At 52.7% G+C, this 121,896-nt stretch overlaps 2 protein-coding genes across 2 annotated transcripts; both read right to left on the bottom strand.

Moving 5' to 3' along the window:
- Positions 1–4,765: 4,765 nt before the first annotated feature.
- ARHGEF17 (Rho guanine nucleotide exchange factor 17) lies at positions 4,766–60,621 on the bottom strand. The gene is made up of 21 exons (XM_068988773.1): positions 57,439–60,621; positions 22,860–22,937; positions 17,560–17,742; positions 14,766–14,882; positions 14,457–14,549; positions 14,044–14,220; positions 13,701–13,751; positions 13,351–13,460; positions 13,179–13,264; positions 11,472–11,590; positions 10,959–11,172; positions 10,216–10,289; positions 9,475–9,674; positions 8,999–9,297; positions 8,277–8,526; positions 7,909–7,995; positions 7,534–7,601; positions 7,157–7,305; positions 6,170–6,344; positions 5,785–6,054; positions 4,766–5,108 (listed from the first exon to the last, which is right to left on the bottom strand). The coding sequence occupies exons 1-21, from the start codon at positions 60,619–60,621 to the stop codon at positions 4,912–4,914; spliced, it is 6,180 nt and encodes a 2,059-aa protein (XP_068844874.1). The 3' UTR covers positions 4,766–4,911.
- An 8,062-nt stretch (positions 60,622–68,683) lies between these two features.
- On the bottom strand, positions 68,684–71,629 carry P2RY6 (pyrimidinergic receptor P2Y6). The gene is made up of 3 exons (XM_068989197.1): positions 71,572–71,629; positions 70,872–70,933; positions 68,684–69,704 (listed from the first exon to the last, which is right to left on the bottom strand). The coding sequence occupies exon 3, from the start codon at positions 69,668–69,670 to the stop codon at positions 68,684–68,686; it is 987 nt and encodes a 328-aa protein (XP_068845298.1). The 5' UTR covers positions 69,671–69,704; positions 70,872–70,933; positions 71,572–71,629.
- Between the last annotated feature and the right edge of the window lie 50,267 nt (positions 71,630–121,896).

Here is a 121,896-nt window from a genome sequence, read left to right as displayed (position 1 = left end):
CCTCAGAAGGCGGGCTGTCCTCCTGTATCTGTTCCGAGCCTCCAGTGGGAGGGTGAGCTTGGTTTAAAGCCATTGTCAGGATACGTGGCCTTAAGCTAGTGACTTCATCTGAGTGCAAATTCACTCTCAGGGCATTGTGAGGATCTGCTGAGACCCCACATAGGAGGCACCAACTTGCCCCCTCCCCGTCAGCCCTGCATCCTGCCCCTGGCCCAGCCCCTTCACTTGCCTTTGCCAGGCAAGTCTCCTCGTTGGCCGTAATGGGCCCAAAATAGTACTTCCCCTTGCTGGTTCCTGCAATCTGGCCTGTGGCTTCAGGTCTGTGAGGACAGAAGAGAGACTTGGTGTTTGGCAGGCATGCAAAAGATGCGAAGAGCTCTCGGAGGTCACCTGGGTCATTTTTTTTTACTTTTCTGACCATAGGAAACCTTCCTGCCCGGTTCTCTCCTACACCGACCCCCAGCCTCAACGCTGCCTTGCTGTGTGACGTCAGGTAAATCTCTGTCCTTTTCTGTATCTCATCTTCCTTGTGAGGCAGTTGTCTAGCTAAACCCTGTTGTTTCTATCTAGCCCAAGGAAACACCTGGAGAACCCCCCTTGGAGAAGAGATGGTTTTTGGCCCTGACTGTCTCCTTTGAAGTCAGGATGCCCTTCCCAGGCTGGGTATGAGGAACATGAGCCAGATACGTCATGAGTGGCGGGTGTGTCTTTGGCTGGTGGACTGTCTTCTGTCCTCCAGCCACCCTATGTCACTGCCATTAGTCTCCCCCGTGAGGCAGAGACCTGAGCAGACAGACCACATGCACATCCCAGCTCTACTGCTTAGCAGCAAGGCAACCTTGAGGAAGGCGTTTAACCTCTCTGAACCTGTTTCCTCATCTGAAGAAAAGGATAATGGTACCAACCTCCCAGGACCACTGAAGATGAAACTGGATGATCCAAGCTCCTGGCTTGCAATAAATAAATGGGAGCTGGAGCTATTATTTAGCAACATTCAAGACCTACAGGGAAACCTCAACTGAATTCTCTAGATTTAACTAAACAAATATTTATTGAGCACCTACTTTGTGTCAGGCACTGCAGGTGGCCTGGGGATGGAGCAGTGAGCAAACATCCCCCTTGTAGAGTTCACATTCTGGCTTCCCTGCCTTTTCCTCTTTCCCCACTGCTCCAGCTGGGCCTACACCTCAGACCTCTTGCTCCAGGTTTCCCGACCCTTCTTTGCATTGACTCAAGCTGTTCCTTCACTCCTCACATCAAACCCGAGTCCCACTACCTCCACCCCAGGGGCATGGCTTGTGGGATCTTGGTTCCCCACCCAGGGATCAAACCTGGGCCCACGGCAGTGACAGTGCAGAGTCCCAACCACTAGACTGCTAGGGAAGTCCCTGGCTGTGCCCTTTAAAGCAGTGATTCTCCGCCTCACTAGCAGAAATAAACCACCATGTCAGAAGCCAGTGTGGTAGTTACCCTAGAAGGGGAGAGTAGGTGGGGGTACGTGGGAGCTTTCAAGTGGTGGAATGTTCGGTTTCTTAATCTCGGTGTGTTTATTAATAAACTTATCTAGCAGCCCACTAATGACCTGAGTACCATTCTATACAAATGTTACGCTGCTGCTGCTGCTAAGTCGCTTCAGTCGTATCCAACTCTGTGCGACCCCATAGATGGCAGCCCACCAGGCTCCCCCGTCCCTGGGATTCTCCAGGCAAGAACATTGGACTGGGTTGCCATTTCCTTCTCCAATGCATGAAAGTGAAAAGTGAAAGTGAAGTCGCTCAGTTGTGTCTGACTCTTAGCGTCCCCATGGACTGTGGCCCACCAGGCTTCTCCGTCCATGGGATTTTCCAGGCAAAAGTACTGGAGTGGGGTGCCATTGCCTTCTCTGATACAAATGTTATACTTCACTTAAAAGTTTTCCTACAAATATGACTGATACTTGGGTCAGTCCCACCCTCAGAATTCTGATCTAATTGGTCTGGAATGTGACCTGGACCCCCCAGGTGATTACAATGTGCAGGCCAAGATTGAGAACCACTGCTTTGGAGGAGCTGATCCTTCTAGGCTCTCCCCTAGGCCGGGTGCCTAGCGATCGATCGTGCATCCCAGGACCGCCCTGCCCACAGCTGACCTGCTCCGGGCTGCTCATCTCTCCACAGGCTGCCCGGTGTCCTGCGATGTGGCCTTCCCGGGCCCATTCCTACCAAGGCATATTAGGGAAAATGCTGAGGATCCGGCCTTGGGTAACCAGTGCTGAAAGTGAAGTCTGTCCAGAGGCAGAAGAGGGCCTCAGGCAGCAGAAGTTGTGAAGCAGAAAATGGCAGCTGCTGGTGGTGAGGCAAGAATCAGATTCAAGGTGGAGTCCAGGGGTCTTAAGATGGGGCAGCAGTACATGGGGCCACTGTGCTAACAGCTATTTGATTCCATTTCATGTTTAGTTCTAGTTCTAGTCAGTGCCCCCTTTATTTCTGGGCAGAACAAATCTCTTCCTTGCAATCCAAAGATCTGTGCACACCAACCAACAGTCCTGTGGGGAAAAGGATTATCAACCCCAATTTACAGATGACAAGATGGAGGCTCAGAGGGAATATAAATCATCCAAAGTTGCATAGCCAATCAGTGCCAAAGTTTCTGTTCAGCTTCAAAACCTGTGCTCCTTCTATGCTGTTTCATCATAAATTCCACGTGAAGGTAGCCTTCTACTCTGTGATGTATCTGTTTTCTGTTACCCTCTCCTCCAGATCATCCCGGCAGTGATGCTGCCAGATGTTTCATGGCTGTCCCATGGCATCAAGGGCCCGGCAGAACTAAGACACGTGAATACCAGTGCGCCAAGTGTGAGCCTGCACTCCTCTTTAGCAAATGATTTCTGTAAAGTCTTAATTGTTCAGGTTGAAAAATGTTCAAATGTGTGTTCAAGAGAGCTGAAGCCTGATTTGTTCTTTTCCTAGAAGTCATCACCTTGCGTCTTGCTGGTACGCCCTGATGGAAAAGGCTCTGTGCCCCTGCAAAGAACAGTCCTGTGTTGTCAGCCTTTGCATTCTCATGTCTGATTTAATGACCAGAAATCACAGTGACTTGGAGTCTACCCCTGCTCACCTTGGCCTGTCAGATTCTGAGCCTCCTGAGGCTTTGCTGAAGAGCAGATTCTTGTAGGAGCTGTAGACAGGCTCACATCCACCTAGTTTTTCCTTGTACCATGTGTCAGCTTCAGATTCCCAAGCTTTATCCCAGGCCTCCTGACTCAGGAGCTGGGGTAGCCTGGGAATGTATATTTACATACACATAATTTATGAATCATGCTTTGTATTTACAATGTTAACCTGTAAGGGACTCTAAAATGCAGCCCTGGTTATAAAGCACAACTCCTGATGTTTTCCTGATGAGGAAGCTGCAGCCCAGAGAGACAGTGACCTGCCTGAGATAACACAGCAAGTCAGTGGCCGCCTTGCCACCACAGCACTCTTCTGGGTCTCTGAGTCCTCCTCTGTCTGTCCAAGTGGGTGGGTGTCAGGGAGCCCAAGCAGCTGGGGAGCTCGGAGGTTGCTGGCAGGAGGCCTCTGTGGCTGCCGATGGGGACCAGTTGTTTGGTGTTTCTATTTATTGACTCTTTAAACTTCATCATCCAAGGAAAGTTAATACATGACTGTTTGGTAGCAGGAAAAACATAATCTAAGACCGCAATGACCCACCCACCCCAAACAAAAACAGAACCAAACAAACCCCATCTGACACCAGACCTTTGGAGCTGCAGCTGAAGAAGCGTGGGGGCTGGGGTCAGACTGGCTTCTGAGGTTCAGGGTGGTGGGGGGGAGTGAGGGCAGGGGAAGCTAGCCTCCGGAGTAGCCTTCCCAGCCAGGGAGGCCATGTCTGGCCCCTCAGCTTTGGGCATCCTTGGAAGGGCTGCTGCTGCCAGGGGAGGATGTGGAGAGAGGGAGTCAGTGGTCAGAGTGAGGGGCCCCTAGGCCCACCCTCTGCGGTGACCATGTGTGCCAGTGCATGAGACACAGGAGCTGGGGGGCAACGTGCGGACAGCGAGGACCCCTTCCCTGCTCAGGCCAGGAGAGGGCCCTGGACGAGGCCCCGACAGGGTTCCCACATTCGGAAACCGCTAAAGGCACTGCCACAAGCAAGGAAACGCCGAGGCCTGGGGAAGCCCCCCGGATGGGAGTCACTGCCCACCCCCCCGGTCATCGCCTTGTTCTGGATGACTGAGGGGACTTGGTCCTTTGCTCTGGATACTGGAGGGCAACCCAGTCAGGACAAGGCCGTGGAGAGTTTATGCTAAGGGGCAGTGTTTCAGTGCCCCAAACATGCAGTGTGTGTGCGCACATAATCAGGGGGGACTGGCCCCATCAGGAAGGCTGGTTGGGGTCCCAGGGTGACTCCCAGGGCAGGAATAGGGCTTTTTTTCCCCCTCTTCTATCATTTTCTCCAATCACTCCCTGCCCCAGGTCATTGCATAAATAAGTGCTTGGGAAGGTACACATCTAAACAGAAACATAAATACTGTACACGGGAAAGGATTCCATCCCTCAGCCCTCCCACTGTCCCCAGGAAAACCCTCCAAATATTGCACATGGCCCGCCCCAGCCCTGTGGGGTCCAGGCCCGGCCGTGTCTTTGGTAGAAGCTCCAGGGACAGAGGTCCTGGGCAGCCCACGTGCCCCCTCTCCACCCACCCTCCTCATCATGACTGGGTGCACCAGAGCAGCCAGAGGGCCGGGAAAGGCCTGGACCCCGCTGGCCAGCAGGTGCTCCGTTGGAAATGCTTCCGCAAGGATGGGAGGCAGACTGTGCAGGCACGGGTGTGCCCCAGGTCAGACACTCATGTGAGGGTCTGCCAGTGGGCTTGGAAGAGGCAAGCAGGCGGAGGGTGCGTGGGTGGGCGAGTCCTGGGCCACCGTGGACAGGGTCACACCCTCCATAGGAGGAGGTGGTTTGTGCTGTCGTCTCGGCCTACAGTCTCACTGCTGCCGCCGCCCCCACTGCTGAGTCGGAAGTCCTCGTAGCCGTCGCCTCCACTGATCACCAGCATTTTAGGCCTGGCCGAGGCAGGGCCTCGGTGCCGAGGGGAGTCCCGATGTTCCAGTGAGGGCAGCTTCTCCGGGCCTAGGAGGGCAGAGGGGAGGAGCCATGAGCCTGGGGGTGACTGGCAGCAGCACTATCTCAACACAGCCCTGTTGGTGCTCATCTCCCGCTTCCAACAGCCATTTCCCAGGTTAAGTCTTCTCTGGACCAGACAACCCCTGACCGAGGGCCCCCTGCTTCCTGATGCCCACAGCCACTTCCTCTTGGGAGTACGGCTTCCTGTCCTGCCAGAGCAAGACCTGGCCAACTGCAACCTCCTTGACGTACATCGCTACCTAGTAGGTTTCACTTTCTAATCCTCACAGTCCCTTTCCTATCCTATGGACCATTCTACGCCCTGCTTTCTGGCGCTATTTCTGTTTCTCGCTCTGCCCTATACATCCTTTCTAGTCCTGTTTTATTTCCTGTGGTATATATCCCTTCCTGTGCCATATGCTAATTCTTAGTTCACTTCCTCATCTCCGTGACATTCTCTGGACAGAATTTTACACACACACACACACACACACACACACATACACAGAGTATCCTAACAGATTTTTAGTTTGGGTTTTCTATAGCCTACTTCCTGTAATATACGCCACTTCCACATCTGTATTACATTTTCCCTCCCTCTTAACCCTCCTCTCGCAGGGCAGCGGGGCACCCTAAACCCAAAGCCCAGGTCCCTGGATTGGCATAGGATGTGTAGACCCACCTGTATCTGGGGGAGGTGGTGGAGTTGGGAAGAGCAGGTTGAAGCCGTCTGGAAGCTGGACCGCGGCCAAGAAGCGGACATGGCCAGTGTGTCCCTGGCCGAGGCCAGCAGGGCTGAGAGGTGCCCGTGGACAGCTGATGGTACTGGGTGAGGTGGGCATGGTGAGCACCACGCCTGCACTGGTGCCCACCCACAGCAGCTCTTCACACACCAGCAGCGCTGTGATCCGCAGGCAGGCAGCCTTGTGCTGCCGGATGATGGCGTCTGAACCTGGGGCAGGAGACAGACCAGTGCTGGGGCCGAGTCCTGGCGCTGGCTTAGCATCCTCACTGCCAGGGACAGAAAAGCTCCAAGGGAAGGGGCAGTAGGAGACTGAGGTCAGTACCTGCCAGCATCCTGTGCACAGGAGGTGTGACATCCACCTCTGCCAGCTGCTCAAACGTGTCTGGATGGTAGAGACACACGTGGGCACTACCTTTCAATGTCACCCACACGCCCAGGCTGGAGTCCACCATGCAAGCCACGCTGCGACTGGAATCCTGCCCCACGGAGAACGTGTGCTGGGGTGAGGGTCGAGAACAGATGGGTGAGTGACAGGCCTGCCTTCACCGGCCCCTCCCAGCCTTGTGCTTCACCAGTGCCCATTCCTCCTTCTACAACTCATGCCAAATCTCTCCAGAAAGCCCACTGGATTGACAGCAAAGGCAGCCTTGCTCCTTGACCTGGATGATTAACCTTTCAAATGTTAGTTTCACTGGAGCCTCCCCACTTAAACCTCGGGAATTAAAGTGCCCTTTCCCCAAGGAAGCTGAGTGAGTTAATGATCAGAGAAGTTCAAAGCTTGAAGGGTCTTAATAGCAATCATTGGCCTCACCCTGTACAGCTGAGAAACAAGTCTAGAAGGGGAGGGAACCTGTCCAAGGGCATCAGCAAGTCAGTCACAGATGTGGGCCTGAACCCGGGTTCTCCACCTCTTCACTCCCAGCTCAACCAATGATGGGACCAGTGAGAGGGAAATCATGGGAACTAGTTACTCCTGGATACTACCAGGCTGATAGCTACTGATGCACATGCAAATGAAATCAGGACTAAAGGCCAGAGTGATGATAAGGGATGCTGACATCAGAAAGGAACTCGGGGGCAGGGGGAGGACTACAGAATTCTAACTTACATGTGCTTGTAGCCTTCATCAGCTAGAAGGAAATAAGGGTTAGAGAAGGCCAGGGGCTGGCCCAGATTCGCACAGCAGTTGGGGGAAAGCCCCGACCTCTCAGCTGGTTGCTTTTTATGGCCCTGTGGTCTCACCTCCTCTCTCATGGGCCTGGCTCACCCCAAGTCACCAATTCCCCAACCCCACCCACATCCCCACTACCTCCAGCTGCAGCGTGTCAGGGCTCAGGACAAGGACTCGGTTCTGGCAGCCACACCACAGCCGCCCACCCACAGACACCATCTTGGTGATGGGGCTCCCCTGAGCACCCAGGGTCACCGATTTGAAGTTATGAGGCTCCCAGAAATGGCCTAGAGTAGGAGTGAGATAAAGAAAACAGCAGATTCAATTTTACATTGCATTTGAGCCTCACCCTCCCCTGAAATAAGGTGCTGATAAATAACCTCATTTATCAATGAGGACACCAAGCCACAGAAAAGACCTGGGAGTTACCGAAAGTCACATCTCCAGACTTGTGGTCTGGAGGCCCCAGCTTGCTCAGGAGGGAGATCCTACTCAGCGGGGAGGGGGACACTCACCTGCTTCTCTTTGGTAGACTACGAGCTCTCCATTGGCCAAAGACACAAACACCTGGTTATTCAGGTACCTAGGAAAGGAAAAGGAGTCATGGGGGTTTCAGGAAGCCAAAGGAGGTCTCCTGAGCCCAAGGAATCAGACAGAATGACTATGGCTTCCGAAAGACCACCTCCTCCCACCCCCTGTTCTCTAGGTGGTGGGCACCTGAGTCTAAGAAGAGGCAGTGACTTGCACAGTGACACACGGTGTGTGGGAGACACCGTTAGCCTAGGGCACGCCTGTGTGCTCCGTGACCAGGGGGTCCAGCTCAGCAGAAGGACATCTACAGGTAGAGCTGAGAAGGGTGTGAACCAGAAGAGCCATCTGGGGGGCCTTACAGGATGCAGGTCACAGAGGCTGAGTGTTGGAGCTTCAAGCTGTTCCTGCGATCACGGATGCTGTCAGAGGACTGGTACACGTGGACACTGTGGATCAGTGGTGTGGACCTGTGACAAGTGCTTGAGCACACCAATCCCTCCACCTAGCTGCCTCCACCACCATCTCCTCCTCCACGCCAGGTGCTACCCCAAGGTACCCAAATCCCACAGCCTCCCTGTGGGTTTCAGACCCTCTGGCAGCCCTGGTTGGCAGTATCCTTGAGATCTGACCCAAGGCCCTCCTGCTTCTGCTTCAGGATGCGATATGATTTCTTAAACAGGGACTGCAGGTTCTGGCACCAAGACTCCAGCCTCTCCTGTGTCCCTACCAGCCATCCTCGGTGCCCAGCCACACGGAACTCTGGTAGGCCTCAGGGTCAACGCTCAGCAGGTCCTCCAGGCTGCCGCGGGTGAAGGAGCCACGACTGGACCGACGAAGGGCTCTCCCATCCATGGGACTGGTGCCGCAGGGACCACCAGGCCCGAAGGAGCCAGACAGTGGCAGGAAGCCAGGCTCCTGTTCCTCCTCTGAACTGGTGGTCTCTGCTGTGGCCTCCTTGGAGCTCGGGGTCTCCTCATCTGATGGAGACAAAGGGCTCTGTCTCCCACTCTGCCAGGCCCAAGATGTGGTGTCTTTCTAGGCCTTATTCTCCCCTCAACACACCCTTCTGGGCCAAGGTCTTCCATTGCTGTTCTCCCTGCCCTCCAGACTCCGCCATCAGTTCAGTCCTTGTTACCCCGATGACTGACAGCGCAGTGCTATAGGCTCCTGGTCCCAGCTTGGCCACCTCCAATCCACCACCATGGACCAATCACCACCATCCCCAACAACTCCATCTTCCTTAACTGGCCATTGCAGGGGCCTCAGGATCCAGCCTTACTACCCACTGTCCCTGGGGCCCTTGGTGTCACAGTTTCTGCCCATCTTGCTGGACCTTAGTGCTCTCTGGGCTAGTGTCTTGAGACTGGGTGCCATGGCTGTGCTTATCCCCTCTCTCATTCAATCAGCACGGGCTGGGTTGCCCCTCTCTGCCCCAAGTTGGGCACTCACTGCCAAAGCTAGAGGAGATGGTGGACCGGCTGGCTTGGCTCTGCAGGGTCCCCGAGGGGCTGGGCGAAGACTCATCATCCGAGTCGCTGTCAAAGGGCACTAGCTCCGGGCGGGGGTCACCCTCGGCGGGGCCTGGCGCCATCTCCAGGCCTGAGCCCGCTATGGAGATGTGCAGGCATGGCTGGGGCCCTGGCTCGGCCAGCGTCGCTGCTTCCTCATCCGCCGCCTCGACGTCCAGGTCTGGCCCGGTAGGCTCGGGTGCCGTCTCTGGAGGGTTCCTCAGCGACGCGGTCTGTTCCCTGGGAGACGAAGGGTTGGGAATGAGTGTCACTAAGAGGTAGGATCTGCCCTGCACGTTCTCAAGCCCCAGGCCCCGCCCACACCCACAGGACACGCCCACCCTCCGGGTCAGGGGCGGGGACTCTGCCCCAGGCCCCACCCTCCACCCCGCCTGCCCCCATCTGGGCGGGCCTCACCGGTGGCAGCAGCGCTGCAGGCCTGGCACCGCCCCGATGCAGAGGATGCGGGCGGAGCAGACTGCGATGCAGGCCTCCACATCGGGCTCAGCGCGCAGGCTCAGCAGACACACCTGGCCCACGTAGCCGTCGCTGTTGCACACCCACACCTCGGGGGTGGGCTCGGGGCAGCTGCTCAGGGTCGGGGCTGCGCACGAGAACTGCGGACGGCGCCAAGGGACAGGGGAAGGTGAATGGAGGAACTGCTGCTAGCTCCACACCGCTCTCCAGGCCCTCCTGGATTCTCAACACACCTTCAGCATACACATGCAGCACACGTGACTCTTTACGCATCAAATGCACACATCCCTCTGTGACATACATTCATATATGTCTGTGTACACAGACATCCACACATATATATACCGCAAATACGGTCACACATACATGTATATGTGTAACAAATGAAAAAAATGGTAACTGTCCATATGTATATAGACTCATACAAGCATATGAATTAGACACTTGCACATCGATGCTATAGCCTTTGTTCACATGCAAAGATGCATAAATGCAGGGATGTACCTATATACATATGACACATATGTAGTGTACATGTGCTTGTGCAGAGAGCTGTGCTCTCAAAGACACAGGGAACCACTGCAATGTTCAAGACGTACACAATGCTGTACAAAGAACAAAAACACATGAACACATGCGGGCTTAGAATACATGCGCCCAGGTATCCAGGTGCACACACACCTGCATGCCGCTGCGGGTTTTCATGATGGGGATGGCCTTCAGGAATTCAGGGTCTAGACAGCTTTTGCTGGAGGCTGTAGTGGAGATGGATGGACAGACAGACACTGCTTAGCATTCACCTTACCCTGGTCCTGACCTTGCCCATTTCCCTTCCTCTCCTGCCCCTCAGGGTCGCTCTAGGGAGAATGAGGTGGCTGGTTGTTATGTCCTGCTTGTCCTTGGCCTCAATTTTCCCATCTGTACAATGTGAGAGGTAGGCCCAGAGGTCTCTAAGGATTTTCTATGGACCCATTCAACAGTGCTCCCTGATCCAGGCCTGCTGCGTGTGTGTATGTGTGTGTGGTGGAGGTACGAGGTCCTAGTCACCCACTCTCATGATAGGGCCCCTGCCCTACGCTGACCGTATCCACAGAATCCCTGCCAAAGAGGCCCTAAGAGAGTGAGTGAAAGTCGTTTAGTCGTGTCTGACTCTTAGCGACCCCATGGACTATACAGTCCATTGAATTCTCCAGGCCAGAATACTGGAGTGGGTAGTGGTTCCCTTCTCCAGGGGATCTTCCCAACCCTGGGGAAGTCCTGTATTTCTCTGCAGAAGTCTCAGTCCACCCTTCCACTGGCAGGGACTGGAACACCGGACATGGCAGTCCTGAGATTTCTGGCTCCTGATGTCACACACAGCTGTAAGGTGCTGTCCACTGCTTGAAGGTTCTGGGAAGAGGGCACCGGCCTGGGCCCTGGCTTACCCAGTTTCCTCTTGGCCTCATCAAAGGCCTGCTCGAAGCCGAGGCGGGCATCGGGGTGGGGGAAGTCAAAAATGAAGGAGTCGGTGCCTTCGGGCCTCGTTGTGCACAGCTCCAGCTTGGTAGGAGGGAAGGAAAGTGCGTAGCACAGGGCCTGCTTCTCCGACAAGTCCCGGTGCATGGCAGCTGAGAGGTCCCGCAGCGCGTCATCCAGGCTCTGCAGGGATAAGGGTCCAGGCCTCAGGGCCTCACTTCCCCGCTTAGCCTACTCCTGCCCTGGGGATGGGCCTGGGCATCTGCCCCTTCCTCAGACAGAAAATGGGATTCTACTTCCCGGAGACCAAGAGGTAGCCTGGATCCGGCACAGACATGGTGGGCCCTCCCGCCTCCCTCAGCTGGGGATGGAGCTGTGTCTCCAACCCGCAGGCCTGGAACACGACTTCCTTCAGAGATGGGATGAGGCTGTACTCTTCCCCCTCGGACCGGGTGAGGGAATCTCAGGCAGAAGAAGCAGACCTGGTGGGGGAAACCGAGGCTCTCCGAGAGCTTGCTCATCTGGCCCAGGGTGGTCAGGTCCTCGTCCAGGCGGCTGATCGCCTTCTGGATGTTCTCTCGATTGGCAGCTTGAGATGCCCCTAGTGGGGACAGAGGGAGGCCATGGGCAGATCCAGAGACAGACAAGGTCAGGCTTGGACAGACACTCTTCCCCTCCCCTCCAAACTTGCAGTTGGGTGCGGGGAGCAGCCTGACAAACTGAGAGCTTGTAAACCGCTGGACCTCAGGTTAGCATCAACCCCAAAGTTAATGGGCAGCTTGGAGAGAAACTCCAGGCCCGAGAGCAGGGGACTGGGCCTGATTCACAGCCACCGGCCACAGGGTGTCGGTCCCTTGGAGAACTCCCTGGAACAGCACAAAGAACAAACAGCAGACAGCTCCCAGGTTATGCAGACTCCAGCTGATGCCGGGCTGCTGTGGTGGTGCAGTCTCCCACAGGGGAAGTCAGCTGGGCAGGCAGAGCCTCAGGCAGTCAAATGTGCTGACCCAGGGATTCAACTCCCCCCAACAAAGGACGGGGCAATGGGCTGATGACCTAGATTTCCCTGGTCCTGTCCCATACTTGATCACTGCCAAATACTGGCCCCACAGACCAGCTCAGCATCCTGCACACTCCACACTGCCTGGCTAGGGGCGAACAGCCCAGACCAGTGGCCCACAAATGGGCTGAGTAGACAGCAGTGGAGTGGACTAGACAAGAGAGGCCTGAGGACATCTGCTCCTTCTGAGGGGAACTGTCCCCCCACAACCCTCTACCACCTGGGCAGCCACGCTTTCTTCCCTATGACCCTGCCCCTCTCTGGCCACAGCTGACTGGACCACAGGTAGACACCTGACCTAGAGGTACTCATTTTATCCACCGGCCTGTTCTTTAGTGAGAAGAGATGAATTGGACCGATAATCAGCTTGCTTTCCTACAGAGGGGCCGGTGTGGGGCAGGCCTGGGTTCACCAAGGGGTTGAGTGAACCCCTGACTCACTGGGTCTGACCTGCCTGCTGGTCCTGAGATGCCCTCACCACCAAATGACCACCCTACTCAGGAGGGTGGACTGCGCCTCCTGGAGCAACTGGAGCTGAGAGCTGCAGGAGAAAGGCCACGAGACAGACAAGGCCGTGATGGATCATGGGAGTTACGAGGAGGCGGAGAAAGCTGAGAGCAGTGAGATCTGGTGCAGAGGGGGCGGGCTGGGCTGGGGTCAGGGGAGCACGCTCACACAGCAGGAGGAGCAGCTCTTTGAAGCTGCCTCAGCTCCCGACAGTCTCAGCCCCAAACAAAAGGATCATTCCAGCCAGCTTTCTGATTGGCCTGAGTTGAGTGTGTCTGTTCCCCAGGCACCAAACTGCTGGACCAGAACAGTGCGCCATCATCTAAGATGAGGTGCATAAATGCATCTGTGCAGTGAACCAACTGCTACGGGCATCTGTGCTCCCTGCAGCATGGCAGCCCCAGTACCCCGCCAGCCCGCGGCAGGCCCCTGCCCAATCCGAAGGTGGCCGGTCTGGCTCTGTGGGACACAAACTGGATCCTGCATGCCAGCACCCTTGGACAGGATGGGAAAGCGAGGCCCAAAAGCAGAAGAACAGGTGCACAGCCAGCCAGCCTAGCCATGGCTCAAATCCTCTGGTGGGCTTCTCAGAGGAAGACCCCCTAACACCCAGCACCCCCACCTTTGATGATGTCCGCATCGTCCAGTGGCAGCTTCCACAGCAGCTTGTACTTGCTGGCCGTGTCGATGACGCTGGCTGCCGTGTACCTGTGGGGAGCAACAGGGGTGCTCTGGCCAAGGCGGGGGAGTGGGCCCAGGGAAGGACAATGGCCTCAAGCACCCTGGCCACTCACAGGCTCATGGAGCTGCGCCGCAGGGAGCCCGACTTCCGCTTCAGGGTGGTGCAGACGATGAGGTCCGTGAACAGGAAGAGGGACCGGTCCTTCTTGCCACCGACTGCCTTCTGTGGGGCCCGAGACAGGATTCAGGCCCAGAGGCCCTCCCTCCTGCCCACCGTGCCCAAGGGGTACAGCCAGGCCGAGGGAGGGGAGGGCCCTCCAGATGCCCAGAGGCAAATTGGGACTTGACCCTGGGCTCCTGCTGGGGTGGAAGAGCAGGAGGCCAGAGGGCAGCAGCTGTGAGCAGAGAAGGTAACCAAGCAGGGAGGTGGGCACAGGCAGGTGGACAATGGGACACTCCTTACCACTTCGATGACCATCTCCTGCCTCAGGAACCGCCGCATAGGGGCCTGGAGCTGTGGGGCAGGAGGGACAAGGCATCCTGAAGGCTCATTATGAGTCCTTTCCCCTCCCCAGACCCTAGTGGCCCTTGGCCCCACTCATGGGACAAGTCAGTAGGAGCAACACGGTGTCCATCCCCTCAATGCTGTGTCATCAGGCCATGGGATATATGGCCAGAAACAGACATGGGGGAGGACACAGATGCACACTGAGATGGATGCAAACACACTGTAGCCATGACCACGGTTCCAGGTGACCACAGGTGTGGACACAGGCATGGGTGGAGCCAGGCGGGACGGCACTCACATCCTCCATGCCCTCGATGTGGGCCTCAATTTCCTGCAGCACGCGGGCGTGCCGCTCTGCCTCCTCGGCACTTCGCACACCCTTGTTGATGCGCTCAGCCACCTGCTTGATGTTCCGCTGAGCGTCCAGCAGGAGAGGGTAGTCTGGGTGGTCCTCAGGCGTATGCTTCAGGAGGTCCTGGGTGGAAATGGGCAGTAAACCCGTTTAGCCACCCCTGTCAGGCTCTGGGGCCCTACAGTGACTGCTGGAACAGAAGAGACTGTGAGTAGACTCTAGAGAGAACTTTCCTATCCGGACCCTGCGGCTCCACTAGGCGGGGACCACTGAGCCCCCTGCATCCTCACATACCTCCAGACTTTGCCCACCTGGCCACCCAGCCCCATGCCCTCCTGCCCACCCAGCCCCATGCCCACCTTCACCAGAAGCTCGTAGCGTGGGATCCGCTGCACAGGCTTGATCATGAGGTCGGACAGCGCCTGCTTCTCCTTGTTCTCACGCATGCTTTGCTGAAACCCGAAACAGGGTGGATGGGCACCCAAGTGAGGTATGACCAGCAAAGATGGAAGCGTCCAGGGACAGACAGGTCCCCAGTGAGCCCCTCCAGCTCTGAGGGGAGACACTGACCCACAAGCTAGGGCTCTGGGGTCCAGGCTGGGGGCTCCTGAGGCCCCCAAAGCTGACCCAAGAGGGGTGGCCTCCATCCCCCTGCCTGGCCCTGGTACCTCCAGGAACTTGAGAAAGGCAGGCCTCGCCTCCTTAGCCACACGCACGGCATCCTTCGCATTGAGAAAGTTGTCGATGTAGGCAGAGTAGATGTTGACCAGGACATCCTTCGAGAACTGTGGATGAAGAGGCAGGTTGGGACCCTCAACGTGTCCCCTCCCCAGGTTTCCACTGATTCACGAGCCAACATCTAACTCTTCCCTCCATCTGAAAATGACACGGTCTCTAAGGGATCGGGCATGTGCTACTACTGTGATGTCTGTACATGTCATATGTATGACTGTGTGATTAGGCGTGTGCATGTGCGTGCAAACACACATGTGCACTCAGACCAGGCTCTCTCCCTCCCAACTGGGCATTTCACCCCCTAGTCTCCAACCAGGCAGGTCTCCCTCCTTGCTGTCAGCTGAGTGACACAAACTTCTTCCTGCTGCTTGGCTTTTGCTCATGTAATTCCCTCCAGCAGGAAGACTCCTCCCCCATCCAAATCTCTCCCACCTTGGCAAGGCAGAGCTCCAGTTCTGCCGCCTCCAAAAAGCACTCCTATGCTGAAGAGGGCTCAGCTTGGAACTATACCTGGCCTCTGGCCTCCCTGGCCCCTCAAGGCAAGTCTGCCAGCTCCAAGGAGTAGGTGCTCCCATCCCTCCCAGTATGTTCTGCCTGGTGGCTAACACCTGATGGCTGGGCTCAATGTGGATGTTCTCGGCAGAAGCCCTGGCTGGGCATTAGGACACCCCAGTGCCTGTCTCAGCTGCACCATGGATGGACTAGCTGACCTGTGGTGGTGTTTCTTGTCCCCTCTGGGTCTCCAAATCCATGTTTCTAGGTTTTTGATGCCAATCCCCACCCCCCATCAGATGTGATGCAGGGCAGAGGCTGAAGCAGCTCAGGGATAAAGACAGCCTCCCCTGAACTCCCCCCAATCCTGGGACAGGACATCCTATGCCGACCCCTCTAGGGGGACCAGGGCTTCCACTGCTACCCTTGGTTAACATCAAGGTCCAGACAGGGAGGGGATAAACTCAGCGACACTGAGGGCTGAGATAGACTGGAGATGTCAGCACTCAAGCTGGGGTCCCACCACTGCCAAGCCAAGGTTCCTGTTACATCAGTTTCCAGGTCAGCAGGCACCTTCTAAGACCTTCTTAGTAAGCCCAAGGCCCACCCCACCACATCACAAACACATGCAAACACACCCACATCCCATAGAAAGAGATTAGGTGTTTTTTACTAGTAGAATTTCTGGAAGGAATTTTAGAGTTTTATTTTTGAAATTATTTGGCTCTGAGTAAGCATTTAATTTGTGTTTCACTATGATTTCTCATTCATCATCATGCTTTTTTTGGAATTCTGGCAAAATAAAATGTAACTGAAATTTTTTCAAATGTAATTAAACTCATGTAAATGAATACTAAATTTAACAATTAAAGAAAATGGCATGTTATGTTTTGCAGACATTTAGTTGAATGTTTATTAGTTTCACTTTTACAGTCTTTTTAAAATTCTGAAGCCAATGCCTTTCCTAAGGTCTCAATCACCATTGTAGGATTTTAAAACGCTCGCAGGTGGAAGTCTTGTCTGTGGTGAAAGGGACAAGGGGTGGCGTACAGCATGGGCACTGGAACCAGGTTTTTTTGGTTGAATCGTCTACCACTTACTGTGATTTTTTAAAAATATCATTCATTTATTTATTTGGCTGCACTGGGTCTTAGTTGCAACATGCAGGATCTAGTTCCCTGACCAGGGATTGAACCCGGGCCCCCTATATTGGAAGCATGGAGACACTGGACCACCACGGAAGTCACTTACTAACTGTCACTTTGATCAGGTTATTTTCTCTATGTGGCAGAGCCATCAACTTTATTTTTTGCTTGTGGGTTTTTTTTTTTTTGGCCTCGCCCCACACAGCTTGCAGGATCTTACTTCTTGGATGAGGGCTTGAACTCAGGCCCTCAGCTGTAAAAGCATGGAGTCTTAACCACTGGACCGCCAGGGAATTCCCAGAATCATCAGCTTTAAACTTGGGAATAATCAATCATAGCTACCTCCTTAGTGTCATTGATATATATACTGTATTTGGAATACCTAGCACATAATAAATGCCAAATAGCCATTATTATTAAAACGCCTGATGGAGAAAAGAGCTAGTCGAGACTAAGCCGGTGTCAGCATCAAGCCCAAGTCCAGGGTCAGGACCAGAACAACTGTTTACATTCAGGTTAAAGTAGGGGTTGAGGTCAGTACCAGCATCCATTTGAGGTCTGGGTCATAGTCAGGGGCAACTCAGGGTCAGGACTAGGGTTAGGTCAGTGTCAGCAACTGGTTTGGGGGTTTAGTCATGTCCGACTCTTTGCGACCCCATGGACTGTAGCCTGCCAGGCTTCTCTGTCCATGGGATTTTCCAAGCAAGAATACTAGAGTGGGTTGCTATTTCCTTCTCCAGGGGATCTTCCCCACCCAGGGATTGAACCTAGGTCTCCTGCATTGCAGGTGGATTTTTTTTTACCAACGGAGCTACCAGGGAAACCGTCAGCAACTGGGGCTGGGTCCAAGGTCAGGGTGTCTAGCTGGGGTTGGGGCCAATGCCAGAGCCCAGCCAAGCTCTGGGGTTGGGTCGTGTCAAGGTCAATCCAGGATCTGGGGTCAGCGCTAGTGTCTCGTCAAGCTCTAGGGGTTGGATCAGGGATCAGAGTCCATCTGGGAGCTGGGGTGGGGTCCCAGGCCACGTCGGTCTCTCCTGGGAGTGGCGGGGCTGTGGGGCGGGGGTGCAGCAGGGACCGCAGGGCCACTCACCGACTGGACAAGCAGGCCTCCCACCTTCTGCTGTGCATGCCAATTCTGCACGCAGTGCCGCACCTGCTCCAGGAACTGCTCATGGTGCTCCAAGAGCTCCGGGATCTGGTCGAAAATCTCATCCACCAGTGACGGGTCACAGAGCAAGGAGTTCTCCGGCTGCTTCAGTGGCTGCATATAGCCCTGGAGGGGCCACAGGGTCGGTGCCAGTTCCCTCAGAGAGATGGCACCCCAACCCACTGGCCCAGGTATACACAAAATCACCTGGGCCTGCTGCTCAGTAGCCCTGCCTCTGGGATCTCCCCCATTAAACTGGGAGCTCCAGGAGGGAGATGGAGAGGTCTAGCTCCATGACCCTCACTCAGCAACCAGGGTCTGGCACAAGTTGGGGGTGAGGGGTGAGAAAGATTTGTTGGATGTGTGAGTGAACAGAGCTTAGAGTGAGGAAAGCAAGAAGACTGGGCTCCTGGGAGACTCCACACACTAATTCAGCAAATATTTTATTGAGCATTTACTATGTGCCAGATACTATTCTAAAAACTAGAAGACAGCAGTGAACAAGAAAGGCCAAAATCCCTGCCCAGATCGAGCTTACAATCTAGTCAGATGAAATACAGAAATTAAATATATAAATAAATAACAACCATGTCATCGAATCTAAGATGCGTCATCACTCTTTTTTACCTCAAAAAACATGCTGTCAATTAAGTTATTATAGGCCATAACTATGGGATGAACCTGGATTTCAGAGATGGTAAAATGTGAAGAATGTGTCTTAGAATCAATTACATGCAGAAATCCTGTGGTAAATTAAAAGACAATAATTGCTGTGGGTTAAATAAAGCAGAGAGAGGTACGGAGGAGTATATGGAAAGTTATTGAAGGCTTATTGGACAATATCTGAAACACTGTTTTTAGATCTTCTGGTCAATTAGTGACTAAAACTCCCATTTTTCACTTCAAATCCGCATTCAGAGGTATTTCCTGAGCTAGAATAGCCCTGCTCAGTGGCGAGTGGCTCGTGTAGATGTAGTCCTCTACTGGCCTAAACTGTAACTACAAGCCAAAGAAACTAGGCTGTTTGAGAAAGTATATGAAATGCTGCAATAAAATTTACATCAAACGTTAAAAAAAAATAGCTTGTTTTAAAACAAGTTTGAGAAAGTAAAGCTCAACAGAATCCTCTCGCCTGGTCCGAGATTCCGGAAAGGCGGAGGGGGCGGGGCTGACAGGACACACGTAGCCTTTCTCTCACAGCTCCCAGGCTAGTCTGAGCCCCTGCAGGATCTCTGCCAGGGTCTGTTGCCCAAGGAGTGGGAGTTGAACCACTCACTTCTGGGTCCTAGCGCCTCACACAGAAGCCTGCACACCAGTTGGAGGAAAGAATAAACAGCGACAGGGAACTGCAGAACCTGCTAGGAGCCAACACCTGCACTCACCCACCACACACTTGCTGAGCAACTACTGCGTGTCCTGCTTTCTAAGCACGAGCTGCACCTGTGGGCACACAAATGTCCCTGTGCTTGTGCATCTGACAATTTAGTGGAAGGAGGGGGATAACAGTACCCTAAGCAACAAAATTATTACAGTGCATTAGAAGGTAGTACAGAGAGGTCGGTCAGGGAAAGCAGTGTTGTTAGCTGGGAATTTGCAAGCTGAAGAAAGACTCAAAAGGGTGATGGAGACACTGAGGAAAGGGTGCACCCTTAGGAGGTTGGTTCAAATCCCACCTCTTTCTGGCTGTTAACCTTGGCATTTAACTTCTTCCTTCATTGTGAACTCCTGGCCCTCAGGAATAATACAAATCAACTTGAGTGGCAGCAGTCACTGAGAGGGGTCGCCAGGGCTGTAGAGTCCAGTCTCCCCACTAGAGTGAGACTGACAGGGATTCAACCCGGGCTATGGCACTCGTTCCCACTGTGAACCTGAACGAGTGGCTTTACCTCTCTGTGAGGAGTTTCATCATCTGTAAAATAGGGGTCTACAGTGAGGCTTATATGAAGTAACTTATATAAAGCACCCAATAAGTGTTAGCTCTTAGTATTACTGCTTGCTATGGTCTGAATGTGTCCCTCCAGAAGTCATATGTTGAAACGTAAGCCCCGATGTGGTGGTATTTCGGGGTGGCGCCTTTGGCAGGTGAGCAGGTCATGAGGGTGGAGCTCTCACAAATGGGATTTGTGCCCTTTGAGAGAGAGCTCCCTCAGCCCTTCCACCACGGAAGACACAGTGAAAGACAGCTGTCTGCAGACCAGGAAGCCAGTCCTCATCTGCACTTAATCTGCCAGCACTTTGATCTTGCATTTCCCCGCCTCCAAAACTATGCAAAATAAATTTCTATTTGTTTAGGTCACTCTATCTATGGAATTTTTTCTATAGCAGCCCAAATAGAGTAGGATATCATTTAATAGATAGATGACTCTGGGCAGGTTTCTCCCTCTTTGAGCCTTCATAAGCATTATTATAATATCTGCCTCACAAGGTTAATACAAGGGTTAAAGGTGATTTTATAGATACACACACAAATGCGCATGCATGCATGCAGGCAAAATTGCCAGGCAGTATGTTAAATTATACATGCATCTCGTAATCTGCACCTGACACAGGTCTTATTATTCCCACCCAACAGACGAGGAAACAGAGGTAGAGACTGGATACATGACTTGCTACAGATCACATGGCTGGTCAGGAGGTATTGCCAAGTTTCAACACCAGTGGCCTGGCTCCGAAACTGTGCTCTGGACCCCTGGGCGGGACCTCAGTCCTCGACACAGCAGGGCTGCGTCAAGCGAGCTGGTCTCAGCTGACACTGTCCTTCCTCCTCACACCCTTCCCCTCCCGACACTCTCAGCCGGTGTCCTCAGCACCGTCCCCCCTTAGCTCTTCCACTCGCAGGCCCTGCAAGCCTCCACGTGTGCAGAGGCAGAGGGGCACGCCCACCCCATCACCTTTTAGTCTTCCCACTGAGAGGAGGGCATGATTAGTTATATTTGCAGGACAAAAACGCGGAGGCTCAGAGGAGTGAGACTATTAGACTAGGCATCACCCAGAAGGGAGCAAGTGACTAAACCCCTGGACTGATTACCACGCCTTTGACTCCCACTTAGGGGACAACCAAGGACCCCCGAGACCTCTGCACATCTATTTGTGCCTGGCAGCCAGGGACACCTCGTAAAGATGGAATTCTGGTTGTGGCCCTCCTGTGACTTCCTTGGGCTCACAGTAAAGGTCAGCTCCTTGCCCAGCAGCCACACTGGCCACCTCCCTGTTCCTAGTTGTTCTAGGTTTCCTCCAGCCACCCAGCCCTGTTCCTGCTGTGTCCTCAACCTAAAACAAGTCCCTGCAAGCTCTCCCCTTGCTTAAATCCTACCAACCCATCAGATCTCAGCTAAACACCCCATACCCTGCCCCCAACACTAGGGCAGACCCCCATTCTGTGTTCTCACTGCTCTATGCATCTTAAAAAATACACACACACACTGATAAATGATGTATTTTTGTGGTGTGATATATATATAGCATAAAATTTGCCATTTTAATCATTTTTAAGTGACTGGTTCGGTATACCCACATTAAAGTACATTCATGTTATGGACCATCACCACCATTCATCTCTGGAACTTTTTTTCAACTTCCCTGACTGAAACTCTGCACCCACTAAATACCAACTCCCCATGTCCCCCTCCCCAGCCACTGGCCGCCCCATTCTACTTTCTGTCTTTATGAATTTGGTTGGCCATTCCAGGTACCCTATATAAGTGGAATCGTTCAGTATTTGTCCTTTTGTGACCTGCTTAGTTCACTAGCATAATGTCCAAGAACTTGTTGCAGCATGTGTCAGAATTTCCTTTTTGGCTGAACAGTATTCTGTTTTAAGAATACTCTCCGTGCACTTCTACATCACCATGCGTCCTCACGCATAGCCTGTCTGGTTATGGTCAGTCTCTGCCACAGACTGTGAGCTCTAGGAGACAGGACCTCATCACTCACATTCACTGCTGAACCCTCCAGAGAACGCTGCCTGCTTCATGGCGGATTTGTACAGTGAATGAGTGAATCCTTGGGATGCTTCCCCAGGCTCTCCCTTCCACCCTTCACTCTTGCTCTGCCTAGGTGGTTTGAGAAAACCTGTCCCCAGTTATAACCACCAGGTCCCACTTTAGCTCAGACCCACACTCTCTATCCTGGGCTCCAGACCCTGGGCATTCCAGACCCCCACATCTGAACCTCAACTCACCATCTCACCCCCTCTTTTTCACAGAGGGCTCCTTTAGTGCCTTAGTCACCTAGGCCAGAGCCCAGGCACCATCCTGGGCTTCCCCATCTTGCCCCACGGCCAACCAGGTACCATGTCTGGCCCGATTGGTCCACTTCCTAAATATCTGTCCCCAACTCCCCTCTCTGCAGTCTCCCCCCAGGTGGTGGCCTCTTCTCCCTTGCCTGGCCTCAGTGGCCCTGGCCTCCTCTTCTGCTACCCTCCTCCCAGCAGTCAGATAGACTTTATAAAGCGTGAGTCAGACTATACACTGCCCCTGCTCAAAGCCTTTCAATAATTCTTAGGACCCTTGGTAGAGTCCAAATTCTCCTCCTGCTACTGAGGGTCCCCACCACGTGAGCTCTGCTGGCTCCCTCAGCATCACCACAGGACTGACCCCTGTGCTCTGTGCTGGCTACGTGGACTCCTGAAAGGGCCAGGTCTTTCCTTACTCGACCTTGCACGAGCTGTTCCTGCTACTGAGAAGACAGGGCAGAAGGAAGCCAGCATGTCCTCCGGGGAAAATTCCTTGACCCTTTACCTCCCAGGTGCCCCCCATCCCAACCTGATGCCTTAAGAGCTCATATACTCAACTATGTCCCTAGCAGGACTGTCAATTCCTACAGCAGAGGCTTGTCTCTTATTTGGCCCGGTGTTTCCTGCACCTGGAACAGGGCCTGGCACATAGCGCATGCTAACATTTAATTCCATTCAATCAACATTTTTCCAGTCAATGAATGAAGTGAAGGCAGGGTCGGGGCGGGGTGGGAGCAGAGGGGGTTCACAGACCTAAGCTCAGACCCAGCATTGCCAGGAGAGGTGGGAGATCAGCAGGAGGAGGGCGCGTCTGCCGCCGGTGCCCCAGTCTGGCCTCCTCACGGCTCCTCTGCATCCACTCCTGCCCTGGAGGGAGCGTCCTCTACGAGGGGTGGTGTGCCCCACGGTCATTCCTCTCTAACCTCGGGCCCCGGGGCTCCCCCACGTCCAGCAGCCACCCAGACTCAGAATGGCTGCGCCCGGGGACCCAGGCCTCCCCAGGCCTCACCTGCACCAGGGTGCGCAGGGACTCCACGTACGACTGCTCTGTGTCCAGCAGGGTCATCGTCACGTGCTTCCGCATATCCTGGGGGGACAGAAGGCAGAGGGTGAGCAGTGCCTTGTCCCTTTCACACGCGCCGCCTGCAGCCACAGGGGCCCAGAGAGCCCACCCACGCCCTCTCCTAGGTCTTCAAGGCCTGTCCTCCCCAAAGCACCGTGGACCTCCACTCTCCAGGTCTGTGCTCACGTGTCCGCCTGCAGACAGTGCCTCTCCCTGCAACCCCCAGCCTGCCTCCCCAGACTGCGCTCCTCAACTCTCATCCCTCCACTCCCCTCTCCAGGGCTCCTGTTTACTTCTTGGCTCCCCTGTTGGACTCCTGAGAAGGACTCAAGAAAGTCAATAGCTTCTCACATTTGTGAAGGGCAATGCCTCCAGGTCATCCCTACTCCAGCTGCCAACTCCGAAAACCCCACCTCTGGGCTAAGTCCTGTGGGGTCAGACCCTGCCCTGGGCTTCACATCATCCCAGAAAGTCAAAACTGTCACTTTTTGCTACAATAAAGAAAAGGTGGCCCAGAGAGGTAAGGGCAGTGCTAAATGTCACGCAGCAAGGCAGGGGCAGGGCTCAGCCCCTCTCAGACAAGGCTGGGTCTCGGTTCACTCAGTGAAAGAGGTTACCTGAGCCTTACTCCATGCCAGGCACTGTTCTAAATGTCGTGCACTATTTTCTCCTTCTGACCATCCTGTGAGGTATGTGTGATTATTCTTCCCATTTTAAGGAGATCCAGGTAGCGATATCTCCATTCCGAGGCTCTGATGATCTGCATTAAGGAGACTCGCACTCATACCCTCAGGGGAAGGTGCACATCCCACAGGGCAGTCCCTGCTCTCTGGCAAGGTTTTTCTGGAAGTCAGTTTAGGGATGCCCTCTGTGTGTTCCATCCTGGGACTCAGCTTACCTGCCCCTGGCCACCAGTTCCTTTGCCTCCGGCCCACTCCTCCTCCAGGAAGCCTTCCCAGATGGCACAGCTCTCTCCCCCAAGCTCCTGGAGTGGTCCTAAGCCAAGTCCCAACTCCGCTTGGGCCCCAGATCTCTAGGGCTTATTCTCCCCTCTCCTTCCCAGTCAGTCCTCAGCTTGGCCTCAGCAGGAGCTTGGGCTCCAGCCATGAAGGCCTGCCAGTCAGCATGGATGCTCTTCGTGTGTGACGATGCCATGGTGGGTGTCTGTGTCTGTGGCCTCCCTCTAGTGCCCACCCCAGGAGCCTCTCAGGGTTGGGACTCAGCCGGTGGAGTAGGGCTGATCACTACTGTGCCACAGTCTGTGTCTGCTGAGTGGCCTAAGCACTGGGCTTGCCCAGTTGGCCTGATTCAGCCACTGCTCACCCCTCTACTAATAGACACCACAGGTCCCCCCCTCCCTCTGACTCAGGGACTTAGAGGTCAGGCCTGTCCCCAGGCCTGTACTACAACAAGGCATACTTTAAAAAGTAGGCTTCTATGCTAGGAACTCAGGGGTGGGAGTGTGAATGGCACCCCCTAGGGGGAGGGGAAGAGGCTGGCTTGCCCCCTCCTCAGTGCTGTGCTCTGATGGGTAAGAAGGCACTGGATTTTGTCTCAGAGCCCCCAGCTACAGCCAGACCACCTATGTTCAGTGCTTCTGAGGCCTTAAAAAACCAGGGCAGCTTCCAGTAGGAGGCAGCACCAGCTAGGCCCCTCAAGGATGAGAGCTTGGGAGGGAGGGCAACAAGGGCCAGAAGGGCCTCCCAAGGAAAGGCCCAGATGCCCAACCTCCTGCAGGGAAACACCTCAGCGTGTCACAGACGTGGCCTCGCTTCAGCCTCACACTCACAGCTCTATGACAGCACTTGTCATCGCCAATACACCGGTGAGGAAGTCAAGTCAGAGAAGTGGCCTGACCTGTCAGAGGCCACACAGCCAGTGACTGGCAGAGTGGGTAAGCGAGTCTCCTCAGCCACCTCATGCTGAGACTTAGGGGCCAAGAACTGAGAGTTCTCACTCAGACTGCCCAGCCAGCCATGAGCCATAGGGCCCCCAGCCTGTCCCCTCCCAGCTGTGTGACCATGGGTGGTCACCTAACCGCCTGGACTTCTACATTTTCCTTTATGAAATGGAACAAAAAATACCTCCCTCCCAGCGCTGGGAAAGCAAGGACCTGAGGAACAGGGCAGCTTTCTGCACACACTGGGTCTTTAAGGACCATCCTCACTGTGTCTTGGCAAGGCTGTTTATCTACATCTGTCTCCCTGCTGGACAGGCAGCTCTGACTGTTGGATCAGGCCAGACTTGGCCCTGGGTGGCACAGCACCCCCACCCAGCACTTCCCCAGCCCAGGCCTGCCAGGCCCAGCAGTGAGGGTCATGGGCAGGGAGGCCCCCTGAGGGAGGCAGGGCGGGTGCTGGGCCTGATGGCCCGGAGCTGGGGTTAGTAACTCATGCAGGGAGGCTGACGCTGCAACAGCCGTCTTTCCAGCCTCCTCCCTGCTCAAAAGCACAGTGGGCCGTCACTCAGCTGTCAGGTAGAGGTACGGAAAACAAGGCCAGCTCCCTGTCACTGCACTGGGCGCCCCTTCCGCACGTGCCCAGACACGGGTGTGAGTGTCAGTGGGGGCCAGGGGAAGCAGGGGACAGGCAGTGCAGCTGTCAACCAGATCAGCAGGCACACCTGTTCTGGGAGGGACAGCCCTGTAGGCCCAGCCTCCCCCACCCCAGACCTTCACTACACGGGGCCCTGAACGGGGAGGGGACGTGCGGCCCAAGGGGTACAGAAGGAGGACGGGGTGGGGTGGGGATGGGGGGGGCCCGAGGGGGGCCCTCCTACCAGTTTAACTGGGACATCATGACCCAAAGCCCGAGACTCCTACATATGCGGCATGAAGACAGAGACATGTGTACAGAGAGAAGCCGTAAGGCCAGACACCCCGCAAAGAGGAAAAATGCATCCAGGTCCTTAGAGAGACACACAATAGGGCATAGGGAGGAGGAAGGACAAAACCACAGCCCCCACTGGAGCCCAGGAGAGCGGAACAATCGAGTCCAGGCCCAGAGAGACAAAGCACAGAGGCAGCGGGTGGAAGCCGCCCCCTCCCCCGCAGGGGAGCACACACAGAGCCAGGAATGGGGACACCACCACTGCCACCCCAGCACTACACCTCCCAGGCCCAGTGACTCCAGGGAGAGGATGGCAAGGAGGGGAGCAAACCTGACCGCCCCTTACCCCCCAGCACATACGCTCATCCTGAGACAGAGGCTGGCAAAACCTCCTCTCCCTGAGCCTGTGGACCCAGGGTACCCTGGTGACAGTCTCAGCCTCCAGGCTGACCTGCATCGGCGCTCAGCACAGGACTGCCAACCACTGCTGGGTTTCAGGGTGCAGGCCTGCTACCCAGCTGAGCTTGCCAGCTCTTCTGCCATCCCCAGTTTGCATTCTGGTGGCACCAAACCTCAGCATCTTGCTAGCCACACCACCCCTGCCAGGACTTCTCACACACCCTCCATCTCCCTGTCACCATCACTGATCACTGAGTCCCCAGCCCCACAGCCAGGCAGCTGCTGGGCCCCAGCATCTCTGCCTGTGCCTCCCCCAGTCCGGGGCGCCAGACTTCTAAGCCTTGGCCCAGGTCCCTCAATGCTCCTCCCCCTCCCCGTACCTGGGCCTCCCCGGGCTCCTCAGGGTCAGCGCTGTTGCTCCCCCCGGCGGGCTCCCCGGAGGCGGCGGCCGGGCCCAGCTCGCGCATGTCTTCCAGCGCGATGGTGAACTGGGCCAGGGTCTTCACCATCTGTAGCATGCGGCCGGCCCGCCGCCGCCGCCGCCGCCGGGGCGGGGGCGCCGGGAGTCGACGGGCCCCCTCCCTCCCACCGAAGCTCCCTCCGCGGGGCTCAGCCGGGCCGCGGCGGCGGTCGTGCGTTATCAGTTCCAGCGGCGATCTGATGGCGGCGGCCGGGCCCGCGGCGGCGCTGTAGCCTCCTCCGCTGGGCGAGTGCGCCCGGCGAGCCCCGCGCGGCGCCGCCGGCAGCGCGGAGGGGAGGAGGGAGTCCCCCGCCCCCGGGCCACCCCGCCCCCTCCACTCGGGCCCCTCTCCCCCAACACGCCAAGGGCGCCCCGCCTCGCCCCCGCAGCTTCGCCACACGGCGGCCTCCGGTCGCAGACCTATCTCCCTCTGTGGACACAAGTCCGCGCACACCCGTGGACAAAGGCGAGTACACTTTTTTCCCACACCTGTACGCACGGAGGCACACGCAGGGACATGCAAATACCCACATAGAACCAGCCCACATACATGGATGCCTGCCCTCGGTCCTCGATTAGTATACACGTGTGGGTCAGAGCCAAGGACACACACAACAACATAGTCCCATACAGACCTGAACCCTGACACACACGTGAAACCGCCCCAGTGCTGCACGCAGCCACACGTGCTTCCATGTTCATGCAACTATAACCAGGCACAAATAGGCACACAAATTTAGGGATGTGCACACATACACATCCCTGGAAACTGCTGCTGTCCTCCATCCAGGGACACAGCACTTGGACCATGGAGCAGACTACCGGGCAAGGGCGTACCCTGAGTCACTCTAACACCTGCTCCACCCAGTAGACCTGTGTCCTATTCCTCTCCACCCCATCCCACTACCACCATGGGTAGGGGGCTCAGGCATTTATAGGCATAGCCCCCCCCCCACCACCAGACTGTCTTCCAGGATGCCTCCTGGCAGGATCCTCAGAAACTGTTCCCTAAATCCCAGGTGGTGCCCAAACCTATTCCAGACTGATTTAATCATAAGGGGCACAAGTGAGCTTGGTTTTGTACCAGTTTCTACCTCACCATGGGGCTCTGATGTGCCCTGCAGCTGCCTGGGGAACTCATAATTCCCTAGTATACTGAAGGCTCCCACACTCACCACACTCCTAACGGATTCTCTCCCTAAACCTGCTTCCCTCTGGGTTTCCTGCACAGTGGAGAACTCCTGACCCCATCAACCAAGCCAGTCCCAGTCCCCACAGCTCCCCCATGCTTGAGAGCCCCTTCCCCTGCCACTTCCATCTTAACTGCGAGAAACAAACCAGGCTCTCTCCTACCCCAGGGCCCTGGCCCTTGTCTCTTTTCTCTCCTACAAGTGCTTTTCTAAAATTTATTTATTTGGCTGCACCAGGTCTTAGGTGCGGCATGAAAACTCTTAGTTGCAGCATGGGGGGGTTTAGTTCACTGACTAGGGATCAAACCCAGGTCCCCTGCATTGGGAGCATGGAGTCTTAGCCACTGGACTACCAGGGAAATCTCTACAAGTGCTTTTTCTTTTCCCTTAAGACTAGTCATAATGCAAATGTCACCTCAGGGAAGCGTTCCCTGAACCTCTGATTCGGTCAGGTGCAGCTGGTCTATGCTTTCAAAGAGGCTCAGTTTTTCTTAACCAGGTATCACAGATTAAAATTATACATTTGAGCTAGACTGATGCTCCTCTCTTCCCAAGTGACTGTAAGTTCCTTGAGGGCAGGGCACACAACCCTTTCATAAGCCATAGCCCTCTGTGCGTAGATGCTGGCTAATGAAACAATAACTCCAGCAATTCTTCCTTCTCCCTTTCCCCACACACCAAGCAGTCACCACCTAGAGGCAAAGAGCCCACGCATGTCCCAGCTCATAAAACTTTCCTGGCATCCCCATGGCACAGGATCAACTCTTCCTGCTGGCCCTTGCAGCCTCCTATCCTGCTCTGCCCCACTGCCTCCCCATTCCCCTGTTTGGCCCTCAACTAAGGTGAGTCCACACCCCACACCCCTGGCCAGTAGTAGCATCTTCAGAGTCCCCAGATATCCAATACTAAAATTTTAACTCCCCAACAGACCAACCCCATGTAGCCAATAATGAGAACAGGCATAGGGAATTCCAAGAAGGTAGCAAGAGAAGACCGAGGTGACCTGCACCTGGCAGGGGTCCCAGGGCAGTGAGCACTAACTACCCAGAGCTGAGGGTGCTCCCACAGGCCACACTAGGGGGCGGAGCCTGACACCTGATGGGTGCTCGCTAAGTCTGCCCTGCATAGTGAGGGAAGCACTAATGAACCCATCTGTCTCTCCTGGGTCTCATGAGAGCCCCACCCTAAGCAACTCTTGAGCCAGTCCGCTGAGTGAAAGAACAAATGCAGGCAAGAGTGGGTGCTCTGCGTGAACTCCCTTCCTGGTCCCTCTCTAGCAGTGGTTCTCAAAGTGCGTCCCTGTGCGACTCCTGGGGCCGTGTTAGAAATGCACATTCTCAGCCTCCCTGACACCACCCAAGGAGGCAGAAGCGGGGGTGCTCCGGGAGAGCCCAAGCCCTCTTCTGCCTCTGGTTTGGGACCAGTGAGACTCCCCACTTGTCACCTTCTGAGTGACATGGACTGTGGACTTCCCTAGGGGCAGGGCCTGCTCCTCTTTCTCCTCCTCTTGGGCTCATAACATTGGGGAGAAGGTTGGGAACAGCCAGACCAGTTAATTGAGTGATGGTTTGAGCAAGGAGGATGGACACCAGTACAAACAGCCAGGTCCCAAAGGTAATCCCACATGAGTAAAACAGTGATCCGAAGGCCTCACCCCAGGCCCATTGCTTGATCACTGTAGCTACTTAACTCCACACTGGCTTTCTCTCTGAACGCCTCCTTCCCTATTTGACCCTCTCTCCAGCTATATGACCTGGGCCTTATTTCCTCTCAGTGGCTGCGAGGCAGTGCCGAGCTGGGGCTTGTTAGTGAGTTGCTTTCATTCCCTCCCTCACTCCAGCGAGACCAGGCCCTGCAGAGATGAATCCTTTCTGGCTGGCACCCAGGAGCTCCCAGACAACACACAGGGCTCAACAGAGGGAATCACTCATGCCTCAAGAAATGGGGGTGAGGGGTATTTAGGGAGGGCTTCCTGGAGGAGCCAGGCAGGTCCCAAGGTCAAGAGATCGAGAGGCACGTGGGTGCCCAGAAGGCAGAGTTCACCAGAGGCCCCCGCCCTGGAGAGCACGGTGAGGCCTGGTGCTGACAGCACTGCGCGCTGTGGCTGCTTCATTAAAGACGGCTAATTAGATCCAAGCCCATTGCTGTGGCAACACAGGGGCTAGTGGGGGTGGGGAGATGAGGGAAGCTGAGAGAACAGGAGTGCAGAGTGCTGCATCAGGCATCTCCCCTATATCTGCACAGGTATCAGAGCTCCTCAGAGTCCGGTCAGCTGGGGTGGAGGCTGAAGACACCCCTGGGCAGCTTGGATTCTGTTGGAGCTCCTCTGAGCTCCCATTTCAGGCACAGATTTCTTTTCCCTTTGGGTATCTGCAGTTGTTTCAAGTGAATCTGGCTCAGAATAGTTTTTGTTTAATTGTTCAGGTAGTTGGTATAGGCCCATCTAGTCCCCCTCTTCATACCCTAAACCCCACCAACACCCCATACACCACCCTCCCCAGAAGCAGGAAAGGGCTCTGATCCATGAGGCCTCACTCCAGGAGGCCAGCTGGGCACCCCTGCCAGCCCTGGGTGACACCAATCCTCCCAACCCTGACCTAGTCTGTGACTGCTTCCCCAGCTCTGAGGGAAGTCTTAACAACTCGCCAGCCTGCCTCTGGACACACTCCCACCCCGAACCCCACCAAAATCACCTGCAAGACCTCTAGCCCACTTAGGGCCATGTGAGCTGGGCCAACTGGGGGACCAGTGATGAAAAACAACGTATGGATGGCTAGTGAGTAATGGCTGAAAAAAATAACAGGGTGGATTGATGATGGATGAATAAATAAATGGGTGGAAGAACAGAAGGATGAATCGATGACAAATGAGCACAAATGGACACACAGACACATGATCCAACGGATGAGAAGTTAACTGAGTTTTTATTTTACTCATTTGTTGACAGTTTAACAAATATTTATTCAGTACCTTCCAGGTACCAAGCACAGTGCTGGGTGGAGACTTAGAGGTAAGAAAAAAGTCTGTGCCCTGTTGGGCACCACAGTTTGTGTGGGAAGATAGGAACTTGAAAACAAAAATGGCAAGCACAATGCAGGTTTACGGGTGGTGGATCCCATCAGGCTCTGGCAGGCTGGGAGGCGTCTCCAGGTTTTTACAGAGCACAGATACCAAAGTATTTACCAGCAGTGTCTGGGCCCCAGAGCTGCTCAAATCAGAACACTGGGAACTCCATAATCTTAGAATCTTAACCACCACTCTTAACCATCACTAATGCTATTTAAACACTTTTCAGGCACCCCACCCCTGCTTTCCAAGCCCTGGCTCTTTTGATCCCCACGGCAGTCCTACATGAAGGGTTTCGATACTGTTATCCCTGCATTTTACAAACAGGGGACCTGAGACTCAGGGAAGTCACCTACACAGTAAGCAGTGGAGCCTGGTGGCTGCTTTCAGGGCCCGTGCTCTTAAACCACCACCTCCCCTGGAAAGAGCCCCCTCCACTTCCCCTGGGGCTCACCTGCCTCCCTGGTGCCCTAGTTGCCTGAACTGCCTTTCTGCACCCTCATCTGTACTGAGACAATGACACATTCTCCTGACCCAGGTCGGAATTGGTAGAAAACAAAATGCTGTCCATCCACAGGCAATGCTGGGATCACGGAGGCGCCTCTTCCCTGGGAACTGAGCCCTGGCTAATGGCCCAGATGGACTGTCTGCGTTCCTGACCCCACCAGTGTCCACGGGCCTGGAGTTAGTACTGGATGTTCCCAACCCAATGAGCTATCCATTTCACTGATGGCTGCTGCCCTTCTCAGGTCCTCAGGCTCATCACTGAAAGTTCCAAAAGAGGGATTTCTGGGCACAGCAATTAGGAGTGCAAACTATGGAGCCAGAGAGTTTGGGCTCAAATCCTGGTTCAACCAGGTGATATGACCTTGAGCAAGACTCTTTCCCCTCTTGGGGCCTCGGTCTCTCCATCTGTTCCTGTTTGAGACCCCTTCCCTCTTCCTCCCATCATCCATCCCTTCCCACGTCACAGCCTGTCCCTTACAGACCCTCCCTTCTGGGAGGAGGGACCTCTCAAGGCTCCACCGAGTTCCCAGGCCTCAGGCAGCTGCAAGGGCAGTCTCCAAGCCACAGGACTCCCTCGGGACTGGCTGCTCTGGATGGGCCCCAGAATTCTGGGGAATGTGCTTTGAGAACAGGAAGGGGAGAGATCAAGGGCCTAAGGAGCCTCAGGTCCTTCCTGCCACAGGGTCACCGCCCCACTCAGGTCAGACAGTGTGCACTTGGAGGTGGGATTATAAGACACACGCGTGTTTCAGCCGTGCAGGCTCATGCACGTGTCTGTGTGTCCCTGTCAGTGGTCTTCTGTGGCCACTCGACTGCACAGCACCTCTGTGGGTGGTGATCCCTGTGGTTCTTAGCAGAGGTGGAAAGTGAAGGGGCCACATCAGTAAAAACCAAAAACAGCTATAGCTGAGCATTCACCATGTGCCAGGCATGGGAGAAATACTTTATATCACTGTCTCATTTTATCCTCATAAGCAGTCCAGGGGAGTGTGGTGGCTTGCATTTTTCAGATGGCTATCACAGTATCTTCCACGACACATGGTCTTCTTACAATGTGGTACTGACCCTCCTCCTATAGAGTGATGAGGTTAATGTTCCCTACCCTTGAAACTGGGTGGACCTTTGTGACTGCCCCAACCAATAGAGTACAGCAGAAGGGATACTATGTGACATCCAAAGTGAGGTGGTCCAGTGATTAAGACGTTGCCTTCCAACGCAGGGAATGCCAGTTCAATCCCTGGTCGGGGAGCTAAGACCCCACATGCCTCATAGCCAAAAAACCAAAATATAAAACAGAAGCAATACTGAAACAAATTCAAAAAGACTTTTAAAAAATTCTCATTAAAAAAAAAATCTTAAAAAAAAGCAAAAACAAAGCTGGGCCATACCCATTCCATGCTCTTCTACCTTGCTGTCAGATCACTCATTCTTATAGCCCAGCACCATGTTGTAAGGAAGCCCAGGTCACACGCAGAGGCCATGTGCAGGCTACCCTAGCTGACAGCCCAGATGAGGTCCTACTCAAATACCAGCAGAAACTGCCAGATTTGTGAATGAGCATGACTTTGAGATGAGTCCAGCCCAGCTACTACTTGACTATGACTGCCCAAAAGATTCTGAGCTAGAGCCACCTAGCTGAGAAAGCAGGCCCGGAGAAGTGAAGAAGCAAGCCATAGCTACGGAGTCAGTAAGTGGCAGAGCTGGGATAAGCACCCAGGGTCCTCAATGTCCTGATGGGAGGGATGAAGTAAGAGGATGATTTCTGCACAGACCCAGATTTCACTGTTGGTCCAGAGGGGTCCATCTGGGACCCCAACCTCTGTAGCACTAGAAAATCTCCCCACCCTTCCAGAAACCACCTCTGATGGCTGAAAGGATTGAGGGGGCAGCTCTTACTCTCTATGCTGTGGCTCAGGCCCAGCTTCTGGCAGCTCAACCACGCTGCCCACCTTTCAGCCCAGAAGGGACACCCCACCCACTGTACTCCTGACCCCTCATCTCAGGGAATGACATGCACTCCGTATACCGTTGGTGGGGATGTTTACTTCCAAGTCATGTTCAGCAAGGCACTGTTTCTTATGTATCATCTCCTGTAATCCTCACACCGCTTCTGAGTTACATATCACTATTACTGCCATTTTACGGGCTTCCCTGGTGGCCCAGAGGTAAAGAACTTGCCGTCTTACGGGTGAGGAAACAAAGGCTAGGAGAAGTGAAGCATCTTGTCTGAGGTTATGAAGTTGGATGTGGCAAAACTGGCGGGGATTTAGCAAAGCTAGGGTCTGACCCCGCATAATCAGCATATCAGAGGAGTTGGGTGACTTCACCAGGGTCACAGAAAACATAAATGAGGAGTTGGACCAGGCCTAGAGTGCCTTGAATTAGATGGTTATGGGCTGTGTTCTCTATTCTGTCCCCTGGATAATGTCCATAGAAGCAGAGACCAGACCTCTCTACGTTTACAGCTGTGTCCCTGACATACAACAGGTGCACCATGTGTATCTGTTGATTGACTTGCTCTGACTTTAGTCAAGCTGCTCCTCCTTCTGGGATTCAGCTTCTTCCTCTGTAAACAAATGGGGGAGAAGGGAAAGTACAGGTGGACTCTAAACTCCTCACCAGGCTCCCTGAGAGAGGGCGATAAGTGAGGTCATGCCCGGAGATGGCGGGTGGACAGTCTGACCTTTCTCCCTGATTTCAGTACCAGGATCCAGTCTTCTTGCTTGCGTGAGGAAGTTGGAGCTCCAGGAACTGCACTTCCTCCAAACACCCACGGGTGGCAGCAGAGGCCCGCATGGCATGGGGCTGCGGTGCATGTGGTTTGAATTTAACTTCAGTCTTGTTTCATGTGGGTTTTTTCCCTTTCTTCTTCCATGGCTCTCCCACAACCACACCCCCACGCCTTAATCTGAAGAAGATACAGCTGGATCTTCCAGCCTGGGAAGGAAGGGTTTCCTAACACCATGGATAATGGCCGGAAGCAGGAGGTGGAGGTTAGGAGGTAGGAAAATAGACAGACCCCTACAGACGTGAAAAATGTCTCCTGAAGAGCTAGTACACTCTGAATTAACTCATCTCCAGGGCCCAAGAGGTTGGGACTGTCGCTGCCACTTCATAGGCAGAGAAACCAAAACCCAGATTTTCTGGGTCCCATATCTGAGTGGTGATGCGTGTGCATGTGCGTGTGCTTATGTGGTGTGTGTGGGTGTGCGTGTGCTGGGAGGGTGGATGGGTAGTAGGCAGGAATACCACTGGGAATCCGATGAAGTCTTAAGTGCATGTGCATGCTCAGTCATGTCCGACTTCTCGACCCCAAGGACTGCAGCCCGCCAAGCTCTGCTGTCCATGGGATTTTCCAGGCAAGAATACTGCAGTGGCTTTCCATTTTCCTACTCCAGGGGATATTCCCAACCCAGGGCTCAAACCCATGTCTCTTGCGTCTCCTCTACTGGCAGATGGATTTTTTACCACTGCACCACCTGGGAACCCCAAAGTCTTAAAGTTGTTGTTAAGTCACTCAATCATGTCCAACTCTTTGCGACCCCACGGACTGCAGCACACCAGGCTTCCCTGTCCTTCACCACCTCCTGGAGCTTGCTAAAATTCATGTCCATTGAATTGCTAAATCTAGCAACCCTAGCTCCCTGGAAATGCACCCACCCACCCTGTGCACACTGCTGCTCACAACAGTGGTCTGGCCCCTGGTCCCAGTCCTGGCTCAGAATTTGTGGATGAAGTCAGCTTCCAGAGCCCTTTCCTATCAGCTCTAAAAATTATTCATTCAAAATGTTTAAACCTTGCTCAGCACAGAACACTGCATATATACTGGGCCCAGCACCACCATCTTCCAGCTGTTGCAAATATCCCTTCCCCTCAGCCTTGGTTTTTTTCACTTCAAAAATGAGGGTGGAGCTTCCCTGGTGGCTCAGTGGTAAAGAATCTGCTCGCCAATGCAGGAGACACGGGTTCCATTCCTAGTTGGGGAAATCTCACATGCCGTGGGACAACTAAGCCTGAGCAACTAACCCCAGCTCTAGAGCCTGTGCTCAGCAACAAGCGAAGTCACTGCAATGAGAAGCCTGCACACCGCAACTAGAGAGTAGCCCCTGCTCACCACAACTGTGTGCCACAGAGACGACCCAGAGCAGCCACAAATAAATAAATCTTTTTTTAAACGAGGGGGAACATCTATTGCAGAGTAAGTGCTCTGCAAAGGAGAGCTCGCTTCCCTCACCTCCACCCGTTCCATGCAGGCAGGCTGGGGTGAAGGATCGTGGGAACGGAAGTCAGCCAGTGCCTGTTTCCAGCCCATCCTGTTCCCTCCCTCCTTCCCTCGAACCCAGGCACAGTTGTGGGGGGGAGCCTCCATTTGTGTGTGCTGTCGGGGTGGGATGGGGTCTCCTGCCTCTAAAGCGGAAGATGACTCACTAGGCTATGGGCCAGGCACCCTGGGAAAGGCCAGGCCAGCCTCAGGCCAGAGCCTTGGGGAGCCAGGAGGCAGGGAGGAGGTGGGGCAGGGCTTGCCTGAGCCATAGACATCATCCTGGGGGCTCTCAAAGCTCCGCAGCCAGAAGAACCCATCTTCCCCACTTCCCACAGTGCCAGAAATTCTACTCAGACCAATGAAGGCCCAGGGAAACTTGAGGGTCTATCAGCTCCTGCTGCTGCTGCTGCTAAGTCACTTTAGTTGTGTACGACTCTGTGTGACCCCGTAGACGGAAGCCCACCAGGCTCCCCCGTCCCTGGGATTCTCCAGGCAAGAACAATGGAGTGGGTTGCCATTTCCTTCTCCAATGCATAAAAATGAGAAGTGAAAGTGAAGTCACTCAGTCGTGTCCGACTCTTAGCGACCCCATGGACTGCAGCCTCCCAGGCTCCTCTGTCCATGGGATTTTCCAGGCAAGAGTACTGGAGTGGGTTGCCATTGCCTTCTTCCCTATCAGCTCCTACAAACCCACTAATCTGGCCTCTGTTCTAGACGTGGATGCTGACTGAAGAAGGCAGAGGTGCTCCCTTCCCGTCTGAGCTCACAAACCATGGCTAGGGCAGAGCCAGCCCATGATCGGTAAACTCCATGTGTGTGAATTAGTGGATGAATGAAGCAAGTATCAGTGTACTGAATGTGCACAGCACCTTAGGAATGTCCGCGTCCAATCTTCCCTCGAAGGAGGGAGCCAGGGAAGGGACTGTTCCTTTCCATTTTACGTATGGGCACTGAGGCCCAGAGAGGAAAGTGTCTCCTGACCCCCAGGGAACCAGGCCCTTGGGGCTCCACTACCACAGCTTATTCAAAGGAGCCCAACCAGCTAGGAGGCCTCATGGGCCCCACCTCTCATGCCCCTACCCTATTCTAGGACCCAGAAGACACGCCCAAGAAAGGAGCAAGTTCTATCCATTACTCTGGCTCTGGAGTGAGCCCTGAGCCCCGGTGACCCTGGCCCAACCCAGAGACCAGGGAAGCGCCACTGCCCCCCAACCCCGACCCCACCCACACCAGACAAGCCAAGGGTAGCTGAGATGCTCAGGGACAGTGACTATACCCTACTCAATGATCCTTCCAACCCTGCCTCAAGGGGGCTGTCACTGGGCTGGGGCCATGCTGACAAAAGTGGTCTCTGCCTTGACTGACCAGAGGCAGCCATGGCTTCTAAGCCTTTTTGCACTGTATCAGCAACTGGTGACCAGCCCTAATGCCCACCGTGTGTGTATGTGTGTGTGGTGTGTGTCTGTGTGTAAAGCATGTTTGTGGTGGGGGGTTGCAGTACACAGCAAGATTTATAGCTGAAGGTCAGCCTGAGCCAAGTCTAGGTTCTGAGCCACTCTCCCAAGGCATCAGAATTAGGACCACCACATCTAGGAAGCTGTCTTGACAGCCCAGATCTGTCAACTCCCCGCTCCTTTTCTGAGCTCCTTGGACTTCTGGTGTTGCAGCCTCAAAATCTCAGCATTTCTCTGGGCTTACTATTGTGATACTGACAATAAGAGACACCAACTCAGCACTTTAGTCTACAAAACGCTTGCAGGGCCTAATGTCATCAGATCCTCACAGCAACTCAGTGGGGAGATAGAGGCTCAGTGAGGACCCATAACTTGCTCAGGTTCTTGTGAGCAGGAGGTTGTGGGGCTGGGGTGCAAATGCCCCCTCTTCCACTGAACTGCTGCGGGTGTTTGGGTAAATCAATTAACCTTACTGTGGCTGAAGACAGGAAGAGAGCAATGGCATACAAACAGGACTTGATCTCCCTTGAGAGGTTCAGAATGTGCTGCTCACAGGTATTTATTTTAACCTCCAGATCAGCCTCCTGGGGGGGGGGCTATTATTTCCTGCTTTACACAAAAGGATGGTGGGCACAGCGAAGTCCAGGCCCTGGCTCAAGGTCTCACAGCAGACAGGGTTTGTGCATCTGGGGAGCCAAGGAGTCTGGATATCCACACCTATTCCACAGTGCATGAGATGGGGTCCCTCCAGCCCAATGGAGAAATTCAGATAGCAGGCCAGGCCCCCAGCACAAGGAGGCTACTCACACTGCCTTCTTCACAAGGCGGGAACTGACCACAGAGCTCTTTCAAATGCCATGGAGAAATGTTCAGTATAATATTAAATGAAAGAAGCAAGGATTTCCCTGGTGGTCCAGTGGTTAAGAATCTGTCCGCCAATGCAGAGGACACAGGTTTGATTCCTAGCTCAGGAAGATTCCACACCACAGGACAACTAAGTCCGTGCTCAAACGACTGAGCCTGCATGCTGCAACTACTGAAGTCTGCACATCCTACAGGCTACACTCCGCAACAGTGGAAGCCACGGCAATGACAAGCCCAAGCACTGGGACTAGAGTAGCTCCCATTCACTGCAACCAGAGGAAGTCTGTGGACATCAGTGAAGACCCAAATAAATAAAGGGTAGCCAAAATAAATAAATAAAAATTTAAAAAAGAGGCCACAGACATGCAGCACACCATCTCAGCATCATGAACTATACATAGGAATATGCAAGGAGAAAAGCCTGCACTGATGGCTGCCTTGGTCACTTGGAGGCCCACAACTGTGCCTCAGCGCCTTCCTCTATATAATAGAGAATTTAAAGGACTTACTTAGCATAGGACCTGGAACAAAGAGCTCTCAATAAATGTTGGCTGTGATGAATAACCAGAGAAGCTTAAAAGGCAGGTCGTCTCAGAGCTAATCTTGACCAGCTCTCTTCCAGGGCAGGCAGCCCTTGGCAGCCCTTTCTTGCGGCCCCAGAACCAAGCAGCTCCCTTACAAGGGTCCCCTGGCAGCTCCTTGTACCATGGGCAGGTCTGTGCAGGGGAAAGGCCAAGCTGGGCTGGGTCCCTCAGTCCCTGAGTGGCCTTAGTATTGGACAGTGGTGACCTTGGGAAGGATCGTCCATCTCCCATCCTAAATCCTCTGGTCTCAGACCTTGCTATGGGGTTATTTTCCAGGAGCAAGGTTGGGAGGGGCTTCCTGGGTGTCTCTCTTGTCCCCAGCCCAGGACACCACCTCTGTCCCTCCCACTGTCTCTGGGATAACTGAGAAACCTTTACTGCAACACTTTGTGCCTTTTCCATTTTCTCCTTTGGAAAACAAATGAGAGCCAGCTGGGTCTGACCTCCCCTCATCCCACCGCCAACCCCTCCACCTCCCAGGGGTGAGAGGCCCTCTCTGTCTCCTCCTTGGACTAGCAGAGAACCCCCAAGAGGAGGGGCCCTGTGAGCTGAGTGTTGCTATGGCAATGGAGCCCTGGAATTTGACCACTGGGGCCCAGGAGTGGGGGTGGGGAGTTGGTACAGGCCATGCTGGGGGCAGGGAGGAGGGTCCATAGGTCCAGGAAAGCCAAGAAGAGCAAAGGCAGGGCAGGGGTCAGGTCCTTCCATGGCCTCAGTTTCCCCATCTGTTAAGGGGAAGAGGCATGGACCTCAAGATCTCTCTTTCCAGCTCCTATCTAAACTGGAATCTGGGTGAGGGCTAGGAGTGGGGGAAGTAACCAGAGCAAGGTCAGTTGTCCCTTTGATGGATAGAGACTGTGGGGAACAGGGACCTACCCCAGTAACACAGTAAGTCCAGAGCAGAGCCAAGACTTTACCCTGGGTTGAGGTCGGGGCGGGGGGTGTCTGTCCACTCTGACTTTCCCGTTTCTCTACTGGTGAGGACAAGAATGCCTGTTTCATGTCTGGGGGTAGAGGACCTCCAAGAACTGGCTCAGCCCACAGTCCTGAGACAACAGACGATGTGGCTGCCCCCAGCAACCCCCTGCATTCCTGGATCTGGTGGGCTGGCAAAGGGCCTGCCCCTACCTCTGCTTGCAGTGCCGGGCTGTAGTGGGTATTTTTAAATGGGTGCCTGCCCATCTCCACCTCCCCACCTGCCCACTCCAGGAACACAGTGAATTCTACTGCCAGCTCCCCTCCAGGTCAGCCAAGCCCGAGTAGGGGCTAGATTGATGGCCATCCTCTATGCCCCTGCCTCCAGGCAGCCCTCTCTTGCTGGCTTCCTCCTTCCTTACAGTCAACCCTGCGATCAGGGTGATCTCCAGGGCCCCTTCATCTATGATACTCTAGGCCCAGAGACAGATGGGACTTGTCCAAAGTCACACAGCACAGATGAGGATTTGGGAATGAGACGCCACCCGCCTCTGCCCTGTCTCCACCTGTCCATCAGGTTATTCCATGCTGCCCCAAGCCTTCCTCACCTCTTGGCAACTGATCCCCAACAGCCACAGCCCTGTTCCCCTCCCACTCTAAAAAGATGCTCCCATTCTGACCAAGTAACGCCTGAGTTGAAAATGCCAGCCATCTGGAAGAAAAATCGAGTTGGAACCAGAACTCACACTACACAGGATGAATTCCAAGTGGATCAAAGATGCAAATGTAAAATAAAACAAGAAAACATAAAATATCAATACCAGAGGAAAACATGGAAAAACGGCTTTATAAGCTTGGACACCGAGAGGCCTTTCTAACCATGACTCCCAACCTAGAAGCCATAAAATAGGAGCTTGATAAATTAGACCACACAAAAATTAAAACTTCTGCATGGCAGAAATACACTATAAACAAAGTCAAAAGTGAAGTGACAAGTCAGGAAAAAATATTTGCAATCCATAACCTAGACAAAGGACCAACCTCCCTAAAATTTTAAAAGTTCCTAGTAATTTAAAAAACAAAAGGCCAATAACCCAACACAAAAATGGGCAAAGGATGCAAACAGTTCACAGAAAAGAGAATCCAAATGTCTTAGACAATTGGAAAGATGCTCAGCCTTACTCATTATAAGATAAATGTAAATTAAAATATTGAGATACCATGTCACCCACCAAATTGGGAAAAACACCCAAAGGTCTGACTCGGTGAGGCTGTGGGGAAGAGCTGTCTTTTTCAGGTAGTAGACCCCTGTGGACAGCTTCAAAATTAAAATCACATGTATGCTCTGTTCCAGCAATTCCACTCTCAAGAAATTGCCCTAAACATACACCAGGCCCCATACAAATGAGCCTACGAACAAGTTCATTCACTGCAGCACTATCTGTAACAGCAAAAGACTGAAAACGACCGAAATATCCTTTACAATGTGGCTAAATACCGCTTGGTAATCTGTGCAGTGAGACACCATGCGGTAAAGAGGGAATACAGAAGCTCTCAGGACACTGATGAGGCAGCCTTCCAAGTGATATTCAGTGGAGAGAAGTGTGGACCGTGAGCTACTATCTGTGGGCAAAGTCAGTGCATTTGCTGGTATTTGCATATACAAGGATTCACAAAATCTAATAACTCAGTTCCCGGGATATGGCAGGGAGGCTATTGGTAGGGAGGAGATTTTTCACCCATTTTGATTTTTATTAACCATGTGAATATATTATCTATTCAAAATTTCAAATATATACATTGAATTAAAAAAAAAATCCTTCCCCTCACAGTCTGGCTCCTAAGCCTGCTCCAGCCTCACATCTCAGTTCTGAACAGCTTTTGCAGCCTTTATCCTCCTTGTCACCCATCAGAGGCCTCAGCCTCTTCCTCATGAACCATCCCTTCTGTGCACTCCCTCCTGGGTGGGGACCCTCTGGGCTCCCAGCCGCTGTACATCTCGGTCCCAGCCCTGATCACCCCTGTGGTCACTGTCTGTGAGTGTCTGCACACAGCCCTGCGTTTCCGCCTACACACAGCACCAAGTCCAGAGCGGCTCCAGATGAATGAAGAAGGAATGAAAGAGTGGTGGGCCGCCCTGGACCCTGGGTTTGGAACCTTTGTCTTTGCTTTCTCTCTCTGCTCTCCTAGTCGGTCTCTCGGACAATTCCAGTCCCACCTGCGAGTTCCTCCAAGATGCTCTCCCTGGGCCCCTTGTAGTCATACAGGGGCTTGACAAAGTCCTTTCTTCAGAGAACTGCTAAATTCCTCCTTCACAGGCCACCTCTCCACCCACACCCACTCCTTAGGTTGAGCAACCTCAGGGCTGGGCTTTGATTGAACCAGAGTTTGGAAATGAGTCCTCAGCCTGGATTAAGGTCCGGGGGGCTGGAACTCTCTGGGCAACTGTGAACAATCCTGCTCCTCTCTGGGCCACAGATACTCTCTGTAAAGTGAGGTTGGCATCAGGCAGCTTTACAGCAGGGTGAGGATTTCTGCCACTGAGAAGCTGGCAGATCCTCAAGCCCACAGAATCCCAACCCACCTCTGGTAGCCCCTTAGCTCTGCTCCTAGGGCAGCTGCTTGGGGGCAAACTCTGAGCCTCTCGTGGGAAACTCAGTTTCTCCCTCCTCCCACAAAGATGACCCTCTAGGATATTCCTGCTAACTCCATCCACTCTCTCCACCCCTGGGAATCCTCCTCAGCCAGGCCAGGCTACTAACCTCCCTTTTCTTTCCAATCTACCTTATGACTTCCTACTGATTCTCAGTGGTCAGTGCTCCAGCCCCACCACCAGATACATTGTCACATTTCTCACCAAAACCCTGTAACAGGTGCCATCACAATTATCCCCATTTTACAGATGCACAAACTGATCCACAGAGGGACTAAGTACTTGTTCATTGTCACAGAGCTAAGAGGAAGAGCAGGATTTGAGCCTTAGCCATCTGGCTCCAATCTGTTCCAACCATTACACCAACACAACTGGATGCAGGGTCAAGTTCAAGCACGCAGGCTGGCCCCCGACTTCCTGGGTGACCCAGTCCTTACTGACCCACCAGCATCAAATTCCCCACTGCATCACAGTGACTGCATCATGCTCTGGCTGTCATACTTCCTCCAACCCATCACACTCTTCTATACCCTAGACTCTGGCACGTGCTAGGCTCTCTGCCAGGTGCAGCCTCCCCTATCTTTATGCTTGGCAATTTCCTCCTCATTTCATGTTTCTGGTGGCCAGAGAAGTGGGGGCGCAGGCTGTGTGTTGGGCCAGGTTAGGCCAGTGCCCAAGGCGGGCAAAGCCTGGCTCCTGAGGCCTTGGAATTGCCAGGCTCAGGGCTCAGGCTTCCTCCTGCCAACACCTGTTCACACTTCCTTTTAACTCACTCTCAACTCTGAGGAAGTCTCCCTGACTCTAACCTAAATTACCTCACCCCAGAGGTACCAGTGGGACTCCTGAACTTCTAGAGGATCTGCCTCCACCAGACTCCAGGTGAGCGAGTGAGCTGGGCCAGACAGCATGCCAGCTCCCACCTCCCACAAAGGGGCCTGCCCCTTCCCAAGCAGCAGCAGTTGGCAATCGGGGTTTTCCCACCATTCCCACAGGTCATCCTGCTGGTCAAGTGGAGCCCTACCCAGCTCTAGAGGTTCCTGGTGGGGGGCACTGCTTGCTCACAGGAGCCCCAGGGTGGGGTGCTCCGTCAGCCTGGCCCCCCCCTGGAGAGCTGGCTCCCAGTGGGGTTTGTCCCTGCCCAGGGAGCCTGGCTGGGCTAAACTTTTTTGTGTGTGTGGGGAGTGCTGAACTTCTGAGCCTGCAGAGAAACTGAAGGGAGAGGTTGTTCAGCTCTAAACCCTACACCAGAGCCTCACTGCCCCCAAAAGAGATTTTCTGCCTGAGTCCCAGGGGGCTCCATGGAAGTACATCATGAGGAAGACGTGGTCAAAGGGCAGCCATGGGCCCACCTTCACTTAAATCAACAAGGTTCCAAGTTGACCTAGTTTATAGCTCTGTGTCAAGATTCCCCTAGAAAAAAAGGTTCTACTGTTTTTAAAAGCTTGGAAATTACTGCCCTGGGATCAGATCCAGACTTTCAGTGCCGGCCTTCCGGACTCCCCAGGACCCACCTGACTTCTTCAGAACCAGGGAGCTGTCATGGTACCCCAAATGCACCCGAGCTTTTCCATCACAGGCCTCTGCCTTCCTGGTTCTTTCTGCGTGAAAGCCCTTGGCCCCATTTCTGTCTGTCAGGGCCCCATTGGTTCTTCAAGGCTCTAGCCACTGCCCCACATCAGCCTCCCTTACCCTCCTTCTGAGTCTGAGTTCTCAGATGGGACTCCCTAGGGCAGGAACCCCTTCCCACATGCTCACCCTGAATATACAAGCACAGTATATAGTGAATGGAAATGGAATTGAATTTTAAAGGTTACCCCAGGCTTTCTTCAAGCACATTACCAGGCTGATCCCACAGTAAATTACCCAGGGCTAATTATAAAAGCCAGCAGCAGCTGTGCAGTCAGTTCAGTTACTTCACCAGTGACAATGAGCACCTAGTCCTCAGTCAAACTGCCGGACTTTCCCCCTGGGAGCGAGGTCCTGCTCCAGGCAGAAGGTAAGCTGAGGCCCTCTCCCCAGGCACCTGGTTCCAGTGTCCACTGTCCAACTTAGCCCCATGTTGGACACTCAGGGTTCCAGGGCAAGGAAGAACTGCTCTGTTCACGTCTCCCCAGATGGGTAACACCAACTCATATCCCTTGTTAAGCTGACACCTGGCCGCCTGTATTGACTCCCACTTCACTGTCATTAAACCTTGCTCCAGGCGAGGTATGAGGGGTACTCAGGCTAGGTCCTCACTTTTGATGATCTGCCCAGATGTCTCTGTGGGGATAGAAGTCCGCTGGGGATTGTGCATGTGTGTGTGTGTGTGTGTCTGCATGCTGTGACTTCAGGCTGTGCTCACACTGGGGTGGATGGGGGTCTACAGTCAACTCCCACACCTCACGGGAACTATTGGTTTTATGTCCCCCATCCAGCCCGCAGGCTCTGCCAGGGCTCCTCTGCATCTCCAGGCGGAGCTCAGAGACCAACACTGGGTGTTTCTTCCCCAGCACACACGGCCCAGGCCTGGCCACGTAGAAGGTGGCCTGATGACAGAGGGGAAGGGGCCACAGTGCTGCCTGAGGACCAAGAATTAAACTCGTGGGACAGGGCTCAGGGCTAGGGCCCAGGGGGAGACAGGGCAGGAGGCTGGGGGTGGGGGAAGCAGTCTGGGCTGGCTGTGGGTCCGGGCCTCTCTGGGCTCTTTGTCCAAATATGGAAGGTTTTTTTGTCTCCATTTGAGTCACGCCGGCCATGGCCCAAGAGATCTGCTTCCCAGATACTGCAGGCGGGACTGCGCCAGCCCTGCCGGGCCTGCACTCCACCCCTGCCTGTGGCTCAGCTCGGCACCCTTCCCACCTCCTGGGCCTGAGCTTTCTCCAGCCCGGAGTCCAGTACCCACCTCTGCGGCTCTCGAGCACCCCGAGAAGGTCCCTGGGCCCAGGACAGGAGGAAACATTCCCTCTGCCTGCACATCACCCACTCGCACTCCCCAAGGACCTCTCCTATTCAACTGAGCCAGGCAACTAATACTTACTGAGCAACTACTATGTGCTAGTTCTGAGGACTAGGGCTGTGGACTGTGCGTCCCAGGGGCTCCCCATGCCCAGCGAAACCCACCCTTCTCCTTCCACATGCCCACCTTGGCGACGGCACCACCCCTCAACCCCGGTAGTCCTGAAATCCAGGAGCCCGAGTTATATTCACAGATTCTGGAACCAGACTGTCTGGGCTTGGATCCCAACTCCTAACTTGTGCCTCAGGTCCCTCATCTGAGAAACAGGGAAACAGCCCCTCCCCAAAGACAGGTCGTGAGGATTAAATGAGGGAATATGTGGAAAGGGCTCACACCAGTGGCCAGGCACATGGGAAGAACTTTCCAAGCTCTGTGGCTGTGACTAGTGACTTTCCACTCCCTCGCCTGCACCTTATTCAGGCAGGTGCTGGGGACTAGACATCCTCAGACATTCCATCACCTCCCTCCGGTTCTCTCTGCGTTAGACAAGGTTCTCTCCTCCATCTCCTGGAGGGAGGTCGGCCTCGATTCCTCACTCCCGAGCTCTGTGACCCGAGCTTGGTACCTTACTCACTCTGGGCCTCAGTGTCTAGTTTCCACCCTCATCCCCAGTCAGTTCGGGCTAGGGAAGCACCCTTTGCCCATCAGCCTGGTTGCTCAGGCCTGTGATCCCCAGGGCAGTGCCCACACAGGGCTGGCCACGGGTGGTGGGAAGAGCTCAGGGCAACCTGGGAATTCCCTGGGGGCAGCACCTGGCTCTCCTCCTCCTGCTTCCCCACTCCCTCCGTGTCATTTGTGTTCTGATGCCCCACCACATGCCTGGACCGGGAGGGCTTGCCACAGGTGGAGTCACCTGACGTGAACCAAGCACTGAGTCACAGGGTCAACTGGAGGCTCCACCCATTTCACAGCCCCCAAATTTTTTGAGACCTGTCTACCCCCATGAGTAGAGAGGAGCTGCAACAGCTGAGTCCTGAGTAGGGGAGGGGTCCTGACTCTCAGGCGAGGACGCTGAAGGAACATCACCCTATACAGGGCCCTCTTCCTGAGGCCTGGTCCTGGCCCGGCTGAGGCAGGGAGATGCAGAGGAGACAAGAGACAGAGGAGCAAGACCGCGGGAGGAGCACAGGATGAACAACAAACAGAAAGCCAGTGCCCACAGCGAGGAAAGGCCTGGGGTGAGCGGAAGAAAGAGGTGGAGGCAGGAGGAGGCCCTCCCAGCCCAGGCCCAGGGTCCAGGTGAAGAGGCGGGGCAAGTGGACGAGGAGCTCCGCGGCTCTGTCCTCCTCCTCCTCCTCCTTCAGCCTCTGGGCCAGGCCCAGACTATTTTTAGCCGGGGCTGAATTTAGCTGTTCCCTCGGAAATTCCTCACCCGCCCCAGGCAACGCCCCCGCTGGCCTTGGGGAGAAGCCTGGAAGCTCTGGTCCAGGCAGGAACAGAGAGGAGGGCCCAGAAGTAGCAGAGAGCTAGAAAGATACTTAGGCCTCTGATGAGGAAACTGAAGCTCAGGAGCAGGCCCCAAATCTGAGTTACTCTTCCCACAGCCTCTGCCCTCCTCTCCTCCAGGAAGGCCTCCAGGACTGCAGGGCCACAGAACAGCACCTGTCTTGGGGTTTATGACACAAACATCATGAGGATACTTTGTCTGCAACTACGGGACCCACTGTGAGCACTGCTGGCAAGGCTGTCTGCCTGTCTACCTACCAGTTCCTCTTCCCCCAGCTCCCGAGAGCCTGCAGAGTCCAGAGATCTTCTGGGCTCTGCCACCTCTGGGACCCCCACTTTACAGATGGGAAGACTGAAGCCAAGTTCCTTGTCTTGGGTCCTAGCCAGCCAGGGAGCACAGGCCTGCTCCTTTTCTTCTCACACGCTCCCCAACCAGGTTGCTCCCAGAGGGCTGGCTGGGGTGTAGCCTGGAGCTCTGCTGTTCTCTGGTGAACCCGCTGAGAAGCAGGGCGCTTCCACTGGAGCAAGAAGATCCGAACTCGGACAAAAAGCACATGGAACACGGAGGCAGGGACCCAAGCTGGCTCAGAGCTCCCTCGTCCCTCCAGAAATGCAGACGGAAGTTCTGCCCCAAGGCAGGAGGTTGATTCAGATGACCCTGCACCCTGTCCACTGCCTCATTCTCTAACTCCAGTAAGGAAGGCAGGCCCTACTCCCCCTACCCCAGCTTCGGACAGGGCCTCTGAATTTCAGTTTCAATTTTACCTCCAAATTATTGCCCTAGTAAGTTTCTCTCCACCCCTGTATCACCTGCTCCCATAAGCTCAGGTCTAACCTCCCTGCTCCCCAGTCCAGTCATCCCCCCATGAGCAGAGAATGCTTTTCAATGTGCCCATCTGGCACTCTTCCTCCTCCTCAGCTCCTTATCTTCCACGGCTCCCCACTGCCCACAGGACAAAGCCTCTGCGGTTTCACTCGGCCTTGAGGCTTTAAACCTGGCTCCTGCACACACAGCCCCTCCCCATGCGCTCTGGTCAGAGATCTCCCTGCCCTCTTGGCCCCAGACATACATCGAGGCTTCTCTTTCCTGCCTGGTTCAGCTCGATTCTCTAAAATGTCAAGGGACTATGTCCCTTGCCCCCTCAAGAATTCCCCAGCGTGGCCCCTTACATCCAGCTGTGAGGTGCACGGGCAGATGGCTGGGCCTGGTCCACTACTGTGTGGTTTTGGGCAAGACCCCTTCCCTCACTGTGCCTGCTTCCCTGCTGAATAATGCAGGGATGAGGAGTGATTAGAAGACACACTGGTTTCTAAGGGTCTTCTCGAGTAGGCCATCCCGGCATTAAAGGCCCTGTCCCTCTTCCTTCTCCTGCCTCCTGGTCTGCCAAGAAGCTGGACCTCTCACACCAGTCCTACCCCAGGGACACAGGGAGAGACAGACAGGGACAGTGAGGAACCAGGAGCAAGACTGCGGTGACATAGGCAGTCAAGAAAGATGGAGCCAGTAGGGTTTTCTGCGGGGGAGTGGGGGGAGTCCTTTCCTGTCCTCTGCCCCTTCCCTTCACATCTGCTCCTTGACCTCCAATGCCCTGTCCTGGGAAAGGACTGGATGTTTGTCCAAGGGGGCTTGGGGGAGGGGGGTCTCGGCAGTCCCAGGAGGCCAGGCTGTGGGGCTGGCTGGCAGCCAGGACCCCAGGCCTCCCTCCCTCCTGCTCCATGCTGCTCGGGGAGCAGGGCCTGCTCACCCCCTGGGAACCAATAAACAGGAAACAGACACCAACCTGGTGCTTGCTCCCTCAGCCTGGCCCCCACCATTACAGTCCCCCAACTGCTCTCCCACTGACCTAAGACTGCCCCGCTTCTCCCTGGCCCCAGAATCTCAGAACCAAGAAGTAATAATATCAAATGTATGAAAAAATTAAGTTAAAAGTTACGTCTTCTGCAGAAAAAAAAAAAAAAACAACTCAGACTCCTTCATCTTGAAACCACGAGATTCTGTGGTCTGAACTGGCAATCTCAGAAGTATACACTTTAAATCGGCCACAATTCTGAGAGCTTCCAGACCTGGGGTCATGGGCTGAGGATTCGTTCCATAAGTTTTCTCTTGGCCTTCACAGTAACTCCTTAGCATTCCCACTTTGTAGAGCAGGAAACTGTGGCTCAGAGCTGAGGGGCAATGGCTTGTTAGATGCCACCCAGCTGTGAGACAAGAGTCAGGTCTGAGATGTCAACCCTCATCTGTCTAACCCCAAAGCCCACCAGGCACATGGACCTCAGACTTCCCACCTTGAAGGGCCTCTCAGCCCAGGATGGGTAGCAGAGGGGATTGAGATCCACTTCACAGGCCAGTTCGAATGGGTCTGGGACCTCACTCTGCTCCGAGGCTGGGACTGGTGATGACAAAATGGGTGAGGGAGCGGGAGATAGGAGCCAGGTCAGTGGGCATTTGACTCCAGCTCACTGCCCAGCCCCTCTGCACACCTCCAAAGGCCCAGGCTGCTGGGTCACCCACCATACAGATGTAGCCAGGAACCCACACCCCCTCCTATCTAGAGCTCTGTCCTCTGCTTCACGGCTGGAAAGAGATGATGAGAACCTGAGCATTTTGGAATCAGGGTCTCTCAGGATCACAGAATCCTAGCATCTCAGTTACAAGGGGAGGAGCTAACATTTCTTGAGGAAACCCTCCTGGCATGATTTCATTCAATCTTAATCATAATCTTTCATGGAGTGAGGGGATAATTCACCCACTTTACAGATTCAGAGGGGTCTGAAAATGCTTGCCCTGGGTCCCAAAGCCAGCCTGAGAAGGGACACGGACCATGCTCCTTACCCTCCACGTGCCACCCTTCAGGGCCACCTCTGAGGCAGCACCTCGGCCCTTCGGGGCCTGACTCTGGTCCAACAGCACCAGGCTCTCTAATGCCCAACACAAAGCTCCCAGCACAGGGGGAGGGGTAGCTCCTGGCCATCTGCCCTGAGCCAGCCCAGAAGTGTGATTTCTACCCTAGATCCCACTCGTCTCTCTCTGCCCTGGCTCTACATTCTCCTGCCAATTGCCCTTCTTGGGAGCTACTTCATCCCAATTTTTAGGCAGCCACTCTAGAAGCCAAACCCATCCACAGGGGAACAGGCTCTTCTGTCCCTCTCCCACCAGAGCAGGGCTCAGCCACCCTCTGGACCCCATCCACATCAGCGGGCTAAGACCCTTGTTGAGAACCCCTGACAAGCAGGGATGATGTCCAAACTTTCCCTGTGTGTTCTTATTGCCCATCAAGGGCTCAACAAATGACTGTTGAATGAATGGATAAATGAAAGTGACAAATGATCAGGAAAAGAAATGAGTGCAGGATAAATGCAGGGGGCCTGCGTTCACCAGTTCTACCCGGTGACCAGCCCCTACTGGGGGCTCTGGCTTCCGGAAGTTGACAGCCTGACCCATCTGCCCACCTGTCAAAAGCAGAATAAAGGCCAAAGATGTCTGCATCTGAATCCCCAAGACCTGTGACTATGTAATCCTACATGGTCTGAATCCCCAGGACCTGAGAATACGTTATCCTACGTGGTCTGAATCCCCATGATCTGTGAATGTTATCCTACATGGCAAGAAGGACTTCGCAGATGTAATTACAGATTCTGAGAGGGGAATATCATCCTGGATGATCCAAACAGGCCCAGAGTAATGACAACGGTCCTTACAAGGGAGGGAGGAGGTTCAGTTCAGTGTGAGAGAGAGATCTGAAGACACTATGTTGTTGTTGTTGAGCCGCTCATTTGCGTCTCTTTGTGACCCCATGTACTATAGCCCGCCAAGCTCCTCTGTCCATGGGGTTTTCCCAGCAAGAATACTGGAGCAAGTTGCCATTTCCTACTCCAAGGGATCTTCCCAACCCAGAGATCGAACCCACATCTCATGTCTCCTGCGTTGGCAAGTGGATTCTTTACCACTGTGCCACCTGACAGTTTTGAGAATGGAGGAAGGGGCCATGAGCCAATAAGTGCCAACAGCCTCCAGTGATGGAAAAGACAAAGGGCAGTTTTCCCCTAAAGGTTTCCTGCTAACATCATAATTTTAGCTCAGTGAAGCCCATTTTTTCTGACCTCCAGAACTATAAAATAAGACTTGTATTAAGTCACTAAACACGTAGTAATTTGCTAAAGCAGCAATAGGAAACTAATATACCACCCATCTGCCAGCCTAGACCCTGGAATTAGCTCATGTTCCTCCCACCTCAGGTACCTCTGGAGACTCCCCTCTCCCCTTCTCCCTGCCCCGGGAGTGTTTCAGAGCTCCACAACGGCCCCAAACCCCAAAGAAAGTACTAGCACAACACAGCAGCAGCATCAACACTTCTGCGTGCAGGCCCCAGAGTGAGCCCCACGATCTGCCACAAGTGTGGGGGAGAGGCCCCCTCTATATGTGTGGAAGGGTGCAGAGCAGCAGCTGGTCGTAGGGAATAGGGTCCCTGGGGGCCAAGCCTGGGTGAGTTCCAGCCCCACTCTGAGCCTCAGTCTCCTCAGCAAGCTAAAGGGGACTGTGAATCCCACCCACCAGCACTTCAGTCTATTAATACAAGCTGGGATCCTACTAAGGACAGCTGCTACCTCTCCCAGCAGGAGAGGGAGTTCTTCCTAGTGCCCAAGACCATGAAGGAATCTACGGCTCAGAGAAGGGAAGGGACTTACTTAAGGCCACACAGCAGGAAAACGGAGAGGCCAAGCCTAGAACCCAGGTCTCCTGATGCCTAGTGCCAACCTTCACATGTCATACCACGACATCTCTCATGAGCCCCAAAGCTACTGGAGGGGGCTCAGACACCCTGGCTGGGGCCCTATAGGCCCCTGCCTGTGATGGGCTGGGGCTCAGTCTCGGCTCAGAGCATGGCGGCCTGGCAGTCTTCCTCTGCCTCTGTCCACCCCTGGAATGCCCCAGAGGCCCGGGGGTGGGGGTGGGGGTTGCCTGGAGGATCAACTCCCATGGTGGGGCATGGTTCTAACAGGCTGCTGCTTCCCAAGAGACCCAGCGCCCCCGTTTCAGGGCCTGCCAGCCAAGGCGCCAGGCTGCCTGGGCACGTTTCCCAATAAGTATGCCAGGGCTGCAAGCCTTTCTGGGAAACATGGGCTCCCCCTTCCCCCGCCCTACTACCATCATCCCTGCCAGCTCTGCTTAGTGGGGACTCTATGGGACCAACGTATGGCCTAGGAGTGAGGGCACTTTGGGCCCAATTCCATACTTGAATCCCAGGACTGGGGCAAGTCTCTGTCCACCCTGGGCCTGCTTCATCTATGTACTGGGATGCCCCCCTAGCATCCCAGAAGGGAGGTGGGGACAGCACTGCCTGTGGGTGGCGCGAGCTCCCTGTCTGAGGTAACACGCAAGCTGGAGCTGACAGGTGTCACAGCGGCTGCAGAGGAGCCACCAGTGGGATAAGGCACTGTCACCTGCCTCACTGGGGCCCTGAGAACCTCCACCCTCCTAGCCTTTGAGCCACACCAACAGAGGTCTACAGGGGCGTCTGGTGCAGCCTACAGCTCCAGTTGACCCTGGGGGCTTTGTCAATCTCCCCCTCCCCACTCTAAGTGACCCCTTACAGCCACAAGGAGCTGCAGCAGAAACCCCCTACTCTGTTGCCTCTGCCCCAGCCCAAGCCCCTGGTATCTCTTACCCAGACTGTTCCAGTGGCCTCTTGATGCCCCCTCCCCTGGGCCTCTGTAGTCTACCCCCATAGACTAGCTAGAGCAGACCTGTGAAAGCCTAAGTCAGATTAGGTCACTACTCTAACTCAGAACCTCAAAATATGGCCTGCTGTCTCACCTCAAGTAAACACGGAAGACCTCCTATTCGTCTCTGAAATCTACCTCATCTGGCCCCAGCCCACTTGCACCCTCCCTTAACTCTGACCTTATCTCCTACTTAACTCCATTCACACTGTCTTCTTGACTTTTACCCCAAGGCCTTTGCACTTGCTGTTTCTCTCTTCCCCAAAAGACAGCCGACTGTCTTGCTCCCCGCCAAGCCTCTGCTCTCCAATCTCACCTCCTCAGTGAGACCTTATTCAGATTTCTTAATTTAATATATCCCTCCCCCAACCTTGTCAACCTCTAGTCCCTTATCCTGGTTTCTTGTGCTTCCCAGCCCTCATCTCTCTCCAAAGCACAAGGCACCCATTTACAGACAGGTCTCCTCACTAGTCTGGAAACTCCATGAGGTCAGGCCTTTGTTTTGTTTGCAGCTGTATCCCAGGGCCTAGAAGAGTGCCCGAGTGTCCAGGGGTTCAGTAAGCATTTGTTGCAAGGATGAATGCATTGCCTTATCAAAGCTCACCCAAGTCTCTGAAACAAACTCCTGGGACACACAGTTTAATCTGTTCTTTCCTACCTATTAGCCTCTGCCCATGCTGTGCCCTCCTCCTAGAACCTCTCCCTTTCTTCTCTGGACATTCAGAGACGAGCTCAAGACAGAGCTTCCTCCAGGGAGCATCTCCTGCCAGCACCCAGGCCAGTCCCTCAACATCCCACAGCCCCTTCCAGTCAGCTACTAGATCCTGAATTCTCTGAGTGCTTCGGCAGCCTGGCGGTGCCTCCACCCCACTGCGGGGCAGCACGTGTAGCCTGAGAGATCACAGATGGGCGGGAAGGAAGCAGCAGGGGCAAGTCCTGGCACTGGGAGGGGGCTGGGGACAGGATTAGCAGCAGCTTCCCAGCCTCCCAAATCCAGCTGGTCCTGAAAATTCAGGGCTGGAAAATGTCAGACGCAACTCTGGTCCATCCCCCAGCTCTTCCCGGTGGTGGGGGGAGGACGACCCATTCCTGGGCCACACTCCCCTAACAGCCCAGGACCCTTAGAAAGTACTGGGGGTCGGGGGGAAGACAGGGAATAAACAGACGAAAGGGACAGCCCTCTGCCTGTCCTCCCCTTCCCAACCTCCTCCTCCTGGGTGACAAGACATTTAATTATAGATATTTGGTACTGCTCAGAATTCCAAATGTCCTAATCACCTCCCCTCCCAGGGCCAGTTTCCATGGAAAAATCAGAGTGAAGAGCCAAGGAGGGAAAAGAGAGAACCCCCACCCCGTGGGTTCCCTGCCAAGGAGAGACAGAGAGAAGAAAGGTGACAAAGAGCTGTAGCCAGGCAGTCCTCTGCAAGGTAGGGAGCTGGCTGGGCAAGAGGGGGATAGGGGCCATGTCTGCTGGGGGCAGGGGGTGCAGGCAAGGTCAGGCTGGTGCATGAGCCCAGCTCTGCCCTGCCATACTAGGTGACCTTAAAGTCAGCGTTCTCCTTTCTGAGTCTTGAAGTTCTTCCCACCACAAACCCTGGCCCCAGAGCATTAAATAACTACCATCAAAGTGTTCAGACAGTTGGGTGTGCAGTAAAGGCCCCCACTAACCCCTGACCCTATCCCATTACTCAGATGGCAGGCCAATTCCATCGAGAAAAGAGACAGGGACCCTTAGGCCCCTTTACTTCCAAAACACTGACATTCTAGGATTCAGTGGGAATCTAAGACCCTGCAATTCTAAGAATTCAGCCTTATGAGATTCTGACAGCTTTCATCTTTGAAGACTGAAACATTCAGAGTCTGGCATATGGTCGTGGTAGTTTAGTTGCTAAGTCATATCTGACTCTTGCAACCCCATGGGCTGTAGCCGCCAGGTTCCTCTGTCCATGGAATTTCCCAGGCAAGAATACTGGAGCGGGTTGACATTTCCTTCTCCAGGGGATCTTCCTGACCCAGGGATCGAACCCGCCTCTCCTGCATTGGCAGGCAGATTCTTTATTGTATGTACTTGATAAATGTCAGTCGCTGTTACTGCCATTTCAATATGCTAAAGTTCTCTGAGTCCATCCATCTGATTCTGAGACACAAGCCACTTCATGTTTCTGGACTAGAGTTGCCAATTCTCTCAAATGGGTATCAGGTACTTGAGGACAGAAGGTTGGATCAACTCTGTACTTTAGGGCCAGGACAGGGAAGCCTTGGGATGAAAAACTGCTGATCTTCCAGGTTACTGTGGACCTAAGTGGAAATGACAGGCATGTGGGAGGGGGCAGGGCAGAAATGCTCTACAGCTGGGCCTCCTCCACCCAGTACATCTGCAAGCAAGTGTTCATGGAAAGTGACCATGAGTGATCCCTTATTCCCTGAGCTCCTAGGTCCTTACAGCTGTTGCATAGAGCTGCCTTTCTCTCCCTTCCAGCCATATCCTGACTCCTTCTGTTTCCCTTGACCACCCTACAGGCTGAGTCCATCCTATAGACTTTCAAAGACCAGGCAGTCTAACCACCCACTGTACAGATGGGAAAACTGTGAAACCCAAGACGACTCTGCTCAGGTCTCAGCAGAGCTGGGCCTGGTACCAGGCTTCCTGCTCCCAAAAGCGGAGGCAGCACCAACCAGAGGGTAGAAACAGACTTTGGGGTGGGAGAGACCTGACTTTGAGGGGCTCCTTGCAGCCCAAGGGTGGGGTAGGAGCCCCCTCCGTTCCCGGAGCCTCTCCTGCCAGCCCCCTGGTTGGGCTCACACTGGTTTCTGCCTCATTAGCAAAGAGCGACAGCCTCTTCCCTTTTTATTCTGGAGCCCACACCACACCATCTCCACCCACAGCCCAGGGAGCGTGACTGGAACCCCAGGCCTGAAACAAAGGGACCTTGTCTCCTCCACAGAGGCCAGAAGGAGGGCTGGACAACTGCTCCCCATCTTCCTGGAGCCAGAAGGAACGGGACAGCAGGAGGGATTCAGGCTAGCAGATGGGAGAACTTCCAGGCTTTATGAGTGAGTTGGGAGTCAGGGGATGGTGAATCTCTTTTGAGCTGACTGAAAAGGTTATACTGAGGTTATACTGGTTATACTGAGGCCAGAATGCCCAGTCCTGTGCTCAGAAAGCAGTAGGGCGCAGGGAGGAGAGGCCAAGGCTGGTCACTGAGAAGCAGCTGGGACAGTGAACCCTGTTTTCTTCCCCTTTCTCCTGCCCCCAGTAAGGGCGTGATCATACCACCCACGCGCAGTATATACAAGCCTGCCAGGTAGAGATCATTACTTACAGAAGGCGAAGGTGAGGCAAAAATCAGGGACGCGATTGACCCTAGGCCACACAGGGATCTGGAGCCTGGGCTCAAATGCTGCTCTTCCAATGACAGACTCACCAGTTCTCTAAGGGGTAAGAGGGCCTGGAGAGAGAAGGGGACTGGAGCGAGCAAAGGCTTGGAGGCTGGAGAGAGCCTCCACTGAGCACAGGGAGAAGCCTGTGCTATGAGCAGGTATGTCCCACCTCATACCCCACTAGGGGCAGCATGGGGCGTGTGGGGCGCTGAGGGGGGTTAAGCTTCTCCCTGAGATCAGGCAGAGGAGGGGGACAACGTGATGAGAGTAAACCTGGAGTCAATTCCGCAAAAACTCCCACCTCCTCTCACTGCCTTTTCTTAGGAGGAGGGCCCCCTCCCCACAGTCTCCCCAAGTCCCTCGATTCACTCCCCTAACTTACTCCTCAAGGCTCCCAGAGGAGACAATTATATGGGAAAAGTATCTGGGGAGGGGGTCCCTAGCAGGAGCTGCCCCTGCTGTCATCCCTCCCCACCCCGACAAAGACAACAGGCACCTGAGCTCTGAGCTCTACCAAGCTCTGAGAAGGAAGGACAGGTCCCAAATGTTCCCTCTCCCTGCCCACTGACTGCAGCCTCTGAGACACCAGAGCCAGGACTAGGAAAAACTAGAGACGGGGGAGAAACAGAGAGCGAGAGAGTTCAGAGGGGGCCGTGAGAGCACTGAGAACCGGCAGGGACCAAATTAGTCCAAGGTTTAGGGTTTTTAGGTTCCTCACTCTGCAGGGAACACAGTGGATGTGTGAGCCATGGTTGAAATAACCCCAGGCCATCTCCACTCCAGACTCAAAGCCAGAGCCTCAAATCTAGCTTCCATCTGAGATGCCAGGCCATCAAACTGCCTAGAACCAATGTGAACCCAACAGCCCAAACTCCAGAAACAGCTAAAGACAGAAGGCAGAGAGGAGGTCTCTGGGAGAATGAGTCCCAGCCCCTGGGGTCTGGCAGAGGAAGGAGGAAGCATCTCAGAATCATCAGAAAGGGGGAGCGGGGAGAAGATACAAGCCTGCACGATGAGGGACAAGTGCTCCCAAGTCTTGTCTGCTGACAGCCCTTCCACTGACCCTGCCCTCCCCGAGAGGTCCTCATTCTAACTGGAGGAGGCTTTGGCAGATTTCAGGTCCAAAGAGTGTGCCAAGCCACAGACACCCCACAAATCTGTATAGCACAGCTGGAAGGAGATAGAGGCACCACCTTGTCCAAAACCCCCGATTTTTACGGATGGGGAGGTTTAGTTACAGAGAAAAGCCAGGGCTGCCAATGTACCTTATGAAGCCCTCTCCACTTTATGGAGATAAAGTCATGCCTTGTACCTCTTCAATTCTCCCAGGCCCAGGCTCAGACCCAGATTTTGATCTACCACAGGCAAGCAACATGACGAAGGGCAAACCCATGTCATCTGTGGGCCTCCAAACAGGAGGTCAGCAAGGCACTTGAGAAAGTTCCACCACCCTCACAGCTCCTCATGTATTGATAAAAAACCAGATATGAATCTATAAAACTATTCCCTGAAAAATATATAAAGGACCAGATTAGAACCCTTTGTAATTATCACCCAGAGTACGCTGGAGCACGTAAGAACCTCTGACGTTAGCACCAGCAGAAGCCTCTGGGGCCTGAGTAGACAGGAGCCATGTGTCATTAACACTCTTAAAACCACCTGGGCACTTCCAGGACCTGAGAAGCTCCCTCACACCTGGGCACCTGCCCAATGAGCACACTCAAGAGACTCCTGCAGAAGTCATATCCACGGCCCTCCTTCAGCCCCGCCCCGAAGGCCCCCCACTAAGACTCACCACTTGCGGCTTGCTGTAGCACTTGCTGGCTGGGGCAGGCTCATCTGGAGCCCGGGCTGCCTCAGGGGGCTTGACCTCCGCAGACAGTGGTGCGGTCGGAGTCAGGCAGGGCATATCCACGGGCACTGGGGCGGGGACCCCACTGGAGTGGAGGGTCAGCATGTACTGCTTAGTGACGTCCTCAAGAGATGGTGCCTGCATCGTGGGGTGGGCTTTGGCAGGGAAGCCCATGGGCTCTGGCACAGCCACAGGGGGGCCAACGGAAGTCGGTGTCTCAGGAACCATGATGGGTGTGAAGGTGGCAGGCACACTGGCATGGCGAACGTGTTTGGAGGAGGGTCGGGCCAGAGACGGGCTGCCAGCCTGGTCCTGACTGCCCTCCTCTCTTGAGAGCTCCTGATGACTGCTCCGGGCTGGGCGCTTCTTGGAACCACGGCGAATGAGCCGTGGGGACAGAATGTTAGCAAGTTTTGGGTCAAGGTGGAAGTCATGATGGGCAGTGGAAGAGGCAGGTGGGGCCTCAGGTAGGGCCCTCTCAGACTGTGCCCGGCCCCTGGCAGGACTGGGCTCTTCTGGTTCTGCCTGCCTCTCAACCAGGATGGGCTCACTGCTAGACGGAGGCAACATGGGCTCGACCTCTCTGATGGGCTCCCCGCCAGGACCCTCGAATCCAGGCCCAGCCAGCTCCCCACGGCGGCTGGGGTCACTCAGAGATTTCTTCTTGGGGGCTTTGCCAGCAACCCTGTCATCCACCACACACCCTAAGGCACCTGGCCCCTGAACAATGCTCTGAATAACCTCGGGGTATCCCTTGCTCTCTTCACTGCCTACAGACCAGTCACTGTGGCCACTGGTCAAGCCCTCGTCCACAGCTGGGGCTGTCGGAAGCCCTGTCTTGGGGCTCAGTGAACCCAGGAGGTTGCTATCCACAGAGAACCCAGAAGGCTCCTCAGAGGTGGTGGCCCGGTGGCGCTGTGGAATTGGGTCACTCAGAGACCGGTAGGCCTCACCTGCCTCCCCATTGCTCAGTTCAGTCCCACCAGGGCCTGAAGGTGGGATTTTGCGTCTGCGGCGGAGGGCACCAGGTGTGGGAGGGGTATCAGGGGACACCAGGGCCCACCCTCCCAGACTCTCTTCAGCCCCAGGGCCATGGTGGTTGATCTGGGCTGAGGACGAGGAGAGGGGTCGCCAAACTCCTGCGGGACTCAGGCTGCGAAATGCTAAAACGGAAGGCTCAGGGTCCGCTCCAATGCCCTCATCTGTCAGACTCGACTCAGGGCCGGAGAGTTCTTCTTGAGACCGCTGCCCTCCGGTCACGTCTCCTGCCCAGTCAGGACTCCCAGGGGGGACATCACTGCCATCATCCTGCTGGGCACCCATGCGCTGGATCTTCTCAAACACCTGACGGGCCTCTTGAACATACTGATCCTGGATGACGAGGGGCAGTGGGTCCTCCTCAGCACCTGGGCCTGCCAGCAGGAGTTCAGAGGAGCTGGGCTTCAGGACACCAGCGCGGGATAGGCGGCGGGCCATGGGCTTCTCAGAGCAGGTAAAGGACTTTGCCCTTCGGAGGGTGGCCGTCAAGTCCTTCAGTGTGGGGCGGGTGCCAGATGATGCTGGGGCTGGGGCGGGCATGGGCCCAAGTTGCCCCACCGAGCTATCTGCTGATGGTGAATCTCTGCCATCTACCGGGCCACTTCCAAGGTCTCCAGGTCGCCCACCAGGCTTTCGGACCCTCAGCTCTGAAAGGTCTGAACGTAGGAAACTGAGCAGCGTCAGGGTCTCCGAGGCAATATCCGGATTCGACAGGGACTTCCGTTGCCGGCTCTTGTCCAGGTCCAGTCCTCCATCCCGCGATACCCTCGTGTTGCCCACAGGTCCCTTGGTGCGGCTTCGCACCTGGGGCCTGACGAGCCCTTCCCCGGCTCCAAAGCTGGGGGAGCGATACACGCCCCAGTTCCCAGAACCCCGGCTGGCCCACAGCTCCTCATCCTTGAGAGTCTCTGTGCTGGAATAACGGCTGCTACCGCGGGAGCCTGCAGGGCTGGCCAGGTACGCGGGAAAGCTCACCTTGGCCACGCGGAACGTCCCCCCCACAGTGTCTGACAAGGGCCGAAGTCCTTCCTGGGGACCTGGAACACAGGGAGGAGAGCCAGCACCCCACTCCTGGGGTCCTTCCTCGCTAGGAGCTCTTGGAGGAGTTGGGGGATCGGGGCTCCCAGATCCCCCTGCCGAGTCCATGCTGCTCGGATTTAACCCATAACTGTCTGGCCTACAGTCTTTATCCAAAGAGGAGCTTCCAGCCCTGGGTCCCGTCCTCCCTCCCCGGCAGTGGCCACCCTCACCGTCTTGGTCCTCGTCACTGCCCGAGGAGTGGCCGCCGTGGTAGGCCGGACTCTGCGCCCCGGGCAGCGGCGGCGGCGAGCCCTCCTCTTCCTCCTCGCTGGAGCTGGCAGCCCGGCTGCGGCTGACAGGATAGGAGGAAGCGATGGAGGAGGAGGAGGCCCGGGCCCAGGCCTGCGGTTGGGAGAAGCTATGCCAAGAATGTAAACCATCCGCCGGACGCTGCGCTCGCTCCTGTTGCTGCCGCCGCCTCCTCCCCTCGGTCCCCGGGCCGGGCAGCGGCCGCGCCGTACGCAGGCCCGCCAAAGGGAAGCACGTCCGAGGAGGTGGCGTCGGGGGCTGCCGGGGTTCCCGGGTCGCGGGCTCCCACGCGGCCCCGTCAGGGCTGGGCGTCCCCGAGGCCTCTGAGTCGGCACTGGGCCGCCTGGAGCCAGGGCCCCCGAAGAGCTTGCGCATCTCTGTGACGCTGGGCCAGGCTCCGCGCGCGGCTCCCTCTGCTGCTTCTTCTGCTGCCGCCGGGGAGACGCCCCCGTCTCGGGCCCCGGTGGAGCTGTCGTCCAGACGCTGTGCGTCGAAGCGCCGGGAGAGCTGGCGCACCGACGGCGAGAGGCTGCGGAGCGGGCGCGGCTGCGCGGGGGCGGCCGGGGGCCCCGACGCCAGCTTGGACACGCGCCGGGAGGGCTGGGCCGGGACGGCCGCGACCGGTCGGCACGAGGAGCGGCGCCGCAGTCCCGGAGCGTCCGTGGCCTCTTCCCTCTGCCCGGGCCCGCCGCTCCAGCGCTCCAGGAGCTTGAACGAGACGCTGCGATATAGCTGGGGCCGGGGAGCCCCGTCCGCCATGGTGGCGGGACTCACTCTGGGGGGGCTGGCCTCGGGGAGCCGCGGCCAACCCCCCCTGCGCCCCCGTCCCGAAGAAGCGCAGCGGCCGGGGTCCCAAAGCCGGGGTCTCGCAAGTCGCAGTGCGAGGCAGTTAGCGGGGTAAGGGTGCAGAGACCCAAGCAGAGGTTTAGCTGCGGCGGCTCAAGTTTCTGGGCGCGCGGGCCGCCTCGGCTCCATCCCGCGCGACCCCTCCCGCCTCAGCGTCGACTCCTGGGCCCAGCCCCCGCCTCGCCCGGTGCGGCCCGGAGCATCTTGGCCCGACCCGGTCCCGGCAGGATCCCGACGCTCCGTTCCTCGGCGCTGCGCCCCCTCCTCAGCCGGCCGGCCTGCCTCTCCTCGAGCTTCTGCTCCCGCTCCCTCCCTCTGAGCTGCTCTCTCCTAGCTCCCTTTTGTTGCAAATAAACTTTGTGGCAGAGGAAAGGGGGTGGGGGGCGGGGCCTCGCGCCCAAAAGAGGGGGTGGGCTCCGGGAGCGCGCTAGGCTGGGAATCGGGAGTTGTGGGGGGTGGGGAGGGGAGGGAATCGGGGAGGAGCCGACAGATCGCTGGAGCAGAGGCTGACTGAAGCAGCCCTCCAGATGAGCCCCTTGGGAGCTCGGCGGGCAGAGCTACCCCGCCCCAGCACTCGCTGCAACACGAATCGTCCGAGTGTGGTCAGCTCCACGGGCATACAGTCAGGGTGGCGCACCTACTGCCTTCGGGCAGAAACGCCTCCTGCTCCAGGGACCCTCAACATGGCAACCTCAGACCCACAAACACCACTGACACAGGTACTCTGAGAAACACTGCCAGCCGAGAGACCCGCCACCAGGGGGAGCAGTGCGCGCCTCAGGCCAACCTGGGCGCTCGCTGCTCCCCGTCCCGCCCCTTTACCCCGCCCAGGCCACGCCTCCTACCAGGTCTTTCACGGCGAATCCCATTGTAACTGCGACCGGGTCCCGCCCCTGGCACCCCCAAACGCCCCGCCCCTCCCACCTCTGTAGCCAATCCAGTTCTGACCGCCCCCCCCAATCCTCCCCCAGCAGCTTCAGGAGCCCCACCCTTTGTGACTACGCCCCCACGCTTCCAGAGGCCCGCCCTGCGCCCCCTTGCCCCCTCCTTCTCCGGCGGCAATCTGGGGTACGCGGTTCTTGCGCCCTCTTCTGGCCGGTTTTCCCCAGTCCCCCCACGTGGAACCTTGACCGAGTAAAGCAACACCCACCACAAAAAGACCCCGAGAATTGGTTAAGACTTCACTTCCTTTACTTCCTTCTTGTCGTTACCTAGTCCTTTCAGGAGCCAATTTACCACTGCCAAACCTACACTCTTACCTGAGGCCGATCTGCCCCGACCTCCCCCTCCCCCCCCCCCCCCCCCCCCCCCCGCCCCACACCATAGGCAAGGTGTGGGTGGCTTCTACTGTTTCACTCCGCCCCTTGAAGGTGGATCTCACTGTGCCTTCTCTATGGGTCATGAAGGCGAAGTAACTTTGACCAGTGTCAAAGTCAGGAAATGGTAGCTCCTGGCAAATTCAGGATGCCAATGGCAATGGCAATGGCAAATTCAGATTTCAGGAGCTTCAAACACCATGCTCCTCCAGACGACCTTTGCTAATTCCAGATCCCTGATGAGCCCTCAGCAGTATTGTCCTCCTTGGGCCTAGGTTCTGCCTTCCCAGAAAGAGAGGATACTCATGTTCCCCTTAGCCCAAGAGGACTGTGGCTGCCATCAACCCCCTCCACCCCCAAACACACACCCCTGACCCCGTGCGTCCAGATGAGTAGGCATGGCTGGACATAGCGTAGGGTGGTAGACACTCAGGGATTGCCTGACTACCTCATGAGACTGGGAGGACCTCGGGGCCCTGCTAGCTGCTTCCCTTGGATTACGGGAAATGGCTGTAGGGAGAAAGCTCTTCCCCTTTGAGTTGAGACCAGTCTCTGGTAAATCCCTCACCTCAGCCTTGCCTCAGCCCTGCCTCAAAGCGGCCAGCGTATCTCTCCCTCTTCAACGGGAAATTGATAGTAAGGAAGAGACCTCTGCCTGGCCTATTACCTCTCTGCCTTTTCCTTGCTGTGTAACGTTGGGTAAATCCTTCACCTCCCTGGGCCTTGTCTGAAAAGTATGGAGTGGGCTTAAGCTTCCCCTGGCGTGCCTTTCTCTGTCTCTGTTTGAAATCAGACTCTTGTTTCCTGTACATTGTTTTCTCTCTACTCTTTTGAGGAAATTTTGGTATGGTGCGGGGATCATCTTCCTGGAAGTCACTGCTCCTCTCCAATAATAATGATGGCCCCTGCCATCTGAAATTTGTGATTTTAGTTTTTTAGACTTCATTTTTGTGTATTTATTCACCTATTTTTGGCCGCACTGGGTCTGTGCTGCTGCTTGCGGGCTTTCTCTCGGCGCAGTGAGTGGGGGCTCCTCGCTAGTTGTGGTGTGTGGGCCCCTACTGCTGTGGCTCCTTTGTTGCGGGAGCACGGGCTCTGGGGCACATGGGCTTCAGTAGCTGGTCGAGGGATCAACAGTTGCGACTTGCAGGCTTGTTGGCCCACGGCATGTGAAATCTTCCTGGACCGGGTGTTGAATCCATGTCGCCTGCATTGGCACGTGGATTCTTAACCACTGGACCACCACGGAAGTCCTGAAATTTGTAACTTTCCAAGTTCTTTCACACCTGGTCCTGTTTTGTCTTCACATCACTTCTGGATTCGAGGATAGAGGTTTTTATTCCCAAATCACAGATGAGGAAGCTGATGGAAAGGAGCAGAGACTCAGGTCACAGGTTCCAGCACCGTGCAGCTTGGCCTTGAGATGTCCATGGAGCACTCATGAGATGCTGGGAGCAGGCAAGCCATTCTCTGATTGGTGCACTTCCCACTGGGTGGAGGCCCAGTTTAGATCCTTAAATACCCTCCCTCTCCACCAAGGGGATTCCTGGTCCAAAGGCTCTAGCCAGCCCACCTCAGTACTGGAATGGGGTGCCATTTCCTCCTCTGGGGGCTCTTCCCGACCCAGGGATGGAACCCACATCTCTTGGGTCTCCTGCATTGTTCTTTACCACTGGCATCACCTGGGAAGCCCCCTAGGAGACTGTGCCTAACTAAAAATGATTTGACATTATAGTTGGCACAATGTCCTCGGGGTCCCCACTCACTAGGACTGGGTGGGGCAAGTAGGCACTTGGAAGGCAGGTGAAGAGAGGAAAGGGGAGGGGAGGGAGGGTGAAGCGGGGGAGGATCTAGTTTCTGGGTTAGAGAAAGGCTATGTGACCTGAGTCAGTTCCCACATTCAGGTCCCAGCTTCCCCATCTGTAACAGGAGGTATTATAAGGATTAAGTGAGAAACCGAGTGTACAACACACTGATGGTACCTGGAATCCTGGCAGTGGGCATTACCGTCATCGTGGCTCCCCAGTGCTTCCTTGGCCGGCAGCCTTTTTCTCTACAGCTTCATATCAGGCCACAGCCCTTCCTATCCTTCCTCCAACAGCCTCCATGCCTTTGTGTTGTTCCCTACACCAGGAACACTCTTATCTCCTTTCCCTCAGTCTAATTACAACTATCCAAGACCCGGCTGTACTGCTTCAACCCCAGAAAATCTTCCCTAACCCACAGAAGAATCCTTGGACCCCTCTGAACCAGCATGGTCCCTCCTGCCCCTCACTGCACTCCACCCCTGTCTGTGTCGTTTCTGTCCCCATCCCAGCAAGTAGACATGCCCAGGGTAAGCCCCTACGCTGACCCCTACCCCACTGAGAATGCTCTGGGTTAAAGTGAGGGGGAAGAAGGGGGATAGGGAAGAGGAAAAAGAAAAAAAGCGTGAGAAGAGAAGGAGGAATTCAAGCCCTCAAATGGTGCTTGGAATCCCTGTCCTGGCATGTAATGAATGATTTTCCTTCTTACAGCAACAGATAGGGCTCATGGATTATGGCCCTTGTTCTAAAAAAAGTGTGCTGGGGTTTTTTTCCCCCTTAAAGACTGGCTGCCTTCTAGGTAAAGGAGAAAGAAAAACCCTTGCAATCTTCTGCTTAAAGCTCCTTGCTTAGAAACCTGCCATGCCTATTCTTAGAGAAGGACCCTCGAGGAAGCTGTGTGCACAAAAGGCGAAACCACTATACAGTAACATTCACTGCATGCCTACTGTGTTCCAGGCATCATTCTAAGTGCTTTGCATGTGTTAGTTAATTTAATCCTCACAACAGTTTTATAAAATAGGTGTCATTATTACTCCCATTTTACAGTTAGGGAAGTTAAGGTATGAAGAAGTTAAATAACTTGTCCAGAGCAATACAGCTAGTAAATGAGAGCCAGGATACACACCCAGGTGATCTAGCTCTGGGGTCTGAACCCTTTATGCTATTCTGCTTTACGAGGAAAAGTAGGAATGGGATTTACCTGTGGCCCACAATTTTCACTCTTGAAAAAGTAACTAGGGGGTCACAGCTCTTGTGCGTTGCTGGGACAATCCTCTGGGACTCACTGCATTGGCCCTCTGCCTTCTGCTCTTCCATCTCCTACCCTCCGTGACAGGCAGCTGAAGAGCCTGGTCTCAGAAGCAAAATGGATAACACCTGGACTGCTTGGCACAGCTCTGCATTATATAGGGACTAAGAACCAGTCTCTGTCTTCTGATCCCCCCATACATCCATCTCACCATGACCCAAAGAATCAAACTGCCTTCTGTCCAAACTGTCAGCCTCTCCAGCAAGGGCACCTTGAATGGATTCCCAAGATGGGTTGGGCTGCTTCCTCCACCAGCTGTAAGCAGACCTCTGACATTACTGTGGAGTTTCACCCCTGCAGAGCCCTTCTCTAAATGTCCCTGTGGCTGAACAGCCCTGGAAATTAGCCAGGGTGAAAGGAAAAATACTGAAGAAGTTATTCCGTCCTTCCCCTCCCTGCCCTGACCCTCTTCCTTCTCCCCGTTCTACCTTCTAAGGCAGAACACACCCTTTGCCACGACCAGTTCTGTCAGTACTGGGTCTGTGTGATGTACCAGCAGCTACGGGCCAGCCAGGCTGTTCTATGGGAGGAAAACGAAGATCTGGGAGAAAGGAATAAGGACTAGAGGAGTAACGGGGGTGGCGTGTGGGTGTGTGTGGAGAGGAGGACGAGGAGCAGAGAGGACGTGGAGCCAGCAGAGGAGTGCCTGAAAGAGATGTCAGCAGGGGGGGGGGCAAGTGAAGATGACTTGGAAGGGCTTTGTGCGGCATAATTCTCCTTTGTTGCCTTCTCGGGGACCCTCAGTGGAGATGCCGTAGGGGAAGAGCAAATTAGCCAAGATGGGGGTGGCCAGGCTCTCTCATCCCACGTTTGTAAATACATGGTTATGTAATAGCTGAGATCACTTATAGCATTATGCATGCAGGTCATGATGACCCACTTGACCACAGGCCACTTTTGTAAACCTATATAAGCACCACCTGAAAAGCTCTTGCAGGGGGCTAGTTGAGTAGAGTCCAGTGAAGTCGAGGCGGGTCACGTGGAGTTGAATTGCACAGTCGTCATTGCTGCTGTGTCAGCCATTAGAGAGTAAAGCAGATCTCCCTTGCTGCTGCGAATAAAGAATGCCTGCATTTCCTAATGCCTCCTTCTAGCTTCTCCACTCCCGCCTTGCCTACCCTGGGTTCAGTGAACAGTGAGATACAGCAAGACAGAAGCCCTTCCAGGGTTTTATAAGCTCAGCTCTGTGTTTGAGATGCTTCCATATGAGCGTGCCTCCAGGCAGCCTTCCAGGTACACACAGGCCAGAATGATGGAGATGAGAGGGCAGGGGTAGAACCTAGAAGAGGCAGTCTGTCCCGAGGCTGATCTTCAGGCTCCAGGCCACAAGATCTCCCTGTAGCAGCCTCCTAGTGGCCCTGGGGATAGCCCTGCATCTCCTCAAGCTGCTGACTTCTCCTTTAAGAATGAAGCAGTGTTGTATCAAAAAGTCTACAAACAATAAATGTTGGAGAGGGTGTGGAGAAAAAGGAACCCTCTTACACTGTTGGTGGGAATGCAAACTAGTAAAGCCACTATGGAGAACAGTGTGGAGATACCTTAAAACCTGGAAATAGAACTGCCATACGACCCAGCAATCCCACTGCTGGGCATACACACCAAGAAAACCAGAATTGAAAGAGATATGTGTACTCCAATGTTCATCACAGCACTGTTTACAATAGCCAGGACATGGAAGCAACCTAGATGTCCAGCAGCAGACGAATGTTTAAGAAAGCTGTGGTACATATACACAATGGAATATTACTCAGCTATTAAAAAGAATGCATTTGAATCAGTTCTAATGAGTTGGATGAAACTGGAGCCTATCATACAGAGCGAAGTCAGAAAGAAAAACACTGATACAGTGTATTAACACATATATGGGATTTAGAAAGATGGTAATGATAACCCTATATGCGAGACAGCAAAAGAGACACAGATGTAAAGAACAGACTTTTGGACTCTGTGGGAGAAGGCGAGGGTGGGATGATTTGAGAGAATAGCATTGAAACATGTATATTCTCATATGTGAAATAGATCGCCAGTCCAGGTTCGATGCATGAAGCAAGGTGCTCAGGGCTGGTGCACTGGGATGACCCTGAGGGATGGGATGGGGAGGGAGGTGGGAGGAAGGGTCAGGATGGGGAACACATGTACACCCATGGCTGATTTATGTGCATGTATGGCAAAAACTACCGCAATATTATAAAGTAATTAGCCTCCAATTAAAATAAATTTTAAAAATTAAAAACTCAGATTAAAAAAAAAGAATGAAGCAATGTTGAAGGGCTGTTTTCCCTTACTTGGGGGCCTTGATGGAGGTGTCCCCAGGCACCGAGGATACCTGAGCCTGAAAGAGGCACATTTGGAGGGGCAAGTGAAGGACAGGTGGGATCTGGGTTCTTCCTGGCATTTAATGCCCTAGTCCCACCCAGCTCCTTTTCTTGGCACCCCTCTCCACACCCAACCCCAGGCTTATCTACAACTCACTGGCGCTTTATAATCGGCCTGGGCACATCTCTGCCTCTGGGTTTTGTAGACACAGTGCTTCTACCAGATGCAGCCTCCTCCACTGTGCTTTTTAGATTCCTCCCAGTTCAAGCCCCACCCCTTCTAAAATGTGCTCCCTGATTCCTCCGCTGAGGCCCCCCAGCCTGGAGCACCTGCCCCACTCTTCCCACTGTCTGGAGGATGGCCACGAGACGGCTCTTATTTTCTCAGACTTCATACACAAGAAACCACATGCCCTCCACTCCAGCTTTCTGCCTATCTGCCCAGGGCAGAGCCTGGCACAGGGATAGCCCAGGCTGTACTAACCAGTGCTCCCCACTTCCATTTTCAGAGCTCCCACTCATCCATCAATATCTGGATAAAATGCCCCCACCCCCAGTCCCTTCGAGAGACTCCTAGACTGGGTCATGGGCACCCTCTGGGCACCCTTGCCCCCCAGCCATGCCTCCCTCTGTCACAGTCTTGACATGACTGTATCAGCGTCTGTACCTCCAGTAACTGAGAGCTTGTATGGGGCTAGGCTCGAGATGGTTCTTTTGGGGCCCTGGAACCAAATCAGGCCCAAGCGCAAGGTGTCAGTAAAGATATACTGAATGAATAGAACATAGCACATACCCCAGAGAGCTCATATTCATCCTTCAAAACCCAGGTCAAATGGCCCTTCCCAGAAGCTCTCACTTCCGTTTCCCATCTTCTTTTACTCCCTTTATTGGTGACTCCAAAGTATGCTGCATACTCCTCAATCATAGTACATGTTATACTGTATTTTTGTGAGAAGCTTAACATGACTTCTGAATTCTCCATGGCTTCTTGGAGCCTTCTGGAGAACCAGGCCCAGGCTTGTCTCTCTCTGTACCTGTGGAGCCTGGTTCAGAAAAAGGGTTTAATAAATAGTTGTTGAAGTTTCGGGGTCTGTGAGGGCCTCAGTCTATGCCCAGCTGGGCTAAGCTCTAATTCTCTGCATGCTTTGGAGCTGGTGGAGCTTCTGGTGCCCTAGTCACAGTGGCAAACACAATGGCTGCCCTGCCCCCAGGTGTCCTGCCCTGGTGGACTCAGCGACCCTGTCTCTGCCACTTGGCCGTGAGTTTCTGCAGCAGCTCATGTGGCCGCTGGCGGAACTTCTTCTGGGTGAAGTAGAAGAGGATGGGATCCAGCACGCTGTTGGCACTGGCGAAGGGCCGTGTGCCCTTGTAGGCTGCTGCAAAGGCCTCCAGCACGGGGCAGGAGACGCCAGGTGTAGAGCGCACTGCCAGATAGGCTGTCTTGGTGATGTGGAAAGGCAGGAAGCTGATGGCAAAGGCAGCTGCCACCACCACAGCCATGCGGGCTGCCTTGCCACGCCGCTCCTGGGCCACTGGCCCTGCTGGGCCATCCTGGCGGCACAGACGACGGGCCAGGCAGCAGTAGCAGGCCAGAAGGGCGACAAAGGGCAGCAGGAAGCCGATGACCGTGAGGGTCATGCCATAGGGCATGTAGCGGGTGGCCAGGGCGGGCGGGCTCAGGTCATAGCAGACCGTGCGGTTCCGCTGGATTCCTGTGGAGGCAAAGAGGGCAGTGGGCAGGCACTGGGTTGTCACGGCCAGCCATACAGCTCCACACACTAGCCACGCAGCCCGGCGGCCCCCACGCTTGTGCCAGGGGGCCAGAGGGTGGCAGATGCCTAGGTAACGCTGGAAGCTGATGCAGGTGAGAAAGAGGATGCTGCCATGGAGGTTGGCATAGAAGAGGAAGCGGACCAGGCGGCAGGTGAGGTCTCCGAAGGGCCAGTGGTCACCTTGGGCGTAGTTGTAGATGAGCAGGGGCAGGGAGCAGGCATACAGCAGGTCAGCCAGGGCCAGGTTCAGGGTGTACACGGCCGTGCGGGTCAGGGCCCGGCGGGACGTGCAGATCTGGGCAATGACACAGGCGTTCAGGGGCAGGCCCACCGCCAGCACTGCCGAGTACACAGGTGGCAGCAGCAGTTGCTTGAAGGTCTCTCGGTAGACGCAGTTGGTGGGCGGTGCGTCCAGGGCCTGGCCTGTGCCATTGCCCCATGCCATGCCTGTTCAGCTGGGCTTCCTACATCCAGAGAGGCTGGGGAAGCAACACACGATCCGTCAGTGACCACACTTGTGGACCACCCAGTAGGCCCCCGTCCCTCTCTGGGCCTTGATTTCCCCACCTGGACCATCGCTGATACTCACCACCCCACCAAAGCCCCTCACAGCCCTTACTTTCACGAAATCCAGAATACAATAAAGCTCAAACTTGAGAGAAATCCAATTCATTTTCTTTCTATAATATTCATTTCCCACCAACCTTCCTGATGAATTTCTATTCATCCTTCAAAATGCTAGTCAAATGGCTCCCCTGTAAGAGAAGAGTGACAGGCTTTGGTTTGAATCCCAACTGGGCTTCCCTGGTGGTTCAGACAGGGAAGAATCCGTTTGCAGTTCAGGAGACTCAGGTTCAATCCTTGGGTGGGGAAGATCCCCAGGAGAACAGAATGGCTACCCACTCCATTCTTGCCTGAAGAATCCCATGGACAGAGGGGCCCAGCAGGCTATAGTCCTTGGGGTTGCAAAGGGTCAGACACAACTGAGTGACTGACACTTTCATTTTTCACTTTCTGCTACTTACTAGTGATGTGACTTTGGTCGAGTGACACGGTATATTAATACCTTACCTGAGTCTCAGTTTTCCCATCTGAAAATGGGGGAATGATGCACCCATCTCTCAGGATGTCATATAGTCAGAGGCGCTAAATCATGCTAGGCAGATCTTCCCTGGGCTCCCTGGAGTTTGGGGATGGTAGTCATGGTGGGCCTGCCTGTCTATCTCTTTCCCACAGACTAAAAAGCTCTTAAGGAGAAGTGCCAGGTCTGTGTCTCAGAGCCCAAACTGGGGCCCTGGGCAGGGAAGACCCTGTTAATTAATTAACCAATATTAGCAGAATGTCACACTTATGGCAACCCACTCCAGTACTCTTGCCTGGAGAATCCCATGGATGGAGGAGCCTGGTGGGCTGCAGTCCATGGGGTCGCTAAGAGTTCGGCACTACTGAGCAACTTCACTTTCACTTTTCACTTTCATGCATTGGAGAAGGAAATGGCAACCCACTCCAGTATTCTTGCCTGGAGAATCCCAGGGACGGGGGAGCCTAGTGGGCTGCCATCTATGGGGTCGCACAGAGTCGGGCACGACTGAAGCGACTTAGCAGCAGCAGCAGCAGCACACTTCTGGGCTAAGGGCTGTGCTCACCTTCTCAGCCTGGACTCCATTTTCCAAATCCATGGTCCTTCTTTTGGTTGCAGTCTACTTATCTGTAAAATGGGGAAAAGGTGGTGATCTGCGGGTATGCGTGCTCAGTTGCAAAGGAGGTGATTTAAGAGTTCTCTATGTCTTTTCACTGGACTTGAGGCTACAAAGGCAGGTCTGGCGAAGCCACTGAGGCCACAGTGCCCTCTGGTGGCCACAGAGAAAAGAGCTTCCCCACAAAGGCAAATGGCTGAGGGACCTACCAAGTCTACAGCTACTTTACAGAGAGGAAAATCCAGGCACAGTTAGGGGCACTGACTGCTCAATCTCAGAGAGTTAGGAGAGTCAGAGCCAGAACCCAACTGCCTGTCTAAGAGGAGGCAACTTAGCGTGACCCATGGACATGGAGTGGAAAGCTTATAAATCTAGCTTCAGAGCTAGGCAGGCCTGGTTCAAATCCTGGCTTCTCTGCTTCTATGCTGTTCTACCTGGGGAATGTTGCTTGCCTTTGCTGGGCCTGTGTGCTTGTCAGTAAAACTGTTATAGACCTGATACACAGTATGCTTAGTAAATGCCATGCCATGCTTTTGTATCCTACACCTTGTCCTTCCACTCGTCCCTTCAGGCTGAGTTTTGGGGGAGCCAGCTGCACGAATGTTTTAAGAGGTCCCTTTTTGGGATCGTCTGACTTGTTGATACTCACCTCCCCAATGGCATTTCCATTTCGTCCAGAGAGAATTCACAACTTTAATCCAATGGTCCTGCAAAGGAAAACCTTTGGGATAGTGACTCAAATCATCCCCTCTTCCTATTTTACAGATAAGAGAAACTGAGGCCCAGAAAAAACATGAAGTCCTGCCAATACACTCAAAGAACAATAGAGGGTTGAAGCCAAGCATATGGGCTCTGGTCCAGATGTCCAGGTTCAAATACCAGCTCTGCCACATATGAGCTGTGTGGCCCTTGGCCCATTAATGAACCCCTGTGCTTGGCTTCCCTATTTATAAAAAGGGATAATACAGTACCTGCCTCATAGGTTTGTCATGAGGATCAGTGCCTGGCATAAGCAAGTGTGAGCTACTCTTAATGTAAATATACCTAATAAAGTTATAAGATTTTTAAAAGTTATATTAGAGTAAAACATAACTTCCCAAACTAATTTATCCCAACTTAAAATTTGATTTCTGGGTAACTGAAAAATGATGATGCTTGGATTCTCTAGTCTGTATCCCACATCACCTTTAATTATCAAACATTCTTCCTGGGGCTATAGTCCATGTGCTGGGAGTGTGGGGCACCCAGCTGACCAGTTAAGCACAAGGTGGAGGCCAGAGGAGGAAGTACAGTGGTCCCCCCACTGTTGCCGAGAAGTCAAGATTAGTTCAGGCAGGATAAAGTTCATTCATTCATTGGTTCCGGCCATTCTTTCATTCTCCTGTTTTCACATGGGGCTTCCCTTGTGGCTCAGCTGGTAAAGAATCAGCCTGCAATGCGGGAAACCCGGGTTTGATCCCTGGGTTGGGAAGATCCTCTGGAGAAGGGAAAGGCTATCTGCTCCAGTAATCATATTTTCACATGCCAGACATTTAATGGGTACTCACTACTTGCCCGCTGCATGGGGCACAGTGTATAGATGTAGACAGGTGGATGCAGAAACAGATACATGCACACACATATACGTAGTCATATTCATATGTCAATCTGAAGGGGGAGACCAGTGTGAAGCATAGGAAAGAAGACGTTTCCAGAGAAGGATGGAGGATGGAGCAAGTCCCTGGTGGTTGAAGATTTGCATGGGTGGAGAGGGGTGAGAGGCCCCCCGGGGTGACCGCAGGTGGGGAAGAAGCCGGAGCAGGCAGAGTCAGAGAGGATAGCAGCCTGCTAGGACAGAAGGTCGTGGTGAGGAGGAGGAACTGGGCAGAAGGAACCGTGCTGTGCCCTTGAACTCTCTTTGGGGAGGTCTGTTGCCCTCAGACACCACCCTGAGAGACAGCCTTCTGACTCGGGTGACTGGAGTTTCCAGGCGCTTTTTTCCCCCTGTTTAATTAATTTTTACAATGGTGGGTTAGTTTCTTGCTGTCCAGTGAATCAGTCATATGTAAACAGAAGTCTACTCTTTTCCGGATTTCCTCCCCAACTAGGTCACCACAGGGTCCTGAGTGAGTTCCCTGTGCCATACAGCAGGTTCTCATTAGTTATCTATTTTATACATAGCAGTGTCAGTCCCAATCTCCTGGTTCAGCCCACTCCTGCTCTGGGTGTTTTCTGCCTCCCACTCCCTGGTAAGACCGGTCCTCTTGGAAGGAAGCAGGGGCTGCTCGAGGAGATCCGGGAAAGGTGGGCCTGTCACCCTGGCTTCCTGATCCACTCAGCCTCTGAGGACCTGGGCGGGGTGAGCGGTTCTCCCACTTCCCGGCAAGAGCTGGTCCCCAAGGAGGGCCTGTGTGGTCCCTGCCTCCAAGCAGCGGCTGACGTAGGCTCTTTTGGGCCCTCACATCTGTCACTCACTCTTGGGCCATGTGCCCACACCCCAGCCTCTTCCTGGGCTCCAGCCGCTCTGTCTGCAGCGTGTGTGTGTGTGTGGGGGTGTGTGTGTGTGTGTGGGTGTGTATGTGTGTGTGGTGCGTGGTGCTTTATAATAGGGGCTCTCCTTCTCTGGGTCCCTTGGCCCTTTGGAGAAAAACTCAAGCTCTTGTCCTGACATTTAGGCTCCTGCCAAGCCCTCCAGCCTCACTAGGACCTCACCTCTGCACCCAGATGAAGTGTTTCACTCTGCGGCTTCCTCTCCTGCCACACTCACTGTTCTTAAGAGCCCGAGACCGCCACACAGCCATTCACAGTCACAGATCCAGACTTCTTCTTTAGCCTCCCCATCTTTGCTGTGCCCTCCACACAAAATGCCATTTAACCCATCTCTGTTTGTCAAAACCCAGTGTCCATCAAGCTCCAGATCTAAGCTTACTTCTTTCTTTTTCTGATCCCCCAGTTGGGTGGAGTCCCTTCCTCTCTGCCCACCCCCTTGCCCAAATCTTGGATCTTCTTGAGGTCAGTGCTGCACCCAGCCTGCCTGCCCACCCCCTTCTCCGCCCTGGCCCATGGCCCCCGAGGTGTACCAACACTCACATACAGCCTCCTGTCCCCGAAACGCACGCCTTGGTGGCCCCAAGTGTGTTGGGTCAAGGGGAGGCCAGACATGAAGCTCTCCACTCTTCTGCTCTCGGCCTGGGCTGTAACACCTCTGAAAGGGCAGCTTCCTCTGTTTCCTGCCACGTCTGTCTCTGACTGAAATAGCCCCTGCGGGGACTGCCCCCTCCCCGCTGCCCTTCACACCAAAGCCTGATGGAAACTGAATCTAAGGAGCAAGGAGGCGGAGAAAAGTTCTGTTTCCCGGAACCCTCCTCACCCCAGCAGGAGAAACTGGGTGATGAGGATGCAGAGAGAGGTGGAGAGGACAGAGACTGCTGGTGGAAGGCCAGCCCCAATGATCTGACAGCTTCCTTTCTCCTCGGCCCTCTCTCAGTCTTCTCATCTAACAAATGAGTAGTTTGGTGATTACAGAACTTTTGGGCCCTCTTTAACCCCTAAAGAGGGGTTTCCCTGCTGGCCCAGAAGATAAAGTCTGTCTGCAATGCAGGAGACCCAGGTTCAACCCCTGGGTCAGGAAGATCCCCCTGGAGGAGGGCACGGCAACCCACTCCAGTATTCTTACCTGGAGAATTCCATGGACACAGGAGCCTGGCGAGCTATAGTCCATGGGGTGGCAAAGGGTTGGACACAACTGAGCGACTAACACTTTAGCTGTAATACCCAGACCCATCTTTTGGGTTACTCCTCCACCCATCCCTCCATTTTCTTTTTTTTGGGGGGGGGGTGTTGATATTTTTAGATTTTTAAATTAATTTTTATTAGAGTACAGTTGCTTTTCAATGTTGTGTTAGTTTCTACTGTACAGCAAAGCGAATCAGCCATATGTATACATGTATCTCCTCCCTTTCGGACTTGCGTCCATTCAGGTAATCACAACGGGTTAAGCAGAGTTCCCTGTGCTACACAGTATGTTCTCATCAGTTACCAATTTTAGACACAGTATCAATAGTGTACAGGCTCAATCCCAATCTTATCCCCTTTCTTCATTCATTCAATAGCTCACTCCTGACAACCCACCTAGGCACTCACTTGCTCAGCCACCTTCTCCCTTCCTCTTTCTCTCTCTTCACAAGCATGCACTGAGCAACTATATGCCATCAGATCCTCCCACGTTCCCCCACGTAGCAGTCACTAGTCCCTTCAACACTGCAGGCCCAGAGCTCCCCGGGAGTGAGGGGTGTAGGTTGTGGGGGTAGAGTTGATGCCCCAGGAACTTATCTGGGTGCGTTCTCCCTGTTTGCCAGCCCTCCCCTGGCTGCTCCTCACCACCGAACCAGCTATTAGGACAACCAGAGGAGGAGCTATGGCTCCTTGCCGTCCCAAGAGGGCCAGCTCTGGTGGTGGAGACAGTACTCAGGGGGTGACCTGGAGGAGACAGTCTTTCATTTGGAGCAGAGGAGGCAAATAAGGGAGCGGGGACAGAATGGTGCAGGGGATGGTCCCTGCTCAGGAGTTTGAGGTCCAGGTTCTCATTCTATCTTGGTGCCTAATCACTGTGTGACTCTGGCAGGGCCAAAAGTTTAGACCAAACTGAGAAAATTCAGGTTTGAACTGCCAATAAACACTTGGTCAGGGACCTCCTTGGAGGTCCAGTGGTTGAGAATCCGCCTTCCAATCCACAGGGGATGTGGGTTCGACCCCCTGATTGGGAAGCTACGATTCCACATGTCATGGGGCGACTAAGCTGGAGCACAGCAACCACTGAGCCTGCATGCTCTAGAGAGCCCCGTGCCACAGCTAAAGATCCTGCATACCGCAGTGGAGATCCTGCGGGCAGCAACTAAGCCCAGTGCAGCCAAATAAATAAACAGATATTTAAAAACAAAACACTTGTTCAGTTGTGCTCAAGCTTATTGGAGTCTGTGCTAGGAGGTCGCTTGTGCCAGCTGACCGGGTGGATGTCCCGGTCTGATCTGTGCTGTGCTGGAGCTCAGGAGGGTAACGATGCCTGGCCTTCAGTCCAGCACTGCTGGATTCCCAGGACGACCTCCTTCGGTCACTCCCAGCCCCCACCAGGGTGTCTGTCCCAAGAATGGGAGCAGCTCCAAGGACTTCCTGAAGGTGTCAGCCCCAGGATAGGGCTTGGGTCTCAGTTCCTGCCCTCTGGGTGGGCTTAGGAGGGAAAGTTCAGGTCTTATGGGTCATGGGTCCACCTGGAAGGGCTTCTGGAGAAGGCACGTCTGCTGCTGGGCTTTAAAGGGCAGAGACTACCTGGACACATAGAATGAAGAGGGCATCCCAGGCAGGATGTGAGAAATGAAGTATAAATATTGCAACCAGAGCGTGGAATAAGTTGTGTGAAGAGGGGACCAGTTGGGAAGCATGAGGAAGGGTGGCCTGTCATAAAAGCTCAAGCAGAGCCCAGGTGGCACCACCAGGACTTTCCCCACCAGGCTTTCCAGCCCCTGGGCCCATCGCATGGTGCTTCCTCTGCCTGGGACACTTTCACTCACTGTCTCTGAATCATCCCACCTATCCTTCCTCATAGTTTTCTCATCGATAAAACAGGAGTCTTTATTGGTACCTACCACACAAGCTGTTGTAAGAATTAAATGAACTCTGTATGTGAGCTGCCCTAGCACACAATAGGTACTTAATAAACGTTTGTTAACTGAATGAATCCACTCCAAGACCAGCTCTGGGCTCCCTTAGAGCACCCCAGTCTCCAGAGATATCTGGGTCATCGGCACCAGGTATCTTTCATTTCTTCACTGCCCGCCCTGAGCTGGATGTTCTATCTGCTGTCCTGGGCAGGTAGTGGTGGAAATTATTCTCTCCATTTTACCAATTAAGGAACTAAGACTCAGGAAGGCTAGTGAGTTTTCCAAAGTGTCCCAGATTGGTGGCATTTCAAAAGGTCTTTCTCACTCTACAGCCACCTTTTCCATTGTTCGCCCAAAGCCCACGCTTAGATGGTCCAGCCAGAGAATTCCCTCACTCTTCCCGGCACTGAGGGCCTCTGGCCAGGAGATGGCGCCAGGAGACTACCCAGGATAGTCAACCTGCCGCCTTCCGACCGCTGCCCTAAGACGAGGGCTGGGGGCACGTCTCTACAACTGCGGGAGCCTGGCCCCTGGGGCTGGCGCTGAGCAACCTCAGGACTGGGTTCCCAACCTCAATTCCTCCTGACCCATGCCCCAGCCCTTCTCCCACTCATGCCCGGACAAGCTCCAGCCTTGTTCTCAGATCCCCCACCTGGGTGAGGCGACTCTCAGGAGCCACTGGGGACACTGGCAGGGCCCAGAGCCAGGGCCGAGCCATCCAGCTGAGGAGGAGACCCAGGGAGTGTCTCCCAGACACCAAGCATTCACCGCCCAGCTCCACTCCATGCACGCTATTGGTGGAAACACTGAAGTCCCTCATCCCTCGGAGGGGACTATCTCTGCCATTTCCTACTTTCAGTTCAAACAACAATGCCTGGGGTTGGTCTCTGCCTGTAGCAGAAGCAATCCAGTTTAGACATAAGAGAAAACTGGTGGGTTGAAGCTCCTTGGGCCCCTTGGATCCTGGAGTCTCAAGATACCCCTTTTGATGACTCTGTAGCCTCATCCCATTCCAAACCTCGCCCCAAGGCCTTCTTATCGGGAAGGGATGAGGCGGCCTGCTGGCCAGAGGCAAGAGCTGGAAGCTTGAGTCACCACCTGCCAGACGGCCAGGAGCCAGCTCAGACAAGGCTGGACAAGGGAAGAGGCCTCCTAACCTTGGCCTGCCTGTCTGCCTTCTGGGAAACAAGGCCTGGAAACCCTCTTGTCTGCCTGTTCCCCCCCCCCCACCCCCCACCCCGCCCCAGGTCTGTGAGCTTAGCAGCAAGGGCACAGGATGACAGAGATCAAGACCCAGTTTCCTTCCCTTGAGGAGTCAGACAAGCTGGGATCCATCACCAACTTGCTGTGTGACCCAGAGTGAGCCACGTACCCTCTCTGAGCCTGAGTTGTCACTAGATAAATGGCTAAATCCCCGAGGTCCGTTCCTCCCTGGCACCCAGAGAACAGTGGGCCGGGGCACAGCCAACCCCTCCTGGAGGGGTTTTGGTCTCACCTGGGGGACCAGGCTGTCTTTAAAAGCAGGCAAAACTTGGCAGGAGGATGGCACACAGAGAAAAAGAAACTTGATTTCTCTTTTCTTTTCCCACTTCCCCTTCTCACCTCCTGCTAAATAGAAATTAAAGCTGGAACTAAAATAGTCATTTTGAATGTAAGGAAGGGGAAGCCACAGCTTTGGGGAATTTGGGAGTTGAAGCTGCTGCTTCTAGTCTTTCTCTAGCCTCTACAGGTTGAGTAAAGAAGAAACTTGGCTCTCCTACAGCTCAACTGTGTGCAGGCCCCAGCTGTCCATTGGTGAGCTCATGTAATCCCCACCACAGTCTGGACAGATGTTCTTATTGTGCAACAATACTTCACAAGTCATTATCTCATTTACTCTTCAGAGTTGCCAGTACTTCACATGCCATTATCTCCTTTACTCTTCACAGTTACCAACCCCACCTTGCAGATGAGGAAGCTGAGGCCTGGCAAAGTTAGCAAGAGTTTCTCTCTTAGGCACGTGTGTGTATGAGGAGGTCTGAGATCATGGTGACCTAGTGGGCAAAGAGCTGAGAAGTCACAGGCAGTCTTGGGGTGAGGAACTATGCCACAGAGCACAGCCCAGAGAGCCAGCTGCAACAGACAACCCCTGCCGGAAGAAGGAGAATCCATAACGGCCAACTTTCCAAGTCCATGCCCATGGGGCTGCAGCACCTCGTGACCAGGGTTCTGAGAGATTCCAGGACCTTTCAGTAAGCCCTCTTCCCTAGTGCCAGTGTGAGAGTGTCTTTATTTTTGCCTGGACCCCCCAGTCTGTCCCACTTCTAAAATCTCCCCATGGAGGTGCACCACTTGGATCTCCCTTCATGAAGGACCCTGCTATTTAGCTGCAAGGGGTGCACATGGCTGATAGCCTCCACTAGTACCTTCAAAACCCACTTATCCTCCCAGATAACCAGGCTCTAGTCCACTGGGGAAGAAACAGCCCGGGTCCAGCTGTCTGGCTTGTTTTGCAGGCCATCATGGTTCTGCTCCTCTGTAGTTTCTCCCACCTAATTCCCAGACCCCTCTCATGATGACAGCCTCCCCTCCTTCTTTCCCTGGAGCCTTGAGGATCTGGGAATGAAAGGCCTGTGACCTAGATCTGCCAATGAGACAAGAGTGAGTTCCTCAGGCCCTGTAACTAGCTCAGGGGTGGATGGGCAACCTTCACTGGGCACCTCCAGTTCTGGAGTGTTTGCTAGAACACTGGAAAGGAGTGAGGTCTCCCAATGGGTTTGCAAAGCTAGTAGGAAGTGAGCCTGGAGCTGCTGGAGCCAGGTTACCTATGTGCCTGGCACTGTCCTACAAACTGAAGATACTACCACTAGGGAGGAGACTGTCCAAAATAAAGCCAAGGGATGGCAGAGTTGAGAGGTGGGAACACACAGAGGTGTTCCTGAGAACACCATCGAGCACCTGATTCCAGCTATGCCTGGAGATTTACCTTGCACTTGACTTTTTGAAGGCATGAGCTAATACGTTCCCCTTATGCTTCAGTCTGTTTAACCTAGGATTGTCACTTAAAATCAGGAGTCCTGCCTACAGTCCTGCACCCCGCTGCCTCCCCTCCCCATGGGCTGCCCCCAACAGCCCATCTTTACAGCTTTGGCCTTAGAATCGTAATATCCCTGCAGTGGAGGCTGGAACTGGCCATGAGCCTGAAGGATACCAGCAGAGGGGCAGGCAGTGACTGAGGGACTGTCAGGTCCCACCTGGATTCCATGGGGGCAGCCAGGAAGCACCCCCCATTCATTTGCCATGAGGAGAGCCCCTCTCCCATCAGCTTCTGGAGTGACCAGCCATCTCAATATCTCCTGAGAAGGAAACTAGAAAGGCAGAAATCCAGGGTCTAGTCTTAGACTCATCACTCCCTTGCTGTGTGATCCTGGGCAGGTCACTTCACCTCCCCAAGCCTCATTTTCCCAAACAACTTTACTGCTATAGCTTCTTGGCTACCCAGAAGGTAAGTGCTTTTGTGGCAGGATCTCTTTCACTCTTTTGACAGCCCTATGTGGTGAGCTGTTTATCCACATTTTACAAGACAAGGAAATGGGCTTTGAGAAGGCTGGTGACTTGCCCAAGGTGACATGGTGAGTCAGAGGTGAGCCAGGGGTAGTACACAGATCTGAATAATGATAAAGTCTATGCTCAGGAAGAGAGGTGACATTTTCCCTACAGGAAAACTGACGCCAGAGAGATCAGGAATTTTCTCAAAGTATACAGTAAATCCACAACTCCATCCTGTCTCTCGGGAACTCAGTGGCCTGAGATAGGACAAAGGAATGGAGACCAGGAGTCAGGGCAGAAAAGAACAACTCAAGGGACAATGTTAGCCAGACACCCTCATTTCTCTAACTTTGTTAGGAACTGGGGACAAGGCCTGCTTTCCCTCTGTGGCCCCAGAGACTAGCACAGGCTCCAGCTCCCAAGAGGCACTGGCAAATGCCGGACGAGTGGATCAGTCTGTAAAGATGAGCCTCAGGGCTCTGTCCTTGGTGCTGCCTGGCAAAATAAAATAAAGCAAAACAATCAAATCAGATCTTTATCTTGGCTGATGACACAGAAGACTTGTCAGGGGGAATGAAGGTCACGGCCACAGGAATAGCACCTCTGAGCCTACCTGCGTCCCCCAGCCGCTGACCCTCAGGAAAGGCAGACCACCCACACTGCCTGAATGTTTACTGCAGGTTACGGTCCTGTCCACTTCACAGACAGACACGGAGGCCCCAAAGGTAGGTAACTATGTCTCCAACTCTCACAGGCAAGGTTTGGGTGCAGAGAAAACTTCAGAGGAACCCCTCACTACCCACAAAAGGCAGCCCCCTGGCCTGGCCCTGCTATGACCATCTCCAGCACCTGAGCCCACCTGGCAGAGACAAAAGGCCCAACTGGACCCCAGAGCTCAGGGGTCAATGATAAGTCTCTGCATTCTGGATCACCAGGCCAGAGACGTCTTAAGAGCATCTGATACAGAGCTCTCCTCCACCCATCAGAGAAGGAGGCTCCCTGAAGCCTCTTTGACAGGTTTGTCTGGCCCCTGCTCACATACTCCCCATGACAGGGAGCTCATTCTTTACCAGCTGAGCTACCAGGAAGCCCCCTTTTCTCCTAGGTCACTGCATTTCACTTTGAGAGAACTCACTGAGACATACGCTTTGTCATACCAAGCCTGAGTGCTGCCCCCATCACTGCTTCTCTTCCCCAGTCTAACCTGCCTTTGGGGCCTTGAAGCTGGCTGCCCCCAATCCCTCAGGACACCCTGCAGAGACTGTCCCAAGACTATTCATCAGCTGGTCTTCATTCCCATCAGCAAGTCCAGGGTGCATGTCCAGGCCCAGGGAACCCAGTGGTGGAGTCCAGAAACCAGGCAAGAGGTCAGGAGGCCATAACCAGTTCCAAACCTGGGGACAAAGCCCTTTGCCTCCATCGTGTCTCACTCCCTGCCTGGGGACTGTGAGGGGGGCATGGCCTCTTTCCTCATCTTTATATGTGGGACTGGGGTCCCATCTGTGGCCAACCCAGTGTGGGAGGAACAGTCCATTGTGGGCATCTGAGAGGTGGCCTGGGAGGAAGAGAGCAAAGTCAGGCACCTGCCAGGCTCAGGGTGTTGAGTGGAGGGGCACTGGGTGCTGTAGGGGGTCCTGGTGTGGGGTACACTTTGGTGTGTGGAGTGTGTATGAAAAACACAGGACAGACCTTACTTCCTTCAGGTGGTCACTCAAATGACATCTTCCTGGTGAGGCCCTGTCCCTCCACTCCAGTGAAAACTAAACCTCCCACCAGCACACACTCATCTCCTCTTCTGCTGTGTTTTTCTCCTTAGTGTTTATCATCTTTTTTTTTTTTTTAGACATCAATGGTTTATTGGACAGGGGAGCACATACTATCTTTAAATGTATCATTTTATGTGTTTGCTTATTGTCTATCTCCTCCCATCAGAACATAAACTTCACCAGGGCAGGGATTTTCATATTTTATTCACTGTTGCATCCCCAGTGCTTAGGGTGGTGCCTGACATATAGTAGGTACTCAATAAATATTTGTTGAATGGATGGATGGATGGATGAATTTCTAGGGCTAGTTTGAGAACAGAGTAGACTTAGGAACAGAAATCTCAAGGCTGTGTTTATATCGCAAGCTGCAATTGGTACTTGCAGTGTGGGCCGATAAAGACCCGTGGAGCTGCCCCTAACTGGTGGTGTGTGTTGAGATTCAGGCTATGGGCAGTCCCAGCTGAGAAGGGTGAACAGGACATGGCTGGGTGGGCCTGGGCTGCCTGCTTATTCCTCCTGGTCTGTCCAAGGTCTCTGTCTCCTCCACCTCCTACACTGGCCCAGCTCTACCCTGCTCTCCCCCAAGAGCCTCCAGCCTGCACACCATCACTCCCTTTGCACCAGGGCCTCTGAATTGGAGGCCTTCAGCACTGGGCCAGCATCTTCTTGGCCCTTCTCCCTTCCCCTGCCAGCCTGGCCCTTAACCTCAGGACACCAGACTCCTGAGATCACAGCTCCTCCATTTGTATCCCTCATCCCTGGCACCAGCAGCCTGCTCAGCCCCGCACTGCCAAGCCAAATGTGGATGAAGGACGTGACTCAGCCCAGGGCCCTGAAGCCCAGGAACTGATAGCCACTCAGCTTGGCTGAGCTCCCAAACTTCTGCCTGTCCCAGAGCAGCCTCTCTCCCTTCTCATCCAAAACTTTGCCCCATATTTCTTGTTGGGCCTTCTCTCAACCCCAACAGCCTGCAACTCATCCTTCAGAGCAAAGGAACGCCTTTCAGAGGTGCCTCCTTCAACTCCCTGGGTCACAGAAATAAATACAAGGCTGGCCCCAGCCCTCGCCCCTGCTGGCTCCTTCCCTCAGCCCACAACACTCTCCATGCTCAGCTCTCCTCTTAGCAACACCTCTTCCTTGACCTGTGTCTCTCCAGGAGGAAGAAGCACAGTCTTCCTCCTTCACAATCAAGCTTCTGGAAGAGTCCTTGCTGCTCTGCTTCCACTTCCGCCCTCTCTGCCCCCATTTCTCACGCCCATACAGTTGAGCCCCAGGCACGGTAAAGCAGGGAGTCTTTGGGCCCAGCTCAGGGGAGAGCAGTGGGCTCTGTCTTTCGAGGTGAGATGGGGCCTGGGAACCAGTGACTATCTGAGCCCCATCACAAGGAAATCTCAATCTCAGAAGTGACCTTGATGCCAAAGGCTTTCAGAAAAAACAGGCCACTGTGAGGTGACTTCTGTTTGGTGTCACTCCTGCTGAGGCTGGTGCAGGGCTGGGGGGAGGGGAGCCTCATCTGTGGCTTCCAGGAAAAAGCCTGGACTCTGCTGGGAATTTGGGGTGGGGCTCTGCATAGGCATGGTACCACCAGAACATCTGTTTAGGGGGAACTGGGGAATTCTGGAGAGGTAGGTGAGAGGACTGATACCTTTACATAGCTCATGATATTTGTTTGAGAAAACATCAGTTGTCTGTATCACAGACTAGGGTGGGCTGTTGATCACAGAGCAGGTGAGGGTGGGGGCACAAAGCTCACTCAGCTATCCCCCAGTATCAGCCCTGATCATACAAAATACGAGGATCCACTCCCAGAGTGGGAGTGGGTCTCTCCTCAGAGCTCCCTGGAAAACCCAGAACTATTCGAGCCCAGTTATTCTAATTCTCCCCATTACTCCCATATACTTTGCCAAACCTACTCTGACCCCTGGGTGGGGTCCAGGTCAGTTAGAGTCAAATGTCCATTCCTGGCATCTCCAACCCTCTGCCAGCCATCACAGCTCCCTCTGCAGATCTTGGTACCTGGCAGACCTGGTTTCCATCCTGGCTCTGCAACTTATTAACAGTGACTTTACCTCTCTGAGCTTCAGTGTCCTTAATGATAAAATAGACATAACAATGCCCATCTCCCAGCACTGTTGGGGCTCAAATGTAGTAATGAACCTAGAACACTTAGCCCAGAATCTGCTGCAAGCAGGTATTCACTCAGCGGGGCTTCTTACTCATAACTTCATCACAGGCCAGCTTAGAAATGGCCTCACTTGCAATCTTTACTTGTCTACCCACTTACTCACTTATTCACTCATTCATTTGCCATGCATTTGCAGGGAGCCTTACGATATGCAGGAATTTCACTGGGCTTTGGTTTTTGTCCTTGGAAAGCCTCAGCTGATGGAAAGACAGATGGGGCCTCTGGGAAGACAGAAAAGACCCCATCCCTGCCTGGGTTATCAAGGAAGGCTCCCTGGAGGAGGTGCTTCTTTAGTGGACTATGGACAAGGAAGGGGAGGGTGTTCCCCACAGAGACGTGCTGGAGATATAAAGGCACAGGTATCCACAAGTGTTTGTGTTTGCAGGAGGTGAGTCCCAATAGGGACCAAAAACACACAATTGCCAGGCCACTAATTTGGCCTCTGCCTCATGGGCTCCAACCAAGGAACCCTAGATGGTTTGTAGAGCAGAGCAGAGGTGTGATCAGATTTGAGATTTAGGAGGCTCTTTGTGCTGCTGGATGGAGGATGGATTGAATGTGAGACAACAGGGCCTGAAGAGGAGCCCCAGCCCTGGAAAAGGGAGGCTGCAGGGCCAGCTGGTGGTAGGGCCAAATCAGGGGCCCTGAATGCCTGGCTCACAGCAGGCTCTCGCCCCTCTTCTGCACCCCCTGGACAAGCTTTGACAGCCGTCTTGCTGGGAAGACAGACTGGAGGGGTTAAGTTCTCAGAGATAACCCATTCCAGTCCTCAGATCACAGATGGGAACCCAAGGCCCAGAGCAACAGGCCCTAGTCTCAGCCCTAGGGCTTCCCTGGTCTACAGCCTTGTAGAGTCTATGGAGGTCTTCTGTTCTTGAACCTGTCCCCCAGCCTGCCACCCCAGTCTCTTCCCAGGGGAAGCAAGGGTGTGGCTTTGGTAGACGGGGACTCAGAGGGGCCCAGAAGGATGACTTGTTCCAACTGCCCAGCCCACGTGGGCCCTCCCATTTCTGAGTGGGGAGAGGGGTCTTAGAGCTTCCTGAGTTCTCTTCTCTTCTCCTTCACACCCTTTCGGCAGCTAAGGAAACTGGGGCCCAGAGAAGACAGGCATTCAGCTCCTGGGATAAACACAGCTCTATGGGCCTTGGAATGAGTGTCAGGTGTGGGAGACACTGGGCCCTAGTCTCAGCCCTAGGGCTTCCCTGGAAGCTCAGTTGGTAAAGAATCCACCTGCAGGGCAGGAGAACGGGGTTCCATCCCTGGGTCGGGAGGATGCCCTGGAGAAGGAAACGGCAATCCACTCCAGTATTCTTGCCTGGAAAATCTCATGGACAGAGGAGCCTGGCAGGCTACAGTCCATGGGCTCGTAAGAGTTGGACACGACTGCGCAACTGAATCACCACCAGTCTCAGCCCTGGTGCGTGGGGCTGGACTCATGATTCCTGAGGACACTCAGCTGGGGAGGGGTGGAATTCCTCCTGCAACAGAACCTGGCTATGGCCTGGCCTCAGTGCTCAGCACTGTTTCCAGCGCTGTTCCTAGGGCACACTTCCCTTCCTTACCAGCCTCTGGGAGGCACGGCTGAGGAGGTCAAAACAGGAAGAAACCATGTGCTCCCAGGAGCGAGGGTCTGGGCTGGCAGAGGAGCCCAGGCCCCACTCTGTCTAAGGGGACAAATGATCCCATCAGCACACCCAGGTCTCCCTTCGGGGCTTGGTGAGGAGGCCTGGCTCTGGTCCCTAGAGCCTGCAGACCTGACCAAGCCCCCTCCATGTCTGGCCTTGGGCTTGACCTTGACCCTACCCAGGGGAGTGAATGGACTGTGGCAGGTGTATGGGACTGTCCTGGAGAGACGGTTACTAACTGGCTACCGTGATCAGTGCCACGTGACGGCTACCCTCCAGTCTCACGAGGAGAGGCTGGTGCGGGGGGCGGTGGGCAGGGCCCCACTCACTGCATTTCCCCGATGGGAAACCCAAGGCCCCACTTCAAATTAATCACCAAGCTCTGCTTGTTCTCCATCTTTATACCTGTCAGGCTGTCCCCTCCTCTCATCCTGCGGTCCCTGCCTCAGCCTATTCAGCAGCCACTTCCTACTCCGTGTCTTCCACCTCCCCAGCCAATGCATCCCCTTTCTGCAGCTAGAGAGGTCCTTGCTCAGCAAAAACCTAACCTCAGTGCTCCCCCGTCCAAGCATTGTATGGCTTCCCAGTGCCTGGGGATAAGAACAAGCCTAGTCTCTGCTGATCCCTCTGTTCTCAGCATTCACATGCAACCCATCCACTCGCACATAAACCACAGGGCGCCAAGCCATTCTCACTTCCTGAGACTAGCTGTGCTCTCCATCGTGTCCCATTCGGTGCTGTTTGTGCCCCTGGATCGCTCCACAGGGCAGGCGGCAGGCTCCGGCTGTGAACTCAACGACATGGGAGACCCAGATCCCACCCTCAGGAGCTCAGCATAGAAAAGGAACATACAAGTACCTGAAGACCCACAGTCCGAGGCAGACATCCTGTCCCAGAGCCTGATGGAAGCCCAGGCAGGGAGTGATGGTTCTGGGGGTAGGGAAGGCTCGATAGAGGAGGCAGCAACAAAATGGCCAAGTGTCCACAGAGGCCAAGGGCATTTCAGACAAGAAAACAGCAAGGGCAGAGACTGGATGAGGCACATGGAAGGACGGTGAACACAGCTGGAGCAGCCAGTGTGCCAGCATGTGTAGTCAGAAAAGCGGATCAAACTTATAATAATAATGATGCAAGAGCTGAGCCTGGTGTGGCGGATACACAATACCCCATTTAATCCTCAGCATGACCTATGAGATAATACTGGTATTGTTTCCATTTTATACTTCAAGTGGGAAAACTGAGGCACAGAGAGGTTAGTTGACTTGCCCAAGGTAGCACAGGTAGAAGGAGTGACGGGCTATAAACCCAGGCAGTATGGATCAGAGTCTATAGTCTTAGCTCCTACCGTGCACCAGGGCTGGGGTAGGGAGGCACTCAGGTGACAGGCCAGTCCAGCCTCTCCACTGCTCTGCCCAACCTGCCTGGGACCTGGCTTGCTAAGGTTCACCTTCTCACTAATCATAGGGCCCCATAAATGCTGCCTCCTCCAGGAAGTCTTAAGGAATCAACTAGAAGGATTCCCTCTACTTCCAGAAGCCTCCATGGGAAATCGGAGATGAGGTATGACTTTTCAAACAGAGCCTCCTAAGCCCAGCTGCCCATTGGATTCCTGGACCCCTTCTGCCTGTCAAGCATCTCTGGCTGTGGGGAGCCCCCTCCTCCATGCCATGGTAACCTTGTTCATTCAAAGTGGGCACCTGACCCAGAGCTGGTCAGTCAGAGCATCCATCCAGACCCCTTACCAGTGATTGGTTCGGGGAAACCAATTAGGGTGTACCCCAGGATTTTGGTAGAATCAGCATGAAAGTTTCCCTCCCAGGATTATTAGCCGCGAGGGCCATGGAAGCCTGGTGCTTCTGGAAAGGACTTGGATGAGAATGTAGTAGTCCAGTAGAAGGTCAAGAGAAGACCTTCCCTGGTGGTCCAGTGCTTAAGACTCTGCACTCTCAATGCAGGGAGCCTGGGTTGCGATCCCACAGGTCACAACTAAGACCTGGTATAGCCAAAAAAATAAATATTTAAAAAAGAAAAGAAAATCAGGAGCAATGATATAAAAAGAGAGAGTACTGATGCCATCACTGTAATTGGTGGATCTAACCATATCTGATCTAGGTCTACTTCTGAATTTTTCTTTACATTCACTAATACAGTTCCTGTTCAGATTAATAGCATTTGTCATATGCAATCAAAATATCCCTAACCAACATAATACCAAAACTACAGACAACAAAGGAAAAAATAAATTGGATTCCATAAGAACTGAAAACTTTTGAGCATTAAAGGATACCATCAACAGAGCAAAAAGCAACCCACAGAATGGGAGAAAATAACTGCAAATCATACATAGGATATGGGATTAGTATCCAGAATATATAAAGAACTCACTTCTACAATTCAACAACTACAAAAAAGAGCAATTCAAAAATTGGTAAAGACTTGAATAGATACTCTCCAAAGAATGTATCCAAATGACTAATAAGCACTCAAAACCTGTGTTTTGAAAAGATGCTCATCAAAGCTAATCAGTAGGAAAATGCAAACCCAAACCACATGGAGATAACACACTTACACAGTCATCAGGGTGGCCATTATAAGAAAAAACATGAAATAGCAAGTGTCGGCAAGGATGTGCAGATACTGGAACCCCTGGACATTGCTGGTGGGAATGTAAAATGATGCGGTTGTGTAAAACAGTAACGGCAGTTCCTCAAAACAAAGAAAGAAACAAACACAGAACTACTAAAAGATCCAGTTTCACTTCTAGGTGAAAAGAAGGGAAAGCAAAGACTCAAACAGATATTTATACACCAATGTTCCTAACAGTGTTCTTTACAACAGTCTAAAGGTAGAAACAGCCTAAATGTCCGCGGATGGAAGAATGGATAAACCAACGGTGGTGCTCACGTGGATGTTTGCTTTCGGTTTTCTTGGGCACACACCTAAGAAGAGAACTGTTGGGTCATACGGTAACTCTATGTCTAACTTCTGAGGAACTGATAAAATTTTCCAAAGGGGCTGCCCCATTTTACATTCCTATCAGCCACATATGAGAGTTTCAATTTCTCCACGTCCTCACCAGCACTTGTTACTGTCTTGTCTTTTTCCTTATTTCCATCCAAGCAGGCATAAAGTGGTCTCATACTGTGATTTTGATTTACAGTTTCCTAATTACTCCTTTTTGGTTATTGTTTATATTTTACCTTTGCAGTATAGGTATTTCTGATCTAAGGCCTGACACCTTTGGTGGAACAAGTGCCCCACAGAGTAGGAGAAGCGTAGTTTTCAGGGCCAGACTGTCCTGGTTTTGCATCCTGTCTCAGCTTCTATTAATATTAGCTGTATGACCCTGAGCAAGTGATATAAAACTCTGAGTCTCAGTTTCCCCGCTGACTAGATGTGGGTGACAGTATTAACCTTTCATGGTTGTTGCTGTTGCTGTAAAGATAAATCTATAACATAGCCATGGTGCGGGCCTGGCACAAGTAGGTCCTCAGTGACTCACTAAGTCTGAGAGTCTGACAGTGGAGTTTTCCAAGTTGGTCAGGAGACCTAGGCTAGTGACTGTTCAGTTTTTAATCTATTGTCTGTTTTATTTGAGCAACTTTCTACAGCAGAGGTATTTTAGGCTGCCTCAAACCTCAGCCTCTCTGTGCTTCTATTTTCCCTCTGTGACATGAGAAATGAGACTGCGCACCATAATGTCAATGTTTGTCAATCTGGAGGGTTCATTCTAACACGTTAAAAGTCTTGTCTCTTGCCTCAACCATCAGACTGATGATGGTTTCGCTGCTGCTTAAAGGAATATCTCCTCCCTCATAGCGAGCTCTCCAGGGTGAGGAAGGAAGTGAATTAAACCTTCCTATGTGTGTGCTAAGTCGCTTCAGTTGTATCTGACTCTTTGCGACCCTATGGACCATAGCCTGGCAGGCTCCTCTGTCCATGGGATTCTCCAGGCATGAATACTGGAGTGGGTTGCCATGCCTTCTTCCAGGGGATCTTCCCAAACCCAGGGATCGAACCCATGTCTCTTATGTCTCCTGCATTGGCAGGCAGGTTCTTTACCACTAGCACCACCTGGGAAGCCCCAAACCTCCCTAAGAACCTACAGGTAATGTTATGTGCAGTATTTTCTTTTGTCTACTCCATGAGCTGGCCAGGTAGGTTTTAGTACCTCATTTTACAGATGGGGAAATTGAGATTCCAAGAAGTCAAATGACTTGTCTGAAATCACATGCCCAGCAAATGCTGGTACCTAGATGCAAACCCAACTCTGATTTCAACATCTGATTTTTTTTCTCTGTGCAGAGTGTCCCCCACCCCCACTCTTCCTCCCAACAGAAGGCCCTTCAAGAACTTCTGAATGAATGAATGGCTGATTCTCATCCTCCTGACTTAACAGAGCTATTGTCATCTCTTTGAGCTGAGATCTGCCTCTTAGACAACACAGGTCAGCTCTCTCCTGGGGTCACAGAACAACCTCTTCTCTGTTCCAGGACATAAAAATCAGTGCTGCACAGGGAGTCAGGATGCCAGGCTCTGCCCCTACTACAGATCTAACTCATCCAGGCTTCAGTACCAGCCCATGAGTTCTTTAAGCCAAAGACTAGGTCTCCTCACCTCTGGGCCCCTGGCACGCTGCACAGGGCTTGGCACATATGCCACTGAGCCAGCCTAGGCCATCTCCATAGACCCACACTTGCATCTTGCCCAGGCCTGCCCTCACATGGGAGCAGTTAATGACAGGGCTGGCTCTGGGGCAGGGGTAACAGGAAGGTACCTCCACAGTCAGAGAGGAATAGTCAGAGCTGGGCCAGCAGATCCCTACCTCAGACTGAAAGAGAAACCCACTTCAGATACAAATGGGGAAATGGCTCCAGGATAAGAGGGGTGAGGGTGGGTGTCACTGGGGAGGGCCCGATAGACACAGCTTCCTGAGAACCTTGACAGGCCTCTGTTGCAATGGCACCTGTTACTAGGCTCCACTAACTCACCCCTCCTCTAGGGAGGACAAGTTAGAATCTTGGGTCCAACATGGGACAAGACACTTTAATTTCTCTGAACCTCGGCCTCCTCAACTTCAGAATGGGGTAAAAATAATCTTGGCTGCATTTGCTTTCATGTGAAGCACTTAATACATAGTAGGTGCTCAATAAATGATAGCCATTGTTATTATCACTTAACCTTTTCTTTCAGCTCAATATTGACTGAGTGATTTATTCATTTGTTCTTTCATACATTTATTCATTCAGTCAACTAGTCAGTACACCCCTGGTTAGGTAGGCTGCAAGAGTAAAGGATAAAGATTTTGGAGTGACATAGGAGTTGAAACCCTGTTGCCACTAGTTGGGATGCGTAATGTCGGGAAAGCCATTTCCCCTCACTGAGACTTCATTTCCTTGCCTGTAAAATGAAATTAGTAAGAGTGCCTGGGTAGGCAGTGCTGGGGGTTTTATGAGGAGCCAAAGGGACAGTGATGTGCGAGTGGCTGGCACAGAGCCTTGGAGGGAAAAGCAGGTGGCAGGTGGGCTGTGCAGAGGAGCCAGGTGAGCTGCCAGCCCTCCAGACTGGGCAGCTGGGCCTCCAGGGCAGGATGGGATGAGAACGGGCTGGAGGGGAGAAGAGTCGGTGAGCTCAGAGACAACTGCTGTTTCCTGACCACGGACGGCTCACTTCTGGTAAACTAAGAAGCAGTGAGGAAACATGGAAAGAGAGACTGGAAAAAGTTTAGGGGAGAAAAGTGCCAGCCAAATGGGAAGCCTTGGGCAGCACGGAGTTACCCCCCAGCCAGGTCAGGGGACCATGCACAGACACACGTGCACACACACTCATGAGCTGCACATTCTCACTCATGCAAACACACCCAAGGGCTTGCACAACGCACACACACAGACGCACCATCAGAGGCCCAGCACTTCAGAGTCTGCAGGCAGCCTTCTCATTTATCACCTCATCTGATACAGACGGGTGGAGAGACTGTCCCTGGATTGGCTTCGGGACCCATTCTAGAGTTGGCAAGAGACGTGCGTCCCCGGTACCTTCCAGAGTCCAGGGCCCATCCCATGGGCGGTGCTGCTCAGCGTTCCCTGTGTGGTGTCGTTGTAGTTGGATGACAACAGAAATGCCAGAAAAGTTTTAACCCAGCTCCCCCAGATACACCTGTTCATCCTGCTGTGCTCCCCTTTAACAAATCACACCAGGACTCCGGACTCACTTTCCTCACCAGTCACACAGAGGCAAGTGCCTCTTCCATGGATGCCCATCTGGTCCTAATCGGTCCCAGCCTCTTCCCACCACAGACTCCTGCGGGCACAGCCTCCACTCTGAGGGGCGCTCATCAGCATATAACACTTAGTTTTCCAAAGCTCAGGGGAGAGCACTGTTACCCCCATTCTACAAACTGAGGCCCAGAGAGGGAAAATGACTCAGACCAGGCTTGTGTGACCCCCAGTCCTGCCTGGACTGTTCACTCCTCCTCATAGCCCAGTCCCCACATGGTCGCTGTCTCCTCCACCCTCTGCTCTGCACAGAATGTAGCGTTAGCCACAATCAGGCCAAAGAAGGGAGGAGGACCCCCAAGTCTGGTCACACTCTCTCTCCATGAGAGAGTGGGCTCATGACCTGCAATGAGCCAAAGTGGCTGCAGGTGGTCCCTGTGCCAGGCTCTGGCGCTGGTGGGGGTGGGGGGGCGGTGTGTGGCACTCTGCTAGCACCCTCAGGGCACTGACCCAGAACACTCACCCAGGAGGCAGTGAGCGCCACGCAGGTCCGTCAAGAGTTGGGAAAATTCTGACTCCTGGAGCGGTCCCTCCTTCTGGTCAGTTCCTGTGCCCCCAGCTGTCACATGTACGGCTCACAGTCATCCCCGGAGACAGCCAATGAGGAAACCGAGAAATCGAGGAGGGGAAGTAACTTGCCTCGGCCCAGAGCTGGCAAGCAGCAGGGCGGGGACCCAAATCCCAAGAATGTTCCAGCTCAAGGCCCTAAAACCAAAGCTGACCCAGCCACTGCCCAGTCACTTCACGCTCTGAGTGTGATCATCCCTGGAATGATACCATCAAGTCAACCCCAATGGCTGCTGGGAGGACTGAGTGAGGTGGCATTTAAAGACCATGGGCTTGGCACGCAGCAGATGACTGTTTTTCTCCTCATCTCCACCCCACCCCTCAGCCTTCTCCTGGCCTTTCTCAAGTCTGCAGAGAGTCCTGGCCCTGCTCACTGCCACCCCAGGGAATAACTAACCTGGTTTTCTCAGCAGCGCCTGCAAGGTCCATTAAAGGATGTGGAGACCCTGAGACCAATGGCTCTATTGTCTGGTCCTCAGCCCACAGGTCCAGATGCCATGGCCTCCCTCAGGGGACTGAGGATGGCTCCTCAGATTAAGGGTGACTTGGGTGGGCGAGTCTGAGCTCAGGCCAACCCCCATCCCTAGCTTCAATCCAACCTTGAGCTTGGGTCTGATAAGAAGGCAGTCAGGGGGACTCTGCCTCAGGCCGGTGGTGGGTCTGGGCTAGCCTCTCCCCATCCGAAGACTAGTCCCCCTCCTCTTTCTTTTTTACAAGTATTTATTAGGCACCTTCTCTGTGCAGGTAATGTTCAATGCATCTAAGAGCACAAAACAAACTCCTTGCCCTCACGGCAGCTACGTTCTAGCAGGGGAGACAAATTTATTTAGGTAACGAGCAAATATGTAGCAGGTCAGGTGGTGATAAGAACTATAAACAAACATAAGGGAGGGTAAGGGACAGAGATCCACAGGGATGGATGGGACTTTCTAGATCTTCTCACAGCACCAGCTCCCGCCTAACCTGAAGCAGACCCCAGGCCCTGAGCCCCAGCTCTGTGCCAGTCCCTGCCCTGGTGGATCACAACAGAGGCCAGGGGCCCAGGCTGGGGATCTGCGGGCACAGGCCACAGCTCAGGACCCCCAAGGCTGCAACATAGAGCACCCAGAGCCTGCCTTCCACTCGCAGCCCTGTAGATGCTTTCCCCAGGATTGCAAGAGAGTATCCAGTGACCAACCCTGATGTTCCATTGTAGAGACAGAGTGTGAGTCCAGAGAGGGGCAGAGATCTGCCTGGAGCACACAGCAATGCAAAGGCGTCTTTGTTCCCCTCTCCTCTGACGGGTCCACAAGGGTGGACTAAGGGCTGAGCCTCAGCAGGGCACTGACCTGTGAGAGGCTGCCTGTGTCCTCAGCCAGCTCCTCACTAGGCCCACCTAGGAGCGCTGGCCTGCTCCATTCTCCCAGTTCTGATAGCCAAATTCTCCTTCTCTAAGCCCCTGGAGGCTGAAACCACTTCCCCTAGCCCATTCCCAAGAGATCAGAATTTTGGTCAACTCTACCTTCACGTGAGCCCCATCCAGCCCAGTGGAGCCCCACCCATTCCCCTCCCTCATGTCATGACCTGACTTAGAGCTCTTATCCCAACCTGACCCGCTACCTGCCTCAGTTCCCTCATCTGCCAAATGAAGAAATGAAGGCAATTAGTCTTGGGACTGTCATGAAGAACGAGCAAGACACTGGCCAGAAGGCACTCTGCAGACTTTCAGGTGCTACTCACATGACAGAGGTTGTTATAGGCTCAACATGCCTGTGTATCTGAAAGCCAGCCTCCTTACGCTTGTGGAGCCTTGAGGCAACCCCCAGAGCAGGGTCTTGACCCTTGATGGGAAATAAGTGAAAATTCCACAGAACCAGTTCTTCAGAAAAGAGAAAAACATCCCTGCTCCCAACCAGCAGGCTGGCAGCTGACAGGAAAAGCCCTTCCTCTGTCCTTGTGGTGAGAAGGTGACGGGGGAGACATGGAAAGGGAGAGTTGGGAAGCCTGGGAAAACTATCCTTATTCTAGGAGGAGAAAGCGTGAGCTGAAGTAACTATGCACCTCAGGCCCCTAGACTGGGAGAGGATGTTCCCACATGAATGGCAGGTACACACGTCTGCATGGGGTGGGAGGTCAGCAATGTGTGGGTCTGACCTGGCAGATGCCTATGTATTTACAGGGGTGCATGTGTTTGGAACTGCACCCGTGTGTATATGGCACATGTGTGTCTGTGGCCCTGAAGTCTGTACATTCACACGTATGTTTGCCTGTGCTTGTGTCTCTGCATGTGGTACACACATGTGCCCACTACTGTAAGTGAAAGTGAAAAGTGAAAGTACTAGTCACTCAGTTGTGTGTGACTCTTCATGACCTCGTGGGCTGTAGCCCAGCAGGCTCCTCTGTCCATGGGATTCTCCAGGCAAGAATACTGGAGTGCGTTGCCATTCCCTTCTCCAGGGGATCTTCCTGACCCAGGGATTGAACCTGGGTCTCCTAAATTGCAGGCAGATTCTTTACTGTCTGAGCCACTAGGGAAGGGATGCCCGCAAACCCCCAGTGCACAGGCCTTGTTTTCCCAGGCTCAGCAATCCTTGCCACAATCTCAGGCAGGCTGGGATGCCACGGAAGATTTGTGGGGTTCCTGGTCACAGCAGGTTCTCAATTTCCCTGGGAACAAAAGCACCTGCATAAGAGGAAAAGGAATACTTAGAGGATTAACTTAGCCTGCTCAGCTCTGGATGTAGGCTTCTCATGTGAGGGGGTGTGTGCCAAAGGGCAAAGCCCTTTTCCTGGGGTCCTCAGACCCTCTGCTGCTGGTGGGCACTGACCCCTGAAGAGCTACCCTCCTGCCTTCAGTCACCAGCAGGAACCTCCGTCCAGGTACAACAGTCAATCACTTTGCAGTTTACAAGGATCCTATCCACAGCCAAATCCTCACAGAGTGGAATGAAGTGTGGACTTCGAGCAAAAGCATTGGTGTCCTTCGATAGCAGGTCAGTAATGTGCCTGGAGGCCTCACCTCAACCTAATGAATCAGATCCTCAAGGGATGGAGGCAGACATTGACACTTGAAAAGCACTGATACAGAACATTCCATACAGAGCCAGCCCCTCATCCTGCCAGTTCTCCCAGGATGGCTAAGGCCCATTCAGGTAATCTATACTGGCAACCACAGAACTCACCAGAGTGCTTATACTATCTCACTTAATCCTCACACACCCACACAAAGTAGGCACCATGATTATCACCATAACAAGTATGGGAAAGTGAGGCACACTGAGTGGATAGGTAACTTGCCTAAGGTTCGTATAGCTAGTAGTAGCAAAGCCAGGATTTGAACACTGCTCCATCGTGCACCAACGTTTCCATGTCTGGGTGGGAGTCAGTAAGGTGGGAGAGGCAATTAAAAAAAAAAGTGAAAAATCCAAGAATCAGTGGATGTTCTCATGAAAATCTAGCAAATACCAGATTTTACTGGTCGACGGCTTTAGAACTTGCATCTCTGTGCATAAAGGGCTAGAAGCAGCTCAGACAAAAGCCACACGTGCCACATGATCCGATGAGAGGCAGAGCAGAAGGGCGGCAGCAGAAACATAGACTGAGATGGTGAGTGAGCTTGCTGGCAGCCAGAGTAAAAGGGGGAGGTAGGGAGGCTGCGAGGATTCCAGAGCCTGGCCAGAGTCACAGGGCTGGAGACCAGGCGACCACTGGAGAGATACAAGGCAGGTCCACTGGGGCTTGGTAATTGAATGGGGGGAATGGGGAATAATGAGAAACGAGGAAGAAGTCAAGGATACACCCAAACCCCTCCTTCCTGTTAGGGTGACTGGAGGGCAGAGAGCACACAGGCAAGGACTGGACAGCCTCACACAGCAGGTGCCTGGGGAGTGTGTGCTACCTGCCCCCTGTCTTCATTCATGCCAACGCCTGCTCATACCAGGGCCTGTCCCACCCTCACCCCGCCTCACTCAGCCTAGAGGTTCAGGACCCTCCTGGCTTCACTCTTCCACCAATCTCTTGGGGGTTACTGGTTTACAACCCCAGCCTCCAGAGCCACTGCCTGAGATCTTTGCTTCAGTCGTCAGCTCAGGGGCTCGGGGGTGGTCATCAGGAAATAATCAGGGCAAACTCTGTGAATCAGCAGGCCTGCTGCCCAGGGCTCCGGGCAGTGGAAATGCTGCAGGGCAAGGGGTGACGCCCAGGGAACCCCCCATCTCTTAAACTCTCCACCAGTACAGGGTTCTGCCACAGGGAACTGCCCCCATCCCGCCCCTCCACCCCCCTCCTCTACCTCGCCCCTTAGTTCTTTAAGTTCTGAGACCAATTTCTTGGGACTGAGGCTGAGTGGAGAGAAGGGAAGAGGGATCACAGTCATGGTGCCTTCTGCTGTATTTTCACTTCTCTTCATCTGCTCATTTGTTTCTTTATTCTCTCCTCACTCATTCGGGCTTCCCAGATGGTGCTACTGGTAAAGAACCTGCCTGCCAATGCAGGAGATGTAAGAGGTGGATTTGATCCCTGGGTAGGGAAGATACCCGGGAGGAGGGCATGGCAACCCACTTTAGTATCCATGGACAGAGGAGCTTGGCAGGCTACAGTCCATAGGGTCGCAAAGAGTCGGACATGACTGAAGCGATTTAGCATGAATGCTTCCTCATTCGACTAATATTTATAGACTGGTCCAAGGACTGGGTTTCCACGATAGTGCTGGTGTCCCCACTGGTCAGAGAGAGAGATCAGGGAGTTTTAGTCTTGCAAACCAGACTGCCAGAGGAAAGTGACTTTTTTGTCCAAAGTCACACAGCTGAAGTGGGGGCTGGCCATCAGCTCTCCACTTGCAGCCCACGCTGAGTTCAGATTCAGCTGTGCTCTAAAGGTGCTGTTCTTACTAGCACTACAGGAATCTTTCTACAATCTTAGGTGCTTGGAGAGTCTCTCAGACATAATAACATTTGCCTCTGGGTTCTCCTCAGCCCCATTTCTTCTTCTTTCCCTTCTTCTTTGTGTCTCCTCCAAGAGCCCAGTGATCCCACAAGTCCCTCATCCTGTGGGGAATGATGACAACTCGGGATCTGAACAGTTTCCTCTCCTGGGACACCCTCCCTTGAACCACAATCTACTCCGAGCACCTCCCTTGCCCTGATGAGAAGGAACCTCTGGGCTCACTGTCATTCCTCCCAGGCAGCATGTGCTCATGGACCAAGGACCTTTCCTCAGCCCAGAGAAGCAGTTCCAATGGTTGTGGCTGGTTGTGGCTGGTTTTGCAGGCCCTTTCCTGGGGGCTTCTCAAATAATTCTGCTGACGTGACCTCCTGGTAGTTTATAAACTTGAAAGTGTCAGACTGCCAGAACCAAGGTCAGAATGCTTGAGTACTGGAGCTGGAATCAGGAAATGTTATAGCTGGAGGAAAGAAGTTGGAATTGGGATTACAGACTTTTTTAGAATGTTTGAGTTGAGATTACAGACTCTTAGAGCTAGGGATGTAGAATCATCAATAATTAGAGCTGGAATTACAGATCAAAGGAAATGAGAGACAGAAATGATGCCAGCATTACTCCATTCCACCCCTTGGACAGCCAAGAAGAGAGAGCTGACCCTGTCACCCAGCCTGTGGGGTCTGGGCCAGGCCTTCCGCTGCCCCGCAGGGCTCTGTTCTCCAGATCTCCCAGAGTGGCATCCAGGGTCTCTGGGGCCGAGGCACTGCCTGCCTGGGGACAGTGGGGACAGTGGTCTGCCGCTCCCCTATCTTGAGCCTCGCTGCTAGTGCACCACAGCACCCCGCCACCACCGTGGATATATTTAGGTACCCTCCCTAAATAAATTTCCACAGCTCTGGCCACTGCCTTTTAAGTCCCCTCCTCCTCTGAGGCCTCCAGGCATCTTCTCTAAACTGACCCAGGAATAAGGGCTCTTGCCCGGCCAAGGCAAACATTTCTCCACTAGAACAAAGCCCAGCCTGAGGGGTCTCCTGGTCCACTCAGTCTGGAGCTCAGACCCACCTGCTGGAACTCTTGACACTGCAGCCTCCCTCTAGCTCCCAGGGCCTGCTCTGGCCTGAGGACCACACATCCTTGATCCTGCTCTTCTCAACTTTCTTGATTCCAGGCAGAGAGCACTCCTGCCCCTGCCACCACAGTCCCCAAGCACACACACACACACACACACACACACACACACACACACACACGCGAGCACAGGCCAGCATTCCTCTCTTTCCTCTGGTGTTTGTCGGGAGAGAGGCCTCCATCCCAGCTCCACGCTGCCCTGGCACCTCTCCTCTCGGCCTCTCTCCCACACTCCATCCCAGGCCTTGCCAGAGACGCAACATCTTCCTCTTTCAGACTGAATCTTCCCAGGAGCCAGAGAGTCGCTGAGAGTTCAATAGTGATCGAGGCTGGAGACAGGAATGGATCCCTCAGGCATTCTTAAATGGGAGACCCTCAGACTCCCACCTGCCCAGCTCCTGGGCGATCATTGGCCTGTGGAATTGGAGAATTCTTAGGGCAGGAACGGAACCTCTATGGGGGGTGGGGGGGCTCCATCACTATCATTATAGTTTTATAACCTGTTAAGGGTTTTTTATGCGCCAAGCACTTTACATCCAGGAACTCATTCAGTCCTCACAATAACCCTACAAGGCAAACACAACTAATGTCTCCATTTTACAAAGGAGGAAACTGAGGCACAGAAAAGTTTTGCCCTAAGTCCTACATGTAGAGAGTGCCAGAGGTAGGATTTAAACCAGGCCTTGACAACACAACTGCCTTGACAGTCCCAGGTGGTGGCCTGCTATAGGAGCCCCCTTCCCCATGGTCTCCTGGGGTCCTGTAGCCTCTTTCTGCCTAGCCAGTGCAGAAAAGATGAGAACATTATTGAGAGTCAAGAGTTCCTCCTGAGAAGCCCAGTTTCCTTGCCCCTGCACTAGAGATGACTAAGACCCCACCACAGTTTCCCCATGCAAGACACACCCCCACTCCACTGTGACCCCTTCCTTCACACACAGTACACATGGCCACACACAGCTCCAGCGTCCCACCACACAACTCTGCTGCACACATGCACGCACGCCACGTACCAGCCACACTGCCGCACTCCCCGAGGAGGTCTAAGCCCTGCCATCTCAGTTTGGAGGACAGGTAGGGGGTTCTTCCTACTTTGCAGGTGCCGGAGGGCTCCCAGCAGGATAAACCCAGCTTATCACCAAGCCCTGTGTCAAGTCATTGGATAGGAACTTACCAGACGATATTTTTGTGCACTCTACAAAAACATTACATAGAGGGTTGCAAAATTCACATGAGTGTTGAAGATTAAACAATGAGACTTCAAAGAAGCTTCTTATGTGTGTGTGTGTGTGTGTGTATGTGTGTGTGTCTTTGCTCATCCATGCACGCCTGTGGGAGAGTGAGCATGGGACTATCTGCACTTCCTCCAACCAGATCCAGGGTGAGCTTTCACTCTCCCAAGCCCTTCGGGGTGCTGGGTAAAAAAAGCCAGAACCACCCTAGGGTCATGGGAAGTAAGAGCTGCATGAATGCTTCTCATCTTGCATTATTTGGCTCAGCATGCTTCACAGAGCCATGGATGTGCCACACATAGAGAGCACACATTTCACAACAGGCACAACAAGCATGCGTGCACCATCATGTGATGGTTCCCACCACACAGTGGGCACACACCCTGGGCACACACGTGGAACCCCCAGGTTACCCTTGCACAGTCACTCACAGCTGTAGATAAGTACCACACAAACTTTTTGCATGCAGAAAGCGAGTTAGTCGCTTCAGTCTGGTGGGACTCTTTTTGACCCCATGGACTGTAGCCCACCAGGCTCCTCTGTCCAGGGAATTCTCCAGGCAAGAGTACTGGAGTGGGTTGCTGTTTCCTTTTCCAGAGGATCTTCCCGACCCAGGGATCAAAACCCGGGTCCCCTGCATTGCAGGCAGACTCTTTACCGTCTGAGATACCAGGGAAGCCACAATTCACTGCTCACACACACACCAAGCACACACTGTATACATTCAGTACACACACGTTGCCCACATTAATTTCTTAAACATTGCCCACAATAACCCCCAGACCCCCCACCCCGACACTCTCCATCCCACACCCATACTCACCACACTCACTTCCGGGAACCCCACTTGGGGCGCCAACGCATGGGCAGACGTGCCCTGTACCCGTGCGCCCCGGCACCGCCTGCCCCTCGGTCCCCTGCCCCGAACGGCCCTCACCTGGACCGCGCAGCACCAGTGCCGGGGTGAGAGTGCCGGGGACGTCGCTCTCTTTGGCTATCGGCTTTCTAGGTAGCCCCCGGAATCCAAGCGCAGCGCGGGCAGCGGCAGCAGCTCAGACCACCCGGGCCTCCCGGCTCCTCGCGCCGCAAGAGCAAGGGGGCGGGGAAGGGGTGTAGCCGTGCAGCCCTGCGCCGGCGCTGGAGTCCGCCCAGTTGGGCTGGGCTGGGCTGCCCGCTGCTGGGGGCTCCGAGGGAGGTATAGATTTGGAAGAGGCCACAGATGTCAGGGTCTGCTGCTCTGAACTGGGACCCAGGACCCCTGGACTCCGTACCAGATTCCCTCACCTCTTCTACCTTCCCTTGGCCTCAGTTTCCCCCTTTGTATTGGGGTCAGGGGCTTAAGTGGTGATTCCGACTTTCCAGCTCTGACATTCTACAGTTCTAGGATAGTGAAAAGAGAGGAGGGATAAACATAAATGCTATTTCTAAGCATCTACTACGTGCCAGGCATCCTACTAGGTCTTTTAATACATTACCTCGTTTAATCCTCACAAGTATTATTATCTTTATTTTACAGATGGTGAAACTCAAGCACAGAGAAGTGAAGTGACTTGCCCAAAGTCACACAGCTAGTAAGTGGCAGATCTGAGATTTGAACTCAGTCGGACTCCAAAGCCCAAGTACCCCAAGTGGATTGGTGGCAGTTTCCATACCATACACTGTTCCCAGATCCTCATAATAATATCAGGAGCTTGGTGTTACAAATCCATTTTAAAGATTAAGAAACTGATGTTCAGAGAGACTATTTTACTCCAGGTCAACCAGCTAGTGGGCATCCTACTAAAGCTGGGGGTGAGAGTGATACTGGGCTAGTATAAGGAGAGTGCTTGGCACATCACTGATGCTCATCGGTGTCAGTATCCTCCTGTCACTCCTCCTCCCTCTCTTTCATCTCCTAAGCGCTCTCTTTTTTTAGCATTTAAATGTTTTATTTGCATTATTCGTTTATTTTTGGCTGTGCCAGACCTTCACCGCTGTGGGGGCTTTTCTCTCGTTTCGGTGCCTGGGTGTCTTCTCATTGCAGTGGCTTCTCTTGTTGTGGAGTGTGGGCTCTAGGGCCTGCAGGCTTCAGCAGTTGCGACAAGTAGGCTCAGTAGTTGCAGTCCCCAGGTCCTAAAGCACAGGATCAATAGCTGTGGTGCCCTGGCTTGGTTGCTTCTTGGCATATGGGATCATCCCAGATAAGGGATCACACGTGAGTCTCCTGCATTGACAGGTGGACTCTCCACCACTGAGCCACCAGGGAGCCCTCCTCAGCTCTCTTAGGGACAGTGGCCTCTAATTCTCTCATCTTGGAAACCTCCCCCGACCGGTAGCCCTCAGACTAGCCAGCCCCTCCTCTTGGCTACCATTGCAGCTTTTAGTCACCAGTTATTGAGTTCCTATGTGACAGGTTCTGTGCTAGGACTGTGGATCTAAGTCAGTAGGAGACTCCAGATAGTGCTGGCCTCCTGGAGTTTACAATCTAGTGGGGGCCCTAGTTGTTAAATAGTCACATAAATTAATATGTAATTACATATGGTGGTAAGTGCTTAGAAGGAACAGTGAAGGGTAGAGGAGATATTATAATGGGAGTGGGAGGGGAAAGGCATCTAGTTTAAATTGTAAGATTTGGGGGAATCCCCTGGTGGTCCAGTGGTCAGGATTCTGCACTTCCACTGCAAGGGGGCATGGGTTCAATCCCTGGTCAGGGAACTAAGATCTCACATGCCCCTAGGCTCAGCCAATAAATAACTTGTAAGTTTTGGGAAGATTTCCCAGAGGCCAGAGTGAGGAATTGGCCTTGGCCTCAGTCAGGTGATGGTTCGGGGAAGAGAGTCCCAGCCAGGGAAAACTTGAAGAGGGTGAGACAGGAAAGGGTTTGGCGTATTCCAGGACATGAAGCTCAGCCAGAGTGGGTGGTGCCCCACGGTGGCTCCCCCCCGCCCTCCGGCCTTTCTGCTCAGCCAGAGTGGGTGGTGCTCCCCAGGAGGCTTGGTGGGAGATGGGACTGAAGGAGCAACAGCAGCAGCCAGCCCAGCCAGGCCAAACTCAGAACTTTGGCCTTTGAAGAACGTGGGAGCCATCAAAGCATTTGGAGCAGTAGAGTGACATAATCAGATATCCTTTTTTTATTGGGGTAAAGTTGATGTATAACATTTTATGAGTGTTGGGTATACAGCATAATGATTCAGTATTTGTATATCCAATATCACTTTAATCAGTGTCTCCAGCTGCTAGATGGAGATTAAGGAATGGGTAGGAGGGGCAAGGTGGCAGCAGGTCTCCCCATAGGAGCCTGTTTTAGCATCTGAGAAAAGATGATGGCAGCTGGCCCAGGAAGGATGTGGGGGATGGAGTTCGAAAGACAGAGCAGGGATATTTGGTGTCATGAACTGTGGTCAAACTCTAGTCCCCCTGACCCAAGGGGCCTTGAGGTTCGGCCATAGCAGTGGGGCTGGGTAGTGGCGGTGGTGGTCACTGCCAGTCCTTTGTGGGGAGAAAGTGTTTACCTGTGACTCAAGGGACTTGGGTCCCTAGAAACTCTCACTAGGGAAGCTCTCCTCTCCCTTCATGGTAGTCCTGCCAAATCTTCCCTCTTCACAAGCTCTAACTCACTGTTATCCCAGCCCCATCTGCTACCTGACTCACCAAGAAATTCACTCAACAAATGCTCACTGGTCTTCCCAGGTGGCGCCTGCCAGTGCAGAAGACAGTAAGAGACGTGGGTTCAATCCCTGGGTTGGGAAGATTCCCTGGAGGAGGGCATGGCAAGCCACTCCAATATTCTTGCCTGGAGAATCCCACGGACAGAGGAGCCTGGTGGGCTACGGTCCATGGGGTCGCAAAGAGTCAGATACCACTGAAGCAACTTAGCATGTATGCAGTTGTTCACTGGTTCTGACCTGTGTTAGATGTTAGGACTGAGGCCAGGCTCAGTGGAGGGCACTCACTTAAGTTCCTGTCCCCACCCGCTCCCCCCGCCCTCCGGCCTTTCTGCTCAGCATCCCCTTCCCTGAGAGGTGACTCTCCTTCTATCTGAGATGAAGGCCCCAGCAGCGCTCAGAGCTGCTCTCTGCTTCTGCAGCCAGGTCCTCACACCCTTGGGAATCCTGGTCTCCCTCCCTGCTGGCCTGTGAACATGCTTCAGTGTCTTCTCAAGCCTTGGAGCCACCCACTCCAGCCACTGCCCCTTCTCTTTCCTTCACTGCCAGTGGTCTCAGAAAAGTTGCCTCCTCTGCAGTCCTCAGCCCATTTGTCTAGTCTCTGCTCACAAAGCATCTCCCTAATGGCCCCTCTAAGGACCCAGTGACCTCCATGCCCCTGAAGGAGTGCATAGGAAGTCACTTCTAGACACTGTCAGAAACTCCCTGTGTGGTCCCTACGGCACCCTTCTCCTCCTGCTTCCCTGACTCCTCCCAGAGCTCTACCCCATCCTCGTCTTCTCTGCTCACTGAGCACATTCTCCCTGGGGCAGGGCAGTGGCTCTCTTCAAATTACCCCTGTGCGCTGGACACTCGCAGTTCCCGCCTCCAGCCCGGCCATTCTCCTGCACCTCAGACCTGCTGCTCCCTGGACTTCTCCCCTCGGATGACTGAAGTGCCCTCTTCTCTACAGTAATCTCCCCCATGCCCTCATCTTCATGACGACACTGTCAGCCCAACACCTGCAGCGCCTGGACAAGACAGCCTGCCCTTGCAGTTCCCGCTGCAGCTGGTATTCAACAAACATTTATTGAATTCCTACTATGTTCCAGGATTAAGGAGGCTTTCTTAAACGACTGCAACAACAAAAGAGAAAAAAAAATCATAAAGGAAAAAAAAATCGATAAACTCAAGTGCAATAAAAATTTAGAATTTCTATTAATCCAAAATACTGAAATAAAAAAGAGAACCACAGACTGAGAGAAGGTATTGCAAAATGTAATGAAGGATTATTATTCAGCACATATAAATAGCTCCTGTATACCAATAAGAAGAAACCAAACAACCTAAATAGCAACATGAGCAAAAAACATGAGCAGGCATTTCACAGAAGAGAAAGCAGGCATGACCAACACACATATGAAAATATACTCAACCTCACAATCAACCAGGGAAAATCCATTAAAACCACAATGAAATACCATTGAGCTCATTGAGAGGGCTGAACATGTGAAAGTTGTAAGCTTGGCCAGGCATGTGTGTGTGCGTGCTAAGTTGCTTCAGTCGTGTCTGACTCTTTGCAACCCTATGGACTGTAGTCTGCCAGGCTCCTCTTTCCATGGGATTCTCCAGGCAAGAATACTGGAGTGGCTTGCCATTTCCTTCTCCAAGGGATTCCAACCCAGTGACTGAACCCAGGTCTCTTATATCTCCTGCATTGGCAGGCAGGTTCTTTACCACTAGCGCAACCTGGGAAGCCCCTTGGGCAGGCATACATCCCCCTCTATCACACATAGGAACTGTCCTATGTGTGAGAAGACAAACATAAAAAGCTCATTCAGTGTCAGATAATGAATCAATCAGTGTTTTAAATGCTTTAGGACTTTATGCAATGATGGAAATATCCTATATCTGCTGTCCAATATGATATGATGGCCTTCAGTTGCATGTGGCTACTGAGCACTTGAAGTGTGTCTAGTACATCTGAGGACCTGAAATTTTTAACTTCACTTCCATTTAAATAGTCTCATGTGGCTAGTAGATACCATATTGGACAACACAGCTTTATACTGTGCAGAAATCTTTGGTGATCATTCATTATTTTAAAGAATTTCAATGATATTGGGATAAAATTAGTTGAAGTTTACCAATAAGCTGGCAACATATTATTATTTTTCCCAACTAAAATTATATAATAGGAGCTTTCACTGGGCTTCCATGATGGCTCAGTGGTAAAGAACTCACCTGTAATGCAGGAGATGTGAGTTTGATCCCTGGGTCTGGAAGGTTCCTCTGGAGAAGAAAATGACAACCCACTTCAGCGTTCTTGCTTGGAAAATCCAATGGACAGAGGAGCCTGGTGGGCTACAGTCCATGGGGTCGCAAAGAGTCAGATGTAACTGAGCACATGCATGTGTGAGCTTTCACTATCTACAGATTTACTGTTAGGGATGGACTGTGCTCTGATAAAAAGGGAATACCTGTATACACATGTAATGGAATACTATACAACAGAGAAAATGAGTGAACTAGGGCAACATATCCAGAAAGCTAAAGCTCACAAGTATAATCAGACTGAAGAAAGAAGTATATGGAAATACACACAATATGATACTATGAGCATAAAACTTTAAAAAAACATGCAAAATAATCCTCTATTCATGTATAAACATATGAATAGGAATGATCAACTGGGTAGAGGTCAGCTTTCATGGGAAAGAGGAGAGGAGATTGTAGGGGACACACTAACTAAACTCTGCTCCTCTCCTGACTCCCCACCACCTGCTGCATGCTCTGCAAAGACAGAGGGTGAACAGGGCCCGCACAGAGTGGAAGCACCTCCTCTCAGAAGGCTTCCCTGTCCCTCATCCCACCAGACAGAGCCCAGGGCCTCCTCTGGCTCCCAAGGCCCCAGTGTTGGCCTCTGATACACCTGATCACTCCAGCCTGATGTCTCCCTCCACGTCACTCCCTCGTCAGCAGAGATCTTCCAGAACAGGCACTGTGTCTGTTGTTCACCAGCCCTGTTTTCTTTATACTTGGCACAGTGCTCTATAAATAACTAAATGAAGGAATGAATCTAGGTGTCTTTGGGGATTTAGAGTCACCATTATCATTCATTTCTTCTCTGACCCTTTCTGTGTGCCCAGCATGGTCAGGGCACTGGGGATACAAACATGAATTGTCTGTGGCTAGTGCCCTCAAGAAGTGTTTGGTGCGGAGAGGGGTAAGCCAGGTAGTGGGAGGGGCTGGGATGCAGAGACGTGCACTGAGGCATAGGAGCCCAGAGAGACCCCTGGCCCAGCCCGGAGACAAGGGCACAGGGAAGTCAGGGTACAAATCCTAAGTCGGTGTTAAAGAATAACTAGTCATCTGCATGAAATCGGGGTGGGGGGTGGGGGGCGGGGTGTGGGCGGCATGCAAAGACCTGGAGGTGAGAGAGAACATGGCCAGTTCTGAGACCCTTGTGTGGCTCAGTCCTGCTGGAGGGTCCAGTGGAAGGAAGGAGCAGGCCAGACAAGGCTGAAGATGGGGGTGGGACCAGGTCTTGCAGGGCCATGAATGTCGCTCAAAACTTGGTTTACTCTCAGGGGTATAAGAACCATGGAAGGGTATAAGTCTTAGAAAGTTCGCTCAACCCAGCTGCTGTGAGGAAGGGCAGGAGAGGAGGCAGGAGACAAGTGAGGGCCAGTAGTCCAGGCAGGTGACCAAGGCAGTGGGGGTGGAAGAGGGGTGTTAAGTAAGGGGCTGATTAGAAAGGGGATTGTGAGGACTTTTTAGAAAACGAAGATCATGGCATCCGGTCCCATCACTCCATGGGAAATAGATGGAGAAACAGTGGAAACAGTGTCAGACTTTATTTTTTTGGGCTCCAAAATCACTGCAGATGGTGATTGCAGCCATGAAATTAAAAGACACTTACTCCTTGGAAGAAAGCAGCCCCACGTTGCTCCTTTTTGTTCTGTCCATCCAGTGTCCGTGGGCAACTGATGTCCTGAAAAGGGCCACCACTTCCAGAAGTTTCCCCTTTCTCATTCCTACCACACTCCAGCCCCAACCTGGTATTAATCTGCAATTTCATGACCCAGGAATTTTAGCCCTGGCAGTCCATCCTCAGGGTTTGGGATTCCCCCCCTGCCTTCATGAACATTGTTGGGAGGTGGGGGGTGATTTATTGCTCTTTTCTAGGTCTTAGTTTCCTCAACTACAAAATTTCCTCAGCAGTCCCCTCTCTGCCTCCCTACAGTGGTCACAGTTTGTAAATTTGGTTTATGCATGCTGTTTGCCCCCTTGGAATGCTTTTCCTTTCCTTATCCTCTTCATGAGTCCTGCTCACCCTTCCGAGTTCTACTAATAAAACATGCTATAGTTTTATTTATCTGTGCTATACAGTAGCTTCCCACTAGCTGTCTATTTTAACACCTGGTATTATATACCTGTCAAGGCTATGCCCCCAGTTGGTCCCACCTTCCCCTTCCCCACATCATGTCCACATCTGTTCTCTATGTCTGCATCCCTATTCCTGCCCTGCAAATAGGTTCATCTGTACCATTTTCCTAGATTCTACATACCTGTGTTAATACACATGCTACTTTTTTTTTCATGTGTGCTATGAGCCAGCATCATACTAAAGGCTTTACAAACATTTTCATGCTTCATTTGTACATGGAGTCTGAATAGATGCTCTGATCACTCCCATTTTACAGATGAGGAAACTGAGGTTCAGAAAGTCTATATGACTTGCTTTAGGTTATACATCTAGGCAATGTTGGTCAGAACTAGAACTCAGGACTTCTGAGGCAAGACTGAGGCTGTTCTCTTTTCATTTTGGCTTCCTCTTACCATGCCCACCAGAGCTGCTCCTGATTGAGAAGTTAGCTGGAATTAAAAGGAGCACAGTGACTGTGGTAAAGCTGACAGAGGTCTGCTGCTCAAACTACATCTGGAAGCTCATTGACCCCACAACACTGCCTGCTGCAGGGGGATCGGGGGTAACAAAATCCAAATGAGGAGCAAGAAGCCAAATTACATGAGAGTGGAAACTTCAGATCAGGGGTCAAATCTTTCACTGGGTACCCATAGATCCCTATTCCTTTCAAATCAGACTTGTTGAATGTGTACCATTCCCAGTATTCTTGCCTGGGAAATTTCATGGACAGAGGAGCCTTGCAGGCTACAGTCCACGGGGTCACAAAGAGTCAGACAAGACTGAAGGGACTAAGCATATTAAACCTGAGGCACAGCCAGATTTTATTGTTTGGTTAAATAATTTAAACTTCCTAATGAAGAAAGAATTGATGTTTTCATTCATTTCAGCTCTTTAAAAATCAACAAATTCAATATCCAAAGATTGGAAATGACCTAAATGTCTATTCACAGGGAACTGGCTAAATATATTATGACTGTAAATAGAACAAAGAAGATTTTTGTTTGTTGGTGGAAGAAGACTTTCAAGAAATCTGCAAAAGAAAGCCAGTTATAAGTGTATGAATGTGTAGCTTTTGTAAGAAAAAAGAACGCAGCTTTTAGGATTTATATATGCATACAGTTATCTGGAAAGATGATAAAACCATGAATGGTGGTTTTTTGTAGAATTAATGAGAGAGACTCTTCACTGTTTACCTTTCATTTGTGTTTTGTTTGAACTGAGTGAATGCCTTCTTTAATAGAAAATTAAATTTAAAAAAATCACTTTCTTAAATCAAGATGTCACATTTAATAAACTTGTTCCAAATGGTGGGACTTGATAGTATCTCATTATCAAGAAAAATGGAAATTTTTTATAAACAGAATTTTTAAAGGGGTTAACTGTTTTCTAAGTAGTTTTGCATAAATTGACATATTAATCTGCTTAAGTCTTATCTAGTCCAGGTGATTACTCTGACTTCTCAGAGGAGGAAGCTGAGGCTTAGAGAGGGCAATGCTCTCATCTGATGTAAGGAAGGAAAGGAACTGGAACTGGAACCCAGGGGCCTGATAGCAGGAAACTCCGAAAATGTAAAATAAAGCGACACCTTTCCTTCTCAGAGGGCTGGTGACTCATAGAAGGTGGGATAAAATAATTCTGTTCTCTTAAGTGGTTTGAAGATTAACTGAGGTAAGGTATATAAAACTTTGAGCACTGTGCCTACCACAGAGTAGTTAATAAAAAAAACTTTCTTTAAATATTGCTTTAGACTGGTTCCAAATAGGAAAAGGAGTACGTCAAGGCTGTATATTGTCACCCTGCTTATTTAACTTATATGCAGAGTACATCATGAGAAATGCTGGGCTGGAAGAATCACAAGCTGGAATCAAGATTGCCGGGAGAAATATCAATAACCTCAGATATGCAGATGACACCACCCTTATGACAGAAAGTGAAGAGGAACTAAAAAGCCTCTTGATGAAAGTTAAAGCGGAGAGTGAAAAAGTTGGCTTAAAGCTCAACATTCAGAAAACGAAGATCATGGCATCTGGTCCCATCATTTCATGGGAAATAGATGGGGAAATAGTGGAAACAGTGTCAGACTTTATTTTTGGGGGCTCCAAAATCACTGCAGATGGTGACTGCAGCCATGAAATTAAAAGATGCTTACTCCTTGGAAGAAAAGTTATGACCAACCTAGACAGCATGTTGAAAAGCAGAGACATTACTTTGCCAACAAAGGTCCGTCTAGTCAAGGCTATGGTTTTTCCTGTGGTCATGTATGGATGTGAGAGTTGGACTATAAAGAAAGCTGAGCGCCGAAGAATTGATGCTTTTGAACTGTGCTGTTGGAGAAGACTCTTGACAGTCCCTTGGATTGCAAGGAGATCCAACCAGTCCATCCTAAAGGAGATCAGTCCTGGGTGTTCGTTGAAAGGACTGATGTTGAAGCTGAAACTCCAATACTTTGGCCACCTCATGCGAAGAGCTGACTCATTTCAAAAGACCTTGATGTTGGGAAAGATTGAGGGCAGGAGGAGAAGGGGATGACAGAGGAAGAGATGGTTGGATGGCATCACCGACTCAATGGACACGGGTTTGGGTGGACTTCGGGAGCTGGTGATGGACAGGGAGGCCTGGCATGCTGTGGTTCATGGGATTGCAGAGTTGGACACGACTGAGTGACTGAACTGAACTGAATCATCCTGTATTATTGAGGGTTTTTAGCATTAATGGCATCAAAGTGGTGGTGGTGTTGTGTGTCCTCTATATTATCTAGAGTTTAATTGTCTCGACATACACAATGCTGACCTTGGCTTCTGGCAATTTCAGATCAGAAAAATAATGAGTGATGCTGTATTTATTGAAAATTGTCATATATAAAGAACAGAATTGTTCTTCCCAATTATTTTTTTCCTCCAAAATTTGAGAATAAGGGAATGTAATTTGAATTTCAAAGGAAAAAGCCCTGATTTTCCAGAGAGGGAAGTGTGAAGAGTGTGTTTGTGTGGAAACACTCCCATCTGCCACCATTTGAAGACCTGACTGGCAGAAGCTCTTAGATGTTGCCACTCTCCGAAGTGGATGAGAAAGGCCAGAAGAACAAAAGCAAGGATAACAAGAAGGCATAATCAGGAGGGTTTGGATCCACCTTGAGCTCCTTCTGCAGGTTGGAAGAGAGGCATTTCATTGGAATCCTGCTGGCTCTTCCAGTAACAGAACTAACAAGAAAGAGAACCCTTCCAAAGAGTTGGCACTTCTGAGTTTAGAGAAGCAATCATGGTGTTCAACTTTTCTTTGGGTGGCTTATGGACTGATAGTGTATGGATTTAGAAAAGAGCAGGAGGGAGTCCCTGGTGGCCCAGTGGTTAAGAATCTGCCTGCCAATGAGGGGGACACAGGTTCGAACCCTGGTCGGGGAAGAACCCACATGCTACTGGGCATCTAAGCCCATGCACCATAAATACTGAAGTGCACATATCTTAGAGCCCATGCTCGGCAGTAACAGAGGCCACTGCAGTGAGAGGCCTGTGCACCACACCTAGAGAAAGCTTGCACACAGCAACAAAGACCCAGCCCAGCCAAAAATAAAATTTAATGAATAAATAAACAAATAAAAGATTTTTTTAAAAAGAAAAGAGCAGGAGACAAAGTAACGTAATGTCTAGTGTTAAATAACTACACTTGGCCAAAACTGAACACAAGATGCACAGGAGATAAGAAAGCAAAGCACGAACCAAGGTTAACTATGAGGGAAGCGATGAGTGAGTCTTTTAGGAGACTGAACAAGTCTCCATCCATAGAATGGACACAGAGACAGAATTCCTCCATGAAAAAACACCAGGAAAATAAAATCCCAAATCTCCTCATATTATCATTGCTTTTCCTGGATCTTAACCAGCATTTTCCTTGTTCCTTGGGCTTTAAATAGGGAGTTCAGCATGGACCCCCACATTGGGATGGAAAACTCACCAGCTCACCAGCCCTGGTTCACAGACCCTGGAGAATGTTTAAGATACAGAATGCTACTGACCCAAAGAAGAGAAATAGCCTTGATGTGAGAGAGGCAGGTTATGACAGGGCTTTGCTTTGCCTTCAGCAAATTGGATGCAAATGAAAAGAAATGAAGTCTAGGTATCTTGATGGCAATGTCCACTTCAGTGAAAACCACCACATCCTTATTGACATAGGTGCTGGTACAGATGTTTAAAGAACCAAGAAGCTGTCATATAGACAGTGGCTGGTAACACTGACCTTGCAGAAGGTTGGCTTAAGCTTTTTCCCTGTGTGGGCAGTGGCTCTAACAAATTCCATCTCATACTTGCACACACAAACGCACGTGTGCTTGCACAAAGCCAAACCTCAACTCTGAACACATCTGATGAGATGTGGTTTGTGTGTGATCAATCATTTAGTCGTGTCTGACTCTTGGCAACCCTATGGACCATAGCCCACCAGGCTCCTCTGGCCATGGGATTTTCTAGGCCAGAACACTGGAGTGGGTTGCCGTTTCCTCCTGACCCAGGGATCAAACCTGCATCTCCTGCGTCTTCCGCATCTGCAGGTGGATTCTTTACCAATGAGCCACCTGGGAAGCCCCGGGATGTGGTGCCTTATACAATCATGGATTACAAATAGCCACAAAGCAGTCACAGACTGTTATTATTATTATTATCAACATATTGTATATAGAGATGACAATGAAGAGAAAGAAAGCTAGCTGAGCCATTCACCCAACACAGGAGCTGATGTTCTTTGATACAGAAGTCATCAAGATCAATGACAACAGAAATCCATGAAGCGCTGTTTTGAAGAGAAAATAAAGCTATGGGGTATAAAGGTAAGAACTTGGGTAGAGTAATTAGGGCCAGGTTCTCCACCATGGTGACAACTTGTTAACCCAGCAAGGGTAAGTTCAGGCCCTAAGAAGTCATGTCAACAGGCATTCCCATATGGGGAGATACGTGCAAAGAAAAGGCATCTCCCTATCAAACTCTAAAAAATGGGATGATTCCCACATCCACAATAAGAGGTTTTCTAGGGCTGCTCTAACAAAGTACCACAGATTGGGCGGATTAAACTTCAGAAATGAATTCCCTACTGATACGGAGGGAAGTCCAAGGTCATGGTGACAGCAGGATTGGGTCCTTGGCCTGCAGATGCCCATCTTCTTCCTGTGTCTTCATAACACCCTCCCTCTGTTTCTGTCTGTATCTGAATATCCTTTCCTTGTAAGGACACCAGCCATACTAGATTAGGGGCATCTCAGTGACCACATTTTACCTTAATTGTCTCTTTAAAGATCCTTTCTCCATTAAGTACCTTCCTGAGCTACTGGATGTTAGGACTTCAACATATTTTGGGGGAGGGGTTCAGCATAGAAGAGTGGGAAAAAACAAAATGTGGTACAATCTCTTCTCTGTTTCTGATTTTCTGCCCCTTCAAGACAAATGGCTTCTGGGCATTTAGGGATTTGGGACCCACACTTTTGTAGCAGTGAGTAGAGACGAGACCTTAGCTTCAATTTGATTCCTATATTTACTTGTCTGACGTTTTCCCCCATTTTTAAAGTAAAGAAGCAGGTCATTTATTCTGTTCAGTTCAGTTTAGTCCCTTAGCCGTGCCCGACTCTTTGCGACCCCATGAATTGCAGCACGCCAGGCCTTCATGTCCATCACCAACTCCCAGAGTTCACTCAAACTCACGTACATCAAGTCCACGATGCCATCCAGCCATTTCATCCTGTCGTCCCCTTTTATTCTGTAGAAGTCCTCAAATTCTGGATCTGGGTAATTGCATCCCCAACTGTCATTTAACATGTTCTTCTGTACCCTGTATTTCCTGAAAACTGATAGCTAAATCAGTTTGATCAGATTCAGGATCAATTGTTTTTAGCGGGAATTCACATGTGGTGGTCTGTACTCCCTATTGCACCACATTAGCAAGACATAATGACTGATCGCCTTCTCTTTTTTGTGATGCTAATATTGGTCAGTGGGTTCAGGTACTATGAGACTATTTGGGGGGCACTCATGGCCATTGGTGATAACTGCCTAGACCTGTCCAATGGAAATATAATGCAAGGCACAGGTATAGTTTAACATTTTCAAGTAACTACGTTTAAAAAATAATCAGAAATAAATGAAATTGATTTTAGTAACATTAATTTTATTATCAACATGTAACCAAGATGAAAAATTAATGAGATATTTTGCCTCTTTTTATTGTACCAAGTCTTCAAAATCTAGTGTGTGTTTTACACTTGCAACACATCTCAATTCAGATGAGCCACATTTCAACAGCCACTCATGATATGACAACCAACACTGTTTAAAATTTCTTTATAATTCTCTTTGTCCTTAGAACATGTCCCTCTTAGCTGTGTAGAATGTGGCAATTATTAATTACAGGAAAAATAGAAAGTTAGGCAAGAAAGAAAATGTAATCATGGAATGCTATTAGATATTAACTAAATTAATATTTTAGTTAGTATTAACGTTCTAAAGGAGATCAGTCCTGGGTGTTCTTTGGAAAGGCTGATGCTAAAGCTGAAACTCCGATACTTTGGCCACCTCATGCGAAGAGTTGACTCTTTGGAAAAGACTCTGATGCTGGGAGGGATTGGGGGCAGGAGGAGAAGGGGACGACAGAGGATGAGATAGCTGGATGGCATCACTGACTCGATGGACGTGAGTCTGAGTGAACTCCGGGAGTTGGTGATGGACAGGGAGGCCTGGCATGCTGCAATTCATGGGGTCGCAAAGAGTCGGACACGACTGAGCAACTGAACTGAACTGATTAGATGTTAACTGTGAACAATACTTTCAAAGTCATAAAAATGGAAGCACTGAGTATTAATTTATCCCAAAATTGCAATGGGAGGATGAGGGAAGAGAACTTCACAGAGGAAATCGGTAGATAACGTCTAAAATAGGAGTAACCAATTTTTTTTGACAGCCTGAATTTGCTATTGCCATGGGACAGTTTCCTTTTTCTCCAGTTGAGTTTACGTTTCTGGCTTGTTTTCATTTAGTGGATTTAACACTAATTCCTCTCCTCCTTCTTTCCCTGCCCCTTCTCCCCACCCCACCCCCACCACTCCTCCCGAGCATGAACTGGGGGAAAGGGAAAGTCTCTTTCACTTCAGCAGGACTGTGACGTCCCTGCTGTGTGGGTGTTGCGTGTGCCCCCTCTTTCCTGACGACCCCGACGCGGACCACGTACGTCCTCTGTTGGAGTCATCCCTCCTTGGCACACATGTGAGGTCTCTGCCCAGAGAGATGAGCCAGTGAGGGCAGGGATGGCAGTCCACAGGCTTGGAGGAGGAGGAGGAGGCGGCGTTTACCAGGTAAGCAAGGCAGGGACAGGGATGCTGCAGACAGAGGGGTGGTGAGGGCAGGGGCAAGCTGCCTGGCGTCTTCTCTCAGCACACCAAGGGCCTGCAGTCACTCCTCAGAGACCCTGTGCAGCTGCCCTGACATTTCTGGCTGCCCAGGACCCAGCGCCATTTCCTAATCTGCTTAATAACAGGCAAATACTGGCATCTGCTGAGCCCATGGTCTTGGAACAAATAGACCCAATTAAAAGGCCATCACAGGGGAACTCAGGGGAAGAGGGAAAAAAGTCATTGATCAAATCAGTGCCCAGCTACCTTGTGGCTGGTTTGTGACCTTCTGCCCCAGAAGCCTTTCTCCCACTCTGCCCTAGACCTGGGAAACTTCCGGCCACCCCAGCTCTATCCTCCACTTCTCTACCCTCTGACCAGCTGCATGGCACCTTGCTAGGCCTCTGACTCTTGGTTTCACTGTATGCCAAACCCTGCAGGAAAAAACTGTCAGGGATCCTTCTGGCTCTTCCTGCAAAATACATCTGACGTGCATCCATTTCTCACCACCTCCATTGCTACCATCTGGTCTTAATCCTCATGCTCTCTCGCTTGGATTCCTGCATTGGCTCTTTCCAGCTCTGGCTGCTCCCATCCTCACCCCACTGTAGTTTATTCTCCATACTGCAGCCAGACTGAGCCTTCTAAAACGTAAGGCAGACTGTACCTGCCGTGGCTTTCCAACCTCACTCACTGACCTACCAGATTCCCCCAGTCTATGGCCCCCGCTTCGCTTCTTATGTCTTCACCCTGAACACCAGCCTCCTTCACAGCCACACCTTTGTGCTCACTATTTCCTCCAGCTGGAAGGCTCTTGCTGCAGATAACCCCTCAGTTAACACCCACAGCTCCTTCAAGTCTGTTCAAATGCTGTTTTAGCCTCTCCTGAGGTTTCACCTTGGAGAAAGCGATGGCAATTCACTCCAGTACTCTTGCCTGGAAAATCCCATGGACGGAGGAGCCTGGTTGGCTGTGGTCCATGGGGTCGCGAAGAGTCGGACACAGCTGAGCGACTTCACTTTCATTTTTCACTTTCATGCATTGGAGAAGGAAATGGCAACCCACTCCAGTGTTCTTGCCTAGAGAATCCCTGGGATGGGGGAGCCTGGTGAGCTGCCGTCTATGGGGTCGCACAGAGTCGGACACACTGAAGCGACTTAGCAGCAGCAGCAGCAGAGGTTTCACCTGACCACCCTATTTAAAATCACATCCTCCCTGTCCTCCTAATCTCTCTTCCTGTTCTGCCATTTTCCCCATAGCACTGTCACCTCCTAACACATCATGGAATTTATGCTTTATGATATCAGTTCTTTTTGTCTCTCTCACCCTACTAGGGTATAAGCTCCTAGAGAGAAGGGTCTTCTTTTCCATTCACTGATGATTTCCAAAAATCTACAGCAGTACCTGGGACATGGTAGACTCTTGGTAAATATTTGTTGAACAACTAATCAATAATCAATAATAACAAGGTTCCTCAGACAAAATGTGGCAAAGCCATACACATGAAGCATTATTGGGAATATAGTACTGCTATGTGCTGCAACATGAATGGACCTTGAAAATACAATGCTAAGTAAAAGAAGCCAGGCACAAAGGCCACTTACTGTGTGATTCCATTCACATGAAAGGTCCAGATTAGGCTAATCTATACAGAAAGAAAGTTGCGTTTCCCTAGGCCCATGAGTGGGGAGGGGGCAGTTCAGTTCAGTCGCTCAGTCGTGTCCTACTCTTTGTGACCCCATGAATCACAGCACGCCAGGCCTCCCTGTCCATCACCAACTCCTGGAGTTCACTCAAACACGTCCATCGAGTCAGTGATGCCATCCAGCCATCTCATCCTCTGTCATCCCCTTCTCCTCCTGCCCTCAATCCCTCCCAGCATCAGGGTCTTTTCCAATGAGTCAACTCTTCGCATGAGGTGGCCAAAGTATTGGAGTTTCAGCTTTACCATCAATCCTTCCAATGAACACCCAGGACTGATCTCCTTTAGAATGGACTGGTTGGATCTCCTTGCAGTCCAAGGGACCCTCAAGAGTCTTCTCCAACAGCACAGTTCAAAAGTATCAGTTCTTCGGTGCTCAGCTTTCTTCACAGTCCAAATCTCACGTCCATACATGACCACTGGAAAAACCATAGCCTTGACTAGACGGATCTTTGTTGGGAAAGTAATGTCTCTGCTTTTGAATATGCTATTTAGGTTGATCATAACTTTCCTTCCAAGAAGTAAGCATCTTTTAATTTCATGGCTGCAGTCACCATCTGATTTTGTCTGGGGAGGGGGTTAGATCTGGGCAAAATGCCGAGTTGACTGTTCATGGTACAGGGCTTCTTTTTGGTGGCAATGAAATTTTTCTATAATTAATGGGGGTGATACTTGCACAACTCTGTAAATACATTAAAAACTATTGAATTGTGTATTTTAAATGGGTAAACTTTATGTGCTGCATCGGTTCAGTCATGTTTGACTCCTTGTGATCCTGTGGACTGTGGCCTGCCAGGCTCCTCTGTCCATGGGATTCTCCAGGCAAGAATACTGGAGTGGGTTGCCGTGCCCTCCTCCAGGGGATCTTCTTAACCCAGGCATCAAACCCACATCTCTCCTGTCTCCTGTATGGGCAGGTGGGTTCTTTACCACTATGTTATTTTTGCTGTTGTTGTTCAATCGCTAAGTCATGACTGACTGCATTCTCACGGACTGTAGCACGCCAGGCTCCTCTGTCCTCCACTATTTCCTGGAATTTGCTCAAATTCATGTCCATTGAGTCAGTGATATGGCCTAACCATCTCATCCTCTGCTTCCCCCTTCTGCTTTTGCCTTTAGTCTTTTCCAGCATCAGGGTCTTTTACAATGAGTCAGCTCTTTGCATCAGGTGGCCAAAGTATTGGAGCTTCAGCTTCAGCAACAGTCCTTCCAATGAATATTTAAGGCTGATTTCCTTTAGGACTGACTGGTTTGATCTCCTTTCTGTCCGAGGGACTCTCATCATTACAGCTCAAAAGCATCAATTCTATATGTTAGTTATATCTCAGTAACTATGTTAAAATAATAGTGCTTCTGCCTTCAAGGGCCCTTGTGAGACTTACATGAAATGATTAATTTGACTTGCTTTGTAAAGGAAAGGAATTATATAATGAGTACCCACTGATCCTAGGTGTCCAACAAAACCACTATATGGTTTATCTTATTTATCCCTCACTATGAATCTCATTTGTTCATTCAGTGAGGAACTGTGCACCTCCTATGTACTAGGCACTGTTTTGGACACTGGAGATAAAGCAGTGATCAAAGTAGACAAAGACCCCTGTCCTCTGAGAGCTTTCAGGAAGAATCAGACACTACAAACCAAATGTGAAGTAAGTGTGATTTCCCTTTTTTTTAATGACATGGAAATTGAAATGCCCGAGGTCATCTGAATATGAGAGGCAGAGCTGAGATTCAAATGGAAGTCTGCAAGGTTTGTGTGTTTCTGTGCCTCGTGGGTGAGGGCACTGGGTTGGCTTAGGTGCAGTGAAAGCTTGTGGACGAGGTGTGTGGGTCTACGGTGAGGATGTGGGGATGGGTCCCCGAGGGCTGGCTGAGACACGCCCCCCCCCCAACCTGGTGCTTCCCACTTCATTCCAAGGGCCCTCCCTTCCTCATGACTGACAGTCAGATGCATCTTACCTACTAGATGCTGGCGGGATTCAAATTATAGGCATCTCACGGGTGGTGAGTGAACCTGAACTTCTGCCAGAGCAGTCACATGGGGGTGCCAGGAGAGGCAGCTGAGCTCAGTCACATCTCCCAAGGGATGGAGTCCAGTTGTGGAGGCTGCCTCATGAGGAGGCAAGGACTTCTGGGGGCCATACAGAGGAGCCAGGGCTTTGGGTGGGGGTGGAGGCCTGGAACAGGACAGGGGAGGGAGCTGGGGGTGCCAGCCTGGAGAAGAGCCAGCTTGGGGTCATGGGTACACCCTCCGTGGCTGCTCTGGGCTGTGAATAGGTATGCCATGTGCCCTTATGGCCAAGCTGGGAAGAGGAGTTGCCTAGGAGGGAGTCACCTCTCCATCTCTGGAGGTGGGGGAGGAAGCAGATGATGTCGGGGTATGAAGGAGGTGCAGAGGGGACCCTTGTGGGGGGACAGATCCTTTCAGAGGCCCCAGCTTCAGAGTGGGGAGAAGATTCTGGCTTCCCTCCAGAAGAGCTCCCAGACCAGATTGAGGGGCAGGGTGCTGGCTCTCAAGGCCTAAGTGCCCCCCCTAGTTCTGCAAGCCTTGGGGAGGGCCTCTCTAGCCCTGCTCCCCAACACTCAGCTGTGTCCTCAGACCCAGGGTTTGGGTGTCTTCCTGGCAGACAGTGAAGGTAGGGACACCATCTGGGGCCTCCCTAAAGGTAAGCAGGAGGTCAAAGGGATAACCATGACCAGAGGACATCACAGAGTTGTCCTTGGGGATCCCCGCTCATGGCAGAACCAATGAGGGCCAAGTGAGCACCTTTGAAACCCCACGCTGGGACACTGGGCCTCAGGGGGCGCTGAGGACGGAGCAGCAGTGTCTCCCTCTCATTTTTTTTTTTTCAAAGTTTGTTTTTTCTTTTAATGAGGGCCATTTTCACCACCACCCCCAGTCTTTATTGAATTTGTTACAATATCGCTTCTGTTTTATGTTTTGGTCTTTTTTTTTGGCTGCAAGGCATGTGGGATCTTAGCTCCCCAAGCAGGGATCAAACTCATACCCACTGCATTGGAAGGGAAAATCTTAACCACTGGACCACCAGGGAAGTCCCTGCCCCTCATTCTTCCCTTTACAAAACCATCAGCCAGTCATAAGCCTTTCTGAGGGGATAAAATACCCCACAGTGCTAAGCTTTGTCCTGGTGCCAGAGCGCAGCATGATGGATCCACTAGGGGCTGGGGGCTCTAGGTGGGTGTAAGGAAAGAGCAGATTAGCCAAGACGGCAGTGGTCAGGCTCTCTCGCCCCACGGCCTCTCGCCCCACGTTTTGTAAATCATGATTATGTAACTGCATGCGCACTATGTCCTATATAAGCACCACCTGGACTGCCTTTGTGCTCTAGTCAAGTTCAGTTGCATTGAGTTGAGTTACATAGTCATTGTTGCTGCTGTGTCTGCCATTAGGAGGTAAAGCACATCTCCTTTGCCATGGTGAATAAAGAATGTCTGCAGGTCCTACAACTCCTTGCATCATCTTCCAGCTTCTTCCTAGCTCATGCCTTGCTTCCCCTGGGTTCAGTGAACAGTGAGATACAAGGAGACAACTGGCATAGTCGGCAGGATTGCACATCAAGACAGTGGGGAGTCCCTGTGAGTCCATGGGAGTGGGTGGGCTGGAATGGAGAGCTGAAATGTCACCTGAAATGAAGAGCTGAAACTCACCCACAACGGCAGCAACCTTTTGTCATTGCTGATCAGCCCCCAGGATCAGTTCCCCATCAGGAACACACCTGGAGCCAGCAAGGCTTGACTTATTAATTGCTGCAGCAAAGACTTCCTATCAGGTGATTCTGTGGGGTGTCTCCAAGGGGAAGAGTTAAGGAAGAGGTGTTTATAAGGTTGTGGGGGCTGAAGTGAGTCAAAGAATGGTCTTTGGCAGAGACTGGTCAGAATTTTCAAAACAGGAAGTTGCTGGAACAGTCAGAGATCCTATGTTAAGAATACAGGAGAATTACTATTAAATCAGTTTGTCTGTGGTTTTCTCTTGGAACATGTGGGTCTAAATTAGAAGTCCCCAACCTCCAGGATCTACTGATGATCTGAGGTGGAGCCAAAGTAATAATAATAGAAATAAAGAGCACAATAAATTTAGTGCACTTGAATCATCCCAAAACCATCCTCCACTCCCGGTCCATGGAAAACTGTCTTCCATGAAACCAATCCCTGGTGGCAAAAAGGTTGGGGACAGCTGCTCTAAATAAATACATGGGTGTTTACAAGTGTGAGTTTAATCTGAGATGGACATCACAGCTTGGTCAGAAACGGTTACCTGTTTTGTAAGTCAGGATGTTTTTTAAACTGTGTTCCCAGTTTCAGTTCTCAGTTCTATCTCTATCTTACACACCTCAGCAACTTTGTTGCCCCAAGAGGGTCATTTTCTTCTCTGCACTCCACTGGTGAGGGTCTGGACCTCAAGCTGCCTTTCTGCTGCTGCTGCCATCTCTGGCCACCAGGGGGCAGCAGGGCAGCAGCCATGGACTCAAGACCCAGAGGGGACTAAGCACAGCCAGGCAAGGGAGCTGAGCCAGTGCTCAGATTGAAGGGATAGGTCTGAAGCTCTGCACAGCTCCATTTACTTTCCTTTCCTTCCAGGGATACCAGGAACGTGGAGAAAAAGGCAGGGGGAAATGGAGAGTGAGGGAGGAGGGAGACTGAAGGAAAGGGGATCCGTAGAGCTGGCAGCTGGGTCCTCTGCCGCTCCCATCTTTTCCTGCCATCCCTGGTCCTAGTCTGACCTCCTGGCAGCCCCTCCTGGTCCTTCTCTTTCTCCCGCAGGTTGGTCATCCACCTGTGGCCTTTCTACTCCAGGGATCTACGTGGTATCTGCTGGGACTGCTCCTCCCCCTCAGCCTTCTCCCTCAACACAGATGTACACACACACACACTAGCGCAAGCTGTCTGATGACTTTTAATTTCCTCCCCCACATTGTGCAATTGATTTGGTCACAAAGGCTGGTCTAACAGCTTAATCCCACAATGAAGTGGGACTTT

Source organism: Capricornis sumatraensis, chromosome 16, assembly GCF_032405125.1.
Source record: "Capricornis sumatraensis isolate serow.1 chromosome 16, serow.2, whole genome shotgun sequence".
Classification (NCBI taxonomy): Eukaryota; Metazoa; Chordata; class Mammalia; order Artiodactyla; family Bovidae; genus Capricornis; species Capricornis sumatraensis.
This window is presented reverse-complemented; position numbering and strand designations above follow the sequence as displayed.

Excerpts from the sequence above, each read along its gene's own strand:
- ARHGEF17 (XM_068988773.1), bottom strand. The coding sequence starts at position 60,621 with ATGGCGGACGGGGCTCCCCGGCCCCAGCTATATCGCAGCGTCTCGTTC. Across the intron at positions 13,752-14,043 it reads ACATCGAGGGCATGGAGGAT|CTCCAGGCCCCTATGCGGCG; the intron begins GTGAGTGCCGTC and ends CCTGCCCCACAG. Across the intron at positions 6,055-6,169 it reads TGTGCACAGGATGCTGGCAG|GTTCAGACGCCATCATCCGG; the intron begins GTACTGACCTCA and ends CTCCTGCCCCAG.
- P2RY6 (XM_068989197.1), bottom strand. The coding sequence starts at position 69,670 with ATGGCATGGGGCAATGGCACAGGCCAGGCCCTGGACGCACCGCCCACC.